Source organism: Paramormyrops kingsleyae, chromosome 6 (genome assembly GCF_048594095.1).
Source record: "Paramormyrops kingsleyae isolate MSU_618 chromosome 6, PKINGS_0.4, whole genome shotgun sequence".
Lineage (NCBI taxonomy): Eukaryota > Metazoa > Chordata > Actinopteri > Osteoglossiformes > Mormyridae > Paramormyrops > Paramormyrops kingsleyae.
In genome coordinates, this window is record NC_132802.1 from 20018130 (window position 1) to 20140025 (window position 121896).

General features: G+C 45.4%; 5 protein-coding genes and 2 long non-coding RNA genes across 12 annotated transcripts in view; 2 read left to right on the top strand and 5 right to left on the bottom strand.

The window, feature by feature from the left end:
• The window catches only part of LOC111840336 (histone deacetylase 7-like), a 20023-nt gene extending 3550 nt beyond the window's left edge, over nucleotides 1-16473 (top strand). Inside the window, 18 exon segments of the mRNA XM_072713212.1 lie at nucleotides 1-49; nucleotides 1430-1595; nucleotides 4002-4201; nucleotides 4297-4518; nucleotides 4861-5062; nucleotides 5375-5508; nucleotides 5587-5707; nucleotides 6109-6158; nucleotides 7808-7915; nucleotides 8038-8093; nucleotides 8574-8661; nucleotides 9469-9588; nucleotides 9768-9865; nucleotides 11280-11398; nucleotides 11750-11883; nucleotides 11960-12044; nucleotides 13503-13641; nucleotides 13751-16473. The exon segment at nucleotides 1-49 is cut by the window's left edge and continues 50 nt beyond it. Coding sequence (XP_072569313.1) covers nucleotides 1-49; nucleotides 1430-1595; nucleotides 4002-4201; nucleotides 4297-4518; nucleotides 4861-5062; nucleotides 5375-5508; nucleotides 5587-5707; nucleotides 6109-6158; nucleotides 7808-7915; nucleotides 8038-8093; nucleotides 8574-8661; nucleotides 9469-9588; nucleotides 9768-9865; nucleotides 11280-11398; nucleotides 11750-11883; nucleotides 11960-12044; nucleotides 13503-13641; nucleotides 13751-13793 — 2134 coding nt within the window. The 3' untranslated portion in view covers nucleotides 13794-16473.
• A 1957-nt stretch (nucleotides 16474-18430) lies between these two features.
• LOC111840313 (uncharacterized) lies at nucleotides 18431-22722 on the bottom strand. The gene is made up of 2 exons (XR_002837384.2): nucleotides 21383-22722; nucleotides 18431-19114 (listed from the first exon to the last, which is right to left on the bottom strand). It is a non-coding gene; the product is annotated as an uncharacterized lncRNA (long non-coding RNA).
• A 2511-nt stretch (nucleotides 22723-25233) lies between these two features.
• LOC111840312 (twist-related protein 2-like) lies at nucleotides 25234-26152 on the bottom strand. The gene has a single exon (XM_023804980.2). It carries the CDS (start codon nucleotides 25841-25843, stop codon nucleotides 25268-25270), a length of 576 nt encoding a protein of 191 aa, XP_023660748.2. The 5' UTR covers nucleotides 25844-26152; the 3' UTR covers nucleotides 25234-25267.
• Nucleotides 26153-39950: 13798 nt separating this feature from the next.
• On the bottom strand, nucleotides 39951-45214 carry slc48a1a (solute carrier family 48 member 1a). The gene is made up of 3 exons (XM_023805028.2): nucleotides 44814-45214; nucleotides 42899-43066; nucleotides 39951-41654 (listed from the first exon to the last, which is right to left on the bottom strand). Exons 1-3 carry the CDS (start codon nucleotides 44941-44943, stop codon nucleotides 41518-41520), a joined length of 435 nt encoding a protein of 144 aa, XP_023660796.1. The 5' UTR covers nucleotides 44944-45214; the 3' UTR covers nucleotides 39951-41517.
• A 798-nt stretch (nucleotides 45215-46012) lies between these two features.
• rapgef3 (Rap guanine nucleotide exchange factor (GEF) 3) lies at nucleotides 46013-78487 on the top strand. 6 transcript variants are annotated; one of them, XM_023805023.2, is made up of 28 exons: nucleotides 46013-46352; nucleotides 50037-50116; nucleotides 56058-56102; nucleotides 63793-63899; nucleotides 65467-65588; nucleotides 65701-65878; nucleotides 67497-67581; nucleotides 67668-67728; nucleotides 67944-68020; nucleotides 68497-68643; nucleotides 68751-68860; nucleotides 69077-69165; nucleotides 69520-69598; nucleotides 70271-70421; nucleotides 71584-71666; nucleotides 71805-71835; nucleotides 72461-72542; nucleotides 72691-72828; nucleotides 73092-73189; nucleotides 74032-74157; nucleotides 74467-74648; nucleotides 75151-75241; nucleotides 75544-75594; nucleotides 75786-75873; nucleotides 76688-76752; nucleotides 77132-77186; nucleotides 77622-77693; nucleotides 77892-78487. In XM_023805023.2, exons 2-28 carry the CDS (start codon nucleotides 50051-50053, stop codon nucleotides 78008-78010), a joined length of 2598 nt encoding a protein of 865 aa, XP_023660791.2. In that variant the 5' UTR covers nucleotides 46013-46352; nucleotides 50037-50050; the 3' UTR covers nucleotides 78011-78487. The 6 variants fall into 6 exon arrangements, with proteins under 6 accessions (XP_023660791.2, XP_023660793.2, XP_023660792.2 ...); XM_023805024.2 differs by lacking the exons at nucleotides 46013-46352; nucleotides 50037-50116 and adding exons at nucleotides 51537-52223; nucleotides 53851-54010; XM_023805025.2 differs by lacking the exon at nucleotides 50037-50116 and having other exon boundaries at nucleotides 46334-46352.
• LOC140591740 (uncharacterized) lies at nucleotides 47247-49713 on the bottom strand. Its single transcript, XR_011992047.1, has 3 exons — nucleotides 49084-49713; nucleotides 47906-47989; nucleotides 47247-47404 (listed from the first exon to the last, which is right to left on the bottom strand). It is a non-coding gene; the product is annotated as an uncharacterized lncRNA (long non-coding RNA).
• A 4612-nt stretch (nucleotides 78488-83099) lies between the features above and the next one.
• Nucleotides 83100-121680, bottom strand: itga5 (integrin, alpha 5 (fibronectin receptor, alpha polypeptide)). The gene is made up of 30 exons (XM_072713819.1): nucleotides 121209-121680; nucleotides 110388-110518; nucleotides 107062-107162; nucleotides 106604-106727; nucleotides 106388-106449; nucleotides 106068-106113; nucleotides 105706-105831; nucleotides 105513-105557; nucleotides 105285-105328; nucleotides 105007-105063; nucleotides 104618-104670; nucleotides 104166-104374; nucleotides 103896-104087; nucleotides 103404-103449; nucleotides 103143-103256; nucleotides 102228-102283; nucleotides 101354-101511; nucleotides 101101-101238; nucleotides 97587-97654; nucleotides 94336-94486; nucleotides 93188-93280; nucleotides 91288-91367; nucleotides 91063-91143; nucleotides 90800-90905; nucleotides 90537-90695; nucleotides 88968-89075; nucleotides 87086-87199; nucleotides 86387-86488; nucleotides 86181-86303; nucleotides 83100-85876 (listed from the first exon to the last, which is right to left on the bottom strand). The coding sequence occupies exons 1-30, from the start codon at nucleotides 121412-121414 to the stop codon at nucleotides 85793-85795; spliced, it is 3177 nt and encodes a 1058-aa protein (XP_072569920.1). The 5' UTR covers nucleotides 121415-121680; the 3' UTR covers nucleotides 83100-85792.
• Nucleotides 121681-121896: the final 216 nt, after the last annotated feature.

The following is a 121896-nucleotide window of genomic DNA, read 5'->3' on the forward strand; positions in this document are numbered from 1 at the left end:
TCTTGCCACTCTTCCCACCATCACACTGGGACTCCCTGCCAGTGCCAAGGTAAGAGCAGAGACCCCTAGACCCAATGGGTGAACAGGGACCCCCCTCACTCCATGCCCCCATACGCAGTTCATAGGTTGAATGACTATTATATTTGGTAGGCAATGGAAGGCATTTGACTTCGACCTGGTCTTTTTGGGACCAGCAAATGGCAGCTCAGCCGTATAGTGCAGCTTAGTGAAACTCAGTGTAGTGTTTGCTGAGCGGGGATCACTGCGCTGATAATACGGCCTGTATTTGAATCCATATTTTTATGGTGTTCAGAAACCATGCGTGTAGTGTCTGTATCTCTGTGAAACAGGACTGAACAATATGCTCTAAAAATGATGATCTTTTCAGAGGTTTTCACAGTAATGATATTATTCATGATATTCTAAAATTCATATGTAGAATTTTAGATAAATTGTTTTACTAATAGTTATGGAGTTGTGTGTCAGGTATAATGATACATTTTTGCCAATAACAGACTCATCTCTTGATGAAATTTGTTTTAAAATAGTGCATTATAACTGCAAATTATGGAAGAAAACAAGTATTTTGGCTATACCACAATACTCATGATATTAAAATTGATAACAGTATGTATATTCATAATCATGTTACGGTATTTTATCGATATATATGGCCCAGCCTGACTATAAAATCACCAGTGACGTTTACCTTGTGACCGCTGTTCCTTTCTGCTGGTGCAGCATACATTATCCTGATTTTGAGACTTATTGACGCATCACTTCTCCTTGACACATCGCTTATCATTGACACATCACTTCTCCTTAACACATCACATAATTTTGCCGTTTTTCTGATCGTTGCCCCTTTGTAACTCTGTTGGTTTACTCTGTTGGTAAATTTTGCTTTGGAAAGTCACACATCAATGTGTTGACCGTCAGACCTGTTTTAGAGCTCAATAAGTATTACTAAATGACATTCAACCTCATGTGACTGGCTTTTGTAGCTGTTGGTAATTGTGATTTTTTTTTTTTTCCATGTGGTTTATTTTGCTGATCCCCTGTATGAACTTTTGTCTTTTTCTAAGCAGTAGGTCATATATACTGTGAGATCTATGGTTCATAGGCAGTGTATTTATGAACTCAATATAGTAAGAGGATAAATGTCTTTCATATCAGTCAAGCCATGTATGCAAAATGTGTTTCTATTTGAATGAGTGACAGACGCGTTAGAGCAGGTCTGATATAAAGACCAAATGAAATATGTGAGTACTTCCTCACCTCATCTCTCTTCCTCCCTGTCCCTCTGTTCTTTCTTTTCTCTTCTTCTGTCTGCCCCCTTCTCTCTCTCTCTTCTCTCTCTCTCCTCTCTCTCTCTCTCTCCCCCCCCCCCCCCCCCCCCTTTCCTTGCCCCCACCCCCACTCCCCACAGATACCTACAGACATGCCCTCCGTGAGCATTGGCCGGATACCTGTGCTGTCCGGGGCTCCTCAGGTGTACCTGGGCCTGAGTGACCAGACTGGCCCTCTGTCCCCGTGTCTGCAGCCAGTGCTCATCCTGGAGCCCAGTGGCCTTATGCGGGCCCCCCTGCTTACCGGTGAGAACCCTGATCTGGTTTATGGATCAGAACCCACACAGTGCAATCTAGAGACTGCAGCAAAGTTTTTTTTTTTTTGTTTCACTCATTTTATGGGTGCGTGTCTGTGAATTTTTAAATATATATATATATATATATATATATATATATATATATATATATATATATATATGTGTGTGTGTGTAAAAACACACACGCACTGCAGGACCTGCTTCTTCCTTGTTTCTCATTGATGAAGGGCTTCTTCCTTGCTTTATGGGACTTCAGTCCTGCTTCTAGGAGCCTGATACACACTGTCCTAGCAGTGCACTTCACACCTGCACTTAATGTCTCCCATTCCTTCTGAAGGTCACTTGATGTCATCCTCCGATTCATGAGAAACTGTCGGATAAGTTAACGGTCATCTCTGGCATTAGAATCTCGCTTTCTCCCTTTACATGGCTGGTTTCTGGTTGTTCCCAGTGTCTCCTGCTTTACCTCATTCTTATGTACTGCTGTCTTAGAAATTTTGAACCTCAGCGTAGGCTTCTGCCAGCAGAACCACAGTTAAACCCGGATTTAAAAGTGAAGATTTGTTTAAAAAAATAGAATGGTCTCTTAATTTTTTTCCATTTCTATTTCCATATTATACCATTTGTATATTCCATGCTACATACTAGTGATGTCACCATACAAGAGATTCAGTAACTGGTACCGGTGCCAGTGAAATTCCAGTACCTGGAAATGATACCCAGTTTGATACACCGGTAAAAAACAAAGCAATAAATCCCATATACCCCTTTTTAAGAAACATCTGAACATCACTAAAAACAGTGGAATGTAGCTTACAATTAATAAGTAAAAAGAAATGACTATTATTACAAAAAAGAAAGGTGGCATGTGGCCTTAAAGTATAAAAAAAAAAATACTGTGCTGAAAATACAATTAATCAACTTTTTTACGGCACAGCAGTACACTTGCAGGTCGTGAGTCAGTGAGTGAGTCAGTGAGTGAGTCAGTGAGTGAGTCAGTGAGTGAGTCAGTGAGTGAGTCAGTGAGTGAGTCAGTGAGTCATTGAGTGAGTCATTGAGTGAGTCATTGAGTCATTGAGTGAGTCATTGAGTGAGTCATTGAGTGAGTGAGTGAGTGAGTGAGTCAGTGAGTCAGTGAGTGGTAGGTATAGATTTACAACAAAAATAATGCTGATCAGGCTGCAAGTATGAAGTCCAGCGCTAGAATGTAGCCTTAAAATAAGAAAAGCACCTGACACAAGTGGAGGAACCGTACGAAACATCTAGCTCAAACTGTTACTGTACATAAAAATATCAACATAATCACGTCTCCAGTGGCAACAAGCTCAAAAACAAATGTAATGTAGGGCAATAACTTTGGGGAGGGGGGGGGGGATTTTGTCAAAAGGGTGCCAGGCTAAGCAAAATGTTTTTAATAAAACTGACCATAAAATCATCTATGGCAGCGCAAAAATGTCACAATAAAACATTTTTTATCCATAAAAGTAAGATTTTTAGAAATCTGTTTGTGATCAGCTAACATTTCTTGACTGTCGGGATATAAACCAGACCATGATTATGAATATAGTACAACTGGTACAAGAGTAATAAGCATTTTATTTCTGGTATGTCCTATTTTAAAAAATTATTTTTACATTGGGATCCGCTTGAGAGGTGGACTAGAACTCTTGTAGGCATATGTTACTCCCATGAAGGATTGCATCCTCGGTACCTACAGTACTGTAGAAAAATGGGTGCTTAATATGTGATTTAAGAATTTTACCATCAACTTGGTACGGTATTGCTTGCGTGCATCAAATACATAGATGTTTAAGAAATGTTTTCTCCCCCCACTTACAATTCAGTTGTCTCTCCAGGTGCTACTTTTTGACCTTAATTCTTATATTCTTATATTTATACATATGCCTCTTATGTAAATATGTCTGAGTCTTTAAGGGTAGATAGTTCTGTGCAGGCTGTCCTCTTCTAAAAGGAAATAATTCACGTGCTAATACTGCCACTTAGTGGTGAAAAGCTGCAACTCTTTTTTTCATGTTTGAAAAGCGCTTTTTCCTTCAGCAAACTCTTCAGTGACATTACGCAATCATGCATTTATCTGTATGCAGGTGTGTCTCCATTCGTCCCTGGTATTAATTTCTCATTATTTTATCTTGACTACCAGCATGCTACGATACCGCATTTATTGTTAGCTTACGTAAACATGCCCAGCATGGATGATTTTTAGTTGTGACGTTCAGTCCTTGCTTTCTCTGTTTATGTTGTGATGTATGAGGAGGGCCTTACATACGCCTTTAAGCTGTGTGAGGTTTACAGGCAGACTCATACCTGCAGAATGACTAAAAAGGAAAAACGCATCATTAGCTAAAAAACCGCCTTCTGTCTCTCTGTGGTCCAGTACCCAGCATGAGCCAGGTGCCCCTTCAGTTTGCCTCACAGCTGGACCATCTGAACCCCCTGGGCACCCACAAGCCCCTGGGTCGGACCCGCTCAGAGCCTCTGCCCCAGAGCCCGCGGGCCCTGCACGCCCACCTACTCCAGCAGCACCCCAACAGCCAGTTACTGGAGAGGCTGAAACTGCAGGCACACCTGGGAAAGGTAGCTGAGTGCAATGGGCCCCGGGCCCCGGGCCCCGGTTCACCAATTTTTAGGTGACCGGGCTCCGTTAATGCCCCCTTTGACCCGCTTCCCAGCAGATACCCAAACCCAGCGAGAAGCCGCGTCTCAAGCAGATCCCGTCAGAGGACATGGACTCGGAGGAGGTGGGGCCAGCTGGGGCCAGGGAGGTGCAGCAGGCCAAGGCACAGGTGGAGTCTCTGCGGGAGGCGGACACCCTCGGGGGGATGGAGGTGGCGTCTGCGGCGGAGGGCAAGGAGGAACAGATCAACCTGCAGCACACGGTCATGCTGAATCAGGTAGCGCCTGCTTCTCAGTCAGGCCGCATCTGCCTGATGAACACCTTCACTAAACCAGTGTTTCCCGACCCGGTCCTTGCGGACCCCCAGACAGTCCACGTTTTTGCTCCCTCCCAAGTCCAAAACATCTGGACTGGGTTGAGAAACGCTGCACTGAGTCACAGCGGGATTTTGGAAATGTCGAACTGACTCGGCAAAGATTTGTGTCGTCGATTGATTTTCATTTCCAACAGGGGGAGCCCTAGCCCTGCTTGCACCAAAGTCAGCTGGACGAAACGCTGTTATACACATCACCTCCTGGTGCAAACCCCCCCCATTCTTAAGTTTCTCTCCTCTGCGCAGTCGCTGCTTTGGGAGAAGCAGAAGCAGCTGCAGCAGATGCGGCGGCAGACGGCTCACATGGAGACGCTGGCGGTGCCCGTGATGCCCGGCGTCATCCACCGGCCCCTGTCCCGCACGCAGTCCTCCCCCGCCTCCACCTCGCTGACCGCACCCCTCCCAGCGGCCACCCCCGACACATCCAGCAAGCCACGCTTCACCACAGGTGAGCAGTGGATGCAGTGTGGACTTCCTGGCCGTCTACACTGGCTGCGGGGGGGGGGGGGGGGGGATTGCTTGCTTCCTTCCTTCTGGGCTTTTCAGGCATATAGTCTGATAATGGAACTCTGCGCCCCCCCCCCCCCCCACACCTTAATATGTTAAAAAATTATGTGAGGAGGAATGAGTTGGTACAAGATTCAAGGGTCACTGCCACACAAATCACTCATGTCTGCCTTATTATTCTGTGTGTGCGTGTGCGTGTGTGTGTGTGTGTGTGTGCGTGTGTGTGTGTGTGTGTGTGTGTGTGTGCGCGCAGGCCTGGTGTACGACTCCCAGATGCTGAAACACCAGTGTACCTGCGGGGATAACAGCAGGCATCCAGAGCACGCTGGGCGGATCCAGAGCATATGGTCCCGGCTGCTGGAGCGAGGGCTCCGGAACCAGTGCGAGGTATCTGCAGGCGCCGGGTTCCCGTCTTTCGGTTGGCCTGGGGGAGGCTTCGCTGACCTTTGCCCTCCCGACCCACAGAGCATCCGCGGCAGAAAGGCGACTCTGGAGGAGCTGCAGTCGGTGCACAGCGAGCGCCATGTCCTGCTGTATGGCACCAACCCGCTGAACCAGCTCAAGCTGGACAGCCGCAAGCTCAGCGGTGCGTGTCTGTGCACGGTCACATGCGCGCACTCATGAGTGCGTACACACACACACACACACACACACATACAAGATTCCTTTATCACTTACATATTTATAGTACAACTCGTGAATGTGCATGAATATGAAAAATACAGGTTGTATACAGTGTGCATATATTTGTTTTAAATAATAGTATACCTTACTATACAGTGTGCAAATATTTAAAATACAGTAGGCTTTATGACACTGTAGGGACATTCGGTGGTAAATACAAACCTGCTCTTTCACACCCATGCACACTAACACACAGACACACACACACACACACACACACACACACAAAACCTGTTTATCTACATTGCATGATCTGAGTCACATAACAACAATACCCTCCCCCCACCACTCTCTGATCTCCAGGAATCCTGTCCCAGAGGATGTTCGTGGTCCTACCATGCAGGGGTGTTGGGGTGAGTGACAGGCTGAACATCGACCTTGCACCGCTCCCAGGAAAATGTGGCTTCAAGACAGCCTGAGCATAGAAAGCTGTGGATGTGTCTCATTGCACTCATACATACTCAGTAGTGCTTAGTGAGAATTTGTATGTCCGGTTTTAAGGCCGAGAAACTGTTGCGTAGAAATTTAATCTGCCTGGTGAGTTTTGCAACCAGCCTTCTGCTATTTTCTTAAATTTGAATCTGGAAAGTTCTGACAGGCCTGCAGACATTACAGCCTGTCAGAGCACATAACAGCTGATCACAGAAGCTCTCTTACGTGCCCAGAGCTCCCGCTCTTCATGTGTATATGCGCTTCGTCACCGGAGAACATAAGCAGCAGATGGCTGCCAGTCGACTCTCCACCTTGGTCAGCACTGACACAAACCTGATCCTCAAATACATTTTAAAAAGATTAAACCTGTAGCTTCACTAGAAGAACAAAGCTATAGATAATTGCGGACTAAATTTATATGCATGTTTTTTGGGTGGGTGCAGTTCTCTATCGCGCATACTAACTTTTCCAGCTGAGCAGGAGAGCTCCTTGCTCTCCTATGCGTGATTTTTGGGTTGGTGCAGTTCTCTATCACCCCTAGTGGTAGCATGTAGTATTGGAGGACTGAGGGAGGCTTTGACAATCTGTGAGAACTGTGGTGGCGGAAATGATGGGGGAGGCCCAGAGGGCTGAACTGGCAGCAGTACAGGAGACTGCTTGGTACAGCGGGACCAATTATCAGGGCCCGATCACCGCTGGATCCTGGTCACGTGACCAGGAAAAACCATTGGGGTGACAGTGATAAGACATTCCGAGGGAATTCTGGCCCCCACTGCGGCAGACCGCAAGAAATGTGAGTTTCGAGCAATGAAAAGGAAAAAAAAAATGGGCAGAGTCACACCAGCTGCCTGGTTCTGCCTGTAAAGAATGAACCAAAGCTGCCTTTGATTCAGCCTGATCTTTAGTTTCCACATGAGATGCAGGCCATCTTTCATATCCACATCTCTCGCATGAATGTCAGCGATTTCGGCAGAGCTGGGTGCGAACCGGCTGCCCCCCAGGCTTACAGGATGCCCAGCGCGCGTCCTGCTAAGAGCATTGTGCCATTTTGTTGCACTGTTGATGTTTGTTGTTGGGGATGACGCCTTGCCGATTCAGGTCTCTAGAGGCGATGCTGACCTGGGAGATGTGGCTCGAAAAAGCGGAACGATCCCAGGAGGACGTTCCTGGTTTGGCTGCGTAGCGGCTCCTCTGTGCGATAAATCACTGCAATAAATTAGCACAGAGCGACTGTCTGGCGTCTCGCACATGCTGACTTTTCCCGACTGAGCAGGAGGGCTCCTCGCTAGCCTGGGAGCCGTGGAGCTCACTTGGCTGATCTTCTGAGCGTTCCAGCGTAGTTCTGTCTTTGTTCATGTGACCCTTGGCTTCTTGGAACCACATTTTCTCCAATTGTCATGGCTATTCTCACTTAGCACCTAACATATTGCACACATGAGTATATCTAAACGTCAAATGGAAAGGTCTCAGGTACTTATCCCTTGGGTGATACGCCATTCATTTTACCTGCAGTTCTGCCGTGCATTTTCTGTCTGTCTTGTTTTGTGACTGTCACCTGACTGATGGGCAGGTGGATAACGACACCATCTGGAATGAAATGCACACCTCGACGGCATCTCGCATGGCGGCTGGAAGCGTGACTGAGCTGGCCTTCAAGGTGGCCAAGGGAGAGCTGAAGGTGGGCAGGCTGGCGGATTGGGGGGGGGGACCAAAACGAGAGGGCATGGAAACAATGGCAGGGTTGGGGACCCCTGTAAGTGCGAGAGCACGCTGACCTGTGTGCTGCGTCTCCCTCCCCAGAACGGCTTTGCGGTGGTGCGGCCCCCAGGACACCATGCTGACCCTTCCAGCCCCATGTGAGTCTGCCTCTCATCTACAGGGGGCCCCCTAGGGCCTCAAGGTGGTGCCCCCAGGTACACCTCAAAGACAAAGCCAGCGTGTGTTTGCGTGCGTGTTCGTGTGTGTGTGTGTGTGTGGGTGTGTTTGTGTGACACATCTGTGTGAGTGACCCCCCCCAAACCCGTTCGGAGCTGCAGTGTCAGCAGCAGACGTCTCCCATCAGAATATTTATGGGACTATCTTGGCATCCCCCTTGTGTTGATATACAACCAACTTCTCGTCTTTTCATTGTCATGATGAACCCCCTCCTCAACCTCCAACCCCCAAGTCTTTGCAGAGCAGGGTTACGTCTGATCCTCACGTGGACTCTGACCCCGCCCCCTTTGCAGGCCAGTTACCTCTGATCCTCACGTGGACTCTGACCCCGCCCCCTTTGCAGGCCAGTTACCTCTGATCCTCATGTAGATTCATTGACCACGCCCCCTTTGTTTCTCCAGGGGATTCTGCTACTTTAACTCCGTGGCCATCGCGTCCAGGCAGCTCCAGCAGAAGCTAAGCGTCAGTAAGATCCTCATCGTGGACTGGGTGAGCATCGCCTGACTGTTGGGCGCCAGGGCTGCTCTGGCTTCTCTATGCTGCCCTGACGCTTCATCTGAGGCACTTACCCATCGCATGTTATTTCATCTGCCTTCTGCAGGTTGTTCCATTTGGGAAATTAAGACTTTTCTTCATTTTAAATGCCACATAGCATATGAACTATCTAAACAATTTGAATTTTAATTCATTATCTGCCTGCCTCCCTCCATCCTGCCCCCTCTCTCCCTCCTGCCCCCTGTGTCCCTTTCTACCTCCCTTCCTCCCTCCTGCCCCCTGTGTCCCTGTCTGCCTCCCTCTCTCCCTCCTGCCCCCTGTGTCCCTGTCTGCCTCCCTCTCTCCCTCCTGCCCCCTGTGTATCTGTCTGCCTCCCTCTCTCCCTCCTGCCCCCTGTGTATCTGTCTGCCTCCCTCTCTCCCTCCTGCCCCCCTGTGTCCCTGTCTGCCTCCCTCCTGCCCCCTGTGTCCCTGTCTGCCTCCCTCTCTCCCTCCTGCCCCCTGTGTCCCTGTCTGCCTCCCTCTCTCCCTCCTGCCCCCTGTGTCCCTGTCTGCCTCCCTCTCTCCCTCCTGCCCCCTGTGTCCCTGTCTGCCTCCCTCCTGCCCCCTGTGTCCCTGTCTGCCTCCCTCTCTCCCTCCTGCCCCCTGTGTCCCTGTCTGCCTCCCTCCTGCCCACCTGTGTCCCTGTCTGCCTCCCTCTCTCCCTCCTGCCCCCTGTGTCCCTGTCTGCCTCCCTCTCTCCCTCCTGCCCCCTGTGTCCCTGTCTGCCTGCTGACACATTATTTTGTACATGTGACCCCAGGACGTTCACCATGGCAATGGTACCCAGGAGGTGTTCTACAGAGACCCCAGCGTGCTCTATATCTCACTGCACCGCTATGATGATGGCAACTTTTTCCCTGGCAGCGGGGGGCCGAATGAGGTGAGGATCAGTGTAACGAGGCGGGAGTCTGTATCTGTCTGTCTGCCTGTATCTGTCTGCCTGTATCTGTCTGCCTGTATCTGTCTGCCTGTATCTGTCTGCCTGTATCTGTCTGTCTGTTTGGCAGACCCATGTCCCCGGTCGGTAATGAACACATTACCATGTCTGTTCCGTTGTAGGTGGGCTCTGACGCTGGTGAGGGCTTCAACGTTAATGTCGCGTGGACAGGAGGCCTGGACCCCCCTATGGGTGATGCGGAGTATCTGGCTGCTTTCAGGTAACAGGCCGCTCCCTCTAGCGGTCACATTCAGGCCCATGACCCACAATGCATTTCAGGTGTCCCTTGCATGTCAAACAGTAATAATGATGAAACTGGCGACAGACCTGAGTGCTGGTGGCTGGAGGCTGTGCCTTTGCCCTGCCCCCAGAAACCGGGGGGTCCTGCTTGCACATCACGAGCTGCCAGACAAACACTTACACACACACACAGACACCGACACACACACACACTTTTTGTTGTTAAATCGCCACTTCCACAGCGCATTAATTGTGAGCGCTCATTGGCTTTAATTAACTTTAATGCTTTCTGTCAGCATTCTGGCGGGCTGCCAGGCAAACGGCTGCCGTTTGCTGTGATAGGAGAGGACTGTGGTGGCAGCGAGCTGGGTGGCCTCAGGGTTTTAAAAGCACAATGACGCAAAGATTTATGGTTGCGAGCTCCCCACCCCAGACTCCGGGGCGCCACACACTACCGCCTCCCCCCTGTGCCCCTGCCCCCCACCCCCCCTTGCCACCTGAAGCTGGCATCCTTAATCTGACCCCTGTTACCTATCGATTCATGACGTGCGGGCATGATCATGAAGCTCTTCCTTGCGTTGCTGGGTCACTCCAGCGTGTCAGAGGGTGGACGTTTGGACATGTTGCAGTTTCGCCTACTTGGACGTGGTGTGTCACTGGTGCTCTAAGGACAGGTTCACACACTTTTGGTTTACAGTGACGCACCTATACTCTCAGCACAATGTCTTACGCGGCCCCTAGTGGGAACTCATTTCTCGTTTGGTCCATTCAGAACGTTAACCATTATATATGTGCTGCCCCCCCTCCCTCCCTCCCTCCCACATAGGACATTGTCCCATTAGAGTGTGGTATGGGATGTTTTATTGGTCTTCAGAAGAGGTGGGGTTGGTTTATGGGGGAATTCAGGGGCATAGGAGTGAGGCTTGGTGGAGGGGGGATGATTCGTAGGTTAGGGGAATCCAAAAGCATGAAAATGATCCCAAATGGATCCCAGATGGCGGCTGTCAGTGACGTGAGAAGAGCGACCGGCTCCGAATGGGAAACAGATGGCGGGTGGGCGGCAGCTTTGAAAGTGCCCGGGGGGTGGGGGTGCGGGAGGGAGGAGGGGGGTTCAGACCCCCACCACCTACCCCATGTCTCTCCATCGTTTCTGTGTCCTCAGCATTCTCTGTTTCTCCATCGCGAACATCACAACACGTGTCATAGGAATCCCATGGGGCTGGTGTAACGCACTGCCCATGACATCACCACTTCTATGGATTCCCAGAAGTCATTGAGAAATTTGCTCCCGTCATGAGGGGGGTTGGGGGGGGGGGGGGCACAGCTTCCCCACACACTGGTGAATGGCTTCTGATTTCGGTCGCGGCTCACCCCCTCCCCCCTTGCCTCTTCAGGACCGTGGTGATGCCCATCGCACAGGAGTTCTCACCTGACGTGGTCCTGGTCTCCTCTGGGTTTGATGCAGCTGAGGGACACCCAGCACCACTGGGGGGCTACAAAGTGTCGGCCAAATGTGAGTGCATGGAGAGCCGGGGAGGGTGGGGGGAATGGCTGGGACTCTGAACTGCTTGTGGGCACTGCTGGCAGCACAGTACGCAGCACTGGCAGGTTCCTTTGAAGTGATAGCTCTGATTGGCAGTGGGTAGAATGCAGTGAGCTCGGGTGCACAGTACGCAGCACTGGCAGGTTCCCTTAAAGTGATAGCTCTGATTGGCAGTGGGTAGAATGCTGTGAGCTCAGGTGCAGCCACTCTGTTGGCTTAGCTGGCAGACATCTTGTGCAGTGCTGTAGGTATTCCCAGTGTCATGTGACTGTGGGGCGCTGGATTTTCCTTGCCTGCCCTCACTGTGTCCCCATGCTGCAGGTTTTGGCTTTTTGACGCAACAGCTGATGCAGCTGGCTGGGGGCAGGCTGGTGCTGGCACTGGAAGGAGGGCACGACCTCACGGCCATCTGCGACGCATCCGAGGCCTGCGTCAGTGCCCTGCTGGGCATGGAGGTAAGTGGGAGGGGCAGCGTCGCAGATGTGTCCGCAGCCATGTAAAGACGCCTGTAATCGCCGGCCTCTCCCCCAGGTGGAGCCGCTGCCGGAGGACGTGCTGCGGAAACAGCCGTGCCCCAATGCAGTGCGCTCACTGCAGAAGGTGCTGCAAGTCCACAGTGAGTGTCCATGTGCAGGATCCTACCGGCCTTTCTTTAGCAGTTACATGTATAAAGGCAAAGTCAATCTACACTGGAACTGCCCCCAACCCCTCAAACCAATTGCCCTGCACATTCAGGTCTGCACATGTCACCAAACCTAATGAATTTATGTTCCCTGCACGGGGAGTATGTGTCATTTTGGGAACGGTCCACTGAAGCAGATACTTTCTTGATAAGACACTAACTCAAAAAGTATTTGATGGATCTTATTCAGACTTTGCAGACACGTTATATGAGTGAACCACTGGAACTCAAATTTGGAGACAAATCGCCTCTAAACTGAAGCAATGTTGCTTAGTGACAGGAAAGGGAAGGGCGACTGTAGAAGACACTTGACCTGGTGAACAGGATACCACTGTTTGATCTTATTACTCTGTTTACTCTATTTCACCTTTAATCGATCATATAACTTCTTCATGAAAGCATTATTTGGATGGAAATCTGTAGCTGATGTCATTTTGAGATAAAATGTTTCAAAATTGAAGCAGCAGTGCTGGCTGGCAGCAGAGGAAGCCTGATAGTGAAGTTGGTGGTAATGCAGTGTTAAGACACTGTAGGGCAGTATGCTTATGCCTGTGGTTTAAAATGGGAAAAACAGCTTATGCTTTCATGTTTATCTTGTTAGCTGTTGATAACTACCAAATATACAAAAGAACTTCTGACTTTGAGTACCCTGATCTTAAAATGTCCTCCCACGCCTATTATACAAATTCAGCTGGAAATCCCTGGGATTTTCTGAAGCTGAAAATGGGGATGTGTGAATTTCACATTTCCTTTTCAATTCAGGTAAACAGAAATTCTGTAGCCAGTACACGTCAGTGTAAGTCTGTCAGGCCGGAGTGCTACCTCACCACTGGCGTGCTGTTACGCCAAGTTAATTAGTGCCTGTCTGCAGTTTTTTTATATATATATATATATATATATAAAACATTGATGATGGATCCGCTGCCAATCCGTCTGCCTCCTGTCGCCTTCCTGCCTCTGATTAACTTCAAACACTCTTCAGGTCTAGGCACCACCCTACAACCTCACCCCCCACCCCGGCCTAAGTCCTATTTTCACCCCAGTACTTTGTTCATTAAAAAAAATTTGCAAAGCCGCAAGAATTTGCAGCTGCTCTTTCTGAGAAGGTGTACAGAGCACGTCCTACGCAGTCGCTGTGCCCTGGCTGGTCCAGCACCAAGGACGGTGTGTCCACAGTGGGGGTCTGACCCTCCCTCCCTTCTGTCAGTGTTTGGACCTGGATTCCGTCCTGTGTACCTAACCCCCCCTAAATGCTCTGCTCTCCTGTCTGTTTCAGTTCCAAGTCCAGCTGCTCCGACACAGCTGTCACAAACACACAGAGCATCTCTGCCATAAACCTCTGGGGGTCTCCCCGGCAAAGCTGTATACTTTAACCCCTCTCTTCTCCCCCAGGTCAGTACTGGCAGTCTGTGAAGCGTGTCGCCCACACTGTGGAGATGTCCTTCCTGGATGCCCAGAAACATGACTGTGAGGAGGTGGACACAGTCAACGCCCTGGCCTGTCTCTCTGTCGGCGTCCTCGCCAATAAGAGGTAGCTCCGTCTCTGCAGAAGCCTTGTCCAATTAGGTCATGTGACCTGCAGTCATTCAAATGGCACCATCAACTCTAATCAGTCTCTGTCTCTGACTGTCCCAACATAGTCTCCCTGATGAACCCATGGAACATGATGAGGACTCCATGTAGAGGCTGCTGCCCTTTCTCCTTCGACACGCCCTCCTGTTGGGGCTCCGCCCCGCCCCCTTCTCTGAGCTCTGGTACAGCTGTGCGACTGAAACCTCAGGTGCATCTGCTCGCATCACTTCTCTTGGACCTCGCGCCTTAATGGGATTGTGAGGTCAGCGGTGGCCAAGGATTCCATAAAATCTTAAGGCAAAACTGATCATAACTGCAAAAGAAACTGCTGGGTTGGGGGGCGGGGGCATGAGGCTCTGTGAGTTTGAACACTGTCCCTCTAATCGGAAGGTTGTCGGTCCAAATCCCAGGGCCACCAGAATTTAAATGACACGCATTTCTTAAGAGTGTAACCCAGTAACAGGCCAGTTCTCCATATGAAACGCCTGCCTTTCCCAGAAGAATGGACTCCTTTTGTTTAATAGGTGCCACACGCAGCCTTAGCCACCCCCCACCCCACCTTATTCAGCCCTCTGTATATTTATATATGCACGCCTGTGAACATCAAGTGTCTCAGAGATCTGAGATCCTGTGTAAAGGTCCCCGGCCTCAGGTGCCCCCCCGGCCTCAGGTGCCCCCTGGCAGTGACACGGCCTGCCTCTCTCCTTCATACCTGCTCACTGTGGATGGTTCCCCCCCCCCCTTTCCACTGACTGTCTTAATATTCATATTATTTAACCACTAAAGAAGCCAATGGAGGGACCGTTGCTCCATGGGGATTTCAAATTTTATTTTTTATTTTTTTTGAGATTTTTGCACTGTGCATTCCTTAATGTGAACTATGAAGCATTTCCATCCTCTGGGCAACCAGAACTTTTATACTGAAACGCAGATTGAAGCAAAAAGAGCTGTTTTAATTTAATTCCATTTCATGAGTCGCCTCTCATGCTCTACAACTAATGTTCACGTCTTAAAGGGGCCGCCACACTTGAAGGTGTAAGCTTGGCGGCTTCTCGTGGCATTTTCCTAAGGACAGATTGCAGTGCTGGTCAGCAGGAAGACCAGAGGCTCTGGTGTCCATTCTGCTGTGCTCCACCAGTCTCGTCACACTTTATTCTGCCATTACCGTGCCTTGCCTCCTGTTGCCTTGGTGATGCCTTCTTGCTCAGTCTTTACCTCTGAGCCACATGCTAAAGGTTTTTCCTTGGAACACTGTACTGGCTCATAACTATTTACTGCCTTCTGCCATTGGTAGTTGTGTCTTAAAGCGACGGTGTAGACTTTCGACAAAGTAATGCACTTACTGGGGTTGTCCACAAGACAAAGATCTTACGTTTAATGCAGTTGCATTAGATTGTGCGTTCGCAGGTTTAGTCAGTTTATCTCTTTCAAGGTCATTCCACTTTTTAAAATTGAATCAAATTAAAAGAGGCCGGTGTTTGACGGCCTGTTAGCCTGTGGGTAGATACTGGCTGCGCAGTGTATTTGATACTCAAAGTTCAGCGACGCTTACTTTTAAAGAACAACAAGTTGATTGAAGTTATATACAGAAGTTGGGCCGAGTTTCCAAATGAAGTCTGTCTTGAAGTTCTGGTCCAGGACCAGTTGTTTCCGAAAAGGCAGGTGAAGCAATAGCGTATTTTAAAATGAAGCATTGTTTTGTCGGTGCTTCATAGCATGTATGTAGGACAGTATGCAGAGAGACTATTAATAACTTTGGTGTCATGTTTGCTCAGATCCATGTTGCAGTTCTGTGTCAGGACCATGGCAAATATTAACCATAAACAACCAAAAAGCTATGATGTCACCACACCAGCAAATGCTCCATTCATCTCTCACATTCTAGCCATGGAAATATGTGATTGTACTGAAGCTTTACATTCTCTTTTTATACTTTGGACAGAAACTAACTGGAAGGATGTACTATAACTCGATTGTAGCCTTACCACCACCTATGCGGCCTTTCGTGAATTCGCCGCTGCTCAAAACGGGGTCCAGTGGTAGCAGCAGTCAGCGGTATAACAGCCGTGACGCGTTTGCTCATCGGCTGAGTCGAGGCGTTGACCTGCAAGCCATCTGTCTGTGCATGGAGGAGAAAACACTCTGTGGCAGGGCAGACATGCTCACCTGGGCTTGCTGGTGCGTGGGGCCACTTTGTTTCGAATTAAATAAGGACCATGGGCAGCATTCTGCCTGCTAGATCCCACTTTTTGTAAAATTGTTGTACGATAGAACACAAAAAGTTAGTCATTATTAATTATGAGAGTTATAATCGGCCAGAACTAACAGAGACACTGTATCTCTTTTCCGCCCTGCCAGCTGGGTTCCTTTGAGAGCAGTGATTTGTCTCTTTGTAGTTGTTTATATGTATGTTCTGTTTTTGTTCTGATTAGTTTCTTTGTGTTGTTGTTAATGAATTAGCAACATAATCATTACCTCTCCAATGTAGACTTCCCAAGGCCAATGGTCTCTGTCCTAATTCTCTGAATTCCGCCTCTTAAGTTGTTTTTATTATCGATGCTGTAAATAGCTATGAAGACCAAAATCCCTCACCAGTGTGCCTTTTGTAGGAACAGCCATTATTAACTGGAGCATCAAACAAAAATGGCAAAAAAGTCATTGAATTGTTCCCCATACTGTTTTATTACTGTCTGTTTTCACCTCTGTCGTCTTTGTGTACAGAAAAGAATGTCTATTTTGTACTGTTTTTCTCTTCTTTATTAAAAGGGAAACATCTGTTTGCCCAATTTGTCTTGTATTGTAAATTTGTTTGCTTTTACATTGTTTCCTCACAAGTATCATTTGGTTACTGGATTGGACTTGATTGGGCAGGTAAACCCTGAATTGTAAGGCCAACGTACTTAATCATCATATCAGGTAATTTGTCTGACACTACACGAGTTGCTAATGCAGGCATGGTGAAGAAGGTAATGGGTGTTGGTGTGCCTGCAGTTTACCACACAGACCTACAGTAAATCATAAAATCAGAAGCTCCTCCCATCGCCAGACTCCACACGAAATCCTGCAGGATCTCCGCCCTCATGCCTGACTGGGATGTATCATAACGACGATTCATGCATCCAGCTCTGGTGCACCATAGTTGCACCATGAAAGTTCTCTTAACTCTCCTGCTTGAAGTACAGGCACTCCTCTACTTACGAACGTTCAACTTACGAACTTTCAGACATATGAACGAAGAGGACTAATTCCAAATTGTGTTCATTGGGCTCCAGTTTCCTGTCTGCAACATCAATTTTTTTTCCGCCTAGTACGACTTCTGGCCGCTACTCCCGCCGCGCAGCAGCGTAGCGTGCGTACTCCCAGCATCCTAGTTCTTAGTACTTCCATATATACCCTAAAATGATGTTGAATAATGGCTTACGAACATTTCAAGTTACGAACGGCCGTTCGGAATGTATCTCATTCGTAAGTAGAGGAGCATCTGTAATCTGTATCTATTGCGTCCATCCCCTTTAATATAAATGCTGATCAAACAAAAGTGATTTAAAACTGTTTAGTTTGTGTTCTGGGGGGGTTTTAAAGCTGTTTTACTTTATTTACTTAAAGGATTTCTGGTCACGTGTGCCCTGTGATTGTTTGTTGCCCCATCCTCGGTTGTTCCCTGTCTTGCACCCATGGCCTCTGGGAATGGGTCTGGACCCTCGTCAAACCCTGAATACAACCAGTGCAGAGGGTGGATGGATGGATGGATGGATGGATTTCTGGTTGATAGAGGCTTTGGAGGAAAATGACCTGAGGCTGCGAGTTGAAGGTGTTTCCGGAGAGGGAGTGCCTCCCTTCTGCATTCCATCCGCACCAGCAATAAATATTTTGAAGCCCTTAACATAAAACTAAGCCTTTACATTTGCAATTAAAAGCATCTTTGGTCTGGCTCAGCAGACACGTCGGCTTAATGAAGCAATTTGGGATGTCTGGCGCGGAAAGCAGCCTGTGATGCCGCCCCGAGACGCCGCTGTGGAGGAGGGGGCGGGGGGAGCTGAAGCAACGGGAGGTTCAGTCAATCTGAGGGGGGTTGAAAATGCTTTAGATCAGTGCTTCCCAATCCAGTCCTTGGGGACCCACAGACTGAGGGTCCACATTTTTGTTCCATCCCAGCGGACTGTCTGGCTGGGAGCCAAGAGGGAGCAAAAACATAGACCGACTGTGGGTCTCTGAGGACCGGGTTGAGGAAACACCACCTTAGATGTTGACTGAGTCCTTACCACCATGTCCAGTCTGTAGTCCTATGTAAACAAAAGCCAGATTACAGCCAGTTTTACAGTGACCCAAAGTGTATCTTGGGAGGGGGGGGGGGGGTTATGGTGATTGATTTAATGTTGAAATTAAAGAACAGTCTTTAATAGTGACTGCACTACATCAGCTTCTAAAGCCAGTTGATTTATTTGTGTCTCAGTGAATTTCCCCAAAACATACATTATTTATTAAACTTAATTAAATCATCCATCTGCATAACAATCCACAGTAAACAGTACTAGTTGTAAAACCCTCGCAATTATGTATAAGCCTCACTTTCCCACTTTAAGCATTTAGTGTAACTGGCATTGTAATTATATTTTTTTATGTACATTTTGTTCAAAAAAATATGCATAGATGGTTTGGTGTTATGCTTTGGTGTTGGTCTGCAGTTAATATGAAAAACAAGTGGATTGTAAAGGATGGGTCAGAAATTACAGCAGTAACTGCAGAGACTGTGCGCAAAGCATGTTTTATTACCTACAGAGCAAGGCAGTGAACATTTACCACAAGTAGAAGGAACTGGAGCCCACAGTGGTGCCCAGCCTGGACACGGCTCAATTCACCAAAACACCGTCGTGTCTCACTGAGTGCCAGTGAGCACTGCATTTCTCTGGAAATGTGAATGCAGCTTCAGGTATGGGAAACTGGGATATTGTGCATCTCAAATACAACCTGATGTCCTTCGTTTTTCGGAAGTAGCTTCTCTGCACGGTCTACCATTATAGGTTACTGATCTGGTCACTCTCCTTATATCAGAGGACACACAAAACCACGTGGCTAAGATCACTTCCTCTTCGTCCCAATAAGGCAGCCCCTAAAACACTAATTAAATCAGGCCAGTGACCAGTCCATGCTTTTGATTCCATGCACACGTCTCAGATAAGGCAGGGGGCCATGTTACAATGTGCTTCACAGCCAAGCCATCCCAAGCTGAAGCGTAAACTCCGTAATGATTCCCATCGTCTAGATAGATGCCAGCGTGTCTGGTCTCTGCGGTGGTCCGTGCCGAGGCCACTGGGGGCGGCGGTCTGTCCGACATCGTCTGTCCCGCGAAGCCTGCTGGGCTCAGATGGCTGGTTTTTGCAGCCCGTCTCTCTGCTGTTGGACAGCCAGCCAGGACACGTTCAGGGACAGAGCTAAGGAAGGGCAGAAGGCAGGAGAAAGCTGAGGCCCATCTCACTGCTTCACTTCTCCTGGCGTTATACACATAAATGTGTCTGACATATAATCATACATCATGCATTCATGTATGAAACCCCTGACATACACCCCCGTCTAGCCTGTCTCAATTTAACAACAGCTTTAATTAACTGCCAGGAAACTCTAACTGTATTTATACATAAAATGGGAAGTGCATGGCATGGCACAATGAAAGACACAATGAAAGAGTACTGTGCTATTTATACTTCTGTCAGGACCTGATTGATTACTGCTTAATGACAACCCTGATTTCATGCGGAGAGAGATAGATAGAGAGAGAGAGAGAGAGAGAGATCTGAGAGCGAGCAGAGGAGGGGGGGGGGGGGGCTGCATAGAGGTCATCACCCCAACAGAGAAGATACACCACAATGACTCAAAGTACACTTTTCAGAAATATTACATACCATAAATAATGCTGATGCATCACTGCATGGTGCAACTCAGATAACTTGTTACTTTCTATAATATATGAGCTCACAGAGATATCGGGCATATATCCATCCCTCCATCCATCCTCCTGCTTCATTACAGGGTCAGCGTATGTATACACAGCAATTAAACTGGACTGTAATGAAGTCCTCTCAGACGTATTGGACTGCAGATGGGAATGAGATTCCTTTGTGCTGCCTGTAACTGCTGAGGCACTGAGTGTGGAACCACATTCGCGTGTCGATGGCAAACATCTGCAGAAGCTGCTGAACCAATTTTGTGATCGAGATAATCATCTATAAATTATCCACTCGGCCTGTAAACCAAAAATGTTTTTTGGCTCTTGTATACCTGTCAGTCAGAGAGAAACGTCTGGTAAATTTGAAACATTGAGTAATACCAGTTTACATTTCACTTTTGTACTGAATATACTTATTTCATTATGTAAAAAAAGAAAGTCTCAACCATTGGCATGTATTGTCACAAAATATTAATTAAAGCGTATTAATCCTATTTGTGACAATACTCGACTAGTTCAGTAAATCTATACTTTTCAGAGAACGTTGCTCTAAATGTTGTTACTATTACAGCTATTTTTATTCAGCATCAGTATGAATCAGTCATTCTTTCAAATAGTTCTAGTTCTAAATGCTATGTACTGCTTTGAATCAGTATGGGACATGATGGGTACAATTTACTTGCCGTAACACAGATAACTTAGCTAGCTCAGTTAGTACTCAATAACAAATCATGAAGTAATATAGTTCATGCATGAAATACAGGACTATCATGAATGATTAATGATAAATGAACATGGGATCACTATGTAACTAACACTTAGTTACTTGTTAATTAATACATTAGTACATAGTGTGCTACATTATGTGCCCCTTCAAGTAAAGGTTACTGACATGATTTGTCCTGTTTTATATATACACATTGGTTCATACCTACACTAAGTCCCCAGAAGGGTCCAAAATATAATTTAATCTAGACCGCACAATTGACCCCCCCCCCCCCCCCCCCCCAGGCAACATTGTTTGAAATCTAAGGGGGTGGGGCTGGGGGTGGCATCCCTTATTTCTTCAGACTGAAAGTAGTAAGTAGTAACCCCCAGCCATGGTCAGGCATTTGCTGCTGTGGAAACCCGTATCAGCACCAACTGGGGGGGGAGGGGGGGGACTGGGCACCTTGACACCACAGCAACGGCTGCCATTAACCACAGGAACAGCGGCTGGGAATGCAGTCACAAGAAGGGTCTTTCTGCTCACAAAAGGCTCCCTTAAATAATAATACTATCGTAATAATGATACTTTATTGATCCTGTGGGGAAATTCTCTTTACGCCTCCCCCGCTTGCTCTCTGCTGGTGAGAGCTAGCTGGCCGTGAAGGGCAGCCTCCTGTTGCAGCACCCGGGGAACTGGGGGTCAAGGGCCGTGGACCCGCTGACATGCTAAGGCTGGGCTCAGACCGGCGACCTGCCCATCACAGGCTCAGAGGCTTAGCCCCCTGAACCTCAGGCTGCCCACTTAAGAATTAACAGCAGCTCTTAAATGGTCACGTCACCTTAAGTGTTCAGATAGGAAGCAGCGTGCAGCTGAGTAACGCGTGACTGCTAATCGACAGAGTATCCTCACCTGGAGGCAAGATCAACTAAAACACGCCTCTGAGCTTGTACATGGTTTAAAAAGTGTATTTCCAGGGGTCTCTCACTATTTATCTCTGCACTATACAGATACAGCTATATTTTGTTAAAGTCAATGCTTTAAACATACCTAATTAGTCATTAATCAGTCCATAGCAGGGCTGGGCGATCTTGACTGCAAAGGGCCGGTGTGTATGCAGGTTTTTGGGGTAACCTTTAGGTCAGCTGTTCAAACCCAGGTGTGAGGACTCTCCAGCCAACCTAATTAGGGAGTTACAGCGAAAACCTGCATAGACAATAGCCATTTCTGGGTCCTGGCATGCAGGGGTGTGGCCCTTCCAAAGGCTCTGGGGCCGGTTGGGAGATGAGACAAACACTTCTCCCAGGTCCCACCTGAGTCCTGGGTCCAGGCTCAGCGAATAGCACACACTGATTCTCACAAGCACACCCTGGCCATACCCAGGCCCAACAGTATGGGCAGCATTGCACTTAACGTGACACTAACACATTAGCAGGAAGCTGAGGGATTCTGCAGATTTACTGTATCAGGTCCCGCTCTCCCCTGCCTGAACTGAGCCTGTGTCTGTTTTCAAAGCCATGCAATGCTGCACAACCCTGTCCTGGACAGAAGGATTTACTTACAATGGTTAAGGACTCAAAGTTGAGGCAGCTTCCATCCACTCACCAATATCCAGAGGGAGCCCTTGTCCACACTAACAATAAAAAAATTTCCATTCACCTGCACACACTGCCTGAGAAATAATCCTCTCTGCATCACCAGGGAAGGCTGAGTTTGAGTTACCAAGGTCTAAAACACATTCTGGCTTATTTCCACAAGGCCAATAAAAGCCACCACAGTGGGATATTGTGTATTTTGGTATCTGAAACAGTTTGTATAGTGGCCAAACCCTATCAAACCAGAGATTAAAATTCATCTATAATCGGTGACAATAAGGCAATGATTCCACATCTGAAAGCACGTTTTGGGTCCCGCTGTTATTGATTTATGCCTGTTCTCTCTCAGGTCAGTATAAATCATTGCAGAAATGTTTTATCGCCACACATTTACTACACACATATATTATCTCTCTCATTTTGCAAGACGACCGAATTCTGGCGAGTCAGCTGGATTAATGCTTTATACTGATGGAGGTGCTGCATTTGCAGTGAGACAGACACGCAGGCTCACGCGGCCCAAGCAGCTGCTGATGGCTCATTCTCCCATGTCTCTGCTCAGCTCTGCTTCCGCGATCATTCTTGCCCAATACATTCGGGGAAAAAAACAGATTGATAAAATGTTTGTCTTATAGAGATGCTAGAACGCTGCAAATTTTAATTTCCAGTTAGAATGTTTTGAGGGACGTACTCAGAAAATCTATTGTCACAAACACCCCAAACAATGTCCGTATGTGCGCCTAACAGTGCCTCACAACTGCTTCCAATCTAAAGCTTCCTGATGTCTAAGCTCTGCGGGGCCTGATTGCCCCAATCTGGAGACGAGGTCCTGCGGGGGGGGGGGGGGGGCACAGTGGGGGGGGGGGGGGGCAGCTCAGCTCTGCCACTCGCATTTCTCTCTCTCTCTCTCTCTGTTCTGCATCATCTGCCTTGCTCAACCTTGCTAGTGCAGAAAGTCAGAACGTTTGCGGGAAAAACCAAAGCTGGTACACGTGTGTCTGCGGCGGAGACGTGGCCTCATCCGAAAGTTTGCTCAGCGCCACTGGGTCTGAAGGGCTGGCCACTTAGAAACGTCTGACAGGACATGCAGTCACGCTTCACTGCCAGTTGTGCTGCATTTTGAGCTGAAACGACATGAGGGGTGAGCGCGCAGTTCAAAGACTTCCGACTTTTCCGGCGTTCAAACGGTGTAATACAGGAACACACTGTGCGGACTGTATAGCCCTAAAAGAGCTGCCTCATTACCAGAATAATGTTCCCCCCTGTGGTTTATATAATGGTACCTTGGTTTTTACTGGGACATCCATAAAAGGGGTAAGCTCGCCACTTTAGATGGCTGACCTCAAAAATGCGCCCTAGCCAACGTGAGGAGCCGCACCCACAATGCAGTTGGGGTGCCTGCTAAGTGCCCATGGGCGAGAAAGTAGAAAAGTACCCCTTTGTCCTATCAGGTGGTCCCTGCAAACTGCAGTGGGTTAGCCAAGGTCAGCTGCCTGCCTGCAAGTCACTGCCAGTGAGCCCTGGGTCTTCTGAGTGCAGTTTAATGAGAATGCTTTTAGACACTGTGAAACACCAGTCCACGGAGAAAGGGTATTTAAAATGACATTTTAAAATATTATTTTACCAGTGTTTATTTTTGGTGCATTTATATTCTTATTGCTAATTTGTGAGTTTCATTTTGAGGTTACTTTCATGTTATGTGCTGGGTGTTCAGTGTATGCAGTTTTCTTTGTATATCATAGATTTGCATTTTATGTCACTAAGTATTATATGTCTTATATATTGTTATTTGTGGTAGTAGGTGTACTAATAGCATTATAATATTTTTCTAGGTATTATTATTGTTGCTGTTGTTATTACTGGTGGTAGTACCAGTAGTGACCCATAATGCTCTTTGGGACAGAGGAAAGAGCAGCCTGGGGCAGCCTTTAACTACTGTGTACATGTCCAAACATCACCATTACATTCACTGGTAGGTCTCCTAATTATACAATACACAGAGATTATATTAAATTAGAAGTCACCAAAATTTCTGGTTTAAAAAAATTACAAATTAAAAATTACCTAAGAAATAAAACACTAAGTTTCAAATTTGTTACCTCAACCATCCATTTTCTGAAGCCACTTATCTTATTCAAGGTTGCGAGGGGTCGGGAGCCTACGGGCATAAGGCAGGGAGCAACCCAGAATGGGGCACCAACCCATCGCCGGGCACAAGGCAGGGAACAACCCAGAATGGGGCACCAACCCATCACCAGGCACAAGGCAGGGAACAACCCAGGATGGGGCACCAACCCATCGCCGGGCACAAGGCAGGGAACAACCCAGGATGGGGCACCAACCCCAATCACACACACCAATCACTCACACATGCACACCTATGGGCAATTTGGTAACTCCAATAAGCCTCAGCATGTTTTTGGACTCTGGGGGGGGGGGGGACTGGAATACCCAGAGAAAACCCTGCAACAACATGGGGAGAACATGCAAACTCACACACATGGAACATGAGGCAACAGTGCCAAGCCCTTCACCAACCAATCTGCCATTTTTATTTTTAAACCTTTTTTAACACTTGTTACTTTTTATTTCTTAATTTATTCTGGAGCGCCCCAGTGCTCCTGGCTAACACACAACCGCACGCTGGATCTGCCCCTCCTGTCCTCAACAATCTGTAGGTCTGTTAGTCAGGAACCATCTCCTGTGTGGATCATGTCTGTCTTTCAAATGCTTCCTGATTACCTGTATTGACAGCGACACCCCCAGCTGTGCATGGTGATGTAAGTCAGCTAAACACACGAATGAATTACCTTTTAACTTTGTATGATTTTATATTTTTGAAGAGTGAATTAAAATCTCCCAATAGAATACACTTTGAGTATTTCAGTGACATGAAAAAAAAGAAAAAAAAATACCTGCCAATAATTGTGAATGTTTTCATACAGTAAGTGCCAGAGGCAGAAGAGAGCTTTAGCATATGTCAAACCTTAAAATATTAAGTGTAAAATAATAAGTGTCTTTATCTGTGAAAAATAAAGTGATACAACTTCAATACGGGAAGCACTGGAAAGGGATACACTGAAGAAATCAAGGTAAAAATCAAACAGATGTAAAGATTAAAAGGCAATATCAAACATAGACGTCTCATAGTGCAATAAAGGAAGTGCATGGCATTGAAGTGACAGTTTTTAATAATTTTTTTCCCAGAAGCCCTGTGTAGAGGAGCGCAGGTGTAGTGGTAAGGTGTAAATACCTGAGATGGGCGGCAGGACAGCTGAGGTAAGCTGAGGGGGGCTGGGGGGGTAGGAAGGGGGATATGGTGGGGAGGGGGGGTGGTTGGCTAGTGGGGGGTGGACATGGACCAGGCCCCCTCCATCCTCCAGACGGAGAAGGCGTAGCTGAGCCGCTCGTGGGCCAGGTAGCTGGAGCTAGCCAACTTGCCGTGCATCTCGTCGCTCTGCAGCACCTGGTACAGGAAGTCGATGTAGCGCGAGGCCAGCTTGAGGATCTGGATCTTGCTCAGCTTGTCCGAGGGCAGCGTGGGGATAATCTTCCTCAGCGAGGCAAAGGCGTCGTTCAGCGACTGGGTGCGCTGCCGCTCGCGCACGTTGGCGATCACGCGCTGCGTGTGCAGGTCCTCGAAGGGCTGGCTGTCGTGGGGGGCGGAGCTAGTGCCCTGCTGGCCGGCCGCAGCCACTGCCGCGGGGGGGCTCTTCTTGGGCCGCTTAGCTCCTGGTGACAGAAGGTGCGGGGGACTGCCAGCTGACCTTTCCTCAGCCTCACTGTTGTCATTCCTGGGGCACGGCTCTCGCTTACGGGTCCCGCTCGACCCCGTCTTTGGGGGGCGCTCCGCATCCTCCCCCCGGGCTGCTCTGCTCCCTTCTGGTGAGCGTGTGTAGGACAGTTCCTCACGCATGGCGGCTCCTCCTGGAGGTTCTCTGCCTCGCTTCTCTGCCTCGCTTCTCTGCCTCGCTTCTCTGCCTCGCTCTCGCTCCGATTCCTCAGGCCTGTCACTAGCACAGGCTGCTCACTCGCAAGCTGTGGACCAAGCTCTGCGTTTAAGAGGCAGTCTGCCAAATAAAAAGAAAAAATGTGCCAAAGTAGTATACTGGTGCTAACCCATCTGTCCCTTATGGCAGACCTGGACGGCTTTTCTCTCCTGCAGCTGCATGCGTACTGAAAGCACCCCTGGCCCGCGATCCGCTCCACTCTGCAGCCCACCAGTACGAGCTTCTGGTCCTCTCCGCTCCACGTCTACTGTTCTTATAATGCGAGGGGCCTGGCGGGGCATCTGATTGGCCACCCTGAGGTGGAGGGCGTGGCGAGGTCTGCAAGATCTGAAAAGGGATGCCGGCATATTTTGGGGGGTGGGGGTCAGCTGGGTTGGCCAATCCGCCAAAGCGGTGGTAGAATTGTCTGAAGTTTATGCGTTCCAGATTTTGCCCGAAAACAATTTGCTATCTGCCGCCCCCCCCCCCCCCAATTTCCCGTTTCTGACCCCTGACTGCACTTCTACCGAACACCACAAACAAACTTTTGGGTTTAGAGAGACAGGAAAGAAATTTGTACATTTTAAAAATGTGGAAAAAGGTTAAAAGCATGGCATGTATTTTCATTTCCCATTAATTGACAGGTAGCCTTCCACACTCAGATCGCCCTCTATCTGTTGAACGAGTAACTCCTTCCCGAAATCAGGGTCAGCATTTTGAAGAGAGCCAGCCAAGACCCACAAGGATTCAGGTGAACCCAGACAGGACAGCAAAGACAGCTAGTGAAGAAACCACAGGGAGCAGCAGAACGCATCTGGTCAAAGGGGACAAACAGGAGCAACTATAGTGGGGAGGAGGTTCAGTAAATTTGCCAAGAGACATTAAAATATGTTGCTTATAGTTTACTGCTTATGACTAACATATTTTAAATGTTGCAGCATGTTTCAATATTTTTCCAGCACACAATAATCCAGTAAATTGCAGACAGTGCAATTGACAGTAACATTGACAATTGTCAAATGCATGCATTTCCTATATAAGAAAAATAAATCAAAAAGGATTTTTTTTTATTTGAAAGCTAAATTCTCCATGTTTTGGAGAAAAAAAACTGCAGTATAGTGAACCTTCTGAGGAATGGCACTCCTGCCAAAACTTCAAAGGCAAGGCGGAAAATTGTTTAAGAACTGAGAAATAACATTCAAGGATCTGTAGGCATCCTGTGCTTTGGCTGAGGTCAGCATTTTTGTCATGGGACACATGGCAGAATGGCGGGATTGAATGCCACTCACCAAGAACAACACCACTGGCCATCTGAGCTGGGCCAAAAATGACCCGAGCGATCCTCAAGAATACTGGGATCATCTCCTGCTGACAAGATGAGTCAGACATGGAAATTATTGTATGCAGCAAGACAAAAACATGAAACGTAGCAGGAAAATTGAATCAGAATGATGGGGGAAGGAAAACTGGTCAAAGGCCAAACCTAAACCCCAATGATATGTTGTGGCAAGACCAGAAACAAGCTTAAAACCAGCAAACATTGATGTGAAGCAGTTTGGCATTAGAGTAGATGACATTCCACGGTCCTGCAAGAGCCTGGGTGATAACAAGGAGTGTTTGCATGGTGCTAAATGTGAACCAGTTCTTCGTTGTAAAGGAGTGACTGTATGCTTCCACACAAAGATATTGCACAAACTCCTTTAATGAGTGAATGAGAAATGCTGAAATGTTATTGCTTTAGCATATGTTGGCAGCACGCTCCCTGTGTAGAAAGACAAGCCCTAAAACATTTTCTGTGTACTCACAGCTTCTTGTTCTAGAGTTGTTCCAGTTTTATCTGGTCCCCAGCTCTTCACTAATGTAAAGATACCAAATATCATAAATATATCATGTCTAATTAATTTTATATTGAATATATTTTTACTGTCTGGATGACCATATTATATTGATATTAAATTTTGGGGTGATATATAATATGTGAGACAAAATTATAACTGTGTGCTTATCTAGAACATAAGAAATTTAGAAATGAGAGGAGGCCATTCGGCCCATCAAGCTAGTTTGGGGAGAACTTAACTAATAGCTCAGAGTAGTTTAAATCTCATCTAGCTCTGATTTAAAGGAACCCAGGGTTTTAGCTTGCGCTACACTAGCAGAAGACTATTCCATACTCTAACTACACGCTGTGTAAAGTAATGCTTCTTCAAATTCATTTTAAAATGTTCTCCCGCTAATTTCCACTTATGGCCACTAGTTCTAGTATTTAAACTAATATTGAAGTAGCCATTTGGCTGAACAGCAACCAGACCTGTTAGAATCTTATATACCTGGATCATGTCCCTCCTTAGTCTCCTTTGCTCGAGGTATGGTGACCAAACCTGCACACAATATTCAAGGTGGGGTCTTACCAAGGAATTATACCAAGGAAAACCTCCACGCACCTAGAGATGTAACCCAAAATGCTTATGAACAGTTTCGTATATCTTCTGTGACTCGCCTCTTCCATTGCTCTTCCCTCCATGTGGCACACAGCCATTTTTCTGACAATGCGCTGCTTGCTGAAGCATCGGGCACCAAGCTTGGGGTTTGGTGACTAAGAGCGTTTTTCCACTGCACCAGGCACTGAACTTTTGACACAAAAAAATTGGTACTGCCCTTTTTCCACTGATTTCCAGTCCAGTACCAAAGTACCAAACCAGCTGGGGTACTCATTTTGTACTTTGGAGTTGCAAACATGTTTATTGTCAACTGGTTATGCAAATAACCTGCCTCACAACAAAAAATACAATCACCATCTTGAAAAAGCATAGTTCTCAGAAAACAGCAATAAATAATAATAAAAAAAAGTAATAATAAAGGATGCATGGACAAATGAAGAGATCCAAGCTTTAATTGATCTGGTCGGAATAAATGATGAGATCTGGATGGCATGACAAGAAATAAAAAGGTATTTGGTATCTAGTACTACATGATGTTGGAAAAAATTCAAATTTCATGTTGTACAATAAAGTCATTTTAAAGCAAAAAAGGACAAAATTTACCCAAACTAAACTATAGCCAAACATAACTTATCTACCAACAGAGTCTGTCAAATAAGGTGGTGCTTTTGCCACGAGTTGTGCTGGCAAATCATTTGATTTTGCTCTACAGTATATCATGTCTATGGAATCTGAAATATTTCCATACATTAGAAGGCAAATGCTTTTTAGTGACCAATTCTTGTTCTTTCCTCTTTCCTGCTCATTTTGTTTAATTTTCTCACAAATGTGTCTATGAGAGATTAAACATTAAACATCAAAATGATTACAATTAGCTTGGAGAACTCATGCAGAATACATGCAAAAGCAGCAGAGGTAAACTTTAAACTGACTTCTTAACATACAGGCCTACTAGATTATCTTGGAAAGGAACAATCATTAAAATTGTAAAGCTTGCTAAGATTTGTTTCCTATGACAGAGTAAGACCAAGATTTTAAAGTTCTGAAACTATATTGCAAGATAATGTCATTTTTAAAAATACCATATGTGCATTACATGCAATGTCAATATTAATATTACCCAGTCCTATAACATACTATAATAGCCATTTTTTAATTTAGCATAGAACACCCGCCGCGCATTGTGATGATGTCAGTCTGTGCCAGTACCAGTTTTTCCTGCCAATGGAATATGTGCACAAAAAGTACCATTGACTTTGGTACTTTGAAGTACCAAAATTTGGTACCTGTTGCAGTGGAAAACTGTCCTAAGAGAGTTGGGGCAGAGTCCAGAAATACTTCATGACCAAATAATTCTCCCTGAAGGGTGTAAGACTTGGTCATAGTGTATGTCAGTGAACTGAGCACAGCCTCTGGCCTGAACACGACTGGCCCTTGGGTAGAGGCCTACGGCATGTGAGGACACCTGTTCTGGGAGGCTATTTTGGGCCAGTATGCAGGAAATGAAAGAAGTCAGAAAAACAAACAAGTTTGAGGAGAGGAATTAATGTTGTCAATGCAGCCATCGCTGCAACCACAGTACCAAAAAATGGCCCTCTGTTCTGTTAAACATGTTCAATGAGAAGCTGACACAAAATTCCATAGGGCTCGGACTAGGTGGTACCAGAACAGAATGCCTTTCTGGACCCTTACCCTTTAGAGACAGCCAAAAACAAAACACGCAGCAAACAGCAGCCGGCCTTTCAACTGGTTTTTATGCAACATTTCCTGGACTGAAATCTGTATTTCACATTTAGCACTGAGGGGTATTAATCTTCAAGTTGCCTGAAAACCTGCTGATCTTTGTTGCTTAGTGCACAGAGGGCGGAGGAGCTTTGCATTAGCACTGCACGCACATGCGGAGGAGCTTTGCATTAGCACTGCACGCACATGCAGAGGAGCTCTGCATTAGCACTGCACGCACATGCGGAGGAGCTCTGCATTAGCACTGCACGCACACGCATCCTGCCTCCTGCCTGCACTTTATTTCTAAACTCACACGTAATTATTACTGTATTATTTAGAGTTTCGTTTTATATACTTGGCTGAACATTCCCCACCGATTCATTCCTAGAGGGTAAAATGACAGGGCCAATCTGGGAACTTGAACCCACAACCTTTCAGTTACAATCTCAGCTGCAAGAGTCAGTGTCAATGTCCAGAAGTCGAATTTGACAAATGTAAGGCATCGGCTTCTCATCTATTGTCCTGTGAAGCTTCACATTCAGATAAAATTCTGGTTCAGAAAATCCCAGCATATGTCCTGTTAATTCTGTATTCATGGAATCAGAAATATTAAAGTCACAGCAAGTTTTAGTGATGAAGTTAATAGCCTGGACATAACTAAACAATTCGGAAGGATCACTACAGATCTGGGGTAACAACTGAAAACGCAAGTCTAAAGTAATTAATACCCTTGAACAATTTTATGTAAAAAACCCTTCATATCCCAGCCATAATCTTTAAGTCATTCATTATTACACATCCTATCTACCTGCGGCCATTTGCCCAAAGCAGCAAATTGATCTGGGGGGAGGGGGCATTCAGCTGGTTCAGCTCAGACTCTAAACACAGACTTCAGGGGAGTTTCTGAACTGGCAAACTGCCAAATGCGAGTCAGTCATTTTTCTTCCACATAAAATGGCATTTTAATTCCAACCAGAGGGTTGGAGTCCTGACTTAGGAATCACACATGTGAACACCAGCATGGAAAACACACATGATCACAACTACATCTATAGATACCAATTCTAGAGGGTGCTGTGTGGCCGAGTGGGTTGGGACCCTATACATATAACCAGGAGGTTGTTGGTTCAAATCCCAGGGATAAGAGATTGATGCTGGTAATGTCTCCTTAACCCTCAATTGCCCCAGGGGTACTGAACACTTTCAAACCATGTGCTGAGAGCCCCTGTCTGTGTCCCTCATGGAGAGCAGCTCCTGGGTTGGAGTTTGAATTCTGCCCCCCCCACCATTCTGTGCTCCTAAGATTGTGCAAGTTTCCTTCCACAATGGGCAATGGGACTGGCATCCCATCTAAAGTCTTTCCTGCCCTGTGCTGTCTGGGAAAGGCTACACTAGAAGGGTAGTTATGAAAGATGAGCGTGTGGATTTGTGTGTGTGTGTGTGTGTGAGAAAAACACATTAATTCTTAAAAGGCTAGTAGTCAGACAATTATATAAACAGCAATAATATAAAATAAGTACTATGCTGGCACTATTGTGTTGAGATCATTCACTTGTAAACAGCCTTCAGTCTCCTTTCACTTGATCTAGATCTATTTCAGATTTTTGTAAGATGGTGCCCTTGGTATATTCTCTCTGAAGTTTAGGCCGCACGTGTTTCTGATCACACTATTTATATGTGACAGTTATAGTGCAGGTTCGTGCATGAAAATAAATAACTAAAAACAAATGGAAGGATGTAACATGCATATTAAAGATGATATAAACACCCAGGTCTTATATGCAGGGTTTGGAAATGGGGGGGGGGGGATGAGTCACAATGCTGAATAGAAACACCCCCTGGAGATATTTTTAAAGGCCAGAGACAGAGGGCCGATGCTTCCATCTGTTTGAACTGAGTGCTCATGGAAATGTTGCAGAGGGACACAGAGGGGCTATTACCTCACGCAGAGCTGACTATTGGACACGTATTGACAAACACATTTGTGCGCACACAACATTTTGAGGCACCAAGACACGGCCGACTTGGCCGCGGCAGGAAGGTGTGACGGTACGACTAGAGGGTGAGCAGTGGCTGTGCTCGGGGGCGATGCCGAGGCAGAGAGGGAGTGGGGGGGGGGGGGGCAGGACAGGCATGGAGCTGAGCAGCAAATATCCCAGCAGTACGTGTCCCATCGAAGGCTCTCGGGCTCAGCAGCCGTACTGCTGTCGGGGAGAGGGTGGGGGTTCTTACGCAGGGGGGGCAGAATTAGGGAAGGGGCTGGGGCGGCGGCAGATGGGAACGCATGGTGTAAAAAAGAGGGCAAAAACCCTGCAAATAAAACCAGATGCAGGACTGGGGAGATTCCTTTCATCTGCTGCTGCAGAACCTGATTGATGCTGCACGGTTCCACACTGAAGAAACGACACAAAGCGTCGGCAGCCTGCCAACACTCTCCGATTCTTCTTCCTTTTTCTTCACCCTCAACAAAAATAAAAAAACAGTATAAAGTGATGGAAGAACTCCACAAGCGTTCAAACTGGAAAGGTCACGACAGAAGGAGGAATATTAGTGGAAAGCATTCCGACTTGGGGCTTAGACAGTAAGTTAATCATAGGCAGAAATAAGTTCTGTACCTGTTTACACAGCTGTATAGTCTGTGCATGTTGTAAACCAATCAATCCTTGTGTTAACCGAGGTGGGTAGTTCAGGTCCAGAGAGTAAAAATCCAAACATAGATTTTATTTCAACCAACCAGTTGAATACTCTGTGACTATGACTCTTTATACTCAGCTGGTTGGTAGAATCATACTCTTGGTCTGATTTTAAATCTCTGGACCTGAACTACCCACCTATGTGCGTTAAAAAACAAAACATTTTTGGAAGCCCTGTGAGATTTACTGACATTTTACTCTCATAAACAGCTTATTTTGGAAAGTAAACTCCTTTGCTATAGCAAGACTCAATTTATCTTGTTCTGGGACAGAAATATAGTTGTTACTCAGAGCAAAAACACACTATTGACTCACAACTTAAAAGAAAAAAATAAGCCATTTCTGCACCAATTGGAGTTTTCCGTCTTTTATTGCATTTATGTGGAATATTTTCCCCCCTCAGAGTGAGCTTGAAAACAACAACAGTATCATTATTATGAGCCAGTGACCCTTTTTCTCAATGAAAACACATACCAAAGCCCTTTGGCAATTAACAGTCTCCAAGACGTCCAGCACAGACTGCACAGTCTGAATATTTGTGACTAAATTTAGCAACAAAAAAAGGGGGAGGGGGGCAAACAAATTTGAGATTGTGCCTCCAGGACTGTGCTAATGATGCCATTTTAATGACACCTGGCTGGTCCTTGGACAAATGTATAATAGGTCCAGTGGACTGAATAAAAGCTAAAGACAGCCCCTCCTAAAGAAGACATGTTAATTTTTACCTACCATGAGAAGTGGAGTTCTCTCTATTGTTTTCAACTGCTCACAATCTTATTCCTCAGGAGACCAGTTGTCTTGAACTGATTTACTTAATGAGCTGATTTTTGCAGCATGAGTAAATGCACACAGAGCATCTTTGGCTGTGTGTTAAAGGACAGTCAGAAAAACACACCCATCCGTGGCTGAGACGCAGTTCATGGGACAGCCACAGGTCTCCATGGTATCCAGGGTCGGCAGCCGCCAGTGTCAGATGCCCCACGGCGCTCTTTGAAGCCCCCACTGCGGGGGCCACTCCTCCAATCAGCAAGACTGGGTCCAGGGCAATTTAGACCTGGGTAGGTTTCACTCATAAAAGATCAGAAAAAAACAGGGATCAGTTCATCTTTGAGCAACCCAAGCATAGTGTCCACTCCTTTTTGCGTGACTAAAAATGATCAAAAAAGGGGGGAACGGGAAGAAAAAAAAGCTGGCAGATGAAAATCTAGCCTTGAATGATCCTCTTTTTTTCATCATGTGTGCTGAACAGCATTATTTCAGCCTTACCTCACCATATTGAGCCTTAATTTATCATAACATTCAGCAGTGAGGCCTCTCTGAAGAGCGTGGCTTTCATGTGTGAATTTGCTGATGTCCTGGGACAGCTCCAGTTATGGCGTGTTGGGCCTGCATGGAAGCAGGCGGCCTGTCTGCGCTCCAGTTACGGCGTGTTGGGCCTGCGTGGAAGCAGGCGGCCTGTCTGCGCTCCAGTTACGGCGTGTTGGGCCTGCGTGGAAGCAGGCGGCCTGTCTGCGCTCCAGTTACGGCGTGTTGGGCCTGCGTGGAAGCAGGCGGCCTGTCTGTGCTCCAGACTCACCACTCCTTTATCAGATTCACACACGCACATACTCATCAAATTCCTGCAAAATTATTATTCTGACATCAGATTTGTGTTTTACATATTCCATATTCAAATTTATCTAAAGGTCCCATCAAACACAAACACACACACATACACAGAAAACACAAGTATTTTTACTTGCTGACTACCACTCAATCCAGATGCATCTATTTGAATTTCTGCTACTCTTATGTAAGTGCTTGAGGAATCATTCCTGAGCTGCTTTTTGAAGATTTTTTTTCCAACCGAAAAGTAGCCACTTATTTTGTACGATCAAAATATCTCAGCAGTTTGATTTCTCCATCTCAGCACCTTGCCAAGCCCTCACTTGCTCATGCACACAAAAGATGTTCATACTGAGCTCAATTCGTAAGGATGTCCCTTGTTGCTACAGAAACGGCGCAGACTTTAACACCACTGAAACCCAGGGGAACACTGGATCACTTGCTGTAGACCACCACAGCTCAAGGTAGGATGGGACATCACTGGACGCTTTGTACCTGTTGTAGACCACCACATCTCCAGGTAGGATGGGGCCACCAGACACTTTGTGCCTGCTGTAGACCACCACAACTCTAGGTAGGATGGGACCACCAGACCCTTTGTACCTGCTGTAGATCAGCACAATTCCAGGTTTGATGGAACCACTGGAGACTTTGTACCTGTTGTAGACCACCACAATTCCAGGTAGGATGGGATGACTGGAGACTTTGTACCTGCTGTAGATCACCACAATTCTAGGTAGAATGGGACCACTGGAGACTTTGTATCTGCTGTAGACCACCACAATTCCAGGTAGGATAGGATGACTAGAGACTTTGTATCTGCTGTAGACCATCACAATTCTAGGTAGGATGGGACCACTGGAGACTTTGTATCTGCTGTAGACCACCACAATTCCAGATAGGATGGGACCACTGGAGATTTTGTACCTCCTGTAAAACACCACAATTACAGAATGGTACCACTTTTTAAACTCTCTGCCATCCTGTACCATTTAACAAACTCCAAATTAAATTCTAACTCTACTTACTCTCATCTATAGTTCAATATAGATTGCTTCATAATCTGTAATAATTCTCAGTATAAGAATTAAGGATGCTTTATACAGCATTATGAAGGTATTTATAGTGGATTATAGATGACAGCTTCATAGAGCATTCATAATGCATGATAGACATGGCTATAATGTGTTATGCCTTTTTAAAATAGTTATAGCCATGTTTATAATACTTTATGAATTCATTATAATGTATTATGAAGGTATCTATAATGCATTATACATGACTGTAAAGTGTTAATAATAAGAATTATAACTATATTAAAACTATAGACAGCCAATAGGGGACCCTGATCACTAGGCAGGCCTGTTCATTAATCTGCCTCAGCTTCACAAAAAGTGCGGCGTCATGCCTTTAGCCAGCAGGCACGTCCCCATATGGACCCTGGCTGGGGGCGAAAGTGTCCTTAACCCTAAGGAGGAGCCCAGCCTGGCCAGGCAGCACAGGGATGGCAAAGGCCTCTGCTGGTACAAAGGCACAGATGTGGGGCTGGGTTCTTACAAAGCGGGAGAGACTGGCATTACACAACTCATAGAGCGCTGTCCTGTACTTCATCTAAAGCATTATTCACTCTGTTCATCCTACAAAGTCACATAAATCCAGGGGAGGGTTTGCTCAGGGAAATGGTCTGATGACTGGTGAACTGGATTGTCCAGAACACAGACCTTCCAGTTGGGACTCCAACTGTCTCAGCACACACCCTTCCAGGCTAAACCAACACAGCCACATCAACTTTCAGGGGTGCTGAGAAGCAACTGAATGCTCACAGATGTGTTTGCTATGGTCATTGGATCTCCATCTGTCATGTACAGCAAAGGTAAATGTGTTCAGAGAAAGCGGTTTAGGGAGTGGCATCCAAGGCTGAGTATTGCATTCACTTCCTACCACGCTGATGTGGGTTTTATTGCTTCCTGAACTTGGGAAGAAAGAAAAAGGGAGAAGAAATCAGGGTTTGCACCCCTCTTGCAGTGTTATGCTGACAGTACGTCTGGCATAGAAGAACTCACAACCAAGAGACCAAAAAAAGACCTGAGGAAGTATTCTATTCCTGACCTCCAAAAAAATGACATGGACTAACCTGGCTAAAAAAATGGATGAAGAGCAAGACGATGAGCTCATTCCCTGAGAATAAAAAGCATCCAAGGATCACTTGAAAATCTCAGCCAAGAAGCCTGGGGAGCAGTAAACATAACTACTTGAACCCCAACAGGATCTCTGTCGTTTCTCCATTGCAAGATCCATCACTACCAGAATAATCCCACACCGAGGCCTTTGAGTTAAAGCTCAGCAGCTCGGGCACAGGGAGGTGGGTTCTGTGGGCATCTGCTCAGCCATGCTCTGCCCAGCATCTGGAGAAGCGATCCTGCCCCCAGCATGCTGAAAAAAGAACACAATGGCGAATAAACACACATTGTTTCAGTTGATGCAAAAAAAGCATAAAACAGAGCATACATCTACTGTTTTTTTGGTTATTTAATTGACCACTAAAAGCTCTGCTGCTTCCACGTCTGGGAGAAAACTTCAATGCATTTCAGCTCCCTGCCCAACTCTTCCACATCCAGGGAGGGAAGGAGACGGAGACGGACGGCACATTTAACAGTCGCCCCACTTCAAAGGACAGGTTACAACCCACCACTAAGTCGCCTGACTTGCCAATTTTTTTTTCCTTTTTTTATGTGGGCTTGGAACGGCAAACTCCTTTTGATTAGAAACCACCCCCAGCAAATCCTGGCCCCGCTTGTGCGTTGGTGCCATCCCCCCTTCCTCCAGACTGGAAACGCAGCAGGCCTGAACGACCTCTCAGCCACATTCAAGGAGGTCCCAAATATTGTGCTACTTCACAGAGGTGCCCTGAAAAAGTGACACGTAATACGTGGAAAATTGCTTTTGTCTTTCTTCGTGTGGGAGGCTGTGATCTGAGGATGGCAGATTTTTAATCCATTCCTGTATCGCCCCACTTTTATTATTCTCAGTCTACTGTAATTACTAAATTTCCCGGAGGAACCTTCCCGAGGGATTAATAAAGTACTATCTATCTAATCTTATTTTTGTTTCCCCTTTTTTATGGGTCTCACGTGAATATAGAATGGTAAACTGGTAACCCGTTCATCTTCCATCCACTTATGTCGGTCGGGGTCACAAGGGGCATCAGCAGCTTACGCCAGGCTGCACTGGGCACAACGCTGGGCTCCAGCACACATGGGATGCCAGTCCATTGCAGAGTGCCCACATACTCACATACTAGGGCAATGCAAGCAGGCTCTGGCTTAAGAACGTCTGACTGACGGGCGACTCATGCTTACAAATGCATCGCCATAAAAACAAGTTATATACAACAGTTCGTAATAATGCCCACTTGCCATAATGAGTGCACGCACTACTTAGTGAAGCTAGTGAAAAGGTGCGGCTTGAGTGATTCGACTGCTCGAAGTACAGTAAAGTACATAGTTCATTTTTATTATTACTGTGTAATTACTGTTCCGATTTACCAACAAAATCGACTTAAATACCGACTTAGGGAACGGATCTGCTTCATAACCTGAGGACTGCCTGTACAGGTCTACATCTATGTACTGTAGGAGGAATTTCCAATGGAAATCTGGGCAACATGAAAGAATGTATGATTTTCACACTTCACACTGACTGAAGGTGGAATTTGACACTGCAGGGGAGCAGCGCTGCACACTGCCATTGGAACTGACTGATCCTCCTTAAACCCATGAAGTGGATTGCAACAGAGCCTCTTAAACAAGATTTGGTTTCCCAATAACAAAACGTGCTCTGCTCACTACAGCGGCATGCAATCCCGTACATCCATAGTTTCCATCTGTCATCATCATCATCGCACGGCAAACAGCCGTGCCCTTTGCTAGTCATGGAGACCCCCAAAGGGTATAATGACTTGTCTGGCATATTACAGTAAGCTTTGACCTCTTGTTTTTTTACCCCGTTTTCCCAGCACAGCCTCGGCAGTTACTGACTGCTTCCTGGCATTGAGCTCAGAGGCTCAGCCTGCAGAATGCTGAGTTTCTCCAATGGAACAGCAAGACCCACCTGTTCCAGGAAGGCCTCAGCCAGCCCGCCAGTCGCTGTGCCATCCCTAGGCTGAGGTGTCCTGAATACCCTTAGCTCTGCACTTTGTTTCTAATATGAATAACCTTAGCAGGCCTTATAGATTACGTCCGCATGTATGGTGTAGCTCCCGTTCTCATGATTTCTTACATTTGTTACTGGGCATTCGTTGGAAGCTCAGAATAGCTGTGCTTATGCACGTATGCTTGTGATGTATTTCCTGCCTCACTGGTACGTCACTGGTACGTCACTGGTACGTCACTGGTACGTCACTGGTACGTCATTGGTACGTCACGTTTGATTAAGGTCCCTGATAAGTAAATGTGCTGTAAATGTAACACACTCCCGATGATTAGGAAGCAAGAATTCAAATGAAGTAAAAAGCATGTCTTTAAAAAACTCAGCTTAAGGTAAAAGACTATGGTGGGGGTTAGAGTAACCCGAGGAACCACCCCCCAAAGCCACTCTGAAACCTCAGCCAGGAAGACCTGGTATCTGAAGCCTACAGGCCAAGTTCATCCTCCATATTCAGAATCAGAGCAGTGCACAGACTGGTCCGGACTTCAGAAAGGGCCCGACCTTCATCCTGACTTAATGCGGAACAAAAACATCACCCCGTGTCATCCTGCACTGTGTCTCAATGACTGGCATCAGTCGGACTACGGGTTCACTGTCCTAAGCAGAGGCTGCTGTTAACACCAGCACAGACGGCTGCATTTGGAGAGGTACCGTAACTGGGAGGCATGGACTGATGAGTGACGTGGTACCATGTTCAGTGATGAATCTTGGTTCTGCATGACCACAGATGAGGGTCGTGTGCATATGGCGGCACCAAGGGGAGAGGACCAATCCTGCTAATGTTGTGGAGACACACCGGTGTTACTCCTGGCATCATGGTGTGGGGAACCATAGGGTATGACATCATGGTGTGGGGAACCATAGGGTATGACATCATGGTGTGGGGAGCCATAGGGTATGACATCATGCTGTGGGGAGCCATAGGGTATGACATCATGCTGTGGGGAGCCATAGGATATGACTTCAGGTCATCTCTGGTAGAGATTTGGGGGACCCTGAGGGCACAGCGCTACGTCAGTGACATCCTGCGTCCGCATGTCTTACCCCTCCTGAGACAGCACCTTGCTACAGTCTTTCACAAGACAACGCCCATCCACGTGGCACGTGTGTCTATGGACTGCCTGCGTCATGTTGAGGTCCTCCTGTGGCCAGCCAGGTCCCCCGATCTTTCCCCAGTCAAATGTGTGTGGGATCAGCTCAGACGTCAGTGTCAATCTGCAGGATCTCGAGGGCCAGTTACAACATGTGTGTGAGCATGTGTGTATATATCTGTAAAACCTGACATACAATGCTTGAGTTATTAATAAAAAGTACAAAATGTAACCCAAGTTGTACTAAACCATTATGACAGAAAAGCCTGAGATTAATTTAAAAAAAAGGAATATATTGCATTTTTTTACACTATTCCACATACAACCATCACACAAGTATTGCTTTAAAAATGCTTGACATTTCATTGTGTCAGTCTGATGTCATTTGTGTTTGGGAACTGCCACAAGAGTCTTCAACCTTTAAATTAACAAATTAAAATACATTCCAAGGGAACTGAGCACCGGCACAACGTCACCACTGATCAGTGTTTATGTTTCAGAGTAAAAAAAAAAAAAAAACAGGAATAGTGGATACTGACTGTTGTCTGGGATTCTCTTGCAACCACAGTGCAATTAGGGACTTAAACAGCCCACCAGCTGAATTCAGTATCAATTCATACTGTTCAATTCAGTCTCCACTGCTTCAAAAACATGCATCTATGGTGCTCTCTTTGGATCAGGGACTGGAAGGTTAGCTCTGGATCAGCCAGGCGGAGGGTCGAGCTTCCACCGGGGCAGCCTTGCTGGCTTTACTGCTTAGGAAGGAGAGTGCCTGGGCCTGTTGGACCCTCCGCACAGCAGTGGATGCATCCCATGAGTCTGTGGCCGGGCAGTGCACTGATAAGCAGCATCCCTTGCACTCTGAACTTCAGCTCTGCTTGTGAAAAACAAGCCAGCTTGCCTATTCACATCAAACATATAAGTGCCATTTTCTGTACAACAGCTAAACAACAACCAAAACACACACTTGCCATTAACAGGAACACTGTGAGGAAAAAAATGGATCAAGGATTTTGAGAGAATGCTAATTATTTCTAATAACCTGGAACATTCTTAGGCTGAAACGTTTAAAGTGTTCAGGGATGAATGCAAGGGATAACAAGGCTTTTTAACAGATTAAACAAACAGAAGGTCCTGAATAGCAAACTGTAACCAAGTGGCTCCACCCAGTGGTGAAAAGACAGACTGCATGGAACAACAAATCCACAGAAAATCAAATGGTTGCTTCATTAATGAATACTAAGGGATGAACTTATTAACAGGACTTAAATAACAGGAAAATAACTAACATAAAAAATCTGAACACCACCGTATGCCAGTGGGTATACAAACACTGCTGTGCTTGCTAACAGGCTAAGCCACACCACAAACACACCTTTACATATCCATCACTAGAGACCACAAGCCACCTAGGATGTGACCACTGCCACTAGAGGAGTGATTAGTGTATTCTTATTTATAGGAAAGGCTTTCTGAGTAGTTACACGATCTGGTTTAAAAATACCATATATTTAAAATTAAAAACAACCCAGAGCATAAACTCTCATAGTTTGCCCTCTGGGTCATTAACTATTCTTCTAAAGGAATATAGTAACAGATGTATACAGGTTAAACCCACAGATGTAAAAATAGGGTATAAATTCAGAGAAAACTAGCACAGAAGGCCGCAGCACTGGAGGGGATGACAGCCAATCCGAGGCTCAGCACTGGAGGGGATGACAGCCAATCCGAGGCCCACGTTTGTCTTCTAAGAGCTTGTGCTTCCACAGCCAGCTCCCTGCTTTCTGGCCTCACTCCACATTTGTCCAGCGAGCTGCAGCACAGGGTCCACCAGCTTGGGCGATCAGAAGTCACTGAGGATGCTGATGTCTGCAAACTCGTTCCGGTAGCGCTGGGCATACAGGCCAAGCAGGAAGGCCCACTTCAGGGATATGAAGCTCCACACGGACGACAAGTAGAAACTCCTGACGTCAATCACAGCTGAATCACATTCAGAAAAAGATTGGGGAAACAACTTCAGTCAAATCAAGGAGACGGTAGATGAGGGCACTCTGACATACAAGAAAAAACTAAGGAGTTTGATAATTAGTTCCTCAGTATTCTGTTTCCTATTAGTAAACGGACACTGTGCAATACTAAATGTCATATTATACCTCAGAAGTTACCATACAATCTTTACTATATGCAAATAATTTACAAATGTAAACTTCGCAGTAAACATTACACCATAAGAATTCTCTATTTAAATAATACTGAAGAAAGATATAGAATATATTGTTATAGACAGTTGTGGGCAGGGTTCCACTAATCCACTAACCACTAATTAGCAAAGCTAACTTTTTCATTAGCAGATTAGCATTTCTGCTAACTTTGAAAATGTTAGCGGACCAATTAGCTTCCACCAAATTTAGTTTAGTTTTTCTCAGGTAAAGTGAATAAAGTTTAATGGTCAAAAACATTTGTAAACCTTAAAATCATACATATTTGTTCGTCTCTGTTGAGCATGTCTGCAACAGTCTATCTGACATGCTGTTGGCTGACTACGTGTAAACACAAGACATGACTGATCGATAACTTGTCGGATTTAAGTTAGTCCTGTATCACGAAGATAGATTTGTTGCCTAGCCAGATAAACTAGGGTGCCTTGGTACAAGTTATTAATGGACAATTTTTAATACAATATCAAAATCATTTAGTGAGCCGTAAATTTTGCTCCAGGCCAGATGTGGCCCACGAGCCTTGAGTTTGCCACATGGTCTAGAACAGTGATTCTCAACCTTATTTGCACTGCGACCCAGTTTTTACCATGCCAGCTCCGTTGCAACCCTATGTCAAGTATAGGTTTAAATTCAGGCTATGATCAAGCATGCAGTGCACTCTGCAATTTATGCCAATCAATGCCTATCGCACAGATCTGATTGGATGTGCCAGTGAACTTTAAATTAAGAATCCGTGGTTTGGTTTTTGTATTGGTTGAGTGTTCACTAGTTTTGCACTAAGCATCTGCAGACCCAAGACCCATTTATATAGGTTAACTCTACGACTGGGCTGGGAAATCTGAACGTGGATCAGCATAGGATCTTGCTGGTTTGAACATGCTTATATTTCCAACTCTGCCTCGCAACCCTGTCAGAACTTGGGTCGCGACTTATGGGTTGAAAATCACTGGTCTAGAAAGAAATTAAATGCAATGTGAAAGGACTGCAGGTGAAGGGGAGACTTACACTGCTTCTGCATGATGGCAATGGAGAGGAAGGTGAAGAAGGCAATCACAGCCAGTAAACAGAAGAGGGCACTGATGAAGAGGAAGAACTTCAACCCCTTCAGCCATGTGCGCCAAAAGTCCTGTAGGTACATGATGTGGGTGACAAGGGCCCAGAGCGCCAACACACCTAGGAAAATGCACAAACATGGGAGTTCCAGACGACAACCTCAAGGAATATTAGCAACACTGTTTTGCAGTTTGACCAATTCAACCTAAAGGCAAATTACCATAAACCATGACTGTACATTCAGAAGCTCAAAATAACATTACTGAGTGACACGACCAGCATAACGCCACAAACTACAGCACAGTATCCCATGATGCAATGCACATACAGGTCAGGCTGATTGGAAAGAAGGCTCTTTGCTTTTTCTTTCACTTTGGTATAGTAGTGCCAGACCCCCCAAACGGTCAGCTTCAACTACACTGAATCAACGAAGAATACAGTGCAACAATTATGGGGTAAAGGCTGGAATCAGACCCACTATAAGTGTAACAAGGACAACAACCACATAATGTGATCGGCAGTTGCAGAGCTGGCCTCCATCCCACTGTTTCCCCTGTGAGACTTTTTAAACAGCAGCCCGTAGAGCTGCATCACCACCTCATGCTGCTTTGCAGTATAGGCCCAGAAGTAATTCAAACCTCACCAACATTCTTCACACTTCTCTCACAGGTAAAGCCGTGTTAGACAACAGTTAAATATAAACAGACTGCAAGATGAAATAAGAGCCGTCAACTTCCAACCACGTATCCTCAACAGGGCCAATTTTAGGCAGCACAGGGCAGGGAAACACCGTAGATGACCCCCGACCCGACCCCACCACACACACACAAACTTACACCACAAGCAATTTAGAAGCACCAATCAGGCTAAGTGCATGTCTTTGGACTGCAGAAGAAAACAGAGAAACATGCAAAGCCTGCACATGAACACCAGGAGCAGGACTTGAACTCCTCATCCTGGAGCTGCCACCCTCACCTGCATAATACTACTACAAGGTCTGAAGCAACTAAAATACCTACCAAAGAAAAAGGAGAGAGTTCTGCATACCGTTATCAAACCTCACGCCTTATGGGCTCCTAGATTGGAATGGTTAAACTATAACCCAGTTAAAGGATTTCCCAAATGAACACATTCCTTACGCCAATTTGCACAAATACACCATACTTTATATAATCAAAGACATTTCAGACATTCTTCGTTGTTCATGAAATAATACAATGGTACATTTTCATTTGAAACCTCAGAGAAACTGATGCTGGCGTTACCTCCTAAAAATTCTGACTAGTTTGCAATTATGTATGCATATAAACTGGAGTATACAATTTTGTAAATTGTAGAGCCACTGAACAATGTCAACAAGTTTCCTATTACTTTTCACTTCCATATAGCGATAAGCAAAATTCGAAATCAAAAGTAAAAATGCCGTGGCAAGTACCGTGAGGTGTAAACTGCGCTACTTTCCATTTTGGTTGTTTCTTTTTAAAATTGATAGTAAAAATGCTGTACAACTCGACCGTCTTCGCTTATAAACTATCGAAAACTATTACATACATTTTCCATGTCATTTCATGACAATTAAATTAAGGATTAGACTTGTCAATTTTCGCGCATAATATCCAGAATGTGAAATTAATTAGCTGTCAAGTTAGCTAGGTGGATAGCTTTAGCCCAGAGCTCATACAGCTAAGACTATACATATACCGGCCAGTTGTTATAGCAACACCGTTAGCATTAGCTCTGCTTATGCGTCAGGCCTCAGACATAACATTAACAAGTCTTACATGGCTGGATATATCCAGGTTAGCTACCTCAGCACATAAATAAACTGAACTGAAAAGCAGGTCAGCCATTACAGCGGCTCATATACCTGACAAGCCGCCCATAGCCGCCGTCCATGGCTGTTTAAAGGCGATGTTCCACAGTAGAAAGGCGGAAAAGCCCGCAGCGACGCCGAAAGCCGCGTAGCCCGCGCTGATGTGCGTCTTACTGTATCCCATCAGGCCCCGACGCGCAGAGGGACAAATTAACGAGCGAAAATCCCCGCCGGTGGCTCCACCGGACGTCAGCTAGCGCCGAGACTGACAGCTATCCCAGGCGCCCGTCTGCTGCGGGGACAGCCTACGACGTGTCAGACTGTCCGGCCAGGATAATGTGAAGCCAGCCCACTGACTAGGAAACCACTCCGCCGAGGTGACTTCAGCTGCGAGCTGCTAACCTGCTAGCCGGCTAACGAGCTGCGCTCCGCCCGCCGACTGAAGTTTACAGAAGAACAAAGACGCTGCGTTTGCCAAGACCCCCGATTTGCGTCTTCCAGTCAGAAGTGCGGGCGCTATTGAGAAACGCACTGGCGATACAGCCAAGGCATCAAAACGTATGAATACGAAAGGGCCTTTACGAGAAAACGTGAGAAGTTTATTTTAGTTAAGTAAAAAGGAGGGTTCCACAGGAACTTCTTCAAACTTGGGTTTCTTGTCAAAATGCAGACAATCTACCCCCTCATAACCTGCCTGAAGACGGCAAAAACTGTATCTGTCCCTTACAGTATCTTCCCTGAGTTGATGCAGCACGACAAACTATTGGGATAACAATAAATGAAACAAAGAAAACGAAGAGTATGTTTTGTTATAGAAGAATGATCTGCATTGTCAGGGTGTATCCTTTCGACATGACTTTAAATTTTCTGTTATAATTTCTCAACATTCAAGATATTTTCATGTGCTTCAGAAAAGTTGGATTTCACGTGAAGTGCTGTTTATATTTGGGATATTCCCTTTTAATTCAACAAATTTCCTAATAAGTTTTCCCACTATATCTGAAACTGAATAAAATGAACAAAAACAAAAGTCATTTCTGAGCTCTGCTAGGTATGTGTATTTTCCATGCCAAGTTTAATCAAAATCAAAAACGGTGATGTAAAGGCCATTTGTTGAATTAAAATGTAATGAGCCCATTTGGTGTTGCAAAGAAAGGTAGAATGGAATATTGCAGTGTGTTAAGCTAAAATTAAACCAACACTTGAAGAATAATACAGAAATGCGATGTCTATAATATTTATTAACTGCATATACTCCAGTCTAACAATGTTTTTATGCCTCTACCAATACATACCTGTATTTAAAAATATGATAGCCAAGCTCATCTCCCAGGGCTCATTCAAGAACAATGGTGTGACTCAGGTTCAGCTCATTCTTCTTCTAAATCACAATATTTAACTTTTTTTCCACAGGATGTCAGTTTTCTCCAATCAGAGACAGGCAGGAAGCTAGTGGGGGCTAATGCAGACCACAGCTTCACAATTTCTGTTTCTGGGTCATGATAGACAGCCCAATACTAGCGTATTACTCGCAGCCAACACACAGAAGGAGGAACTCAGATCTTACTATTAGGAGGTCTTAAAATTAACTTGGTAAGTTGCTGCTTTCTGTTTAAGAACTGATGAGATTTATGGTGAGTTTAAGGAAATGTCCAAATATTGTGTATAAAGGCAATTTTTATGGTTCAAAGCTTTTTCTTTTTGCTTGACTTGGAATAAACTAGCCTTGTGATACTGAAATATTATAATTATCGACCTGTCTGATGATTTTGGCCAAGAGTGGATTTGTAGGTCAGGATATAAAGACAAATAAGAAAAATAAGTAATTAGAAATGAAGAAGAGTTCTGCAATTTAAAAACTACAGAAATACATAGATGCAGTATAGATGATTAAATCAAGATGTATTTTTTAAAAAGTTTCTTAATTGAGATTTTTAATAGCACGACTAGATAAAGTGATTTTCCTTTTAGTTAGAAGAGTATGTTCTCTGTGACATCACTACAAATGGGGTACTATTACTGCGCATATTGTTTTACTTTTATTCTTCCATGTTTTTTAAACTAAAATACTGCATATGTTAGAGCACTGTAACTAGCAAAGCTGCCACTGATTACATTCTGTAGGTGATCATGTAAACAATGTGATCAAGTGTTTCTTATTTTCAAAATAGGGAAAGGCACAAAACTGTCATTGCTTTTGTGTTCGTCGATCTGTAAGTGCTATCCTTCCGATAAGCAGTTATGCAATGTCTCTAACCTAAAAACATAATTAAATAAACCCCCTCTCTAGCTGGAACCATGGCCAAACTCTCATAATGAACCTCCCTAATTTTGGATTCTAAAAGCGGCTCAGTCTGATCTGTAATAGTTTATAACAATGATGCTAAACAAGACCTAGTTAACCTAAAATTCAAACGCCAAAAGTCCTGCTCATCAAATTGATTGCTAAAGAATAGGTGTGAGAACATTATCTGTTGTATTACCAAAGAATCCAACGGTGAGATTGATCTTCCTTCCATGGTTTAAAGGTGAAAGGTGACATGGCGCGGGGCTGCCCCGAAATGCTGGGTCAGGAATTCCCATCCATGGTTATTCTTGCTCGGTGTGCATTAATTCAGTATATGGAGGGGAAGTGCAGGGTGACACTGCTCAGAGGAAAGTGGAGGGGTGGAGACTCACAGTGGGTTTTGGAAGGAGACAAAAACACAACCTAGGAATCTCCTTCCAGTCACTCTTACTTCTCACATCTCTGTGTTGCATAGTCTGGTCTAGTGAAAGTCTGCCATTAATGCCTGTCTGCTTCTCTCTGGCCCTTTTGAATTAAATTCAAATATATTGCACACAATCCATTGACATAAATACACAAAATATGAATACTGCCAAAGCATGCAGTTCAAGGATCTACGATTATTAAAATAGTTTAGAATCAGAATTCTGATAATGCCACTCATGACAATTTGAATTGTAATGGTGACTTGACGCGAGTATAGGGTACATGACTGATTTGTGTGCTTAGTGGTAAAGTGGCTGTAATCATGCTGAATCTTCAGGGGACACTTCCATCCAGCACCAAACCTTGTGTGTTACTGTGATTTACATCAACTTTTGATTTTCCGAAATTTTCTCCCGTTGATAGTTTCTCTCACCGGACACAGTTTCAGACGCAGACTTGTGCCATCACAAACTTCTGGTGCAGAAAATGCTTTATTTATTCATCCTCCCCTGTAGCACTGAAAAATGGAAGCAGGAAATGAAAATTTGGAAAGGAATGAGAACATGGACACGGTGAAATGGTGGAAGAGGAACTGCAGGAATTTGGGAAGGGGTTAGACAAGAAAGACGGACGGTGAGGGTGTGGCGGGGGCTGGCGGCCGTGTCAGAAAGAAACAAAGAGTAAGGACAGGCGAACAAGGAAAACTGGCAGAGATCACGTCCCAAAAGGGTGGAGAAGCAGGAAGGCCAGCTCCCTTCCCTGAGGAGACAGGAGAACACCACGCCCATGCATGCTCACGCATAAAACAGACAAAATCATTTTTACTCATGGAAAAAAATATAACAAAGATTACCTGGAACTAAGGAAATCACAGTAACAAATCTTATAAAATATGACAGGTTAATTGCGCATAAAACCTAACTGTCACTGAATGACGGAACACTTATTTTAATAGCTGGCATTTTCATTGCGTTGTTAAGTTACAGTAATGAAAACTTCACTTCATCCTGTGAACTATGGTGCAGTGAAAAAGAAAGGCACGAGGAGGACGGCAGAGTTTCGTTTGAGACAGTGGAGCAATTTATACAAATAGCCACTAGGTGGTGCTAGGTATCCTCCTTAAAGTGGAATATCGCAAGTACCCCTAGTGCTTTGGCGTTCTCCTGAGAGGACCGGCAGCATCATTAAGGAAGGCCGTCTGTGTCGCCAAAGTGGAATCACCTGAAAATTGCACCGAACAGTGCAGGCTTCTTCCTTGAGGTCCAGAGACATGAAAGTAGGATATTGGCATCTCTAAATATGATTGTATGTGTGTGTGTGTGTGTGTGTGTGTGTGTGTGAATATTATGCGCCCTTCAATGGACTGGCATCCCATCCATGGTGTGCTACCTGGGATAAGCTCCAGCCACCCCCCAACCCCCGTGACCCTGACCAGGATAAGCCTTTATAAGATGGATGGATGGATGTGAATGGATGGATGGTACCAGCTGGTCCTGATGGTAAGAAAAAGGAATTAAGAAAAAACCTACAGTATCTACATGGATTCCTCTCCAGGTCTGATGGTGACTGACCTCTGTAAGGTATTGTGCAAGAAGAAACTGGGGCACTCACATGAAACTGTTGGATTGTCAAGGGCTGAGGTCTGGCATCATACGGAGCATCTCCTGAGCAGTGCTGCTGGGAAGATGGGTCTCCATACCAGAGGGCCATGGAGGAAAGGCAGCGGATGGAGGCCATTCACCCCTGAGGAGATGCAGCCTATGACTGTGTTATTAGCTTAGCGTGGATCAGCTTCATTGTGCAGGTCGTTAGTTGGTTGTTAGGGAATCTGCTGGTGCTGGACTTTGTGTGTCAGTGATGGGAGCAGATCAGACTCCTTAAACACATATTACCAAAAAGAATGGAGGACAGAGGGGGAGAATGGAGACAGGGAGGAGGAACACAGGCAACAATATTCGGACAGAGACTGACAACAAAAAGTTCACAAGAAATAGAGATAAGGGTAGGGCTAAAATTAAACACAGGACGTGATAAGACAATGTTGAGGTGGACACAGAAACAATGGGGGTGTCTTGAAGCTTTGCTACATAGGGGAGGGTCAGAGGAACAGAAGGAGAGAGAAAAAAAATGGGTCAACCGGGTTTTGCAAACAGGGCTGGACTGGCCGTCTGGCGGAATTTTGCATGGGGCGCCCACTATGTAACAAGAGGATTGATTTTTATTCCCAGGGCAGCCCCATTTTAGCTCAGGAATGGTTGTGTTCTTCAGCAAACAATGCATGAGGCCTTAACATCACTTACATAACGTTTGGGGAGGGGGGGGCGGGGGGGGGGGGGGGAGGGGTATGACATTACGACAGCTACGGGAGTGAATTACAGCCCTGCCTAATATCCCTGCCTTAAAATTCCAGTATCTTTACCCCTGTCCTTTTACTGAACTCCAAATATATTGACATAAGGCCTCTGGAGAACCAAACACATTTTTGTATGTGCAAGTGTTTCTGAAAATGTGCAGTGGAAACACTTGCTCCGTTCATTTTTTCTTCTTCCTGTCCCTTTCCTCAGTCAATCCATCACCTATGTGCTCTCCAGAAAACCTCCTGTCTTCCAGCCTTCCCACAGAGAGGAGAGAGGCTGAAGGCGACGTAAGTCCATGCACTTGTTAAGGAACACAAATCTATGAAAAAGACAGCAATGAGTGTTAGCATGACCGTTAGGTATAGGCAGTGCTTGAAGTGGGAAAAAATAAGTGCAGGAACTCTAATTTTCCGACATTTGACATTTGTGCGGTGAAAAAAAAATCAAGTCTTTAGGATATGTTGGTTCAAAAACTATTTTAATTTAATCATTCTTCCAAGCAATAACCTATAGGCATAGGCTACTTTTTTCTAATTCATAAATGGAATACTGAAAAACCATTAAAACAACATATAGTCTTTTATCGGTCTTGTGATATTGTCTATTCTCGGGCCACTGTCGCTGCGTCGGATCATCAGTTTCAGTAAGTACCGGAACGCAGAAAAAAGTGGCGGAACCCAAAAGACGAAAATACAGAAGTTCCGGAACTGCGTTCCGCTGCGTTCCGGGCCACTTCAAGCACTGGGTATAGGTACTGTGCAGATGAAGGTGGTCTTCGTGATGCTGTGGCACTGGAAAGGAGAAGGCTGGCATTCATGAATGTAAATGCAGTTTATTTGACACAGACCACCAGCCTGTGCTATAGAGACATTACCAGCTGTAACTGCAGGTGCAGGGAGATTTTTACTAAAATACTAAAACAGCCTGTTATGCAAAACATTTCATTTTATTGGCATTGATTTCTAATTGCCATTAAGTAACTTGGCAAAAAGAGGACGATACTAAGATTTACTGTAACATTTACACTGAGCACCTTTCTAAGCACAATTATCAGCGATTCAGCCACTTTTGATTGATCACGTGCAGCTACTGTTTTGTAAACACTTTCATGAAATACTTTTTGATCTATCGGTTCATAGTTCACATCTGACAACCCCAGTTTACTATCTAGCTCTGCCAAAAAGCCCCGTTCGATGGCTCCGCAGACATCTGCCTCGCCGCCGATAAGGGTTATCGTCTGCGTAACACTGGCATAAATTTTCTTAAAGAACCAGTTCCGCTACACTTCAGTTGTATGGTGAGATGACCCTACAGATATAAAATGTTCTGTGCTGTAAGGTGGTACGTGGTCTCATGTCGACATCAGATGTCATTCATTAGGCTTACTTTCACTGCGGATTGCGATTATAAAACCATTACATTTAAATGCTGATTCGTGTTAAGCTCAACCTGCATTTCAAGAAATTCCACCCGAGCGAAATCAGCCTAATTTGGTAACTATGTAACACTGACGCTCCCATCTTCTGCTCTTGTTTTACGAGTCTCGTTACCCTGAACAGCATATTTTTGTGTTGTGCTTCCTTTAATCGATTGATTTACTGTCAGTGAAAGAGAGCAAAACAAGTACAGATTTTACATATTGCCCCCCCCCCCCCCCCGCCCCCCCCAAGACCACAGGCTGTGGGACATCTGGGCCCCGACATGAGCGACATGTACCTGCCAGGAACGACACGCTTCCTTCTTTTGCGCCTTCAGCTTAGTCCTTGGCGCAAGTTCACTGATAAAGAAAAGGAAATAATTTAGATTAGGGCGACTTTGTATTGTAATTGCTTTTAAATAAGTAAATGCTTTCGTGTATTCATCCCATTATTAAATGTTATACAAAGTCTATGAATTAGTAAACCAATAAAATAAAAATATTATTTCTTTTGAAAATCGAGTCCATGGAATTTTAACGACTAAACTGATCTTAAGTATCTACTGGAAATATTGGTGTGAGGCCAAAAAAGCAGCGATTATAACTAATTAGTAAACTATACAGAACGAAGGAGCACAGGCTGTTTGCCTTCGTGTCCTTTGGGCGCAAGTGGGGCGGGGAAGTGGGCCGGCGCTGCGCTGCGGGGGAGGCAGCGGCTCGGCGACGCGGGGAGCCGCGGCTCGGAGACGGAGCGCTTACGGCGCAATGCTGCGAGCTCCGGGGCCACGGCGCGTCCCTCGTCCTCCGAGCCGGGGCTGAGACGCCTTTCGGGGGAGCGCTCTCCGCGCAGGCACAGTCGCACCTATCTTGGTTAATTCAGCTGAAGAAAAAAAATGCATCTATTCAGGACTTACAATTATCGTGTGCATCCGGAGCGCTATTCCTGGGAAACGCCGTACATACGTGGAATCAGCTGGGTATGTTTATTATTATTATTATTATTATTATTATTATTATTATTATTATTATTATTATCGTAAGCCCGTTTGATTTACTATCAATCGTGTAATTAATTTCTTAAGGAAAACTGTACAAATGTTATTTTTGTATTCATCGTACATTTGTATTCAGAGACACAAGTGAGGAATACGGCTTGTAAACGCGTGTCAACTTCTGTATGCTCGCACTAAACTAGTGACAGTCCTTATGAAAGGAGAGCAGCTTATTAACATCACCCACCGAAAAAACTCTCTTGGATTCGAGCAAGTTTCCAATAGTAGCAAATACGAGCCTAAGTTCAAGTTTGAATAGTACTTTGTGCCTTTTTGATGTCATATTACTCCTGTTCGGTTATTGGTGCAGGACCTTCGGCAGAACTAAACTTTTGACCTCGAATGTAACGAAGAGCAGAGCATATGGTGCAGATAGGCTAAAAAGCTGCATGGACAATTCTTACAGATTTTTAAAAATTAAATTATGTATAAAAGTAAAATCGTTTAAAACGTGAATGGTATTTATACGACAAATGGTGCAAGATGACAGACATTTCACTTGCATCGAATTTTATTTCTTCAAGCCAAGTAGAACATACAGGATTTCTGCAGTTTGCGTTTTTTTTTTTTTATGTTACAGATGCGCTTCGTAAATGAATTTTACTCATTTTTTCGGTCGTGAATAATCTTGGCTGTAATTGTCCATTGAATTGTTTAATAATGTGCTTGGATGGTGAGCGGACGGTCTGCAGGGCTGAGCTTGGCTACGTCAGTCCTGTAAGGTCACCCCAGGGGAGTTTTAGCAATTGAAAAGATCAGGGGCTACGTCAAGTTTACCTGGGACTTGACTTTTCTTTTGTTTGTTTTTGAAGGAAGAATGGCATCGGGGCTAAAGTACTGAGGCTTAAAATACTGGGGGCCATAGCCTGTGCTCTGGCCCGTGCTGCATGAAAAAAGCGGCCGTGTGGGCTATTGTCTTAGTGTGGGAGTGGGAGGGCGGAAAGTAACATTATGCAGCTATTGATGTTCAATTTTAAGTTATTAATAGCACATTGTTTTTTCACAATAAGTAGTAAACCATAAGCTGACTTCAGAGTCCTGGATTTTTCTTTTGAATACACATTATAAAGCGGAATGCTTTCTCTGTGTGTGTGTGTGTGTGTGGGGGGGGGGGGGGGGTGCTTTAATGCCAGTTTTTAATGGTGTGATGGTGTGTGACATATAGGCTGCATTCCTCTGAGCAGATAACAAACAAATTAGCAGAAGATATCCTGGCATGTTATCAGGCCGAAACAGAATCCTCAGCTGGGTTAGGATAATAGGAAAAGTACATATGAAAATGACATCTTGTGTTTGTGCAGAGAAAACAGATGCTTTGTAGATTGTAATAGGAGTGTAGGCATAGCATTATAACCTATCCACATGAGAACTCCTTTCTAGCAAAATCCAAATGATTTGCCACGACCCATTCGGAAGACAGAGAGGATGGTAGGTGACAGATACTGTAGGCTGATCAGGTGCATCACCATGCAAACACCTTGTGGCAGCCTAGATAAAGGCATACACCATTCATGTGGCAGCTTTGTCTGGTCCTGTTGTCTGTTTCTTTAAGAGATTCAGCCAAAGTGGCGTGGAACGAATCAATCTCAATAGGAACCTCTCACAGCACTCAACGGCAGATTCAACATCCAGGCTGAAGTCAAGCACTTAAACCGAGAGAAAGGGGAAGAACGTCTTTGGATGCCACCGCTGTTCTGTTTGAAGGATTTCCGGTAAATTCTCCGTGGTGCTGAGGCTGGAACCGTGACGTCATTCTGGCACCAACGGCACATCCTTTGTAGTCTTGATGTCTGCACGTTCTCTCACCACCCAAGGATTGTGTGTGCAACATACGAGACTAGGGTCGACGGAAGTGAGCTGAAACAATCCATTTCTGGAGCACAGGGGCGAAGTCACATTCCATTCTGTTGTCCAGTAGCAGCGTGTGATGTTGAAAGGGGAAAAAAGGAATAACGTAGGTCAGGGTGAACATTGTGTGCCTGAGACTTCCTCCTGGAGAAAAAACAGGACTTAATATTTTACATTCAGAGATGGATGTGGATGGAGTACTGAGTGTGTTTGTGCTGTGATGCGATATCCTCAGCTGGGTGACTGAGGATCAGACAGCCCTGAGACCGTGCCTGTTGGGGAAGTAAGGAGCTTTTTTATTACAGGTGTCAAACAATCCAGGGTAATCTCCCTGTAGGACAGCATACGACGGAGCCAGTTGCATGGTTTCCTCAGTGCAGTTTACTATGTCAACAGAGCAGGAGGGTGTGGAGAGTGTCGCAGCTGCAAGAATGCAGCCGGCAGACTACTGTGGAGCTGCTTAACAAAGCCTTTCCCAGCACATGTCACCCCACTGCTTTTCCAAAGGAACGCTCATCTCTTTAAAAAGCCAAACCAGGTGGAGGATGCGGAGGAGACTGCTTAGTATTCAGCCAGTGAAATATGTTGTTTGATTGTTCAATGAGAGCCCAGACAATTGACACTCCAAGAGCCAGCTTTCACTGCGCAGAAGCTACTTGTGTGTCAGATCATTGTGCTCCTTTTACTTTGAGTGTCTGTAACTATAAAAACTTTGCATGAACTTTTGGGTTTGTTAAAGTAAGTCGTCCATGCTTCACACAGGAACCTTCCTTGTCTGAAAGAAAGCTGTTATATAAGTTGTCATGAGCCGATGTCATGCGGCGGGTCGCCGGGAAAAATAAACAGACGAGGTGCCACTGGATCACAAATTTTTTTGTGTTAAGAAGCTACACTGGGAAAAGAAGTGGAGCCATCAGATGGAGAGATCACACGGTTCACGCTCCTGTGAGATGGGCGGGCAGGACTTGTCACCACGCATCAGATCGAAATGGTTCATGTGCTCCATGATAAGGCTGGGCCTCCAAGCTAGATCATCAAGTAGCAGAATTTGGTCTCTAGTCTCAAACCAGCCTGCTGTTCACAAACAGCAGCAGCGGCTGTGATTGGTCACCCCTCTGAAGGACTTCTTGTTTGCTTCATGCATCTTAAATGCTTGTGTGTTCTAGTTACCTATAGGTTACTCAAATTCATTTTATTGATTCAACCTCTTTGTTTTTTTTTCCTTTGCTGTGAGCCTTGCTTTCCACATGGGAATAAAGTGCAGCTTCTTTCCTCTTCCAGAACATTGACTTACCCTGATCAATCTGTCCGTATCGGTTGTGCTTGCGGGGAATTCCAAGTATTCTGTTGTGATATTCTTTTCTACTAGTGGGTCGGCAGTGGACGCACCCTTGTTTTGAAAAGGGAACCCGTTTGGAGACGTGACGTGCAAGAGGAAACAGATCATTGTAATGTTAGCATTGCATTGTTAGCAGATCCTTCATACCATCAGAGCCTGAAGGTGACACAGAGCTGAAGCATACATGCACCTACTGTGTCTTAACCGACAATGTTTGGCCGCATACATCATTTCAAAATTTACAATAGCAGCCGACCTGGACTTACCTGGCAGGATTTATATTTGCAGTGTGGGCTGTGACAGCCAGTTGAGCTTGTTCTAAGCAAATTCCTTGGAGGTAAATTCAATTCAAATTTCATGGATTAAGGCTATGTGCTTTCAGACCGAGCATGGAAGCAGAAGAATAAGGGCATATCGCATTAAGAATGACCAGACTGAGTGTGGCGACGCGTGTGACTGGGCTGATGGATTTGTCAGGTTACAGGTTGTGCTTTGGTGATCAGACGCCGGGTGTGAATCTTTACAGTGATGCTGTAAATCTCTGTCTCTCGCTCTCTCTTCCCTCCCTGCAGACACCACTGCCAGAAACCTTGGAAGCGCAAGACACCATGAAGCAGGTATGACGTCTCCCGCTGGATACACAGATAGCCTCAGTTGGCAGAAGTGGCTTCTGAGAGAAGAAGAAGCTCCTCCCATAGAATAAAGGGGGAGGGTGATTAGGGGTTATGGAATGTTAGGCATAAGCTTTATAGGAAGGTTAATGTATCTGCACTTTGGTGACTCATAGCTATTTACAGGTATCTTTACACTGGAGCTGATATCTGGAAGACCTGTGGACTTTTGGGATTGAAATTTTAAGTAAACAAGCCTCACTTGAGTCAAACTTACTTTAGCCTATCCCAGGACCCCGTTCACAAATCAATCCACCCCTTCTCCCCTGAATCCACAACTGCTATAACAGACCTGGATTTGTATAGCAGGGACAAAAGATGTTTCAGTGTGTTCTCGTGATGAGAGGACGCAGCCTGAAGGTTTTTCGTGGTTGCACTGATGCTGTGGATTAAAACTCTCAGCTCTTTAGCCCTGATGCCATTATTCCTTCAAAAACAACAACAAAAAAAACGTTAAACCCCTGGTAAACTTGACTTAGCTCCTGATATTTTCAATAGCTAGGCCATGACAGTGGCTTGACAAACTCAGGTGAAGACATTTGACTTAGCTGTAACTTAAACACTTCAATTTGATAGTCAGTCAAAATGGATACTTGCTTAAAAGAATCCACATGTTTTTTTATTATGTCAAATAAAGTTAAATCTTAAACTTCTCACCCTTCTTTTTAAAATACTGGTTGTGGTGGCTTAGAAACCAAGAGCTGATGTTTTTGCTCCTATGGCTTCACACGCTAACATGCTGTGTGTTTGGTGCTGCCACACAGATTTCTGTTTTACGACTTTGGGATCTAGAATTCTGCCTAGAAATGACTTGCTCATCAGCTCTCTCATTAAATTTGTATGTCTCCTCTTCCCTTTCTTAAAAGAAGTGTTATAAAGGTAATACGCCTAGACATGTTTGGATATGCACAATGCCTCTTGTGTTATAGATCTGGACAGGAAAGAGAGACCGGCAACATAACTCACTACTGGAATCCCAGTGTTTTGTGGGAAGCGAGGACTGACTCCAAGCTGTGTGGCTTCCCCAGCTCACAGACCGTGTGTTTTTTTTTTACTTGTTTATTACGGACTGTTGGCTCCCTGTGCTTGAGTTTGCACTCTCTGTAATTGCCGTGCCTGTTTTTTTTTTATATATCCTTCACAGCTGCTTTTGCATGTTTTAAAAGCTCATTTCTGGCAGGCCAGGTTAGCACAGGGTCAGTTGCAAGACGTCTAGAGGGCACTCTGGTGTCCTCAGACGAGAAAAATACCCTGCAGCGCTTTACCCTGCTACGTTATCTCTGCTAGTTCAACAGTCTCCCTGGAGGAATAAGCTTCGCCTTGATAAGAAGGTCCAAGAGGGTGGAGAGTAAGGCCACGTTCACTGAGGAAGGCGTACGCTGCTGGCCCGGCTGCTAACTAGCATGCCCTCTGACGCTCACGGCCGAAACCTCGTGATGTGCCCACGCCCGCCCCCACACGTGCTGCACATGCGCGGGCAGCTGCCCCGGTGATGCCCCGCTTGCACTTTTATCAAACAACTTCTCTCATAAACAGGGCTGTGGAGTCGGTAGATAAATGCTCCGACTCCGACTCCGACTCCTCAGATTCTAAATCTTCCGACTCCGACTCCGACTCTGACTCCCCGACTCCGACTCCTCTGTATGTATATACTATGCTAATGTATTTTCTACATCCATTGAAGGAAAGGAAAGCAACATACATGTCATTTCACCACAGAACTACTGGCTAGGAAGCCAACACTCTACTATAATGCCAGATTAAAGACAAGACAATGAAAACAAGGTTTTCACTAGCGCATAGCGAAGGGGAGCCGACGGAGCTGAGAACACACCAGATGATTTTTCAGGCGTTTGACGCGTGATGACTCGTTGAACGGCCGAAAAGTCGGCAGTGCATCTGTAAATGTATGGGGGGCTTTAGGCTAGGTTCACAGTTCCCTGTAACAGTGGAACACGACACAATGGAAAGCGGTGCCGCACCTTACCTGTGCATTACATCCCATATAGTGACGCATACAGTCAATGAAAAGCATGCTTCATGGTTACTTGACATATTCGTTTTGTGGTAACATTATGCACTGCATGCACTGGGCTTTATTCTTACAGCAGAGAAGTAGTTCATTATGACTGTTTGTGAATTGGGACATTTCAACTTACTTTTTTAATTCCCATTTAAATTTAGTAGGAGCCGGAGTCGGTTAACTTTTTGCCGACTCCGACTCCGACTCCAGGTACCCAAAATTGTCTCCGACTCCAGGACTCCGACTCCGACTCCACAGCCCTGCTCATAAAATGAGGTCCCAATGAAACAGGCCATTTTTTATAAAGCTGCTTTTATGGGTATGACCTGTGAGAACAGAAGGGGGGGGGACTACAGTGATTTAAACTCTGACTCTTTTTCACATGTCGGGGGGGGGGTGGTGCACTGAAGGAGTAAATTTAATTTGCTTGCAGTTGGCCCTGGAATGCACTTTACTTTTGCAGTGTTTTGTTTCCTGCATGCCGCTGTGCTTTTTGGAGGAGCCAGTGAAGGCCAGAGGACCGGTGTGGCTCAGAGGGGGAAAGCAGCTTCATATCGGGGCTCTTTTGTGTTGTAGTTAAAGCTTAATGTTTCATCTTACACCTGCCCTCTGAAATCTAATGGTTGTTTGTTCATTTTTAAAAGTGGACTTTTGACACATGTTCACAACTATCAAGTAATTTCATCTCGATACAGTTAAATCCATCCATCCATCCATCCATTTTCAGGGTCACATGGGGTCTGGAGCCTAAATACAATGAAATAAATGTGTTTATTCTATTTGAGCACCTTCACTGTATTAATAGGAAATGCAGTTTAGTTTTGCTTGCATGAAATTGACAGTAAGATATAAAGAATAACACTGTCTTTTAAGACCTGAGATCCTTCTCACCACTGAGATCAGAGCAGGGCTTCAGCGTGCAGCTGACTGTCCCAGAGCAGCAGGAAGCTCTTTGCTCCCAGATTAAAAAGGTTGTGGAGCTGGGCGGCCTTTTAAAATGGCGGTTAAGTAATTGGACTTGCAAACAGCGGGTTGAATGTTTAAATACTGGGACATTACTGTGGTGTTCTTTATTGCCATACTTACAGTACAGGCTGAACTGGTGCTTTTATCCAAAGAGTCAGTATAAAACCCATTGGCTGCAAATAAGCAATTTACCCTGTGTAAGTGTCTCCCACGCCATTTAATACGTAATAAAAATATTTGGATGCTTACAGTTATGTGACTTTTTTTTTTTTAGTCCACCCCAACCATTCATCTGATGTGAAACTCGGTGTGGAACTTTCCGGGTCCCGTGGGAAGGTTGCTGTGCCACAGAGCATGCACCCTTTGTAGAGAAGCTCAGTGAACCATGTTTATTTCTTCTTATTTCTTGGCTACAAGACTGCATTTAAAAATGCTAGCATTTGAAACAACAGTGATCATTATTCCACTTGTCTGGTTTTTATTGACTCTCCGTGCATAATGGAAACCCCCCCCCCCACTCACGGCCCACGATTATCGCCCAACCACAGCATCACCTAAACCACAGCATAAGCCACGCCCCCTCTGTTCTCATGCTTAGGAGTTAATGTTAAGCAGCAAATGCAGGTGATTCAGACTCGTGGCCAGAAATAGAAGTACTAAAAAAAAATCCAAGATCTTGGCGACTCTGGCCCAGTGTCGTTCATCACAGAAATTCATGGCCAAATTTGGAGACTGTGCAAGTGGAAAAAGAGTTTATACATTTGACGGGGATTAAACAAGCTTTTTAGACAATCCCTGTGATGAGCTCATTCTGAGCATCCCACGCTCTGGATGACCATGTCTATAATTCAGCTTTTCCCAATCCGGTGCTCGAGGACCCAGAGACACAAATTTTTGCCACAAATTGTGGACTGTCTGGCAGGGAGCTCGGAGGGTCCCCCAAGGACCGGATTGGAAAACGCTGCTTTAATTCACAGCAACCTGTCAAAACGCGTGCTTAAACGACAGGGAAGGCTGATTTTGGTGGAATGAACGAGGAACCCTTCCTTCATCTCAGTGGTGGAGGGAGCTTATGTTCTATAAAGCTCACCTAAAAGGCTGCTTGGCCTCATCTCACCCAAATGTGAAACTGAAAGCTTCTTGCCAGCAGAAAAGCTCCTTTTGTTTTTCTGTTGACAACCCTGCCTGTGGTGTAATTCATCAGAGTTCATTATTAGATGCGTTAGACGAGGCGAGATGCTCCTTTTGGGCCAGCGCTGTTTGGCACCGCCTGGCCCGCGGGACGTGTCACTGTCGGTTCTCGGGAGAGTGCTCCTGAGAACGCCTCGGGCTGTTCCCATGGCGATGATGGAAGTAGCCCTGACCTCTGCGCAGCCAGATGGTGTGGTCCAAGACGGCAAGAAGGTAGACAGCTAGGGGACTGCTGCAAGGGTACAGTGACAGGGTCTGGGCACGCAAAATGGGAGACCGGCCGACCCTTATGATTCCCGACGTCATCGTGTCATATTCAGCATGGGCTTATGACGCATCTATAAACTGCATGGAGCTTTAGAAAAAGGCGCACAGAGGCTGACCGAGGAGACGGGAGACTTCATTAAAGATGCAGTTTCCGTCTACACCCTCTGTAAGCAGCCTGCTTCTGTCTGGGAAAATGAACTCGAATGAACCGATTTGGCCTTTACAACGCTCCAGTTTTTCCTAGTAGTCTAAAGAGCAGAGCAGTTCATTACAGGGTGTCGAATAATTTTGCACAGCGCTGACGGACACCGTGAGAGTGGTGGCATGATGGAAGGAATGGAGTCAGCGGCGATGACTGTGGTTCAGCGAAAACGGGCTTGTGTTTATAGCTGCCTCTCCGTACGACATGCAGAATGGTGGGAAAAATGGGGAATGCAAGCGAATGTCAGCACTCAGTTTATGTGTGTTTTTCACAGACATGCTTTTACAAGGAGCACAGTGGCTTGGGCCTTGCTTCTATAATCTTTATAAGACATATAGAAGATGTATGAGGTTTTTCTGTAAAAGAAGGAAAAGTTGCCTTGGGGCTTGTTTATCTCTTTGGGGCATGAGAGGGACAAGATCAGATAGTGTATAGGTTTTTTTTTTTTTTGTAACACCTGGTGTGAATCCCAAAGCTCCTTTGGGAAACATTTATTTAGATCAGTGTTTCCCAACCCAGTCCTTGGGGAACCCCGGACAGTCCACGTTTTTGCTTCCTCTCAGCTCCCAGCGCACCTGTACCAGGTATTCGGTGTTCCTGATTGACTGGGAGTTGGGAGGGAGGAAAAACGTGGACTGTCCGGGAATCCCCAAGGACTGGGTTGCGAAACACTGATTTAGATGCCACTATTGTCCGAAGCAACGTACTGTATAAGTGAGGCTGATAGGGCTTCAGAAACAGGAAGGGGTCCGACTGCAGATCAGGGCAGATGTGCTAACCACTATACCACTGTAACGCTTTGCTGGTGGATGTGGTGAATGGAAATAAACAGCTTTGCGAGTTACCAGTAAACTCCCAAGCCAAGCATAGAAGCTTGTAGTAAGTCTGGGAGGGAGGGAGGGAGGGAGGGAGGGGGTCGGCTAGAGAGAAGGCTGGTTCATGCTTACTGTGGGTGCGGGCGCCGTAATGCAGTACCATCCACTTTCCTGGATGTACTTTGATGCCAGGCCTGGGGTGGCACTGCAGAGCAAAGCGGCTTGTTTATGAAGTTTGATACAAATAGTATATTAAAAGTAATTATTTGCATTATGTACTCACAGTGTACCAGAACATATGGTGTTGAAGTTACAGACTTATTTTATTTTAGTTTGCAACGATTTGGGAGTCTTTATAATCATATAAATCTTATAAATACCGGTATTTCTGGACTTCAATAGCCAACCGTTTTTCAAATCTGCTACCCATTTTTGTTATCATTCTGATCACAGAAAAGGTGTTTATATATAATCTTTGGTCCGACTACTTTGTGACTTCCTGGTACTTTTCCACTGGCCAATGAACGACCAAGACGAGTTACTGAATGGGCCGTCTGCGTTGTTTCAGTTTTCGAGTGGTACGCACCCTCGCGCATGGCCCCCCAGCGCAGTGTCAGCACCAAACCTTTGGTGACAAAAATGACATCACTACAGCTCTTTGTGTCACCCAATGCTCAGTGTATCACCTGCCGCTCAGTGTATCACCCAATGCTCAGTGTATCACCTAATGCTCAGTGTATCACCCAATGCTCAGTGTATCACCCGCTGCTCAGTGTATCACCCGCTGCTCAGTGTATCACCCAATGCTCAGTGTATCACCCGTCGCTCAGTGTGTCACCCAATGCTCAGTGTGTCACCCGTCGCTCAGTGTGTCACCCGTCGCTCAGTGCATCACCCGCCACTCAGTATATCACCAAATGCTCAGTGTATCACCCGCCGCTCAGTATATCACCCAATGCTCAGTGTATCACCCGCCGCTCAGTATATCACCCAATGCTCCGTGTGTCACCCGCTGCTCAGTATATCACCCAATGCTCAGTGTGTCACCCAATGCTCAGTGTGTCACCCACCGCTTAGTGTGTCACCTACTGCTCAATGTATCACCCATCGCTCAGTGTATCACCCACTGCTCAGTGTGTCACCCAATGTTCAGTGTATCACCCACTGCTCAGTGTGTCACCCAATGTTCAGTGTATCACCTGCTGCTCAGTGCATCACCTATCACTCAGTGTATCACCCACCGCTTAGTGTGTCACCCACTGCTCAGTGTATCACCCAATGTTCAGTGTATCACCCGCTGCTCAGTGTATCACCCGTTACTCGGTGTGTCACCCAATGCTCAGTGTATCACCCACTGCTCAGTGTGTCACCCAATGCTCAGTGTATCACCCGCTGCTCAGTGTATCACCCGTCACTCGGTGTGTCACCCAATGCTCAGTGTATCACCCACTGCTCAGTGTGTCACCCAATGTTCAGTGTATCACCCGCTGCTCAGTGTATCACCCGTCACTCGGTGTGTCACCCAATGCTCAGTGTATCACCCACTGCTCCGTGTATCACCCAATGCTCAGTGTATCACCCGCTGCTCAGTGTATCACCCACTGCTCAGTGTATCACCCAATGTTCAGTGTATCACCCGCTGCTCAGTTTATCACCCGTCACTCGGTGTGTCACGCAATGCTCAGTGTATCACCCAATGTTCAGTATATCACCCGCTGCTCAGTGTATCACCCGTCACTCGGTGTGTCACCCAATGCTCAGTGTATCACCCACTGCTCAGTGTGTCACCCACTGCTCAGTGTATCACCTGCCTCTCAGTGTATCGCCCGCTGCTCAGTGTGTCACCCAGCACTGTGGCGATGCAGTATCCTCTTGCGCCTGTTACTCTTCCTGTAGGTGAATTGGACAGAACTGACTTGATGGTGAAACAATTATCTGTCCAAATATTCTGAAAAGTTCACAAAGGTCTGTTATTCTTGTACTTTGGTGTTGAATGGCCATCCATTTCTCTATAAACATTCTGATTGATCTCATTCAGACATTTTAATGCAGAACAAGGTGGGATTTCCTGTGTGACTTGTTGTCAAACAAAGCATATCGTTCTCATCATTTGTGTTTCTTTCGATCTCTCTTTGTAAATAACTGCCTGTTTCTCTTCTCTCTCCCTCTCAGTTCCTTTCAGATCGTATACTGAAGGCAGGCAGGGCAGTTTGTAACGCTTTGATAGAGCGTAGTCCTGCTCTGATCAGAGACAGGAAGTATCACCTCAAGAACTACAGGTACTGTAGCTGTTTGTTCCATCATAAATGCATTCTGCAGTTCTTTGTCTAGGTTTCTGTATAATTTTATATTCTGGTTATATTGGGGTTTTACTGTGGTTATTTGTAGTTTTTCACCCACGACTAGCCGTATATGAATGGTTTTCTTTGATGATTGATGGTTTTGTGTGGAGTGGAGTATTTCTAGAAATTTCAGTGGGAACTAAGATAAGAGCGGTGCTCAGTGATGATGTTGGAAAAAATAATATTTCCAGCAATACGTCAGCTGGTCCTTAAATAGAGACTTAAAATCAATCATAGATAAGTCCCCTCAAAGTTCCAGAAAGGCACTGACGTCTGTGTAGTTTCAAGGTTTGTAGAAGATATGCACTATATGGCCAAAAGTATGAGGATACCAGCTTGTCCAGCATCTCATTCCGAAACCAAGGGAATTAATATGAGGTTAGTCAGCCCATTGTTGCTATAATAGCCTCTACTCTAAGGGAAAGCTTTCATTAGGTGTTAGGACACTGCTGGTGGGATGTGCTGCCATCCAGGTTGGGTATTGATGCTGGGTGATCTGGTCCTTTTCTGTGCCTTTGTGTGACCGACCACTTCCCTTGCGGTTGACCAGAGCAGCTCTAACAGGGCAGAAATGTAGCGAACTGGCTTGTTGGAAGGATGGCATCCTATACTGGTGCCAAGTGTAAAGGTGGAAAGTCACTAAGCTCTTCTATACAACCACCCACTCTGCTGCTAATGTTTGCTGCAGGAGATTGTGTGCATAAATATACACTGTGTCAGCAATGGGTGTTGTTTGATTAGGCAATTCCTCTAATTAATATAGATGGCCACATATTTTTGGCCATATGTATCTGGCTTAACTACTTATTGGGAAAATCAGCTCTGTATGCATTTCACCATCACACCCTGGAAGGTGTGACCATTCCCATGTGATCGAGACCATCAGGGCAGTGATGAAATGTTTCACTTCAATAACCTAAGCCACGCCAAACTAGAGAGATGTGTCCGCAGTCATTGTGGAACCTCCAGACTTACCGACTCTCACAGACTCGCAGGTACTAAGGGCTACACATCACAGAACAGCGCCCCCGGTGTACGTTCCTGTGATTCTCACTTTGGGCCTTCACGTTTCTGCTGCTATTAAAAATACGCATGTACTTGAGAATCCTGTGGAGGACAATTATTCTGCAGAACCTCAGTTACCCTTCACTGAGGACGTAGCTGCATCTTTCTCAACATGTGAAATGTTTTGCTGTTGTGGCTAGAACATTCAAAAGATTGAAATACCAAGCAACACCAGACATAGGATCCACATCAGTCATGAAGCCTTGGTGATTATGGTCATGCAACTCTCACTGTGGAAAAGATTATCGATATTTCATGCATTCCGTTCTTCCTTTAGGTTCCTTTCAATGTCTGTTCTCATGATCTTCATGTTAACATCATGTTTTTGCACTAATTCCCATCCTGCTCCACAGTTAACCTCCCCAGAGGGCCAGTAATGGACTCCTCTACTTTAGCCATGTTCTGTATGTTCACATTCTTCACTTCTCTCGTCTTACAGACAATGCTCCACAGGAAAGGAGCTTGTGGATTGGCTGATGACCCAAGGCGGCTCTGTCCATTCACGCAACCAGGCAGTGGGAATCTGGCAGGTGCTGGTCGATGAAGGAATTGTCGTTCACGGTAAGCACACCAGCTTGGGGTCGCAGTGCTGCTGCTTCAGCACATGACGTTTAATTAAATCAACGTAAATGTGAATGTTTATTTTTTAACACAACCGCTCCTCTCACTTCAGTGAAACAGGAGTTGAACTTCCATGACAGAGAATGCCAGTTTTACCGATTCCAGGAGGCAGAATATGGTCTGAGTCACACCAGCAATGAGAGGGACCTGGAAGAGGAGCTCCAGGAAGGCCTGTCGCTGCTGGTCCAGATGGGCCCTGATGCTCTACTCACCATGATTCTGCGCAAATGGTAAGAGACATAGTCCATGGAAATGCAGCCCATAGTTGCTGCTGATTGGCCCTCTTATGCTCGCATACTTATGCATCCATGGCAACAGGTTCATAATCTCAGAAACCTGCTCCTTGTCATTTAAAGTGGCCTTTTGAAGATGCAGAAAAACTGCGACACGAGTCTTGATATATTTTGCTAGCCAGTGCTTTTATCTGACGTGCCTTACAAAAATGATAAGTCATAAAGCGAAGTGTCACGATGCACAAGCTAATGAAATCCTCACACTGCCTTGCACATTCTTACTCCCCATCCATCCATCCATCTATCCATCCATCCATCCATCCAGCCAGCCAGCCAGCCAGCCAGCCATCCATCCATTTTTTCACAATGGGCTATCTAATGCTGGGCTATCTAATGCTGGGCTATCTAATGCTGGGCTGTGGCAAGCCTGCAGCCTATCCCCAGAAGCACAGGGCACAAGGAAAAATAATGCCAGTGCGTTTGTCAATGCATGTGGATGACCCCCCACCCCCCACCCCCACGTGGGAAAAAATAATCCCCTTTAAAAATATACCCTCCTCCCCACCACCCCGTAAACTGTTCTGAGTAATTTCACTCACGTAAAGTTAAAGGTTACAGTGACCGCCCGTCCCATTTTATGTGGTAGCCCCATATTGAAAAATAAAACGCTGCATCCCAGTTTCAACCAAAACTGGATAGTTATTCATGTTTTTGTATCCCAACTGAAGTTTAATGCGGACCATGTGATTTCACCTCTTCCTTATTTCTTCCACTTGAGAGTGGCAACCCTAACCCACTATTCCCCTTGAAATATTTTTACAACTCATACACTATATGGCCAAAAGTATGTGGATACCAGCTTGTCCAGCATCTCATTCCGAAACCAAGGGAATTAATGAGGTTAGTCAGCCCATTGTTGCTATAATAGCCTCTACTCTAAGAGAAAGCTTTCATTAGGTGTTAGGACACTGCTGGTGGGATGTGCTGCCATCCCGGTTGGGTATTGATGCTGGGTGATCTGGTCCCTTTCTGTGAGCTTGCTCCCAGATGCCTCCACATCACAATCACTTCATTTGCATTTGACCAGGGTAGGGCAGAAATGTGGCAGACTTCATGGAAAGTAACTAACCTCTTCTGTACAACCATTCACTCTGCCGCAGGAGATGACTGAGTGCTTAATTATGCACCTGTGTGTGGTTTTATTAGGCAATTCCTGTGATTCAGTGTTTCCCAGTCCGGTCCTTGGGGACCTGCAGGCAGTCCGTGTTTTTCTTTCAGCTGGGAGGGAGTAAAAATGTGATCTTCTGTGGGTCTCTGAGGACCAGGTTTGGAAACAATCATCCAATTAAGAGGGGTGTCTACATATTTTCATCCATATAGTGCAGTAAGGGGGGGGGGGGAGTTCAGTGTCATGTTCAAGTGAACCATATCCATAAGTGCAAATGCAGGCCAAGGTTGAGTACTCTGTGATAGTGACTCTTTATACTCAACTGGTTGGTTGAAACAAAACCTTGGTCTGGATTTGTACTTTCTGGACCTGAACTGTCCACCACTAATCATACATGCAGTGCCATGAGAAGTGCCATTCCCTTATTCCCTGCTGTGTGTGCCGCAGCCCCAGCCAGAGGAGTGCAGAGGACCTGGAGGTCATCTACGAGGAGCTACTCCACGTCAAGGCGGTCGCACACCTGTCCAGCTCAGTAAGTGCCCATCGGCTGCCCGTCTGCAGCCCCGTCACGGCCGCCCCCAGACTGACACGAGTCCTCTGCGTCATTCCTCCCCGAAGGTGCGGAAGGAGCTGGCAGCCGTGCTGCTGTTTGAATCACACGCCAAAGCTGGCACTGTCTGTGAGTGCAACCAGAACTGTGATGTTTTAATTCATGAGTCTTCTGTTAACAGAAGGATGCTAATCCATTGACTCTATGCACTGCAGTAATTAGGCCCGTTTTTTGTGTCTGATCTATCTGCTTGGTCCTGTTCCAGCTACAGTGTAAAACCGAGTGTCTTGGTAATGATTATAAATCCTAGACCGTCTATAACACTGGTCCATGTGTATTTGCAGTGTTCAGCCAAGGAGACAAGGGAACCTCTTGGTACATCATCTGGAAGGGCTCTGTTAATGTAATCACACATGGGAAGGTAAGGAACTCAGTAATTATCTGAGGAAGGCAACAACTGGAGTATCTTTAGATCTCCTTCAGTTCTAAAGGATATAGTCTTCCTGTAGAATTACACACACATAAACACACATACATGCACACAAACACGCACACCACACTGGTCCGTACTTATATCTTTGTGGGGACTCTCCATTCATTTCTATGGGGAAAACTCCAATCCCAATATGATGACCTTAACCCCTACCCAGCCCTAACCTTAACCATAAGTAACCAAACAAAATACGAGACTTTTTAAATTGCATTCACAGATCTTTCTGGGGACCTGAAAAATGGTCCCCACAGCGTTAAAAAAAAAACAAACAAGTTTTTATTACATTGTGGGGGACATTTGGTCCCCACAATGTAATATAAACTTACTCACACACACACACACACAGATCCATAGCACATTGCAGTTACTGCCAGCATTCTTTTACATCTGGTGACATTACGCAGGGTTTGGTGACTACGCTGCATGAAGGTGACGACTTTGGGCAGCTGGCAGTGGTGAACGACGCCCCCCGAGCGGCCACCATCATCCTGCGGGAGGACTGCTGCCACTTCCTGCGTGTGGACAAGCAGGACTTCATACGGATCCTCAAGGTTTGCAGGCTCAGAGCTTCATGTCATCACCGTCCGACATGCTCCTGTGAGATGTTCTGCATCCCGTTATATGACGTCTCACGTGCGTCACCACGGGCGTGTTCCAGGACGTCGAGGCCAACACGGTGCGCCTAGAGGAGCACGGCAAGGTGGTGCTGGTTCTAGAGAAGAGTTCCGGGAGCGAATCGGCCAATCACGGAGCTTCAGGAAGTAACAAGTAAAACACCATTATGCGTCAGACCAGGCTACTAAGTCACTCATTCCAAACAAAACTAATTTATGAAAATAAATAAAATACGAATAAATTAAATAAAAAACAAAACATGAAAGGCCAGTGTAAAAATAGAATGACAACATTTAAAAAATATTTTAACATTTTATTTTCTAAAATAATTAAGTATGTAATGATAATTACTTTTTTATTGTGATGCAGGTACACTGTGATGTCAGGAACGCCAGAGAAGATCTTGGAGCACCTGCTGGAGAGTGTGAGGCTAGACACTTACGGCATTGATGCTACAGGTGAGTACAGTGCCATCGCACATTGTGTCTTGTCCAGCGGTTTTGCGAAACACTGGTCTAATACTAGATTCTACTCTTACTCTGTGCTTGTTGAGATGCTGAGTTGACTGTATTATTGTTATATATATTAAAAACGCCAGTTTGTCAGATGTTTTATCTTATAATAGCACAGAGAGCAGGAAGAAAAAGATAATGAAGAGTTAAATATTCTGAGCCAAGTTTTCTCTTATTATTATTCTAAAAGCAGCGATAAGATGATTCAGATTCATTTACAGTCTTCTGGGAAGATCTAAGTAAACAACAATCGGTCCTGTTAGTCCCAGTTAGTCAGATATGTGTTTTCTGTCTCCACAGATTCCTGCATAACCGACTTTCTCTTAACTCACAGAGTTTTCATGCCCTCCAGTCAGCTCTGTGAAGCCCTACAGCATCAATATCCTTTCAGCAGCTCATCACATTCAGCCTCTCTGTACTCAGAGGCTGAAAACCTTTGACTACCTGTCAGATGGAGCAAATTCAGCTCAAAGCTGGGCTGGATGAAAGCTATTTTATGTAAAAAGATTTTTTAAAACACCCTGTTAACGTGACATGTGCAGCTCGTGAAATATGCAAGCTCTCCTATTTAAAGAGCACTTAAGTCAGGATTTCAAGATTCAAGATTTACTTGAGATTCAAGATTCATCGTCACTTAAGACAGTAGGAAAACAGACATATCTATCACACGGAAAACATTTCATTGGCCAGAGATACATTTGCGGACGAGTTATCTACAGACACACATGTTCTTATGCTCATGTAGGTAATGCCTGGCTCTCTGTGGGTTAGCACTCTGTGCCTCTAATCGAAATGTCACCTCTTCACATCCCATGATGTCTCAGAGAAGAGGATGATGGGATATATGTGAAAACCCAAACATTTCTATGTACTTCTACAAATGATACATAATATATCATTCCTACACATACTGAAAGAGTCTTACACTCCCGTTCATTTTAAATGGATTTACACTAAGGCTAATTATGTGCATGTTTAGCATGTAGTGCTTGCAGCCTGCAGTAGTGTGACATTAACACAGCAAACACGCTCTCCTTAACAGTGCCCCTACTTACCATGCAGAGCCTTCGGAAGGCTCAGAGCTGGAGAAAGCAGCTTACTCCCTCAACAGGAAGCAGAAGATCATTCGCCTGGTCAGCCAGTGGGTGCTGCTGTGTGGCCAGGTCCTCAGAGAAGACCCTCACGTTCTGGAATTCCTAGAGGTGAGGGCAGGGATGTTCTTAGAGATTTTGTCACCATGAAAGCACATTATATTGGGGCCCCAGTCCAGACCAATCATATTATGTTCCAAATTTTTGAAGGCCCCTGTTGCTCAGGGGGCCTTGGGATTGTCCTAATTGCCCCACCTTTATGGTACACCTGGGTTAGCAGAGGTCAGGAGCACAGGTCTTCACTGAAGTTATACCCTTATATTTGCTCATTTATTTATCATCAATTTTATTGTAAGTAGGTTACAGGGGGGAAAATTGTAACCAATTATTAATACATTTTGAGGTACAACTTGTCTACTTACAGTCCTGGAGATGCTTTCTGGGTGATATATATAGGACATGGGGGAGGGCTGTCTCAGTCACATGCTCTTATACACATGCACAGTCAGTCATGTGATCACATACTGTGTCAACAGTGCAAGTCTTTGGAACGTGGGAGGACACTGGAGGGAAATTCCATGGAAGTACACAAAAAACAAAAGTCCTCACACCCTGAAATGGGAATGTACCCTGTTTAATTAGCAAGTCATGGAGGCATGTAGTTCAGTGCTGCACCTCCTGGTAATCTGCAGTTGGATAAACACTGGTGCACCTCCTGATAATCTGCAGTTGGATAAACACTGGTGCACCTCCTGGTAATCTGCAGTTGGTTAAGCACTGGTGCACCTCCTGGTAATCTGCAGTTGGTTAAGCACTGGTGCACCTCTTGATAATCTGCAGTTGTTTAAGCACTGGTGCACCTCCTGGTAATCTGCAATTGGTTAAGATCGTGGGTTGGTGCTTGCGAAGGTGATTAATCCATCGGGGTTTGGAAATTATCAGAAGACTATTAAGCTTGCGACTTAATTCTGACCCTTTGAGTCTGGTCCCTCCCAAGGTTTCTTCCTTCTTGTGGGTTTTTCCTTGCCACTGTCGCCTATGGCTTACTCACTGGGGGCTTTGGGTGGGGATGCTGTAAAGCGCTTTGAGACGATGTAATGTTGTGATAATGCGCTTTACAAAAATAAATTATTTGTTGTTGTTGTTGTTGTTGTTGTTGGTTAAGCACTGGTGCACCTCCTGCAGTTGGTTACACGCAGTGACTCGTGCCCCATTGCCCCCATTCTCTGGGTGCGCTCATTGACCCCACACCTGCCCCCCCCCACCCCCACAGAAGCTGAAAGCAGAGGTGATAGGTGACTCGCGGCTCTTGAGCATGCTAAAGGAGCAGTTCCGGGACCGGAGGAGGACTCGTGTGTGAGTAACCATACTCAGGACACTTTAGCATGAAATAAGCTGCAGTGAAGTGCGGAGAAGCAGTCAGAACCACAGCTTTGTAAGATGCTCGTCAGCGAAAATAAAATCAGCTCTGTATTTTTTCAATTTCCCTCTCAGGCTTGAGAATGGATACCAAACATTGTCAAAGGTTAGTAAACATTTGTTATTTGTCTTCTTAATTTCTTTAACAAAACAGATAATAAATAGTGAAGCCTTTAACCTGTATTTTTCATTGTGTATAATGACTGAAGCCAGTTGAAATGTGGAAAGGTAGATTGGTCCAGGAATGTGGAAGCTGAAATCCACAAATCTGAATGAATGATTCGACAAGGGCAGTATAGATCAAATCATCTGACCCAAATCAGCGTTTTTCAAGCCTGTCTTTGGGGATCCCAGGTAGTCCACGTTTTTGTGCTGGGAGGGAGGAAAAACATGGACTATATGGCAGGGAGCTGGGATGGAGCAAAATGTGGACCATCTGGGGTCCCCAAGGCCCGGGTTGAGAAACACAGACTTAAAATGATTCAGGGGCCCAAACTAAATACTATAATTTTGGAAAACAAGGTAAAGTACATAATGGTCAGAGCAGTAATATTTTTATATTTAATGCAGTTTTTGAATTGCTCCTTGGACTACTTTCTGTGTTTAGCAGCATCATATATGTGTTCTTAACTGCAATATTTTGCCCTCTATCTTGTATTTGGTGTCTCTTGGTGACTTTTAAAAGCTATATTCACTTTTTCCAGCATTGCCTTTTCTACATTTTCTCCTAGCAGTTCAACCAGCAGTTTGACTGGTTCTCCAATCACGAGGAGCCTGCAGGAAGAATTCAGCCAATTAAAGCACACGATAAAGGTGTATCTACCTTCCCTCTGGTGCCGTTACTTACACACCTACTAGGATTTGCGAAGTGAACATCTGAGTAGCTTTTCAAGTCAGTGTTTTTGGTCGTATGAACATGAGGTCGTGGTGACTGACCCTGGCCTTTTTCACTCTCTTATAGTGCTGTATGAAATCTTCCGTCCAGATCATAACTGCATCACTCTGATGCTCCCAGTAAATAGCACTGTTCAGGACATTATGACGTCCTTGGTTGGTCCCGATGGAGACCATGTCCTGGTGAATATGAACTCAGCTGGAGGTAGGAAATATCTATAGTAATAGTAAAGAGTAACACTGACTTGTGGTAATATGTTTGAGAGTTAGGTGGTATTAGTTTTCCAAATACTGGTGAGCGGAACATGTTTAAATGCTGGTTGTAGCTTAATCCACTGTACTATGCTCCAGTGAATTATATTTGTATCTTACAGGAACTACAAGTTATGATATTAAACACAGTTAATGTTTGGTTGTACTTGCTTGACTACAAATGAGCGTGAAGCTTAGTGCATATGTGTATCTCAGACAGGGTTCAGCTCAAGCTGGATGCCACAGCCGTCTTCACCTCGCTGGGCATCAATGAAAGGTTGTTCCTCTGCACCTCCTCTCAGGTGGACCAGCTGGTGGGCTTGACTTTTGCTTCTACCATTTATACGACAGATGCTACTCGCTTTGCGATTCTTTGACTTGCGATATTTCGACTCTACGATGGTGCGATAACCAAGCACATTCAGTAGTCTTTGAATTTTGATCTGTTCGCAGGCTAGTGATGTGTTTGATACTTTCTACTGGTTCTGAGTGATGGCAGCATCCACGTAACCATGCATCCAGTCTCTGTAGCCATCACGAGCATAAATGTCTTACGCAGTTTTTTTCTGTTTAACCAAATAAACTTGATTTACTTTTCAGTTACTGGTATTTCATTACAGTAATTATTTATTTACTTATTCAGTGACAGTACTCATTTATTGACTTATTTATATATCATGTCAAATTCATATTTAACTCACAATATTTTCCACTTACAATGGGTTAATTGAAATGCAACTCCAATGAAATGCAAATCGCAAGTGGAGTTCTTCTAGTGGAATTCAGACATTTTTAATTCTAGAGTGATGACCACATAAAAATTTACTGCTGAAAGTGTCATTTACGTATTATGCCATATTCAAATCAGAGCTTCAGAATATTGAAAAACATTTAAGATGTTCGATAATTTCGGACACAAGATTTTTTTTTTCTGCTGCATCAGTCCACTTCCTGCTCCAAAATATTTTTCAAAGAAGTTTAATGAACCTTTAATTAACAACCTGCAGTTTGCTAAATTGCAATACTCAGGTACAGTTCTTAATTAGTTAATTGCAGAGCACAGTGGAGAAATAACTGCTAAACAGGCAAAGATTCGTGTTGGAATATGAGGGATAGTAGATGAATGAGACGCTGACTCAGACCTTGGCCTTGACAGACGCCCCTGAAGGATCAGCTCGGCCTGGAGCAGGGAACCATGGACTCCCTGGAGCAAATGAGCTCTAAGGACATCGCCGGCCAGCTTAGTGACTACGACTGGGAGCTGTTTGGTGCCGTACATGAGGTGGGTGGGTCCAGGCAGACACACAGGGCCGGCAGGCGCCACTTGGGGGGGGGGGGGCGTGAATGTTAAAAATGCGCAGTGACTCACATCACATGAGGCACCAGAAGCATGTGTTCACTGGAAGTCAGGATCTGATAAACTTCCGTGTGTCCATCAGATACTGACACGACACAATGACACAGGTGGCCGCCAGCAAGTCTAGGAAATTTTCTTGTGCCTGTATCATCATATAACTTGGACAGCCGGCAGTGCCCCCCCCCCCCTCTGCATTCCCCCCCAGCTCTACTGACCCGCATCTTCTGTCCTCAGGTGGAGTTGGTCTACTACATTTTCGGCAGACACCGGTTCCCGACTTCCACCACCGCCAACCTGGAGCGATTCGTCAGGCGCTTCAACGAGCTCCAGAACTGGGTGGTGACTGAGCTGTGCCTCTGTGCTGACCTGCAGAAACGGGCCCTGCTGCTCAAGAAGTTCATCAAGATAGCCATAGTGTGAGTGTCCCTGGCTCACCCTGCCGGGGCCGAAAGCAGCCGTCGCTAAGCAGCCATCAAGAAAAGCAGCCAATATGAATTATCACCAAACGTAACCAAAATAAAACTCCCCGTTCACTATTTCCGATTTGTGTGATGACCAGGGGTCTCCAACAGGGGTTGTCATAAATGTACACTGTGCAGCAAGCCGTGACTGTGTCCAAAAAAACAAGTGCAGGATATTCATTGGCTCTCTGCAAGCTACACTACTCATATTTTTAAAAACATGAGTTCTGCTCTTCCTAATCCTGTTATTACTGTAGTTAAACTAGCAGTGGTATAGACAGTTAAAGGTAGCTGTGGATCCTTATGGATGTAATTTCGACACCATTAATGTTCCCTAACTGTTCATGTTCCTGAAGTGCGTGACCTTTTTATAACCACACTAGTAAATGGTTTAAGTAAACGTAGTGGTCTATATTTGTCTTTGCATGGTGGATACCTCCCGATTGTCCCACAATAGTCTGAAGGAGCAGAAGAATCTCAACTCCTTCTTTGCAGTGATGTTTGGGCTCAGTAACAGTGCAGTGCAGAGGCTGACTAAGACCTGGGAGGTAAGAGCTCAGGGCCGGGGGGGGGGGGGGGGCACACTCCTGGGTGTTTATGACCGGCACAGCTATGGATGCTGTCTATAATGCTGAACATGCTTATAATGTCCACACAACATCCACATTTTACTGCATGACTGGTGTACTATGTTTGAGATTGTGCTCTGGGTATTTTTGGTGACCGCTGTTCAGACTTTGAAAAGGCAACTGTTTAACATGCTGATCAGGTTTAGAGGAGAGTCAAACCAAGGCCTGTGTAGGTTTTCAACGGCCCAGATACAGACCCTTACAAACTGTCTTTTTCACAGAGAGTGCCGAGCAAGACCAGACGGATCTATTGTGCTAATGAAAGATTAATGGTAAGCAATGTTCACAAATAATAAATGCAGCTCTTAGCAAAACTCTTGCCAAACAGACCTTCCTATGTGTTTAAACTTTGGGATTTAAATTGACGTGTGGCTGAAATGCTATTTTGTAGTAAATTTGAATCATTTTTAAGTATTAAAAGACGTATTAAAAGATGTCTTACAGCTGTGCGTGCTTCTTTCAGGATCCGTCACGTAATCACAGACCTTACAGGCTCGCTGTAGCCAAACTGAGTCCTCCCTACATCCCCTTCATGCCTCTTCTGCTCAAAGGTAACAAGGCTTAGGCATCTAAGCATACGACAAAGCAACCTACCACTGTCTAACATCTGTATTACAGTATAATTATATAGTCCTCTATCTAAATTTAAGTTGGTTTATATACTATATAATAATATTTACAATTGACCTTTCCACATCTCGGGTGTTAGTGATGTATCTCACGCAAGATATCACGTTTGAAGCTGCCGTTAACACGTTTGACGTCCTCCAAACTAGTACTCTACATGTATTTAGTGCATTTATGAGCTACTGAACTTTTTGTGTGTTTGTGGCTTTTGCAAAACTTACAAAAACATTCCCATGTAGTCACACCTCAGGGCTGGGGCTCTGGGCTTCATCTGTGCCCTTCCTACAATGGAATTATTACTATGTCATCCCAATTGACTTGGGATCCATTCCATTCAATCAAAGTGTTCTCTATGTACATAAAGTAAAGAGGATCATTGTAGCCATTTTTGGCTTTAAACAAGTGACATTTCCTTCCTGACTTGATTCAATCTAGGGAATCAGATATGAGTAACTTTCCATGTTTAAATGAATACTATCACAAACAAAAAAGAAACAATTGTACAGACAAACAGAAACCGAAAGAATTGTTGTCATTTAGATATCTTTGATCAACAGTTCTTCCTTAAACCCTTTCAGAATTTAAAAACCACTGAGATAAAAAAAATCCGGTGATATGTTTGTTTAAAGATTTTATCGACTGTATCAGATTTTATGTAAATATGTAAATTGTAAAAGGTAAAAAATGTAGAAGGTGTCTGGGTACAGCCAACTCTTTGTCTCCTTTTCCTTTTCGTAGACATGACTTTCATCCATGAAGGAAACAAGAACTACACTGAGAACTTGATCAATTTTGAGAAAATGGTAACTTACTGCCTAAAATCTACCCATAGGTGATACTTGTCCAAATCAAATTTAGGCTTGTATCCAGTATTCGCAAGAAAGTGGGATTAAGTAATATTAATCAAAAAAGTCGTTGAAACGTGTCGTAACGGATTATTACATTTTTTCAGCATATTCATTTTGTCATGTGACATCAATACTTCAATACAATACAATCAATACAAGTTATTTGTAATTTAGTTAGACACAAAGCTGGGTCAGAGAAAGAACAGCTTTTAAGATTGTTGTTTTAATGGATACTCCTGGGTAATATTTTGCTGTATAAATGCGTAAGAGAAACACAAGTCAGTCTGTATCACAACATGGCGTCAATTCCTTACTTGTCTTTTCCATTTTGCAGCGCATGATTTCCAAGACCTTGAAGATAGTGCGAGGATGCAGGAGCCAGCCCTATGGTAAAAGCCACAATAGCATTCGTGTTTGACATATTTGCTGCATGAAAAATATGCAGAATTCAGTAACTCCGGGGTGACGGCTGGGACAGCTCCGATGACAAGTCATGAGAACAAGTTTTTATTTAGCAATAACCTGGCATTCCACTACCATGAGGTATGAGTTAGTCTAATCTTAAAACGCTTGATTACTTACAAGACAGGAGCCGATTCATTCCTTATGGTTAAAATAGAAAACCTTTAGAGAGGTGATAATGAATTCCAGAACTGAATCACTGTTTTAAATATAGCACAAATCCCAGAGTGCATTTTGATTGACAGCTTCTGATCACCAGGTAAGTCCTGTAAAAGTTAGCATCCTCCTTGGCACCCGGGGGGGGGGGGGGGGGGCTGGGCAGCCCCTTTCTACATGTGTCTCTGTGCTTTTACATTCTGCAGTTCCCTCGTCCCCACAGAAGGGCCTGACTGAGCGGATGTTTCTAGAGACAGGTCCTGTGCGAGTTTCTACATGTGAGTACCATTCGCTGCTTCTTGTCACTGCCAAGACAAGGATTCTGTGAAAGATATTTAAAATATTTGTATATTCAACCAACTTATATGACCATTTATCCGGCACAAGATCACAGTAATATTTCGATTAAGCTATGAATTTCAAAGGATACTATCACCTTGTTTTTCCCCCACTTCCGTAACCCTTTTGTTATGCAGATTCAGAACAGTCCCTGTCATTACGCAGTCCTACCACCGTGCGGCAGTATATCCAGAACATCAGAGTCATCGACAACCAGCGAAAACTCACACAGCTGTCCAGGGCAGTGGAACACTAGAGCCAGAAGCCACAATTGGACAACTGCCACTTTGCCTGTTATTTCTACAGATAACTCGGCCCCCATCCAGGAAACAACATGTCTGTCAGTGGTGCATTCTGGGAGAGGGGGGCTGTTCACTTACCAACTTAAAAAGGACACTTTTTGATGGCTCGTGGTGTCTTAGTGACACCTTCTGCCAGACATGAAGAGAACAATATTATATTCCTGTGGTTGGACAGACGTTTCACATTAGCCGACATGTATTTTCAAACTGCTGTGATTCTTTGTTAAACTGACATCGTCCAACTCTGTAGCAGGGAGCTTTGACACACAGGAGGGGAGCCAAGATAAGTCACTCGTAGTTGGGAAGAATTCTGCATTAGTGCAGCTCATTCTGTAGCCTGACTTATTAAAACTGAATTTATATACATATACAGCACATTCCATATGATGTGAAAAAGTTTATTTTTTTATAAATAAATTATTTTAAAAGTATGTCTGGTCTGCCATCTCATTGGAACATTTTAAATTCAAATTACATAAAGAAACAAGACTAAATGAACTAAGTACTACAGGCAAAACAAGTCTGTCGATCTCATTTATTTCCAATAAAAGAACAACAACCAATAATCACTGTAAGACAGATACCAGGACCACGGCAAAGATAAGGGAAGATAGATCAAAATAAAATGTACATATCTTGCTTACCAAGGTATAATTGAACTAAAATATAATTCTAAAAAGCACTGTTTAGTTTATGTCTGTTCAGGGCCTCCTCTCCCCACCGCAGCCAGGGGGCGTGACTGCTCACTACCCCAGGCATGGTACAGCATCTTGGGGGCATCTCACCACAACCCCCAATTCAGTGTCTCCTTCATCTGCACTCCTCATTCTTTACAGAAATGGAGACTCAGCACTGACTACTCCAGTTATTGACTCCTCCACTGCGCTCTCACAGGAGCTCACTGCCTCCTCTGCTTCATTCTTCACACCAAGTTGCTCCTCATACCCCTAGACTTCCTCTGGAATATGTTGTGGTCTACATAAACTGAAGACTCAGTGCTGCTCCCTCTTCTTCTTGCTTTTCCAACATTTGGCCTACTATCTGTCCAGGAAATGAACCATGCTCTGGACTGTTAAAGTGTTGGACCTTGCCCTCTCCAGCAGAGGGTGCTGTGACCCAGTTGTTTGTCCAGCTTCTGCCACCCTGACAGAGCTGGGAGAACCTCGTCAGCAGGTTACAAGCTGGTGTAGCTGGGACAAGGTTGGATTCTTAATCACAGGACATGGTAAGCTGCTCAAACTCAGACATGGTGAATGGAGTCTTTTTCTTAGATGCCAGAAAGTGTGATGGTGGTCCTGGGGCTACTGGCAATGCTTCCTTTAGGTGGCTTGCTGACATAACTGGATGCTGTGATTGAAGGTGAGAACTTGGTGCTAAAACAAAGCTGAGCTTCCCTGTTGATCTTAGTCCCCACAAGGGACTCCTCGGGCACAGAAATCAGGGTTTTTGAGAGAAGAATGCCATCTCGCTTCCTGTTGTGGAGAGGAGGAAATATGTCCACCATATTTCTCAGAAACAAAGCTGACAACCCATGTGGGAGAAGCAGGGATCCTCTGAATCCCGCTGACCAGGCTTGGCCCCCGCCCTGCTTGACCACGCAGTTTGTGTGACTCCTACCTAGAGCTGCAGCAGTCAGTCTACTGACAGGCTATCACTGCAGGAACCCGTCACTCCACAACTCAGTAGCTGGAAGCTGCACCCGGGCATCCTCTTCACCTCCAGAATGATCGTTCCGAAAGCCAAGGCTATGAGAGCCATGGGCCAAGGGGCTGACATTGTCCGAGGAACAGCTACATTGGCATTAGACGGTATGGTAGTGGTGACGGCTTGGTCTCTGGGGGCTGGGCAGTATATCAAATCTTTATGGTATTTAGATACAATTTATTGTGCATGAAAATTGGGGCCCTACTATAGTATTCCTTCCTGTTTGAAAACGACTCGAGAGCTTCGGTCCCAGAATCCCAGAATAAAATCGAAACCATTAAGTTAGCGACTCGCTGGGAATGTGATACAGGGGAATGGCGAGGAATCGTTGGTACTTTACTCAATTTATAAATGATAAATAAAACATTAGCAAATGGCTCACAGGTTATAAATATCTCATACCTTAAAATGAGGATCTTTCCAGCTAATTTGATAAGAGCACGTTTAATGGTTGACAGGCTTCTGGTTTAGAGCCATTTCCCAAATATGTTTCAGTTCAGATTTAGGTAGCTTTTATGTTCATAAACAAGCCAAGTCATAAACAGAGAAAAAAAGAGTCTACTGGTGGACATAGAGAATGAGTTTTATATCATAGCTGCTTTATTTGACCCATGCAAGATATAGGCATCATTTATTTTTGTCTTTATTTTGAGACTTAAGTTTGGAATTTTAACAAGTCTATACTGAATAGCTGTGATTGCAAATTGCTTGTAGTTTACAAACTAGAGGGGGGGGCAGAGTATGCAGGGCTTTGATATGTTAAGAGTCGTATTTTGAAGTGTTTTTGATGGGACACAGTGAACCAGTGGACTTGAATGAGAAAAGGTGTGAGGGAGCCAATGGACTTGGAACATATTATTATCCTGGCTGTGGAATTCTGGGTAAGTTGTAGCCCAAGACTGGAAATGCTTTGATTATGGAGAAAGGCAATCTGGGAAAGGGCACTGTCCAGAAGGACATCTTCACCTGGGTGGAGTTGGGCAAGGAGGCGTCAATGAAATCAATGAAAACGGTAAAACCCTTGCAGGTGTTGATCTAGAGCCAATAATTGATGCACAGGGCCATGGAGTCCAACACAAGCTTCCAGTAGTAGCTGGTTGGATAGGATGGAGAAGATGGAAGGGAAGATGGAGGAAATAGAAGAGATGATGAAGGAGGAAATGGAATAGGGGCTAGGTAAAGGTCCTGAGGGTGATATTACACAGCGTTGAGGCTGGAGATTGGCCAGCAGTGGTGTATAATGACAGCAGGTGCCTAGCAAAGGCCATTAACGTCAACACTGAAAATAAATTACTGTTCCTTCGCCTAATATATAACAGCATCCCTGACAGGCACCATTATAACAAGATTGGCCTAATAAATGTTATTCACTTCATCCGTCAATGGGCCTAATGTTATAGCTGATCAGTGTATTTAATATTTAAAATTAGGGTAAACAATCAAGGAATTTAGAAACTGGATATTTCACAAAAGTGTGAAATAAGAACAAAAATGTATATAATGAATTGTATTACCTATATCTGGACTAAATAATTAGTTATTGACATGTCTAGCACCACACTATGTGTAAATAGTGTAAATTAATATGTGTATTTATGTTGTAAATAGTAAGTGTCGTAACCATGTAATGTTTGTTGTGGAATGCGTGTGTTTTCATTACCGTATAACCATGTAATGTTTGTTGTGGAGTGTGTGTGTTTTCATTACCGTATAACCATGTAATGTTTGTTGTGGAATGCATGTGTTTTCATTAGCGTATAACCATGTAAATGTCTTGTGTACATTGTTGGCTTCCACGTTTGCAGCTGTGGTCTCTAGAATAAAGAGAATAAGTTCCATTTTAAAACAGCTGTCGTCTCCTTTATTAAAATGACTCATGCACTCATCAGAATAGCTATTTCTAATTAATGTTTGTTTTTCCCTTATTTCCATAATCATAAAAAAAATAACAGGTGGCAGAAGCAGCTTACCTGCAATAATGGAGGATGGCAATGATTAAGTCAAGCAGGATCAACACCATCGTTACCATGATCACCAGGAAAAGGACAGTATTATGTGAAGGTTCCGTGTCGTCTATGAGTCACGCATGTATTCCTTTAATGGGTGTGTCGCAAATATATCATTAGCATTAATATATTCTAATTATGGGCAATGTAATATTTCAATTTATGCTGGGGCACAGCAGTGCCTTGGATGGTGTAATAGGACATTGCAATTTGCCAGAATGTGTGATTTTTATTAAAAGAAAAACTCCAATTAAACTTAGCATGTTTTTGGAATGTGGGGGCTTGAGTACCCGGAGGAAATATGACATGTGGGGAGAAGACAAACTGCACACACATGGGGCTATGGTGGAAACTCGAACCCGGGTCCCAGAGGTGTGAGGCAACAGTGTTAATCACTTTGCCACCGTATATATTTAGTCGGCTGTATATTTAATTTTCTTAATACACGACAATCATTAAGTCTTACAGTGTAGGCTGACATTTCTCCCAGAGCCCTTTATAAAATGAGGTGAAAGTAGGATTTTGAGCACGGAAACCTCTCATTCGACAGAGACTCGATGAAGATGAAATTAGATAAAGGGTTTTGTGTTGCATATGACATGCAGTCATGCCTCGTTCTTCCCGACTAATTCATCAGTATTACTACATGATTACTTGCCTAAAATTTACAACTCATTTTAATTCATATATTAAACACAGATCTTTAGCTGTAAGCCAAATAGGTCGGAATGTTTCGCCCTTGGACTGTTGTGCTTTCGTAAGTAGTTTGTCAGCTATGCATCTGCACAAAATGTGGGGTATGCTGTATATGTTTAACATATTTCCAACAGTGTCACGGATGAAGCATTATATATAATAATCTACAGGTCAACAAGGTAGTATTTGTATTTAAAGGTTATTTTGCGCATCTAATTCTTTCCAGCAGAAACAGGCTCTTCAATTTAGTTTAACATAGTCATTTTTTCCATGGCACAATCATAAAAAGTTACTCTAACCTACGTTTGAAGCGATAAGGGGGCTTGGGTTTAAGACGAAGCGAAGTGGTTCCACTACAATCTCAGTCGGCTTGGTTATCGACTGCCCAAGAAGATGGTACCCTAATCCATTAGAGCTCTGTATCAGGTTACCCTAATTGTAGTGACACGACTTGGTTTTGAAAATCACCACTGTACACATTACATATGTACTAAATGTGTGTATTGATTCATAGTAAGCGATGCCACCTCAAAAGTTTTGCCATTCACAGCGCAACATTTATAACAATCACTATCAAAGTCAATTAATAGTTAAAACGCACTAGGCAGTTTTTTCAAAAATCGACATCAAGCAGAACTGAAAAAAACTGAACACTTTATTTGAAATGCAAATCAGTAGAATACAAACCTACAATTTAAAACAATTATAGTTCCCACAATATGGGGAGCGAAATATGACAAATCTAGACTCCTCGTTGAATTTGCAAATATTGTCCCTGCCCAACATATATTTACACCTTTAAAATACTTGACAGGAAAAAAATATTTTTAAAAAAAGGACAGTCCCAGTGCTTCCTCCTACCGAGAATCAGAATTGTAATCCAAATTACGTGCCAATATAAATAGTCGGTTGTAGTTCTTGTATGTACAGTACAGGTTAAAAAAATAAAATAAAAAACAGAAAAAGGTCTGCTGCCTGGCTCAGGCCAAGAAGCAAACCAAACTGCCAGATTTAGTCTGCCAAGTACTATAATCGTCAATACAAGTTGTAAAACAGCAGAATCAAAATGAAAACGATGAAGCAGACAGAGTGATTTCCTTCCTCTGAAGGAGTGACAAAGCATGCTGAGAAAAATAAAGTATATATAGATATATGTGTATTACGTGTGATTCTGTATTTCACGCAGACCTCAGTACTGTATACATTTTGTGACCTCAAAGCCATACAAACACTTGGGTCTGTTTTAAACTTAATGCATAAAGTGGAAGTGAAGTGATACAATATTGCACTTATAACAAACTTAACAGCCAGCTATTATCCCTTTACCTGCCTTTACCTTTTCAGTTTGCACACATTCTACTCCATTGTGATTCATTCACGTTACTGAAGAGCCACTTAATGGTGACATTTTTGGTTCCAGATACAGGAACCGGGCATTGCGGCTGGTTCACACAAATCAGTTCCTCAAACAAAAGTATTGTGTGTGTTACAAACATGAAGATGTCCAACTCATTAAGGAGCAGGGCTTGTTCTTACACAAGACACACACACAACTCCGCCTTTTTAAATGAACCCTAAGGCATTTCTATATTCGGTTTCTGTATTAGGCTGCAGACCGCAGTTCCTTGAGAATGACAGATTCTGCCTGAAGAGGATTTATGGTAGGTGCCACTGTGCCCCTTCCCCTTGCATTTGCATTGACATGCATAAGATGAGTTTCTCAACTTGCGACCCGGAAGGTTTCCCCGTCCTTTTTCAGTGTTTGACTTCTCATAACTATTGACAACAGCTCACCAGCATAGTTCAGCATTTCTGTAGAGTTCCTACTCAGCACCTTCAAAGCATCTGCTGGGAGTAACATCTCCCCCCCCCCCACATCCCTCACCTGAAGCTCTACAGACAACAGGTCAGCTGGTGTCTCCAGCACGTTCTGCACACCACATTCTAATCAGAGAGAAGATGAAGCTCCACCTTCCACATTTAAGGCTTCCATAAAGGTTTCATAAGTCCAGTGTAGCTCCAGTCATGTCCCAGGCGACTTTTTAAGAAATATATATATATATTTATGTTGCTCTGGCACTGAGGAACAACAAGAGAAATACAACCAAAAGAAACATGAAACGAGTGGACAGTCCGGACAGGTTGACCCAGATAGCCAACCTTTGTTCTTGGCTGTTCCTTCAAAATCAGTAGATTTTTGGTGCCACTGAGTGCAAAATTTAACCAGCACTGCATCCTTTGGAGGAAAAAACAAACACACCTGAAACACAACTTATTCTGAAAGGACAGAAATATTTTTACAGCCTACAAACTATTGAAACCTCTGAAGGACCTTGGATTTTGCTGTAGACCAATGTTTCCCAATCCAGTCCTCGGGGAACCCCGGACAATCCACGTTTTTGCTCCCTCCCAGCTCCCAGCCAATCAGGAACACCGAATACCTCAGGTGCCAGCTGAGAAGCAGCAAAAACATGGACTGTCCGGAGTTCCTCAAGGACTGGGTTGGGAAACACTGGTGTAGACTATGTGCATGACTGTCATGCCACTATCAGACTCAAATACAAACCCCAGTGTCTGATGTACCAAGCTATGAGAAACCTTAAAAATAAGGTCGATCTGTGCTGGACCATGTTTAGCTTGTAAACAAAGCAGTCAAAACACAGGAGGAGGAGGCCACAGTCAAAGCAGGGATATCAGCCCAGTAAGGAAAAGAATTTTTGTTGTGGAGGCTCAGAAGCTCCCTGCGTCTCATCTTTCAAATGCCTGGTTTTCCCTGGTGATCTTCAGCTTCATGTAGGATCAAGGACTTGCAAAACAACGGTGTGAATCGTGCCCACATTCGACACCCATGGTAGGAGCCATTGGCTGTTCCATGCACTTGAAATGCACTGCGACTGACTATAGCACCAACAACAACATAAAAAAATTAAAGCACTGTTGTCCTCTTTTTAGAGGCCAGACAAAAAAAGGGCAGGTTGAAATAAAAGAGTTCTTTTTTCTTTGGAGAGTCTTCACCTATGGCCCACAGTCATACAGACTCACAAAAATGCATTAAATTAAAACCCACTGCATCAAAAGGAGCTGGATAATTGCATAGTGAACGTCTTTGGTGTATGGACACCAACCATAACACCACTGGATGAAAAATTAAAACAAAAATATTAAATTAAAAACATTCATTTGGTTTCAGCTGTTTTTTTTCCCTATAGTGCAGCACAGTGGAGCTCCAGTGGTCTTTACGTCTTAAAACTGAACTGCTGCTTCCTTACACAGGCTGCTTTTACAATCTCGCTGGGTAAAGTTATCTGGTTTTGCCATGTCAGGCCACCTTCATGCATCTGAGGCAGCCTGGGGCTTCAGCTGTGCCTTCTCCATAGCAGTGCCATAGGGTAGTGATCTCTTGAAGAAGTCCAGCTGCAGGAATCAAGGTCAAAAGAGTAGGTTAGGCCACAAACAGGGTTGCAAAACTCTGGGAATTTCCCCACTAATTCCCATATATTCCTGTTAATTCCATGGAAAGTTTCCAACTTGGAATATTTCCAAAATTCCCCAGTTTAACTTCCCATGGAATGGAAAGTTTCTGGAAATTTTCCGCCCCTTTGCAACCCTAGCCACAAATGACAAATTACTCATACTCTTTATGTAAAATCCCACTTCACAATCAGACACTTTAGTTGCATCATTATAGAACTTGGGGGACATTTTAAATATGACTCACTTTGTATAGGACATAGATCAGTAATGCCAGCAGAAGCAGGCCAGCCAAGATGGCCAGTATGATGATCCACAATGGCACAGGGTATTGACTGTCTGGTTTGCTCCACACCAGGGATGTCACCACCTGCATGGAGTGGGAGAGATCCATGTCACCTTCATGGTCTGCAGACAGGGATAAGGGAGTCTGGATAATCTCAGGGGACCTACGTGTCTGGCTCCACTGGGCACGTCCCTGGGCGCGATGGCGTACGGCATCTTCAGTACACGGAATTGGGCTGAGCATTCCAGGACATAATTCTTGTAGGTCCTCTGAATTGAAAACACAGGAGTATTTAAAAAAAACACATTCAAACACATCCTGGATATTCAATACAAATAACTGACAAACAGCATTGTCCTCATAAGCAGCATGCGAGCAGAAACCCAACTGTCACTTGATGCCCCAATTCCAGTGAAATGAGCTGCAGGTGACAATTCAGACCTAACAAGATGCTCTTTGACTGCATTCTGCAGATGTCCAGGAGAGGGAGACAGCACTTAATCTCAAATTCCCCTAAAACGCAGATTCCCCATCAGTCACCCTCAAAAGTGTCATTTTGACATTCTGATCCTATGAGAGCCCAGAACCATAAGCTCACAAATTTCCAGGGCGTCCAAAATCAGGTGTCAGAGCTTAAGACACATGGTAAAGCAGAGGTGTATCCTATTACCAGTGTTTAGAGCACATGCAATGCCCCCCCCCCCATAACTCCACGAGTTTGGTCATTGTTACTATAGGGGATTGTGACTTTAATAAAGGGCAGCAAGGTTAAACAAGCAGGTAGAATATTTATTTCTTGATCTGAAAATAAGACGATTCGTGCCCAAGTCACTTGGTCTCCTGATACAGGCTGGTTGAGGTCTCACCTCAATGAAGGTCTCTGCCCAGATCCTGGAGCGCACTTTGAGGATGGCGCTGGTGCCCTTCTCCAGCAGGCCGACGTCACAGTGCAGCTTCCAGCACTCAACGTTTGAGCAGGACTGAAAGAATCAGTACAGCATTCAGCACGATCTGTCGCGGTCTCCCCTGAACAGCCGTGATTCATGGCGCGCTCTCCGCCAACCACACTGACGGTCATACTTTCTTTCTGCATTCTTTAATTTTGAACGCAGATGTTCCCACTTGAACAGAGCAGAAATTAATAGGTGACAAAAACAGCAGCGAATGTAAAAGACGGCAGGAAAAGATTTAAAGCAGTTTGCTTCGTAAGGGAAACGACACCAATAGCCAGAGTCATCCTGTTCGAGGGCTGCTTCAGATTAATAAAGATTGGGGGAATGTCACAAGACTGTAAAAATTTAAATCATCAGGCACAGCTACCAAAGTTATTGCTCGACCACTGAAACCAGTGCATTTTACTAGACTGCTGGCCATGTGCCCCTAATTAAGGGCTCATCATGACGTGAGGCCTGCCTCTATAAAGCCAGCTTAATGCACTCGGAGCAGACAGACCACCCCAGATTGGGTGCTTAACCTGCCTTTCCAAGAAGTACATTAGGGTTTTTTTTTCCCAACCACAGAAAAATCACTAAATGCTAATTTCTCCCATATCCTAGAATGGACAAATAGGGTAGGTGATAAATAGGCAGAATTTTATAGGCTAAGAAATACGGCTGATTACTGCCTGTCAGTCACCCCAGGGTACTGGGGTCTCCCGGCACTCATTACAGCTACCGGGCAGCTGTTCCAGAGCCTCCAGCGTAACCCGTCAGTCAGCTGCTGACAGAGAGGGGCTCAGCGTCATCCAGCCGCAGGCTAAACGGCAGCCCTGTCGCTGGTGCTGAAAGTGCCCAATGTTCAGCTTTCAAACAGCAGTGAAAGGGAGCCTCCGGAGAGCAGGCTGAGAGCGGGGAAGCCGACTCCGAACGTAACCTCCGGAAAGAACGCAAGCCCCACGTGTTTCCTGCAGATACCAGGCCAGCGGCGGAGCCCAGCTAAACAGACCTCCTCAGAGTCACTCCAAACTTTTCCCAGGGATATAATTCAACGATAAAAAAGTACAAATCATAACACAAAAGCATGCAATAACCAATATTACACACAGCTGGAAAGTGACGGCAGTTTAACATGGCAGCCATTAAAAGACAATAAGAGACAGGGGTACCAAGATCGGGGGGGGGGGGTGGGGGGTCTGCAGTGGCACCGGTAAGAGGAGTGACTGTCCATCAGTGGAGGGAGGTGCAAGGCTGCCTCACTGACAGACACATAAGATTATGGGACAGACAGGGACAGGCAATGGGACTGAGGAAGGGGTATAATTAGAGACGAACGTACAGGGGGCCGTGGGGGGGAGGGGCATGGCAAATTTATGTGTAATATTAAAAGCTATTCATGACTTAGGGCAATAAATACATGTTTATTTGGGGGGGGGGCTAAAAACGTAAATTAAGCCTAACGACACCCCTGGACTGGGGGGTGCTCCAGGGGCGGGGGGCCACCTAAGTCAGCCACTACTCTTGCAAACACACACTGAGGAACAAGCACACCTAAAGTGCCCTGCCCCCTCCACCCTCTCCCAAAAAGCATAATTACATTGCACCCCCCCCTAATGGTAAAGGGGCTAATTAATGGAAACTCCTCCTCTCTGGGCTGAGTCTACAGCTGGCTCCAGGCCAGGGTCAGACATAAAGCAGCACACACAGACACCTTCCCAGAACTCAGCCGGGGGGGGGGGGGGGCGGCTGGCATCCATCGGTGCCTGTTCTTAAAGACACACCCTGTTTCTGCCCCTCTCCCCCAGGGCCTCACCAGGTTCCCCAGCTTGGACAGCTGGTCTTTGTGGACGTTCCTCTTCTCGATGTGGTGGCCAGGAGCAGGGGTGAGCAGGGGCGTCTGCTCAGTGGGAGACTGCTGGAGCTACAGAGAGAGAGGGTGAGACATCATTCCCATCAGAGAGATATGACCAGACCAAAGGACGGCGAAGGATTCTAGCAAGGATCGACTTCAGGTCAGATCTACCATCAATCCTGTGTTGCCATAGTGACTGAAACTAATGAGAGGGAACAATATTATGTAGCACCCTGACACACACTGTTTAAAATAGAAGCAGCATATGACACACATACGGCACGCACAACCTCGCACACAGCACACACACAGCACACACACACACACACAGCACATGACACACGTACAGCACGCACAAACTCGCACACAGCACACACACACAGCATGCGCACGGCACATATGAGACACATACGGCACGCACAAACTCGGTGCGCACACGGCACACACACACACGGCATGCACACGGCACATATGACACACATACGGCACGCACAAACTCGCACATAGCACGCACACGGCACATATGACACACATACGGCACGCACAAACTCGCACACAGCACGCACACATCACATATGACACACATACGGCACTCACAAACTCGCACACAGCACGCACACGGCACATATGACACACATACGGCACGCACAAACTCGCACACAGCACACACACGGCACATATGACACACATACGGCACGCACAAACTCGCACACAGCACGCACACGGCACATATGACACACATACGGCACGCACAAACTCGCACACAGCACACACACATCACATATGACACACATACGACACTCACAAACTCGCACACAGCACATATGACACACATACGGCACTCACAAACTCGCACACAGCACACACACAGCACGCATACAGCAAAGAAAGCAACCCAGAGCTAAAAATGAGTGGCAGACACAAAAACATAAATTCAGTAAGTGACACACCAAACAATGGTAAACCACAGTGAAGAACTTCCTAAAGTCAGTTGAAGAATTATTTTCTAGGGTGGTGGTCTTTTTGAGGACCCCTCCTTAATTACAAGGTATATATAAACTGAACCCCCCCCCCCCCCCCCAATTTTAAAACTGGTCTTCAGAAAGACATAAAACTTAAGAAAAGCCCACCCTGCTGTTGTCAGGCTCATGCCGTGGGCCCCGGATCTCCAGCAGAGCTGGAATGAATCAGCTACTGATACCACTGATGGGGGGGGGGGGATGTAAAGGGGTGTAAATGGTCATTAAGATCCCAGAACTGGGAAACAGAAAGAGAAAACCCACTGGCTGTGGTTTATTTTATACGGGCCCCTTGGTATAATGCAATAAAAAAAACATTGGAGGCTGAGGCTCATATCCTGGATGCCCAAACTCTAGGTATGCGCGTCTGCATGCGTGTATGCATGCGTTCCTGCGTGTATGCATGTGTGCATCATTGCTGAACTGCGACCTGGTAACCATCATAACGGCGCTTCCACGCTTCCTACTCAGAGCAGAGCTCATGCTGCAGAGCTTGGTAGGAAGCCCTCACCTTGAGTTGCCGTGGGTTGATAGTGCTGTTCGTGCTGCAGTTAACAGACCCCTGGGTCATCACCTCCAGCGGGTACAGCAGCAGGTGGTCCTGGATCATCTTGGGACAGCGCAGCTCCAGTACGGTGTGGCTGATTCGGCTCGGCCCGTTATTCACCAGCTGGGTGGGTGAGAGACGATGGCGTGACATTTGCGAGGAGTCAGAGGAGCCCAGGAGCATCCTAACCCTTCCCTGAAGGTTCCTGAAAAATAGCGGCTGCTTACCTCATACACATGCTGCACAGATGGCCCGATATCCTTCTCCATCTGCCATCTCTTGGTCGCTTTCCAGTGGGGAGGCGGAAAGAAAACCTTGTCTGGACGAGAGACCCTTCAAATAATAAGAAGGACGCAGAATGAGCAGCCAGGGCCAAATAAACTCAAAAATAATGGTTGTGCAGAAGTTCTAGCTATTTTACATACAGTCCCCTCACATTCCCATCCTTCAACACATGACCAAAGAAAAGCAGGTCTCCCTTGTTACGAACCCCTGTAAAATGACATCTGCCTGCACGATCACGTCCAACTTATATGGCACCACGTCGCTCTGGGAGTTATTCTCGTTTTTACTGAGGGAGGGAAAAGCAAAAGAGCCGTTCAGCTCCACTGAGCTGCTGCCACAGGCGATAATGATGAAGAGGAACGAGAGTCACAGCACAGTCAAGCAAACTGCGGTTCCCCCGACGTGCTTTTGGAAGAGAGTGTGAGCCCACCTGCGGATCTGGAAATCGAACTGCACCATCCGGCGAGTGTCCTTCAAGCGGGGCACAGTGAAGCGGAGGCCTGCCCAGAGCTGCAGCAGGGGGGAGGAAGAGCACTAAGCTTTGGTAGGGTGTACTCACACTAGCTGATCCGTACCGTACCTGAGCACGTTTGCCCCCCCCCCCCCCCAAAGTCCAGTTCGTTTCACTAGTGTGCTCCCTCCGTGCCAAACCCAGTACACTTAACCGTGCCCAGGACCACTAGGAGAGGTGGGCCTGAGCACAATTAGTCAGACTTGGGCACGATACAGATGTAGTGTGATCGCTACTCGTGCCCAGGGATGGAACACCTGACATGACGTCAATGATGCAAATGACACACGCATGCAAACATAGACACTATACAACTAGATCTGGAAGGAAGGGTAGGCTGTGCAGATAAGTTAGCGACAAACATGGTGGCAGAGGGATCACTTTGGTCTACGGAAGAGGTGCAGTGTTTGCTGGAAATCTGGGCTGATGAGTCTCCAGAAACAACTGGATGCAACATGAAAACTCAGATATTTGGTCAAATAATCTTCTTATATGTACAGCAAGATTAAATCAAAATCGCTGTGTTGCATATTAGCTAAATCTATGAGAGGGCTGCATGTCATCACAGCCAGAATGACTCCAAATAAGGCATAAAATAAGCACATTAAGCACAAACTCCATTGTGATGTGTGATAGGGCTTTTCTTCCTATGTTTTCTTCATGACAAAAAGTTGCACGGCAGGTTAGGCGCAGTGCGAGTGTAGACCGGTGGGGGGCAGGGAAGGGGGGAGAGTTACACTTGGCCGAGTGCACCCTTAAATAGCAGGACAGTGCCGATACAGAGCACACTGGAGGCACTAAGGAAAGAGCGGCAGGCCTCAAAAGTCAGAGGGGGAAGTGAGAGGATGAGATCGAGGCCAGACGAGCGCGCGCGCACACACACACACACACACACACACACACAGAGGAGCTGCAAGGGGAAAGGGAATCAGAGAATCAGGGAAATACCCTCAACATCCCCCCCCCCCCACCACACCCACCCCCACGGGCCATTCTTGTACAGCCTTCTACACCTGGGGAGGGCCAGACACTGTGGCTGATGAGATGTGTGCTGTGGTTTATTTGCCCCCTTATTTTCCATCCAAAACTCCAAAGACATTCCAGGTAGCTGTTTCATTTGGAGGCGATATTATCTCCAAACACTACTCTTATTATGTGTGCACACAGGAGACAAAAGGGCAGCCCAGCTGACAGTAATGGTGTGCCTGCCCTCATCATTAAAACAGCAACACTGTGGTCAGTCACAGAACGGCTGAACTACCAACATCACCTCACAAAACATAAACACTTTATCTACGCCCTTTCCACAGAACAATGAAGGCATTGAAGCAGTGTGTTGTGTGTAATCAGGACTGGCATGATTGAGTATTTCAGCTTTTCATAAGGACCAGACCTTACATGTGCAATGAAACCTTGATGTATGACTTGGCTATTTTGACAGCCAGCCTCAGTTTCCCCATGTCACCACACACACAGACACACAGCAACTTCCTGGTTTCCTGGGGGGGGGGGGGTGTTTGGAACTACAAGAGTGTAACTTCCTGTCTAGAGGAAGTCCTGTTTACCAAAATACTGGATGACATTCAATAAAAGAGCAGGGAACAGAAGACCTTCCTCGTCCTGTTCCATTCTACTCCTCCAAAATAACAGGCTGCAACGGAAACAAAATCCTTGCTAAGCTCCAGAATCAGACAGCATATTAATCAGTTAAAACAGCTAAATCCCCTTTAAAGTGTGGCTCCTGATATGGCATCACAGCACTGAACAGGCCCCACCGGGAGCTAAGGGTTCGGAAGGGAGAGCATGTCCAGGTACTTACGCTCATGCCAGCCTTCATGGGGTTGCCGAGGTCACAGCTCAGATAGCGAGTCTGGTTCTCCGTCTCGTAGCTGCAGGTGAGTTGTGTCAGGCTCTGGAAGATGCATGAAAAGAAAAGACCTCATGAAGACATTGAAACACAACCTACTGTGAAGCTTATAAATACATTTGTAATCCGTTTATATCATGATTTGGAGAAAGATAGATCTAGAGTCATTCAAGTCATTAGTGAATCAGCTTAAATCATCAAATTGAAAATCATGCTAAAACCCACAGGATTACGGCTACTGAGGATTCAGGTAGGTTGGTAGGTGGAAGCTAACCATGTCTAAGGGGTCTGTAGGTTCAGTCAAGTATTCATACACAGGCAGGAATCAGAAAATTGGATATGGATGTGTGCGTAATATATACACATACATACCATACACACACACACACACACACACATAATGGAGGTGAAGAATCATTGTTTGTTTAATTTCCTTTTAAAACACTGACAAAACGGCCCACATGTTCAAAATATCATAATTTGCAGTGTTTATTTGGTGAAGAGTAATATCTTAAAATGAGGATCTTTTCAGTGGTTGTCAGGCTTTTGTTTAGAGTAATTTGCCAAACGAGTTTTAGGTTTTAGTTTTTTTAACTTTCAGTTTGTGTTTCAACAGCAATATCGTAAACTGATAAATAAAAAAAAAAAAGTATGGCTTTTATGTCGAGGCTGTTGCATTGGACCCTTGCAACACACATACAGAATTTATTTTTGTCCTTATTTTGAGACTTCCATTTGCAGTAATGGAAAATGTCTATACTGTACAGTTAAAGATGCATATTTCAAAACAGAGAAGAAAACCCTGTATTTGCATTTAGTTTGAACACACGGTTTTAATAAAAGTGTCCATGACATCTCACATGTGGCTTTGATTTTTGACTTAAGCCACTTCATAGGAAATAACAAGACACATACCTTATATTATATTTTATAAAAGGTGTTTAATAAAAACACATGCATACGTTTTGTGTACCTTTGGTGTATTCCACTTGCTGTCTTGTTTGTTTATTAAACCAGCATGACCAAGACAGAGACAGCACCCGCCCTCAGATGACAGAGCCACGGCAGGCCGCGCAGGAAGGCCTGCGGGTGGCGCTCACCTCATTATTGCGTGCTATTCCACTGTAGTCTGCCTCGGGGGGCAGGACCACATAGAGCTCCGCCTCGTAGGCCCCGCCCTCGCCTTCGTTCCTGGCACTGAACGTGAGCGTCAGTGCATTGTCATCACCCAGGTACACTTCTCTCCTGTCACTGCAAGGCACAAACAAGAGACGGTCAACCTGAAATAAAACGCAAAACATTTCACTTTAAACCTTTAAAAAGCTCAATATTTGAGTTGGTAGATTTTCGAAGGCCTACAACAAAAAACTAAAATTTCCTACATAAATTGTCCCCCCCACCAGAACAAAAAACCCAAACAAGACACTTGATAAATGCACATCATCTCTCAATCTGACCACATCCACAATATGATAAATACTGTCATTCATAGGGTCAAAAGGCTGCTCGTGGGAGTTTTACTTACTTCTGCCCTCAGATATTTTTGTGTAACAATGGCTATCTTTGTGAACCAATCAAAATGTAGAGGACATCTGATTGGTTGGTCCCACCTCCTGTAGTTACTTGGGCCCACCTCCTCTACAATTCGATTTGTTATCTCTCTGATCATTCGCCAATCATTGTTCCGTCTACCAAGTAAATCTCCAATGAGCCATAAGGCCACGAGTGCCAGGATGCTGGTTTATAAATGCATATCTGTCAGCTGTGGTTAACATAACGTCCCCTGGGTGCAGCTAGAAATTCTGGGTCACCTGGCAAAATGTCACCTTGGGCCCCCATGGTTGGGGTGGGTCCCTTCGGCAAAATTTGCAGATTGGAGGTAAAATGTTCCCAGAGTGTATAACTGGTTATGTTTTGTATTCGGGGGCTCCTGCCCTAGTGCTGGGTCCCGATTACAAAAACATGATGTCCCAGCCCTGTTTCCTCACTACACGTATTTATTACATTTAGTACCGAAATAAAACCCAAAAATCCATTAGAATGATTTGTTTCAGGAAGTCCTCCCCCCCCCCCCCCCCCCACTTAGCCCATTACTGCTTTTAATAGAAGTAGAGATGCCATAGATGGAGACCAAGGCTTTATACCTCTACCTGCCGGGGCCTCTCCCTCCCCCCCGCTAGTCCGGCCCCACCCAGAGCGCCAAGGGTCTCACAGAGCCCTCCGAGCAAACCCCAGTATGGCGCCACATTAGAGTCAAAACTCGCACGCGTAAATATGCCACTCGCGAGCGCAAAGTCAAAACTCACACGCGTAACGCACTCAGAGGAAGCAGGTAGGTGCAGGAGCCACTAATACTGCTGCATCTCAAGATTATCTCAGGAAGTGGCCGTGAACGAGCGTATGGGTCACTCATCAACCTGAGGCTTTTTAGAGAAAAATTAATTTCCCGTAGAGCAATTGACAATGGCTTAATTTTTTGGCATATTAAAAAAATTTGTTTTTTTTAAAAACCATTTTCCCTAAATAGGTGTGTGTGTGTGTGGGGGGAGGGGGGGGGGGGGGTGGCGGTGGCATATTTCACTTGATTCTTTCGGCACCTTTTTGAAAGTAGATTTAACTAACATTTTTTTAGTTATAGGCTTAGCAGTCATTTTGTAATTTATTAAATACAGGAGAAGCCAAAAGGACAAAGTGGGCAGGTTGTTATCTTCATGAGACTTGAAAAGTGCGGCTCCAAAGATGGATAAAAAAATTGTCATTCAAAGCACGTCCTGTAATTTCCCAATGTGTGGCACTCCAGCTCCTCTCCTGCCCTCTTACCTCTGACCCCGCACTCCCTCCTGCCCCACCTCCTGCCCTCTTACCTCTGTTCCCGCACTCCCTCCTGCCCCACCTCCTGCCCTCTTACCTCTGTTCCCGCACTCCTTCCTGCCCCACCTCCTGCCCTCTTACCTCTGACCAGGCACTCCCTCCTGCCCCACCTCCTGCCCTCTTACCTCTGACCCCGCACTCCCTCCTGCCCCACCTCCTGCCCTCTTACCTCTGACCCCGCACTCCCTCCTGCCCCACCTCCTGCCCTCTTACCTCTGACTCCCTCCTGCCCCACCTCCTGCCCTCTTACCTCTGACCAGGCACTCCCTCCTGCCCCACCTCCAGCCCTCTTACCTCTGACCTCGCACTCCCTCCTGCCCCACCTCCAGCCCTCTTACCTCTGACCAGGCACTCCCTCCTGCCCCACCTCCTGCACTCTTACCTCTGACCAGGCACTCCCTCCTGCCCCACCACCTCTGACCAGGCACTCCCTCCTGCCCCACCTCCTGCCCTCTTACCTCTGTTCCCGCACTCCCTCCTGCCCCACCTCCTGCCCTCTTACCTCTGACCCTGCACTCCCTCCTGCCCCACCTCCTGCCCTCTTACCTCTGACCCTGCACTCCCTCCTGCCCCACCTCCTGCCCTCTTACCTCTGACCCTGCACTCCCTCCTGCCCAACCTCCTGCCCTCTTACCTCTGTTCCCGCACTCCCTCCTGCCCCACCTCCTGCCCTCTTACCTCTGACCCCGCACTCCCTCCTGCCCCACCTCCTGCCCTCTTACCTCTGACCCCGCACTCCCTCCTGCCCCACCTCCTGCCTTCTTACCTCTGACCCTGCACTCCCTCCTGCCCCACCTCCTGCCTTCTTACCTCTGACCAGGCACTCCCTCCTGCCCCACCTCCTGCCTTCTTACCTCTGACCAGGCACTCCCTCCTGCCTTCTTACCTCTGACCCCGCACTCCCTCCTGCCCCACCTCCTGCCCTCTTACCTCTGACCCTGCACTCCTTCCTGCCCCACCTCCTGCCCTCTTACCTCTGACCAGGCACTCCCTCCTGCCCTCTTACCTCTGACCAGGCACTCCCTCCTGCCCCACCTCCTGCCCTCTTACCTCTGACCAGGCACTCCCTCCTGCCCCACCTCCTGCCCTCTTACCTCTGACCCCGCACTCCCTCCTGCCCCACCTCCTGCCTTCTTACCTCTGACCAGGCACTCCCTCCTGCCAGCGCGCAGCTGTGAAAGAATGCGACTGACAGAGGCGAAGCTGCCCCCCTTTATCTCTCCAGAAAATTAAATGGCCGGTGCCCTGGGTCTTGTTTAAAAGCCTCCTTGGCGATAAACTCGCACTGAAATAATAATCCTGTCTACTGTTCGTTTTCAAATGCAGTGTTAGCAGCAGGAGTCCGAGCTGATGGCAAAGGCTGGCAGATACTCAGAGCAGAAGTGCTGTTTTCCCATCTCATCTGTTAACCAGACCACCTGAAACTCAAGAACCCTAAACCCTCTTGTGGATGATTAAGTAACCAAACAGCAAGCCTTACCCATAAACAGCCAGCTTCAGGTCAGGCACGCAGATGTTGTCCTCCCCGCAATCCAGGAGGATCTGGGTCTGAATGAATAAAAGGCACGCATGAGATATTGTGTAGAAGCCTCCCTTAGTAAAGGCCTGGAGATGTTTCTGGGGGAGAGCGAATGGGAAATCCAAGCCCAGACCCCGGTTACCATGAGTGCTCAGCGGGCTTCATGTAGATTACCTCCAGTTTCATAAACACCTTCACCAATCAAAACCCATTTGCGGGCAACAAATACACAAGCCTGGCTTTACTGGCTACTCATCAATAGGTAGATAACCGAGTAGAATGATCAGTCAGCAGCTTAAAAATGTCAACATCCTGCATGCTGGGTGTCATGAAAAAACCCCAGGTTCAATGATGGAAAGGTCTGGAAAACTAATCATTAAAAGGGAGGGGGGGGGGGGGTCGAGATATCACACCCAACTGATTAAAAAGCAGAGCATGCCTCGGCACAGGGAACATATTTTCACAGCTGTGGCAAGAAGAGAGCATTCAGGAAGACAAGGGAAAGATGGTGGGGGGGGGGGGGGACCAAAAGAAGACCAAGTTTAGCGCATTTCCCCATCAGAGCAGGGTTATCTGTGACAAACAGCTGGCTGCACCTTACAAGGGGCAGATACCTACTGATACCACAGCCTCCATTGTACTGGCCGCTGGCACGATGCAGCCATGAGTCAGGGGTGGCGGGACAGAGGTGAGCCCCCCCAGTGAGTAAAAGGCAGAGCGCCGAGCTACAACGTCCAGCAGACAGGTGGCGCTCTCGTCGCTGGACACATCACAGGGGCCCCCAAGGAGCACTACTCTCCCACTGTGTAGGACGCTATTGCCCCAGGGCCACACAGCGAACACAGGTCAGACAGTGGGAGGGCAACACTGGATGGGGGCTATGTGCCCCGGGAGAAGCACGCCAGGGATACAGACGGAAAAGGCCTCCAAATACTAATCCACTAGAAGCTGCAGGGATGGAGGGTCATCCACTAAATTTGTAACTACTAATTGCTTCCTTGTGTGAAACATAGCGGCCTGTTCACAGAGGCAAAGACACGGATAAACATGAAAGAGGAGAAATGAAAGAGCCAGCCACGTGGCCCTGGACAGCCCATAAAGGAGGCCTATCTAAGCTCTCAACCTCCCCTGTAGTTGACGAACTAAGAGATTGTAATTAGCGTAACCATAGCGACATCCACAGCTGGCTTAGCGGTCAAGCCACCAGCCCACATTTGGCTTCTCACCCATGGAGAATCTGGAGCAGCGTTTTGCTGGAACGCAAAGGGCCCAGCGCATGTAAAAAAAGATGGCTATGTACAGTGGGTGAAACGGGGCAACTAAACTCAAGATCAGCTCCCCTCTAGTTCATTTAACCTTCACCTCCATGAAATCCAGAGAAAGTTACACACGCTGCTTCACCCTAAACTAGGGAATGCTGCAGACCTGTATGAACCCAAAACCCCTCCTGATCACATGACGGAACAAAGACATATTTTGCTTTGTAAGGAAAACAGCTGGTACTTCATCCCAATAGAACTTCTTCAGAATCATTCTGAAGGCCCCCTTCATTGTCACAGATTAATCATGGTATAAATGTGACGAAAAGCACCAGGCCAACTTTCTGTCAGAGATCGTGGAGAAACAGGGCCTGGTTAAAAGCTGAGGGACAACTGGACCATGGAAACCCAGGAAAGACAAGTTCATGTCACTCCCGGAGCCTACAGGAAACAAACATCACTGCGTTACAGATGCATCTGGACTAGCCATGAGTGCTCAAGTTATGAACCGTGCCTGGTGTCCATTAGCCTGTGAAGCTAACAAAGGAGTTACACATCTCACGGATATTTTCTATATATTATTTCACTCTGATCATAATTAATTAAACCATACAGTGGTATAATTCTGTGAGCACTTCTTCCACTGTCGGTTGAAGCCGACAGGTGACCAACAGTACCTATGCGTCTCGTGCTTTGTGACTAGTTACATGCTCATGGACACACACAAACACTACTACTGTGGAGGTGGAAAATTATCTTGGGAGGTGGGGGCTAGGGGAGTATGATTTGCTGGAGACATCTGCTGCAAATTACAGTATAAATGGAACAAACTTTCACTGTCGATAACAGCATGATTCTCCCTACAATAGGAGTTAAGCACAACATCAGGGATTTGTCAAAGATCTGAGACATCCAAAACAGGCCACACCACTGTAGTGGGTGCAGCACAGAAAACGTACATGTGCTCCAACACCCAGTACATTGGAGAGGTCACAGCCACATTCAGATATACAAGTGCAGGGCTGCCAACTTCGGTCAGCTGGCTGAAGTGAGATTTTCAGTTCGAGACAAGTCTGCACACACATTTACATGCATGTTAGTTTCATTGCCTTGACGTAGCTAATTTTAAGTTTAACGGAACAGTACAGATTAGCCATAATATTTCTTGCATGAGCGTGTGAGTCAAAGCGTGAGAGCTGGCAGTCCTGCACGAGACCATGCTCATAACAGAGCATTTATTGCACTGCCCCATTCTTTCAGCCGGATGTAGATAATAATGTGTGTTTCCATTGTGCAGATACAGCGACACAACAATGGCAGAAGCCAGAGACTGCAGATTCCATTCAAGGGTCAACAACTTAAAAGGACCTCGTATGCGGTCTGCACCTCGTATGAGGTCTGCACCTCCCTCTTGAGGAAAGGGTTAGTTTGGAAAGAATGACAATGGTTTTATCAGAATCCTGAGAATTGAATACTACCTCCAATAGACAGCATCATAAAGCACCACAAAGACAGAATCTTCATCAAAGATAATCACATCTCAAGTACATCATAATTTGCTTCGATATTGCAGACCAACTGACTGAAAACTGCTGTATTTTCATTTAAAAAAGCAGTATGACATTTAAATAAAATAATGATCACCACCAAACATCCTTCGAAAATCCCTTGGGGGAAAAAAAATGAATGTTTTGCTGCATTCATCATTTAAATATCAAATATCATAACCAGATTAAAATCACACTCAATTAAAAATCTTTGTATAGTAATATTAAGGGCTTACTATAACTAACTCAATAGCAATGCACGACTGCAGTACATCACATGAAACAAACAGTGATTCCAAATGTGTGTGAAATCTGAAAGCTGATGGAAAAAACCTGGATAATGCACTGACTGTCAGCTAACATTCAGGCAAACGTGAGACATATAGTTATGTATGTATTGTTGTAAAACAAGACAATGATTTCATTGCATATGGTAATGCAATTCCACAGTATTTACATTTATAGCATTTGGGGAGAGATAGAAAGAGGGAAAGAGCCCTGTTGACCATTTTCTACAAAGAGAAATGAATTTACATGTTGCAGCGCTAGAGTATGCACCAGAATCTCCCCCATCTTAATCTTAACCCTATTCCACCAAAACACTATGGCCAGCCTCCTGGGCAGGGTGATGTTGGCGAGATGTGAAGTAGCGGAGGGATGGAGGAATACCTTCTGCTCGATAAGGTCTGCAGTCTGGTAGTTGATGATGGGTCTCAGGCCATGGGCGTCCGCAGCGGTGTGGGGGTTTAGGCTGAAGTTCAAGCCAATGTAGATGGCGGAGAGTTTATCCCGGAAATCCTTCTCATCCTGGACGACAAGCAAGACGAAGAACAGAGAGTCAGGACTGAGCAGGACCCAAAGCTGTCTATTGGGCCCAATGTTTGTGTTATCAGTAATTCAGAAGAGTAGCATGGACGCTCACTCGGAGGTAGAACTTGGTCTCGTGGCAGACCCGGGCCCCCGGAAGCAGCCTCAGGTCCTGCCGCATGGTGGGCTGCTGCGTGTCCAGGAAGAGAGCCCTCCGCACGGCCCCCTTCTGCTTCTGCTTCTGCCGGTCCAGCTGCACCTCCGCCACGAAGTCTGTGTGCCGTGTTAGGGGAGGGAGATGGAGACACGCAGGGGATAAATCAGAAATCAGAGTGGAGGGGGAGCCCTGCCAGGTACAGAGTGGGGGGGGGGCTCAATAAGCTACTCTGTACATTCCTTTATTAGTTATCTTATCATATGTAATCACGATCACAGTCTTAAAGACACAGTTTGACTATTTGTCGACATGATGTGTTTTTTGATCACATTTTTCAGTTTATTTGATAAGGGTCTTGTTCACATTATGATGTTACATACTAGTTGAAAATGTAAATACGGTACGCGAAATGTGCCAAAATAGAAAAACACAGGACAGAAATAAAACCGCCAGGAGGGGATATCGCGTCCATTCAAGAAATCAGAGTGACTAAGATTAAACTAAAAACTGATGAAACAACATGATTTTAGCACAAAACTGGCCTTTTATTAAATTGTTTACTTTGAATCTTTTACTAAATTTTGGCACATTAAGAACAAAGGTTAACTCTGAAGGAGGCGGAGCTCCAGCAAGGTGCAGTTTGGACATAAGCAGGCTCCTCTGGGCTCTGGAGACATGTGAGAAAGCGAGACACACAGAGAATGAGGCAGCTGAAGACCAGAGTCTCCCATTTCTGCAGACCAAACTTCACCGCCAGAACCAATAAGCCTCAGCCTCAAAATGTGCTGGCAACTGGTCTTCCTGGAAGCACGATCTGGACAAGCAGACTCACCAAGCTCATCTGGTAGGTGCCTTCCACTGGCTGAGAGGCAGAAACTGAGATTCACACTGCAAGTAGGGAATGAGGACAAAAAATTATTAGTGTGCATCTGAATACTCTGAAGCCTCCATTTTACTACGACATTTTCCCTTTTCAGTTGTGATGTGCGGAATCTATTATATTTTGACCAGTGCCAGAACCCACCTCCAAAGGTCCGTTTTGCAGATCAAAGAGGAAATACTATATGGTGACGACGACAATGCTGCATGGTAAAGTACGCATGTTCAGAAACTTTGATACTACTGGTCTAGCACATTAACCACTCCATCACTTGATACATTTCATGTTACGATCCAATGATTAAGGTACAAGGCAAAATCGAAAGCACACGTGCGTGTGACAGCTTCTCCTGATGTTTTCCAGCTGTGTTTCAACACAAAACAATATCTCTTTTCAAACCAACTGTTAAGGCACCTCAACCTTTGTAATCACACCACTACACCAAACATCTGAAGTCTCCAAGCAACAGACTAAACAAAACACTCAGCAGATACATACGTAAACACTTAAAAATGTGCAAACACACACCCACACAAAAACAGTTATGGGAAAAGTGCATTATTTAAAATACCGATTCACCAAATGAATTCTTTAATATTTTGACCCCATTTAAATACAAAAGCGGGCCTTGATTCACTTAGACCTTGAGCAGACAGTCACATTTGTCATGCATTTTATTCAGGCAGCAGAGAGCTCACTCAATATGATCTTGCTTGCTTGTGTCTCCAGTTACACTTCCAAAAATTATTGCCATGCTAGGGAAGAAATCCCTGTTCCCAGTGCAACAATAATAAAACATAAAAACCTGGCAAAACAGCTGGCTAATTAGGATCGCTGCTTGTAGGAGTGAGCCGTGCATTCACGTACCAGGACACGAGAATGGTTTCATTTCCGTTTGTCAAAACACAGCTTTTCTCCTCTGGGTTGATCATGGTAGGGGACACAGTCAAAGAGGCACTGGTTTTCACAATGGGCCGGGCCCTGTAAGGATGAGAACATGGGCCATTTAGAGAAACCAAGACAGAGGTTCCATAGTGACGGGTTATGCATTTCAGACAACATTAACCACAGCAGGAAATGAAACCAAAAGCCAGGAAACTGGGGGAGGTTCAGTGCAAAGCCATGTACCTGTAAAGCACTGCTTTGTCAACTCCAAAAGCCCCCACGAGGAGATCTAGGGGAAACGCAGAGGAGATGCCATCAGATTAGAATTTCGTCCTTGTCCAGCAGTCCCTACCAAACTACCTACCATTTCCATGACTACTATATTATTTCACTTAAAATAAGCACTTATTAAAAGTTGAATAGCATTTGGAATAGCCATATCTGCCTACTACATACAAATTACATCACCTAATAGTATTATATGTAATTATTTTCACCCCATAATTAACTGCTATATTTAACGCACTATATTATACATATGGCTACAGGATTTCTCCATTTGGCAATCAAGCAGGAATCTGAAATGGTTGTAACTGGAAGTGGAAACTGAAAGGAACTTTAGCTCACTGCTTTACGGACTACATTAGAATAAATTACATGTACAGATTTTTCAAATCAGAAAATCACCATTAAGTTCCCAAATCAGAGCTTTCAGTTTTGTTTGGTAGGCCTCACCTGGATAGCCATTCATGTCCACGTCTTTGTTTCCCCTAATGGCACTGCCAAAACTGGCGGGCAAGGTGCTAGAGGCCCACTGGCCAACCAGAACCTGGGATGGCGTGTCCTTGAGTCCACCACTATGTCCATTGTAAATAAAGACCAGTCCCTGCTGGTTTTCCCCTCCAAAAGGGCTGCTAACGGCTACATCTGAGAATCAACGCATCAAGACAGTCAGTCAGTCAGTGAGAACATGCTCCCCCCCAACAAAAAGGCTGGTATTTTTACCATTGAATCCATCTTGGTTAAGATCTCCAAGAGGAGCAATGGAGCTTCCAAAACGGCCATACGCTTGGCTGCCAGTGAGATGCGACTGGCCGTGCTCCAGTTCAAGAGGTCTTCGCTGTAGGTAGACATAAACCCGGCCCATCTCCTCGAGCCGACTCCCTGACCCCCGGACCATAAACATCGGGGCGCTGACCAAAAGGTCATCCCAGCTGGGAGAAGATCCAGGCAGGAGGGGAGAGAAGGGCAACATTAGCACTCCAGAGTCATTCATTTATTTACATCTCATCTCCACCAGGGCAGGCTTTGCTGGAAGTAGCCCTAGTGCAGAAATCCAAACTCATTAGAGTCCAGATTGTGTTGCCACTGATGGGCTGAAGCAAAACCATCCGCCTCCATGCCAGAGAAAAGCCCCGCTCTGTGAAATGTCCATGGCTGGCCAGACGCCCACTCACCCGTCGCGGTTGATATCGGTGACTGCTACGGCATACCCGAAATAGGAGCCCATCTGGAAAACATCAGAGTGCAACACATTGTTCCTGGAGCCAAGCTCATGATTCAGGCAATTCGCCCCCATCTCTTCTTTCCAAAGACTGATCTATAGCCCCCACCCAGGTCATGCCCTAAACACCCCTTGGGAAGCAGGAGGGATTTCCCCCCGACTGCCAGCCAAACATGAGAAAAAATACAAGCTGATCCTCAGCTAAAAAAGAAATAGTACAATTAGCTTAATACTAAAATCAAGCTTGGTCCTAGGTCCCCCCCCCCAACAACCCATGAATTCATAGTGCTTCATAGAACCCTATGGGGCCACAAAATGTCAAGTAAGAATGAATGTGTTCACCTGTTCGCCAGTGAGATTAAGCAAGGTCTGCAGATTAGTTCCATTTAGAATGGATACCTGCGAACAAGAAAACCAAATTACTATAACAGAAGTCATTTTTAGGTTAGCATTTTTAGGTTAGTTTGATAAAAGTATATCATTCCCCAGCCCACAAAAAATACAACAAAGCTCTATTCCATGTCCCTATCCCCTCCTGTCCATCCTCATTATTAGTGACCTTTCACTCTTTCTCTCTGTCAAACGTTTAGAGAAACCACCAGGAAGAGAGGGGTCCTTACAAAGCCAAACAGCAGCTCTCCTTTGGGGACACCTGCCACGAAGTCTGCAGGACACAGTGACAGGAAGGAACAAAAAGGAAGCCTCTTTACATCTGTCACGTTTCGTTTACTTAGCCGGCACATTTATCCAAAGTGACAAAGTTTTTGGTGCAAGCAGGGGACCGCCAGTCCCTGCCCAAACTGACGAGTGATAAATGGGGGCTGATCCGTTCGCGGGAGGACACTCACCTTCCTGCCCGTCTTGTGTAAACTCCCCCACAGCCACAGAATAACCTGGAAGAGCATAAACAAGAGAGATCATGATGGAGAGAGATGGACCGGGAGACACGCAAAGCATGAAACACGGAACTGCAGGTGCCAAAGTCACAAATGGCACGTCGCCACCGTGTGCCTGCGAAGGGTAAATAAAAAAAAAAATTACCCAAGTAGCTGTCATCGTAATTGGCCTGAGCTTGCTTGGTTTGGATCTGGCCCGTCACTGGTAGACGGAAGTAATCAGGATAGTAGGCCTTAACGATTTCATCCTTTGAGGCCGAAAATAGTTGACCTGAGAAGAAATGAAAAAACAATGCAATTAATAAAATTAATAATATTCTTTAACTCTACGTCAGTGTACCCCAATCCGGTCCTCGGGGACCCAAAGAGTCAAAGTTTTTCTTCTAACAAGAGCTGGGAGGGAGCAAAAACATGGACCGACTGTGGGTCCCCCAGGACCATATTGGGAAACACTGCTCTAAGGTTTTTCCATCCGAAAGAAAGCGATTGCGTGTATTGTCTTTTTACCTTGCCAGAAGAAGCTACCAGGCCCTCCAAGGACCACCCTGCCACTCTGAAAAATAAATCACACAGCTCTGATATCAGCCAAATATATCCTACAGGGTACAGTAAACATTTAAGACCGGGGGGGTGTTCCACAAAGCAGGATCTCTTACGTAGTGGGTCACCTTAAATCTAGAAATGATCGTCCAATAAGAGTTTAGGTAAAAGAGCATTCCGATTGGACAATCATGAATTCTTTCTTAACCCAGCTAACAGAAACCCTGCTTCATGAAATACACGCCAACTTGAAGATATTCATGACAAGGACAAGCCTGGCACATTACCTTGGTAAAATCAGCACTGAATCCACCTTGACAATAGCCTTGACCTCCTTCGTTGGACTTTTCTGAAATGAGAGAGATGGGGAGATTACAGCTGGATGTGGCTGTAACTGGAGCACGACGACTCCCAGTGTCAACAAGGCAACACTGCTTTCTTCTTTGATCGGTGAACGACACCACATCCTCCTCAATTAGCCCACAAATCACTCAGTAATATACCTGAGCGACATGGGGCGTATTCGACAAACTTGGTGAAGTTATCCACGGAGAGATAGCAGCTGCCTGTGACGTCTGAATGAGCAACATCGTTCCTGGTCCTCCAGTTGTAAAGTGGGGCACAGGCCTATGACAAATTTGGCATGAAGTCAGTAGCATTTCAAAAACAGCTAGCAGAAGAGGTACAGATCTACATATTCTCAAATAAATTTCAATACTAATTAAAAGACAAAATGTTGAGAAAGGCTATTGAATAAGTTTTAGAATAAAGTAAAAGCTAATAAACTAGAAACTGAGCACTGTAGGCTAAAGACTGACAGACAAATGGAATTAAGAATCAATGATACATAGAAACGGTCTTTACAGAACCTAAAACCGGCCCCAGGCGCTTTGGCCCCCATCTGAGATAATATACTTCCTCTTCATTTGTCCAATAAGACTCAACTCATTAAGTCACTTACTAGTATGGTGTTGCCATGGGAACGTACTGTGGCACCAAACCACTGGTGAGACTTCATCTCCATCTGGACGTACGTGTCGTTGATTATACCCATGCGGTTTCCTGCACCCAGGAAAACCCCAGGGGGGGTGGGGGGAAATTAGCCAGGGGGCAATAAAGACATCACTCAGCCTAAACGGCATGCTTCCTGAGCGCTAACTTCCTGGGGAGAGCTCTTTGCATTTCTTGGTTATCAACCCAATTGCCCACACCTTATGGATTTGGCAATAAAAAAAAAAAAAAAAGTAGAAAACTGGGGCAATCAGCGTTAAAACTCTGCGGTGAAAGGTTTACAAGAGGGAGACTATTTGTGCTGACACTATTTCAGAGAGCACGTAAGATGGATGGGACACGTGAAAAAAAAAAAGTCTGCAAAGGACCTTGTTGACCTTGCATCTGTGCAACCACCTGGCCAGCGGAATCACACGCCCCTCCCTGCTTTGTGTGGAAAGCAGGTATCAAGACAGATGGCCCTTAAGGTCATCTCACCAAGGAGACACACAGGTTATAAGATAAAGCACAGGGGCAGCATTTGAATGAGGGCAAGCAATGGACCTTAAATTCATGAGATGTAGTCTGTCATAGCAGGTGTGGGTGGGTGGCCGGGGTTTATGACAATGGCATCTTTTCTACTTATTACCCCAAATGTCACCAGTTTCATACAATTGGCAAATTCTCTTTCCCAAAGACACCCTTGAGAGTACTGCTACAGCCATAAAAGCCATAGCCATAGCACAACAACGAGAAACATGCTGCAATGGAAGACATCTGAGTGCACTGAGGCACAGAGCATGAACAGAAAATTGAGGGAGCAATACATCAGCATCCTTCCTTCCCCGAGAGCCACATTCTGTGGTCGATCGCCACCCCAACACCATCATGGGAAAAATACAGCAAGCCCACGCCAGGACCCGCCACCGTCGCCTAGCTGTCCCTCAGCCTCCACTTCAAACACACTGCTTACTCCAAAGGTGCATCAATTCCGAGCGCCCAGTTTGGAAAGCGGAGAGGGATTAGGGCCTTTAGTAACATTACACAAGATCCATAGTGTCACCACCACCACCCCCCCCCCCCCCCCCCCACGGCCTCCCTCTGGGTTGAATGGCCAAAGACAACAGGGTCCTTAGACTTAATAGACTGAGGAAGTGGATTCCCACAGGGCAGCCAGACATATGGAGATATGAGGCAAAAAACACTGCAAAGACAGGCAAGTTGTCTACGCTCCTATATATACATTCACAAAATAAGGACAAATCATACACACAATTAACAACCTGTGTGACTTTCACCAAGACAGCCATCTTATAAATGAATGCCTAGCTTAGATTAATGAATATACATAAGAACATAAGAAATTTACAAACGAGAGGAGGCCATTCGGCCCATCAAGCTCGTTTGGGGAGAACTTAACTAATAGCTCAGAGTTGTTAAAATCTTATCTAGCTCTGATTTAAAGGAACCCAGGGTTTTAGCTTCCGCTACACTAGCAGGAAGACTATTCCATACTCTAACTACACGCTGTGTAAAGAAGTGCTTCCTCAAATTTGTTTTAAAATGTTCTCCCGCTAATTTCCACTTATGGCCACGAGTTCAAGCATTTAGACTAATATGGTTTGTACTACTATACTATACAATATACTAAGTCTGTCATACTCTCTCATGTGATTGCAGCCTTGGGAACCTCTTCAGCAGAAGACTGATTTGCTGGGGAACAAAGAGCAAACCACAAAGAAAGACTGGAAAGCACCGATTCAGCCAAAACAGGTCATTCAACCATGATAGACCTCTCTGCAAAAGGGAAGATGCAGACTACTTAGTGTCATGCCAGCAAGACCATGACTATTTTAGTCTATATGGAGTCTCGGGGACACAACAGCCAGCGATGGCTGTATCCATATCCCAGTGCCAGCTTGGCCTGGAGGTTGGCTCTTCTCCTCATGTGCCCAGTGACCATATCAAAACCTGATACACAGCAGCATTTTTAAAATTTATCAGCCTCAATGTAGAAGAGCCATTTAAAAGAAGCTCTTCTCAACTGCATTTGGAACTGCCCCTGTTGCTACAGCAAAGACGACCCACGAGTCACAGTGTTAAGGGCCCAGCCCGGCAGGCGAAAGGTCAGGCACTCCTCCTGTGCCAAGCTAACGTGCACCTGTCCCTCACGGGGGTATCTGGGAGGAGTCGGCCGGGAGGGAAAGCAGAAGCTGAAATTAGAGCAATGACAAATGGATGACTAAATTAAGTCATCGCGTCGCTTTCCATGTGGGGAAAGGAAGCTAAATTTTGCCCTACAAGGAATAAAGCTGACATATGAGACTCTGGGCCCATTAAGGTGAGCTCATTAGAGCTTCTGGGTTGGCAACCTGCACAAGCGACTTCCACGACATGACGCAGAGAGCAAGCCCTATTAAACCAGCATGTCAGCATTAGTATTCAGCACAGAGACCTTTCTCACTTTTCATTACCGTGGAAAAAAACGAATTCATTAAAACCGAAAGTGTAAAGTTTAACGTTCCTAACGTGCAAAGTGCTGTGCCATAACCTGTAAGAGTCTCCCCAGAAACACATCATATTTCAGGGTCTACTTCAGTTTGGAAACTACACTGTATATTTTCCCCCGGTAAGACTAACAGGCCTAGTCATCAGTTTCATACGCAGCTGACAATGGCCTTACAGCATGTGCTTCATGGAACATTTAATGATGTCATTTTTAAAAATTAATGACCACTCCAGCTAAACTTGCTTATTAGCGAGTGACTGAGGGTATAATAAACTTAACAGCAGTTCAGCTCACATGCTACTTCTCGCCCACCTTCCTCCATTCCCTTCTTTTCTGTCTATTTCCAGCCATTAAAAGGAACTCTGGGGTCTACGTTTCAGGTTTACTCAAAGTACGTACACGCCACTTCTGATGAACTTGACATTTGTCAAAAGCACCTCCTCCATCCACCCAGACTTAACCTTCTAACTTACCCCAGGTGAATTTGCCCTCTGACCTCATTATATTACGCTTGACATTTCAGTAACAGCACATTCACCTGGACACATCATGCTGCTGAGAGCTTAATAAGGGGACACAAGCAGCGTATCGACTTCATGGCGTTCAAGGGGTTAGCATAAGAAACCAAGACTGATCCCACAGTGCAAACACACCCACTTAACTGGTGATGAAACTTGAAAAGCATAGAACTGTGGATAATAATTACAAAAAGCATGTCGCTGAGGACTTCAACAATTAGGATATTATCAATGATTGTAAATATCTCCATTCATCTTTCATTAGCTTACCTTGATTGTCAAACTCAATAGTGTTGCAGTGTGACTGGCCCAGACCCCAGGGGCAGTAATACACAGAGCCACCCTCCGTGATATTCGGCTGGTTTGTGTTTGCTTTGGGGGCCCCCACCAGGATGCTGAAGCTGCGGGGAAAGGACAGACAGAAGCGCAATTAAATACTGGGAATGGGGGCAACTTAGTGTCATGGGGCCTAGATGACAGTCGGCAGCCGTGCGGTCAAGCTTCATTATCTTACTGCGTCACAGTATTAAAGGGCTCATTTTATTTTAGAAACAAGCCTACAGTGAAGAGACGATAAACATGACACCACCTCCACAAAACAGGGAGCGGTATTACGTTACATCATTCTGCACGGCAGCAACTTAAAATCGCGGATGACAAGTGACTCGGTACACAAGCATGAACTCCATGAGCCTGTCAGAGAGGCTGGCGGGGCTCAATCATCAGAGAGGTACAAGACACCAAAATAAATTACACCTGGCTGAAGATGAACTAACCGCAAGTTGGCGTGATGTTACTTTTTAGACAACTCAGACTTGCAGAGGAAAACATTTTACACTCTGCATTTAAGACCGTACCATTTCAACTTATCAGCAATGCAGTCAACATAAACATGCAATCAGACTAGATTGCAATTAATATTCTACAAATTTAGAATGAGAGAGAATGCGTAGCTTCTTTTGTCTAACCAAAACTTGTATGTTCTCTCTGATGCAACTCAGTATATATCTGCATGATCCCTCTGTGTTAAAATGGACTTCCTCTCACAAGTACAAAAACATGCACTGAATGAACTCCTGTCACCAATTTGCCCTTGTATGGAAGTATGTGTCCTGCCATGGACTGGCATCCGCGTCAGGGTGTAGCCTGTCTGGTCTCCTGTGCCTCAACATAGGCTCAGGTCTACTTGGGCTTGAAGGCCATAGAGACTGTATTTAGAAAAACAAATTCAGTAGCTGTGGTAACTGTCATTAATCTTAACCGGCACATTTCATATTGTGTGTCAGTTATGGTTGCAGTGTACTGGTTTTACGATATATCATGATATGAAAATTGATTGTTATCAAATCATGTACATTTGCTTGCTACCAAAAATGGAGAATCTCACCTAAATCGGAAGCGATGGACAAAATGATGCTTCATGAACCATTTGCCGTATTTTTTGAGCAAACTAGATGGTGCTGTGTGTTCAAAACGGGCCACAAAGGATGCCCCGAAGCAAACCAAGAGCACCATCTAGTGGGCTCAAAAAAATACAGCAAATGGTTCATGAAGCATCATCTTGACCATTATGAATCAGCTGCCTGTCACAATTGGCAATGGTTGCTGCCATGCAAAATCTCTTCCAGTGTGCACGATCCGTCCTACCTCCCCGATTTGTACTTCAAACATCTACGCTTACGTTTTCGACCATCTGTGCACCACATTACATTTTCTTTGCTTGTCATTCTAAGTCTTAATTCTTTGTTTCATTTCAGAACTCACTCTGGTCCTCTATAGACAGTTTTTGGATGAACACCATTACCTAAATATCCCAGATGTGAGATATTAGTTTATATTTTCATATTTGGTATACTTTGGTTCACTCCAAATGGAAATATGAAGTTTGGCTTATTTTTCAGGCATGCATATTTAGGCCTATATTAAATTTCCAGAAACAGTTATCGTACCACGAAAATCTCATACCATTGCAACCCTAGTATCAGAATTCAATTAAAGTTACTCACAATGTTATGGCTCAGTTATACAACCTAAAGAGAGAGAGAGAGACCCAGGCTCACCAGGAATTTCCCTAGGATGCTGGAAACAAGGATTTCCTTATTCATTAAATCAGTATAATTGCGGCAAACAGCACATCATAAACAGCCTCCCTCAAGGGCGTATTTGCAATACTGTAAAGCAGCATTTCTAAGTCTCTGATCTGATTGTGTCACTATTAGCAGAGGAATCGCATCACCAAGTAAAAGGTTTTTTGAAGGAGAAAGAAGTAACACTGCTTTGGCACGTCGATGAAATCTTCTGGGTATGCTGGAAATGGACTGATCCGGAGCCGACCCATAGCAGGTTTAAGCCAAGCACTTCACTGCGTTTACACTTGCTGAAGCTTTTCATACTGGGCTGCAGCAGCGAGGTCAGGCGAGTAGCACACTTAAGATACTTGAGCGACTGCTTTGATCAAGGCCGGGATTGTCTACAGGGAGATGCGTCCGGTTCAAAGCCTCACTGAAATTGCTCCCTGCGGACGGCAGCAGTCAGCAGCCGGCTCCTGTAATCCGAAGAGCTCGCGTCGGATGATGGTCGCGGTGCTTGGCCGTTACCTCGGTGCCGTTCCCTGATTGCATTACCACTTGGGCTGGCGCACCCAGGCAGCGGAAGGGGGGCAGGTTCCAGACTCAAGGCGGCTGCCGCGTTTGTGGGGGCTGTAAGAGGAAGTGAGGACCGCCGGAGAGGGGGACTGGTATGGGGCGGCATGGCTGGGGGCAGTGAACCACACGTCCCATGATAATCTGCCCAGTATTAAGGGCCTGGGACTTACCAACACATACAGTGTGGCTTGAGCCAAAAGTCAGTCTAATTTTGCATCGAAAGTTCAAGGGTTTCATTGTGTCACACACCCATATCATACGATCTGTAGCCATTGGGGTATGGTTGGTGACAAGATTATCTGTTTTTTTGTCAGTTTAAAAATCAACAAAAAGACAGATTAACAGAGTGCAGGATAATGCCTGTTGCATTTCCCCCCCAACCCATAAGTGTAAAAAAAAAAAAAAAAAAAAACACAGACAATGCAAAATGAAACCAATTGCTATTTTTAATTAATAGAGATTTGAATAATAAAAGTACAAAAGGATTTTTTTTTTTTTTATTCAGCAGAAAACCCGGTAACGGTATCAGTGATGTAAACGGCCCCTCCCCACGGCCATCATGGGAAACCAAAATAAGTAACAATTAACTTTTAATGGCTCTTTATCTTGGCTCCGAATCTGTCTGGCCCTGACTCCTTCCCACGAGGCCGGTGAATGTGGGCAGACGGAAGAGAGCGTGATTCTGCAAACCAAGGCCTGGACACGGCTTCACACCAGCTGCGAGCACATCCCCTTCCCCGGCACCCCCCACACCGGCAAATGGGACCGTACAGGCAGAACACGGGGGGCAGGACGGCACGTACCACCACGGAAAATATCAGGCTCTCAGCTGAAATATCAGTGACCTGGTGAAGGGTTGAGGAGGGAGGGTTTGAACAACAAGACTCGCACTAGTTATACACCTGTAAGCTGACACTCAGTCTACAAAAAGGGCCGTCTGGGGCTGATTAAGAGACGAGTGGAGCGGAGGATGGGTAAGCCATGAGACAACAAAGCTCAAACCGGACATAAACGGAGCATTTAATGGGAAAACCATGACAGAAAATGTAGCAGACAATCGAGGGGAAGGTCACAGAAAGCTGTATTGCTTTTCATTTTTCCTTTCTTGGGTCTTTTAAGGTAAACCTGGAGGAAGGCAGACAGTTTATGGCGACCTTGAGAGGCTCGTGAGGATTTCCCATCCCCTACTACGGCTTTCAGCAGCAGACCGAGGTCTTTGCCAATAATTAAACTGACTGACGCAGGGAGCAGAAGGTCAAGAACACAAACAGGGCTGCCTGGAAAACAACTCCGGTCAGAGGGAGGGCTGTGATTCAACAAAAACACAAAGGAAATGAACAAGCTTAATTAAAATGTTTCATTTTGAAGTACATATACAAATTCCATTGTTCATTTCCACCAAACTACACAAAGACCGGTAATACTAGTCACTGAGGAGGGGAATGTGACTGATCAGCATGGTTTCCCCAAAGCATTTTACGATGCATAAACAGATACTCTGTTCTTCCTCCTATGTTACTCCTCCCTAACCCCCTCTGCTATTTCCACAGTTAAAAAATAATTAGTAATAAACTTCCTTCCAGCTGCAGAGACATTGTGAAACTCTGATGTTGGAGCAGCATATCCACAGGGCTGTCAAGACCAAGAGGTGATATCGGTATCAGGAACCCACAGAACAAAAGTTCCAGATGTGCAATCAGGATTTGGGACCATCCTTATGTGGCTGACTATCAGAGATCAGGTTTCCGAGCTCGCTGATCGAAATTAAAACTAAAAGTGTAAGCAATGAGAGATGAAGATAGACTTCTGCTGAAGCCCATGAAAACTCTGACACAGACTACCGATCACACAGAGGAGGGTCTGTAATGCTTAGCTGGGGGAACCTGGATGATGACGACACAGACATTGAGGCACCAGCAGTTGCCTACCTACAGCACACAGTACCACACTGCCTCCTGGGGAGGGGCATCCGAACATGTCCACCTCAAACCGTCCTCCCCTCCTAGCACAGCAATCCACACCCTCATGCATCTCTTTCAGCAGGCAAACGTTTCCAGCCTTATCTAGCATGAGGTACTCTCAGGTCACATGGGGGGCGAGGGCGGGGGCGGGGGCGGGTTCTGAAATTGAATTAGCACACTTGCCAGAGCTCCCCTGGCTTCATGTGGTGTGGCCGGGACCCAAAGCAAACTGATGGAGCACAGCTGAACTCTTTCACTCCAGCATCCAGGGTTAAAAAAAATATATATCCAGAGTCAACAAGGAGCAGCCAGTGATCAACACAGATATCACTGGCACCTAGTGGAGATGCAGTGCCTGGGCTTCTGGGGTTAACTGTGGGGCAGAGCTTTCCGCCCAGGCACTGGAAAAACACCGACACGGCACAGACGTGACCCGCTGCAGTCCCCGCATAGGGACACGGGCTGCTAACTTAGCTTCGCGACAGGGGTGGGTTCAGAAGTCAACCGGCAGCACCCGTGGGGGGTGGGGGGGTATGTACGGCATTTTGCCCCAGCTGAAAGATGATGAGCAAAGCAGGGTTTGCTACCCCTCCCTCATCCAACACACAGATTTTCCAGACCCTCTGCTGCCATTAGACTGACTGTAGGAACACAGAGAGTGGAGGCGACCTGCCCCAATACGCAGAGCCCTTAAAGGGGCTTAAACTCAGCTACAAAGACAGATCTTTGTATGGTGGGGGGCACTCAGTGAGCTGATCTCAAGAGGACCAAGCGGATCCTTCCTGACTGGGGGTCTGATGACTCAGATCTTTGTTAAACAAACAATCTACTACAATTAAGAAATCACCAGATAACATGCTTACTGCCACAAAAAAAGAAAAGAAAAATAGACAGGATATAACGTCAGCGTAAAAGAATTTCCTTCCGGTGGATACTCTAACGGGAAGCCTAACAATCATGGGCCTGTATGACAAACTGGATTTTTGGGTCAGAAAGGTACCTTGTTGGATTTAAGGTAGTCTGGCCTAGATGTAAATGAATGAAGATAAAGTCCATTTAAGCTGGGGCACCTTAAATCTGACAAATTATGCTGTCTCTACACACCTTGCTAACGGGTACTGGCCAGCTACCTGGATGGTGTGTTTATTCTGTACCTTTCATCCTCCATTTCTACAGCACAACTTTAGCAAAAATAAAACATTAAAAGCTAATCTGGGCTCTCTGTCCTGAGCCTGACAATCAAAGGACTACAAAAGAAATCTGGGTTTTACATTTCACCCTTGAGAGGAAGCAGAACGAAGACTTAACGATGAACACAGGATTATGCATGCAGTCCTTTCCAGCCACCCTCGCACTGTGTACAGAAAATGCAAGCGAGGAAGGATTGTGCTTCTTGGTGTCATTTTCACCACATTTTCCTCCACCTTGAATGGAAAACGAAGCATTTTTCAGCTGCCATATTTCTGCTCCCCTGGCCCATTGCAGGGTCATCTGTTTCGGCTATTGCAGACCGCCCTGTCTTCATGAAAGAGTCGTCTAACAGAGATGTAGCAGCATAATGCCAGAAGCACGTCGCTCGGAAAATCATCGAATGGTGGCACGTTTTTATGAAGCTCACTGAGGCTAGACGCCGAGTTCCTGAATCAGACCACCACCATCGTCGGTGCCGGTCCCCCCCATTTACACCCTGAGGAATGTGCCTACTGATTACACAGAGTGCCGCTTAACGACAACACTTCACACCCCGTGGAGGGGGCTGCCGCTGACGTGCTAACGTTGCACTTGCGGAGTACTGAGGACATGGTGGGGGCCTTTTGTCTTTCCTCCACTTGGGGGCTGGGCAGGCAAAATGCGGGTAACTGCAGGCGGTGCAGTCTCCCGCATAACACTACCCAGGTTCCAGAACAGGAATTCAATGAAAAATATATTCATAAAAACATACAGACGAGCAGAATATCCCGAGACACCCTGTGACGGGCTCACGATGAGATCAGCCGTCCATTTCGTTAATCGGTAGCCAACACTGGGTCTCACCTACAGAACCACACAGGACCTCATTATGCAAGTTAACCATTACGGTGAACACAGAAAAGCAGACTCGCCTTCAGGTTAAATGCAAGCCATTCAACAAAGTTCCAAACAACCAAAGACATTATCCACCTCCATGGCCCCCACCCCCAGCAAAAATGCTTTATAAGGTTTCTGGGAGGAGAGAAATGGGCTCTGCCTCAGCTTCGGAGAACCAGTCAAATGGAAGATTAAGCAAATAGTATCAGACGGCAGACATAAAATAGCAGAGCATAAAGTCACATGGGAACTTTTTCCAGTTGAAAACAGCGCTCTTTCTGGCCAGCGCACAAAGAGTGGCATTGTCCAAAGAGCATGGAAACACTAATCATGGAGCTGGAAACAGGGACCTGAAGAAAGGAACGGCCGGAAAGCAGCGGCCCCCAGACAAGCTCCAGTGCTCCGAGATGTTCCTAAAATCGACGAAAAGGCTTAAATCAACAAACGCAACACGCCCAAGCATACATACAGGTAAATACAGGGAGCAAGCACTCCTAAGGGGTTAAATCACTGACAATTTGCCAAAGAGTCACCCAAAAAGGTCAATGATCAGTCGAGTATGAAGAATTAAAATAACCACCGAAACAAGTCATTCTGACCCAACTTGTTTGCTGCAATTAAACAACTAATGATCTCATTTCAGAAAAGCAATGACCCGGTGAATGGATGAAAATCATTTCACACACTGACTTGCCTCAGATACATTAGCTCCTCATCATGTCCAGATATGAGTCTGAAGTGGGGCCATAATGCCACACATTTCCACTGTGAACTGTTCAGTCATTTTCAGTTTGCCTATAGCCATAACCGTGAAGCAAGAACTTGAAGCCTATCCTACATCACTTAAATCACTAGTTTGGGAGCATTCTAGTTTCCCAATGAATTACACCATCACCAGGATTGTCAATCCAGCTACCACAAAAAATAAATAAATACTGGTCCATTCGGACTAGTGTGGTGCTGAGGTATCAACCACCGCATGGCTAGACTCAGGATCTCATCCCTGAGGTGGTTTGTCATGTGGTAGGTGCGGCAACGCACTGTAATCAGTGCAAGCTCCTTACACACTGTAATCAGTGCATGTTCGTTACCTCTCAGGGAGAGAGCAGTCGATAAGACCAAGACTGTCTGTTGGCTCGATTATACCAAACTTGGATATGTTGCTGGAAACACCTCCAAAATGCCAGATTCATTTATTTGAGACATCATCCGAGTGTGTGTATGACTGGAGCAACTCAGAAACTCAGTCTTTGTCGCACAACTCTACTACAGATATGTGACCACACTCAATAGTACACAAGACGGGAATAAGTTCATTACAATGGATATTGTGTGTTATTTTTAATTTTTCATTTATTTTAGATATTCATATTTATGTTGTGTAAATAAGGTTTTGTAATCTGCAAATGGGTTGGTGTCCCATCCCGAGTTGTTCCCTGACTTGCACCCATAGCCTCGGGGACAGGATCTGGACCCCCCACGACCCTGGAAAAATGGATGGATGGATGGATGGATTGTTTTGTAATTCAGACATTGACAGACACATTGCCTTGTTTGGTTTACTGGTTCCTAATTATGTTGGCAGTTTTAATAAACTATTTCAAAACAAAAATTTGTGTCTGAAACTGCACCAAACCATGAGCCCAAGAACTAAGGTGCCTGAAGTGACTCACAGATCAGTTCAATCAAATTTATAACCACAGGCTGCTCAAGTGAAGTTCTAGAGGTCCTTGCCGAAGCAGAATGGACACTTACCAATCCTGACAAGGCCTTTCTCACTACAGTACTTGTCCCCACAAAGGAAAAGTAATTATTCTCTATTTCATAGAAGCAAAAGGTCTACTCACAGTTCAAGAACAATACAACCATCCATTACCTATAACCACTTGACCTACTGATGGTTGCAAAAAGAATCCGATACTCGACCCATATTCAGTACAATACCTTAATTCTACTAAACATTCTACTATTCTATTTAGCAGGACTGGGGACAGTGAAATTCATGTGTGGAAAACAAACACAGGACAGTACCTGGAAAGGGAGAGAATGAGGTAGGTAAATGGGGGTAGATGGAGTTTTTACAAAGTTGGCCACAAGCAGGGATTCTGGCAAAACATCGTTTTCAAGTGAGGACTCTCCCTCTCGGCACGCTGAGGCAGCTTTAATATCGGCGTAACTCCTCCAGTTTGGCATCAGGATATTCCTACAGAGACTAACCCCTGCTGCCAGCGAAGGCATCCGAGCTGCCTAGCGTCAACAAGAGACATGGGGGAGGGGTCATAAGCGTTAACATTTCTGAGATTATGATAAAGGGCGGTGAAGTATTGGCATACTGAAAATGTCACACGACTCCCCCTTCCCCTCTCACAAGGTTTTTGACTACATGCAGACACATTCTCCTCACAAAGAACAACACTTTCAGACCGTTAACACAGACCCGGACAAAAAAGCAGTGTAATTTTAGGGGCTCATTTCCTTAATTAATCTCCATCCAAAAACGACAAAGAACCTTGTTCTCCAGTTCATGAGAGGGCCCAGTGAAGGGAAAGGTGCTTAAGTTTCTGGTCCTCATGGGATGCATCACCTAGGTCAGTTTTGGGTGAAGTCGTCGTCGGAGCAGCCACGGCTCTTGTCACGCATTTGCTCGGGTAGACAAGAGTGCGGCTGGAGTGGGCGGGGGAGGATTAAGAGCTTTGTAGGTGGACGGGTCAAAGGAGCAGGACAGGGACCTCGCACCTCTCACACAACCTTGAGTCACATCCTAAATCAAGCAGCTTTTCCCCGGATCACATAGCCAAAAAAGACATGGACTGAGACCAACCCCAGAACACCAACCCCCTTTCTGTCTAGTACAGAAGGAAAAGAAGAAACGAGGCAGAAACTGGAGAGCCTTGCGGCTCACTCGACAGTCCTGGCTGAAAGCGATGGTGGGGACAGAGCCAGGCACAATCATCGTACAAACACGGGTCCGCTTCAGTTTATAAGGACAGGAGGACCCGCCAAGCCTGACATTAATATTCCTCCAGTGAATGTAGCAGCAAACTTCCAGACAGTACCGCTTGACAGTGAGTCTACATCGGCACTGGAAAGCGGCAGATGAGCCCTCAGCAAAGACAGACAACCACACTCCATTAAAGGCCATTAAACATATTATGGGAAGAATTCCACTAAGAAGAAATCCCATGTCTGCGAGAATTTCCATCCGACTTTACACAACCGGTTCGTTTTAATCACTCATCAAATAAAATATCCCACCATTCTGCGCTATACAAGCTTAATTAAATGTGGTAGTAGACTTATGAGCTGGTTAGGGCTCGGAATCTCTGCTAGTTATAAGGTAAAGCCCCCAGGGGATGAGGTCTAGCAAGGCAAACACATAAACCCATGATGTTGCCTCCTAACCAAATAATGGGTCTTCACTTTGAATGAGGGTCACACCTCAGCTAAGGTGGCCTCTTTGATCTGCTCAGACATACTATGTAAAGGCCCCGTAATCAAAAGGCGAAGATTTGATCAGACCCGAAAATCATCTTTGGCTTTTAAGGTTCGGCAGAGAAGCGTCACTACTGGATACAAAAATGAGGCTGAGCGCCCATGTGTATGACGTCAAAAACTGCAAATGTGTAATATTACGACAGCACGCACCGTGTAAATCCACTTAATAAGGACCGGTTTGCCGTCCATACATTTCCTACACTTTTTTATTGCGTTCTACTATTCTGCAAAAAACAGTTAAAAATATTAAATTCTGTTCGGTTATTCCACAATATACCGTATATGCTGATTTAGTTTAATCATGTTTTTAGAAACGGGAGGGTTCACCCCTTTATTTGTTGCAGTCTCAAACGGTAGAAAGCTGCCAAACTTGCACTGAAAGTTATCTCGTCCTGTGCAGATTTCCAAAAATAATTTAGGCTAACCATATTACTCATATGACTACATTAGGCTATTATGAATAATAAGTAACGACAGACACGTAATTGGCTGAATTTGTAGTTGAATCTAAACCAAATAATTTTAGACGAATGGTTTGTTTGGAAAAAAATGCATATTTGTGAAGTAGGAAATCCCGTTATTGAAATTATATAAACACCAATCCATCTTCTAACCACTTATCCGTATTGGGTCGCGAGGGCTATATGAACACATATACGACTTCAAGTAAACTTTATGGATTATTCTTTACTTAAAATCTCTGTAAGCTCAACTACAGTTTCTAAAATTATGTGGCGTTTTACCTATCTAAACAAGTTGTAAAACTTGTTCATTTTCTTTTAAATACAATTAATATTTTACTTAAAATAGCAATAATGGCGGAACCATGTATAAATGACGCCAAATCAATAGTAAATGTAGTTTAAGGCAGTGAAATAAATGTCACATGCAGCACTTCTAAAGGGTGTATAAAAGACACTCACCTTGAATTCGTCATGTAAAACTCCACCGCATAGCCAAAGTAACTCCCATTAGCTCCACTATAGACGGTGGGATTCTCCGTGTCCAGGTTAAACGCCGAGCTCAGCTGCATCGAGGCTACTACAAAAAGGCAGAAAATCGCAGCATGTTCGAGGCGACGGGAAAAGATTTTTGCCGAATTTTTCGAACGATGCTTTTTCGAGCCCATTTCTATAGTAAAAACTAGCAGCCCAGATGCTGTACTTTATCCAAACTTAGGTTTAGTTCAGAAGCGGAAAGACTCAGATCTTTCTCCTCTTCGGCCAATTTGTTTATGACTGCATGACGCCGGCAATTACAAGAGGCGTCCAATACTAAATCTTATACTATCCGTATTTCTCCCGTCTTCCTCTCACTGTCTCTTTGCCTTAATTGACTGCATATTGAAAAGGAGTTCCCCCTGCCTCATGACAAACTTCTGGAGAGGTGGAGCTTTTTGATTCACAAAAATCGTGAGGGAGGGGTAACGAGGGTAGGATTCCTTATAACTCCGATCTCATTCGTTTATTGCCTTGGATTAAGTGCCGTTCCAGTGGAGTTTCCAACAAATTTCTTTTGCAAAGGCGTGACGAGTAAATGTTTTTATTTATTTATTGTTTTTTGGTGAAACACCCCTGTATTTTCATTTACCAAATTTTAATCGAAACATAG

What these genes read in the sequence shown, in the direction of transcription:
- LOC111840312 (XM_023804980.2), bottom strand. Translation starts at nt 25,843, where the DNA reads ATGCGTGAGGAACTGTCCTACACACGCTCACCAGAAGGGAGCAGAGCA.
- itga5 (XM_072713819.1), bottom strand. Translation starts at nt 121,414, where the DNA reads ATGGGCTCGAAAAAGCATCGTTCGAAAAATTCGGCAAAAATCTTTTCC. An exon ending in TTCGATTTCCAGATCCGCAG is followed by an intron (nt 91,144 to 91,287) that starts GTGGGCTCACAC and finishes TCCCTCCCTCAG; the next exon opens with TAAAAACGAGAATAACTCCC. An exon ending in TGCCCAGTGGAGCCAGACAC is followed by an intron (nt 86,304 to 86,386) that starts GTAGGTCCCCTG and finishes CACTCCATGCAG; the next exon opens with GTGGTGACATCCCTGGTGTG.
- slc48a1a (XM_023805028.2), bottom strand. Translation starts at nt 44,943, where the DNA reads ATGGGATACAGTAAGACGCACATCAGCGCGGGCTACGCGGCTTTCGGC. An exon ending in GGCTATGGGCGGCTTGTCAG is followed by an intron (nt 43,067 to 44,813) that starts GTATATGAGCCG and finishes GCATTTTCCTAG; the next exon opens with GTGTGTTGGCGCTCTGGGCC. An exon ending in TGCCATCATGCAGAAGCAGT is followed by an intron (nt 41,655 to 42,898) that starts GTAAGTCTCCCC and finishes AATGTGATTCAG; the next exon opens with CTGTGATTGACGTCAGGAGT.
- rapgef3 (XM_023805021.2), top strand. Translation starts at nt 52,140, where the DNA reads ATGCATCTATTCAGGACTTACAATTATCGTGTGCATCCGGAGCGCTAT. An exon ending in TCGCACACCTGTCCAGCTCA is followed by an intron (nt 67,582 to 67,667) that starts GTAAGTGCCCAT and finishes TCCTCCCCGAAG; the next exon opens with GTGCGGAAGGAGCTGGCAGC. An exon ending in TGTGAAGCCCTACAGCATCA is followed by an intron (nt 69,599 to 70,270) that starts ATATCCTTTCAG and finishes CAGTGCCCCTAC; the next exon opens with TTACCATGCAGAGCCTTCGG.